Raw genomic sequence first — 121,896 nt, forward strand, 5'->3', positions numbered from 1 at the left:
AAAAACTGTGCAAGAAGTATTCACAGAAGTAAAAGAAGCAAGTGTAGAAATATTCTGTTACAAGTAAAAGTCCTGCTTTCAAATTCTTACCTAAGCAAAAGTACAATAGTAGTAGAATTAAAAAACACACTATTTAAAATACCAAAAGTAAAAGTACAGATTATGTACTGTGGCTCACTTCCGAATAACATTTATTATATAATTGGATTATAATTGTTGACGCAGTCATGTGTTCATTACTTTAATGTTGCAGCTGCTAAATGCGGAGCAAATTTTAATTACTTTACATACTGGTGGGTACCTACTTACTTACTTATTAACTTACTTATTTAGGTATTTGTATGCCTTAAATAACATATGTATATTAATGAAAGTCATCCATCCTCTTCAGTATTGTGCCTTTCGATCCGGTTGTTGCCATGACAGCATGACATACTGATAGGTAGCTTACCCTAAACTGATATGTCATAACATCTTAGTTGTGACAGAGTTAATAATGATTATCTGAGTCTGTTAATTAGTAAAGCTTTGAAATAAATGTAATGGAGTAAAACATTCAATATTTGCCTCTGAAATGTAGTGGACTAGAAGTATAAAGTAGCGTAAAATGAAAATACCCAAGTTAAGGACAAGTATCTAAAAAAATTCTAAATACTTATTTATGCTCCACTACTGCCAAAAACCATTCCAAAGCACATATGAGCTTGTCTTGTTTTAACATCAAAATATGTAACCTATCATAAAATGCCCCCAAATTGCTTTTTAAAAAAGATTCAAAATTGTCTCAATATAACAAATTACACTTCTAAACAAAGGAGCAAAAGTCATTTAGAGAATTTGATTTCCTGAGATTATTGGACAGGTGGAGTCGAGTAAGAGTTAGTCTTTCATCTCGGACTCACTTGCCAAAACAGTGCACAGATGTATGATGGTGAAAAGAGTGGGAAAACCTTTTAAGGGATATGTTTTCACAGAAATTAAAAACTCATTCAGCTTTAGCTCAGCTGTTTGAGAGGACATTTCTGTTTCACAGGTGTTACAGGGCGATAAACCACAAGATAGATAAAGTTGAGTGAATATATCTGCAGTTTCTCAGCAACACGTCACAGATTCTGCTGCAGAGTGTGTGGGTTGAAAAACCACAACAGCAGTAAATCTGAAATGACACCTTAAAGGTCATTCCAAAATAAAGGCTTCCTACGGATCAATTGTGATTCAGGTGCCCTCTGTTGAAGTTCAACACACACACACACACACACACACACACATGCTTCCACCCACTCTCACTTCCACTCATCAACCTTTAATTAAATCTGTTTAATTAGCCTCGTCATTTACCACTTATGTAAGCGCTTGTCACCATGTTGTGCTCTGCTGTAATCTATTCTTTCTATGTCACTCAAATTGGTCACCCTGATGGTTGTTGTTTTTTGTTCTTAAGTGTGATGCTTTTTTAACATGATTTTGATCTCAGTGCTGATTTTGTAATACATTTCCCTCTGCTTGTTTTCATCTTAAAAAAATAAGAGGGAGTGTATAGTCTGTCTACATCCAAGCCCACAAGCTTGTAAAACTAATATAATAATTGTAATAAAAACAAAAACAAAGGCATACCGAATGCAGCTTGTTTTATGCATAGGCAACATATTTGACATGCAGTAAGATAATAGATTTCTGTTGTGTGTTTAAATGCTTTTAATCTGTAGGCTAAGACTTTGTAGCCTATTACATATTTGTAAAATACCATTAAAAATATAATACTACAAAATTACACCCTGGAGAAAACATTAAGCATAAAAGCTGAAGCCTTCTCCTGTTTTCCTTCATTAAAGAACAGAAAAACCTTCTGTTTGACTTTTTGAAATGTCATCTTTGCATTTTAATGAAGGGAATATATCATCCCTGATTTCACTGTAAAGGCACTTTCTTATTAGAAATACTTTTTATGTTTTTCTTAGAATAGCACAATAAGTGGATAATAATCGCACAAACTGCTCTGCCTCTTAGAAACTTGGTGGAGCTGTATCACCAGCCTGGCTTCAAAGACACCACCTTAAATCACATCAGGATTGTAAACTTATGCAACCATGATCCGGTCAAAGCCGCAAATCCTGCTCACAGGCAAGGCAGATTTTTGTGGCATAGACTTTCCTATGGAAAGCCTACATCATATTGTGATAGACTGTGCAACATCCGGTCCTGTGTTACCTTGTTTTAATGTCACATCTGATGTTTCCAGCCCCCTCTGATCCTGAAGAATATGAAAGCAGAGACCCTAAATGGTTGTGTTATTTTGTGCACACTTATTCTAGATGACCCCCTGTCACCAAAAGTTAAAGTTAAAATCTATGCATGAGGTCACAGTACATTGCAGTGCATTTTGAGAGCATATTGATTCCCTAATTCGATGTAGCCTTGAGGTAACTAATAAAGCATGGCATAAGATTTAGCCTAACACAGAAGAAGATAGACTTTAGATAGACATAAAGTAGCCCTACAATTTCGATATACTTGTATTTCATTTCAGTATTTTTATTCTTGTATTCTATACTTCTGCTCCACTACAAGGGAAATACGTACTTTTATTCCACTAGGCTACATTTGACGCTTACTTTACTTTATAACAGAAAAAAACACATTATATTATTTGATTTGATGCAGTAGGCCTACAACACTAAATTATCTACCTGGTAGTATATAATATGTAAAACTGGCTCCACATTGACGAACTGCAACATCTAAATGCTCTTAAATGTATTCCTTAGTGAACAGAATAACATATAATCTTAGTTCTTTTAAGGGAGTTAATCTACATGATAAATGTAAGATACTCAATTTCCCCTCTTATATCTCTGTAACTTCGCAGCCAACACACAATTTAATAAATCACATACTCATATAATTAATATAAGGGATGCTATTTAAAATATTAAATCTGAACTCTCTCAATTAAAACACCAAATAGGCGTGTACAAAAAACACTGTCTTCTGGCACCGGAAGTGTTTGTAAAACGGTTAAAAAGCCACTTGACGTAGGCTAGCTAACGTTAGCTGTCAGCAGGTTCAGTCATTGTGCGGGGATGGAGGTGACACGCCAAAGTAAGTAGCTAGGCACATTTTGCTCACTTGAGTTTTAGCTCTCTATATACAGTGTGATAATGCACAACCGAGTAGTGACCTAATATTTATACAAAACGGACAAAACTCTTTAATTCTTCAGCTATTTTGTGCTGCTAGCCAGTTAGCTATGTAGCTGCAAGGCTGCGGGTTTCAGTGCTCCGCTGCAGGCTAGCACGCTTTCCTCATCACGCTAACATAGCTACGGATGCGCTTTCCCTTTTTTTTGCAGATTATAAGGACAGTTTAAACACGGTGTACAGTGCGATAGAGGAGGCTGACTTCCTTGCCATCGATGGAGAATTTTCAGGTAACGTTAACCGTGTAAAGAGTTTCAGCAAAAATTGAGTTTGAAAAAGCCAACGCTGTGTTGAACAATTATGTTCTGTGTTATTTTATATTTTTTCTCCAGGGATAAGCGACGGTCCTAATGTCAGTGCACTCACCAACGGACTGGACACACCGGAAGAGCGATACACGAAGCTTAAAAAGGTTAGAGTTGATGAAATGCACACTGCACACCTCAATGCATCCTGCTTTTCCTCCGTAGTTCAGTAGTGTACTATGTATCTAATTTAAACTATCCTTCTGCCCCCCCCCCAGCACTCAATGGACTTTCTGCTGTTCCAGTTTGGATTATGTACATTCACGTACGACCAGACAAAGTCAAAGTGAGTGATGTCTGCGTCACAAATGAAGAACTTCTGACATTGCTATTTAGGGACACATTTTAAGCACTATTTCCCAATGGATCCCAAACACTGTCAGTCATAGGATAAGATACTTGTCATTCAAATATAATTTTGGACCGTTTTATGAACAATATATGTCCGAAATGTTGGTAAAGCTAAAGCACATAATAAACAAATAACCCTCAGAAAAGCTTAGATATTTTATAAATAAATACATCAGCATAAGAGAGGTAATTAACACTTGCAAAACAATTGTTGGTGCATACATTATTATATTAAAGGGAAATAAGCAATATGTGTAAAAGACACAATAACCTGTGAACAAATATGTATTCTAATTTTCTTAAACAATATGAAAAGAAGGCTGTATGGTTTAGAGCAGGATGTGCAAAACGGTTGAGGGACAGTGCAGTACATAAAAGAATGAAATTTGTTCCCGGTCATTTGCTCATATTAAAATGGCTTCTTTTTTACGACAATAAAGGTAGAACATTTTGACATGTGCGATTTCACACAGACAAATCACAAGTACTCGGTATCATCTTCTGAATTAAAGCAAAACTGTATTACAAGACAAGCAACAGTGCTGGTGCCCAAAAGCTAGTTTAACTAATATTAAAAAAAGAGCTTGGCACCAACTTTGAAAAAGTGGTTGCGAGGATGCTAGCATATGAAATGTGACTTGCACCCAGGTTATTGTAAAACTCCCAGCAGCTGGAATTATTTCACTAATCCGCCATTGTTTTGTTTCCTGTGTTCCCATTTCTGCAGGTATATCACAAAGTCTTTTAATTTTTATGTATTCCCAAAACCGTTCAACAGGACATCCCCTGACTTAAAGTTCATCTGTCAAGTAAGTCAGTGTTGCTCCTTGTGGTTATTGGATTGCTTCACTGTGAACTGAGATAAATGAGTTGTAATAGTGACAGTGACTCGGATGGTTTAAAATGATTGTTCCTGTAAACACCCGGTCAGCTGTAAAAAAAAAAAAAAAAAAAAAAAAAAAGACACACCTGTTGGGCTTTTTGCTTTAAAGTTCAAATGGTAGATTGTCTTTGTCCTTTCAGAGTTCCAGTATTGACTTCCTGGCCAGTCAGGGATTTGACTTCAACAAGGTGTTCTGTCATGGTGAGTACACCGCAGCACCAGATATGAAACTTCTTATACAGGGAAAATTGGTAGTGAATACTTGGTCAATTTGTTAGTTAAATCTTTGTGTTTAATGCTCTAGTTAAATTAGGCATAGTGTTTTTTAAGATGTTAAGACAACATTAAACACATGGAACTTTTTACTCAATTTGTTAAACTGTAACATTTTGAGTTCAGAACAGAATCATTCATATTGGCACCAGTATCTAAAAGTTACGAACATTATCTAGCTTCAGTGTTTGGTTGAAAAGCTGTAATAATCAGTCATACTAGAACAGCTGGCTCTGGGCCACTTGCCCTTCACTCAGGCTTGTGATACGGTTCTTTTGGTTAGCCTGCGTCCAGACCTCCTGAATCGCTTTGCAGTGTGCACAAAATGACAAATCGGTCTGAGTTTTTAATAATTTTAATAATCTGTCAGTCAGTCTTTGTTTTGAATGATGTGGAGTCTGCTGTAGGTAGAGGGTTATGCTGTTTACGTTCACCCCTCCAAAACTGTACCGCTAACCACACACAAAAGATAATGCAGGTTTAGCGGAGCCTGTGGAAGATGTAAATTTTGTAGCTTGTTTTATTTTCCCAATGATGCAAGAATACAATCTTAAAACTAATGCTCAACAAATTGCTTGCGCGTCTTGTAGTAGTCTTTTGCAGTTGTCTAGGACAGTGAATGTGTTGAAGCTGCCATCGTATAATTGTGACTTGTCTGGTTTTCAAAGGAATCCCATATCTAAACCAAGAAGAGGAAGCCCAGCTGAGGGAGCAGACAGAGGAGAGGAGAAATCAACATGCTAACGGTGTAGGGACACCATCCTACATCTCCCCCTCCTCCAAAGGCCCTGCACACGTACCTGAGGAGCATAAAGACTACATCAACAGGGTGATGTAAGTGTTTCAGTACATATTGAGTACTTTGTATAAAACATGTCAATTTAAAAGTATAAATTATAAAATTAAAAATTATACTCGGCACACTCATTCTCTCTTGGCCTAATCGTCTGGTCCTAAAAAAAGCTCTGGAAAAAAAACAAATCCAACGCTTTTGCCCAGCAAACTTGCAATACACTGGCAGAAACCCTGCAAATGAGGAAGTATGGTCCCTCCCATAAGACTCCTAGTGGGTCCTGGGTCAATGATGGGGTCTCCTTCCAGTTGGCCATGCCCAATATACCCTTAACAAAAGGTAATCACGGGGCAAGCCACGTCAGCTGGTTTATATTAGTGTGAAAGAACTATGCTGTTACCACCATGCACAACTTCCATCGCAATCCTCATACACAGCCCTGTCAGAATACACAGCTACCAATCATGGTTTGAAACAAGAGCCACATTACCACTATTTATTAATCCCCAGTAGGGGAAAAATTACAATTTACACTTTGCGTACACTTTTGTTTGTAATCACACACAGGCCTGAAATGCGCGCGCACACACACACACGCTCAGGATCTATTCATGCACAAATGGAGAGTTGTCAGAGTGAGTGGGCTGCCTGCTGGACCAGCGCCCTGAGCGGTGGGGGGGGTACGGTGCCTTGCTCAAGAGTATCTGGCAGTGCCCAGGAGGTGAAGTAGCATCTCTCCAGCCACCAATCCACACACCGTACTTTGGTCCGCATGGGGACCCCTACAGACTGAGTTACTGCCACCCCCCATGAATGTATGTAGTTATTTAGATAACTTGGATAAATCAATGCTACAACTACTCAAGACCCAAATCAACTTCCAGTGTATGCTTGCCACCTGTTGATAAAGGTGAAGGGGGTTAGCGACCGCTTGACCCAAGCTCACTGGTGGTCTGACCTTAAGGTGGATCAACTATTCTCGTTTAATTGTCTTTGGAATAACTGGACTAATCTGAGGGATCTAAGGGCAAGGCACATCTTTTACACAATCATGTTAGTCTTCTCCTGTTTTCCCCACAGAGAGAAGGTCGAGGCCCTCTTCACTAACTCAGAGAAGACTTTGGACTTGGACCCATGTACTGGGTAATCACGCTCTTCTATCAGAATACCACACCTACACTTAAGTTATATCTATCATGTACATTTAGTTTTTTTTTTTTTTTTTTTAAATTAACTCAACTTATATTTATATTGCCTACCAGGTTTCAGAGAAAGCTGATCTACCAAACACTGAACTGGAAGTGAGTGTCACTCAACACTTGTGCATTTATTTTTGTTTTGAATTGAAGATAAAGATTTGTCTTGTTTTCACAGGTTTCCCAAGGGGCTTCATGTGGAAACTGTGGAAACGGAAAAGGTAAGAACATGTCTCATTTCAACCAATTTTGCCAGTTTTTGTGTGGAACGTGTGAGATATGATTGTAATTTCTGTATGTGTGCAGAAGGAGCGATACATCCAGGTCAGCAAAGTAGATGATGAGGAAAGGAAGAGGAGGGAACAACAGAAACAAGAGAGAGAGCAGGTGAGTTTGGGGTTCGGGGTGGACATTGAATTAAAGTGTTAAGTCACATTCTTGTCCTAATTGTGAGGAGTGTATTGAATGTTGGAACACTTTGGGATGCACTAGTTTTAAAATCGTATAATAATCCTACCCACCTCACACTTTATCTCTAACAGGAGGAGCTAAATGATGCTGTTGGCTTCTCCAGGGTCATCCACGCCATCACCAAATCTGTGAGTTAACCAATTTTTATCAGGGTCGATCTGTAAATCTGCTCCAAATTTTGAATTGCACAATAATCTCAAGTCAGCGGTTAGAATAAATATCTCTGTTTCATAATCACTGATGGACATGGAATCACTGTTAATTCACTATTTTCTTTGAATATTTTTGTGTTGGAAAATCTGACTTATACACTAAACCTATTTCATCTGACACCCAGGCAAAACTTGTGGTTGGTCATAACATGCTATTGGATGTGATGCACACCATCCACCAGTTCTACTGCCCTCTGCCAGAGGTAAACACTTTGTGGATGTCTTAAATATTAACCAATTTTTGGCTTCATGAAATGGCGGTTTATTGCTAAGTAATGTGATTTTATGAATTTGTGCCAATGCTCTTTTCTCCAGGATCTTCAAGACTTTAAAGAGATCACAATGTGTGTCTTCCCAAGGTAATACTATCTGCTTAGATAAAGTTGCTTACTTGTCCTCACAACAGTGCTATTTAATATATTTATCTATTCCTTTTGCAGAATTCTGGACACAAAGTTGATGGCTTCCACTCAGCCCTTTAAGGTAAATGATCTCCTTCAGTGCTGTAGAATACTAGTGGCACTGTGTTTCAGTGTTTGAGATGTTCTAGGAAGGTGATCATTTTGCGTGTGGGGAGTTCGGCTAGCCTCAGAGCTAAGGCGGGGCTACAGATTAGTTGTCCCTAGAACCTGCGTATCTAACAATTCCACATTACATTAATTAATTTGCACGCAAATTTTATTTTTATACCATGTATGCTCCGTGTAAATTCATGCACGGACACGCCCTGACCGTTTTGGTTCAATACGAATACTGTACATGTATCGTACATTCACTCACTCACTCATCAAAGAGAACCCCAAAAGTAGTTGAATCTTTGCTCATCACTGGTCAGAGCACCAAGCAAACACGTGGCTCTAGAGCCTCCAAATGTTTTTAAAGATTAGAAGTTTGTGTTTCAGGAGCTGATCACTAACACGTCTCTGGCAGAGTTGGAGAAACAGCTGAAGGAGAGCCCCTTCAAATCACCACAAGTTGGTGAGTAAATAGACAAACATTTGTCTAAACAACTCTCATCGTACAAAATCCTGCTAACGCCTTCTTTCTAATGTGTACTGTTCTTGTCAGAAACGGCAGAGGGGTTCCCCGGTTATGACACAGCCCAAGGACAGCTCCACGAGGCCGGTTACGATGCGTACATCACAGGCCTCTGTTTCATCTCGATGGCCAACTACCTGGGTATGCACACAAGCACACTGATCCTGTTTGCAGATCAAATAAAAGGTGTCTGAATACATGTTTGACTTTGTATGCGCAACGCTCTCTTTACAGGCTCTTTCTTGACTCCACCCAAAGCGTACATCTCTGCTCACTCAAAACTAATTGAGCCTTTCTTCAACAAGTAAGAGATGCACTTAAATGCATTTTATTTGGGGCTTTTTTTCATTAACTGCTAAAAATCTTAAAAAATAAATGAAATGCTTCTTTTTCTGTTCTCAAGGCTTTTCCTGATGCGGATCATAGATATTCCCTACCTCAACATCACAGGACCAGATTGTGAGTATGACCATTAGCACAGCAGAGGTATAAGTCAGGATTGACTACATGCCTGGAAATATTGCCAGATTTAAAGGTACCCTGTGGCAGCCTCTGCTAGCATCTTGGTGCACTTTTCTTTTAATTTCCAGCAAACATTAAAGCCGTGAATAAGAACTAAACATGGATGTAAACTGCACAATTTTAAAATGGTTTTGGTCTGCTTTGAAATGTTCTAAACGAGAAAGGAAATGCATTCAATGTGTTTTCTGGGTCCCAAAGGATGCAGATAAGTGTTTTAAAGGGGAAATAAAATCTAAACATTTTTTTTTTACAAAAATCTGAGAACATTATGTGATTTCTGACCACGAGGGGGCAGGAAAACTCCAAATAAAGTCACAGGCCATACTATTAAGCTGTGTAAATATTTTTAGCCTGCCAAAGCTTTAAACCAGCCACTTGTTAAACTTTTGATTTTCTTATAACCCCTATCGCCGCTTCTCTACCTCACCTGTTGCTGTTTTCCCCGGTCATCTCTTCTGTTCCTACAGTGCAACCTAAAAGAGACCATGTCCTGTATGTCACCTTCCCCAAAGAATGGAAGACTAGTGACCTCTACCAGCTCTTTAGTGCCTTTGGTAAGATGGGATTTTTTTTTTTTTTTTTAATTCTATTTTCACATTGTTTTATCACTCACTTTCTACTTCCACTATTCACTCAGGAAACATCCAGGTTTCCTGGATAGATGACACGTCAGCATTTGTGTCCCTAAGTCAGACGGACCAGGTACAGATAGGTGAGTTGGACACCCCAGATGGAACAACACAGGACAGACGGGACAAAGGTTGCTGCGGTCTGTTAATGTCTTTGTCTCATCACGCAGCTATGAACACCAGCCGCTATGCAGAGAGTTACAGGATCCAGACGTATGCGGAGTACATCCAGGGTAAGCAGCAGGACAAGGAGAAGCTCAACCAGACGCCCAAATCTTGGGGAGAGGATAGCTGGATGAAACCTCACCACACCTCCGCGACTTGTGCTGGTTTTGGATATCCCAGGTACTATTGCACTGATAGGCTGCATTTAAAACATAACTTTCAGTGCATTTACATCTCTCCTTGGGAGTTTCTGCAGGTATGCATAATTTCTATTCCTATTGATGCATGTTTGTCTTTGGTGTAGGGGTTTGAGGAAACGCAGCATCAGTCCCGCTCAGGGAGAGCAGGGGACCGGAGATGCTCCAGTTACAGATGGTTGGAGTCACTGCTTGTACCCGGATAGCACAGGCAGCAAGAAGATGAAAACTGATGGTGGGTGTGTGTGCATGGTAACGTGCAGCAGATTTCCCCCAAAAAAACTTATTAAAAATGAAAGCAAATTATCGAGAAACACTAACAAACAATTGTTAGAAAATAGATTTACAGTATTTGCATCATTAATGCAGTACATTTTGGTGGATTCATTTGGAGCTCCTCTGTCATCATTGAGTCTTAAATCATTGCAATTATTCTACCACTGAGACTTGTGTGTGTTTATACATACACACACACTCTGCATAAATGGGTCTAATTGACAATCTCATGCACTGCTTGTCATTGTTTCCCAGACAAAAGTGGGCAAGCTATTGAGAGCAAGACCTCAGAAGGATGGCTCAAGACTGCGTGAGTAAATGGAGGCGATCACTTATGCTGCCACTGTTATTCTGCTGTGATTCAAGTCTCTTAACGGTTGTTGTGCCCTGCAGAGATGCATCAGATTCAGCGGGGTCCAGTCCAGTCCCTGATGAGGAGGAAGAGCAAAGTCCTGAAGGCAATGATGCTGAGGGGACGGTCCCTTGGCAACAAGCCACAACAGTCCATAGGAAGAAAGGTCAAAAGAAAAAGAAGTCCAAAGGTGCGTTCGTCAGTGAATACTTTGAATCAGCTTGACACAGCTCAAACAGTTAAGAGGTTGATGTCCAAAAAATCCTAAATAAAAGACACTGAATTTGAGAACAGTTTTAAAGAAAAAACACTTAGACCCTTTTTGTTTTCTCCGCTAATCATGTTCAAGACATTTCTAAGTAGCGCAACCTATCCTGAAAATAATTGTTTTCTACATGTTTAGCTAATTTTTTTTCTTAAATTTTATTTAGGATTATTTTAATTTTTTTAAGGGTTAAATAATTTGCCAATTAAGATTTCTGAACGATAACTTGCAAAATCAAGGTCCTGTGGGTGTTTTTGTTCTCATCTTTACATGTCTGTCCCTTGTACAGGGGCTAAATCTACAACGTCGCTGTTTGAGGTCCCAGAAGTCTGGTAGCGAGAGGTGAGGAGTGGAGAAGCCACTGTCTCACAATGAGCTCCTGCTCGGTCTCTTAAGCACTTACGGTGCTCTTCTGTAAGGTTGCACATCACTAGTAGTGGTGCATGCCCTAAATTAATTTGTTCACTCAACGGCTGTGGATACCGTGTCCAAAGCTACCAGCCAAGCTTACTTGACTGGACCATTGAGAGAACACAAGCCATAATAATAGCTGCCATATTTTGATCTTTTAGCAAAGGGGCGGGCAACTGTTCTGGGGAAACACACATTCTTTACTAGAATCTTAAAATCTAAACTCAACAATGTTCATTTATTGTGCTTGGACTGGAATCTGCCACCACAGCCATGCTGTCACTTTGAAATCATTCATTTTTTAATGACACAGTCATCTCCAATCAGTCTTACATTTTGTGAGTGAGTTGTGTGCATGTGAGGGAGATGTTACTTTCTCCAGTCTCTGTATCCCTGTGAAGCCCTTTCATAAATCGTGAGATAAAATGCCACCGGACAGGTCCTGTAGTTTACAATATCTGGGTTATTTAGTATTTTATCAATTTTTTTTAAATGTTTAAGTTCCGTCAACCTCCCCAGTTTTATCAAAACATATATAAGCTTATCAATGATGTGATATTTATTATTGGTGGCATTTTGATCCTTCATGAGAGGTGCTTTTCTTTTTGTACAGACTTGTTTTTCTTTACCTGTTTAATGTTTTGTCACTGTCAACCTGCTACAATGTAAAAGTATGTTCTAATGCAAAAGGTGTAAACGTTAAGAAGACGTATACATTTTTGTATAACAAAGTTTAAAAACCATTATTTCCTTGGAAAGGAAAAAAATTAAAGACTGTTTCTTAGTATTTGTTTTGTCTTTTCTGTTCCCAAACTTACTCAATCACAGCACTGGACATGTCCCTTTAGAGTTACTGTCATACGTCCAGGTGTTACACACATCTCAATTATGTCCACTCAGTAAAAATTTAATATCTCAGTTTTATTTCAATAATACTTAATTATAGATCAATTTTCTGATTGGCTTAAAACCAGACTATTAAGAATAAGGGGGGGTAACATACAAAAGCCACATTGAATAGATTTCCAGCTGTTGTTTAAAAATGTTCAATCGCTAATTATATTCTCCCCTGCCATAACACTGACAGAACTGGGCCTCAAACATTGAAGATAAATTAATTTACACTTTTAATGAACTTATTAGGTCTACCATCTGAAATTCTTTGTACAGTCATGCTTTTCCTACCATGACCAGTCATAGTCAGCTGTGAAAAAGACCTAGATTGTTTTTGGAACCAAAGTGAAACGCTAGATTTTAATCATGGTTAATGAAAAGAGAGTTTGACAAAGCAAATTTAATGGTGCAGTAAAAATCCATAGATCCTGTATAGCAAATACTGCAAGTTAAAAGTAGTTTAAGTAAAATTTAACATTCAATTACCCACATGGTGTTTGATAAGGCTTGTCTTCAGTCACCTTATGAAGCTGCCGTCTGTCTTCCAGGAGAACAAATTGTATCTAGAAGACTTTCAAACTCCACCTCAGCATGTGTTTATGACAAACTGATTTGTTAGTAAAACCAAGAGCCAAAATGCATACAATGATTAACGTCTGAGAAGGCAGATCAGATCATAGACCGTTAATATGAGTGGACAGAGCATGTGTGACGTCACCATGGTTTGTGGAGATCAGAAATGAGTCGTCGAGTTTGCGTTTATGGGCGCAGCCATCTGGTTGCGGATGTGACGATTTTAGAGAAGAGGGTGGAGTGAGAGCGGAGCCACCGACCGGTGGGCGGGATATACAGTCTATGGGCGGGATCTGACTGACGTTAGCTGAGAGTTAGCAACGCTGCTCTACCATTACTCTAGCTAACCACTTTCACTGGCAATGTGGTTGCAACTGCTGCTGGATAATTCAAGGTAAGATTTAGCTTCACTAGGTTTTAAGTATATCTTTGTCCCATATAGTCTATGGTTATATAACATAAGAGTCACGTTGCAAAGTAAATGTATCTGAAGTTACCATGTAACTTGTCTGTAACGTTAGCTTGCCGCTTAGCTAGCTATGGTAAAACATGCTAACGTTAATTTTTTTAATCGAAGTTTACTTCTTGTAGTTTAAACGTAGTGTCAGCGAAATGCAAAACGGCGATTGTCAATGCTTATCATTGTGTAACGCTATTAGCACATGTATAACCAAGTTTCTTATAACGTTTGGCTAACTGTAATAACCATAATGCACCAATAATGTGCTACTGTTTGCCCTGTCAGTCTAGTTGGGGCATTTAACCTTGACATGCTGTTAAGAGCTAATGTTAGCAGAATATAGCTCCTTTAACTAAGTTACTGTACACTAAAGAACAATGGACTGTTGTTGATTCATGTGTATCTCCTGGATAATTAATGAAGTAGTTACATGCTAGTGTGCATAGATATTTAACTATGAGGGGCTCCAATTGAAGTTGATGATTCTTTCATTCTTTTAGAAATAAGAGTGCTGAGAGCCACAATGGCATGTTCACCCCCCAAATGCCCCAGAAGTAAGCAATAGTAATAGTTCATTTTCTTTTACTATATATTGTATAACATTAAACTTTAATCAGACTTTTTACAACTAGCCAAGGTAATAATGCATTTTCAAATAGTGTGTAATTAAGAGTGCTGTTCATTTATCCTTTTTTCCTCATAGCTTAAAATATTTGCTTGGCTGGTCTGCGGTGGAAGAGACTTCTCCCTTTCTTTTACAGTCCCTACAAGGAAGAGCTGTCCCGGACGTCCTCCTTATCACTGTGGCGGGAATGACCTGAGAGATGTCAAGGGCATCAACCTCGTCGCAGGGATGAACGAGAACCTGCAGCACCCACACCTGCAGTATCCAGGCATGATAGCACAAGTGCTGTAAGATTTAAATGTCAAAGCTGTATTTTTATATTGTGATTTGTAATGTCAACCATTTCTACTGTAATTAACAGTGTGACAGAGATTCAACGACCTCTTTATTATGCAGACAGTCTGTGACAGTTAAGTTTGCCTTTACCTTAAACCCACAGCAGTGTTTATGTGTGGAATTTACTCTTGTAAAAGGTGAACTACATTATTTAATTCATACATTTTTAAAAATCTTTAGTGTTTGGTTAATGTATTTTTTTTAAGTTGATGCCCATTTCAATGTGAAATAAAGGTCCTTCTAAAGCTACATTTGTGTTTTCTTGAAGTAACTATAGGAACATCCAGCATTGTAGTCATACAAGAAGACATGGTAATTTTATAGATTGTAATGATTAAAAGTGTTCTTTCTATTTTGGGCTTTAATACACATAAATGTTACCATTTTTGCTTTTCTTGTGTGTATTTTGAACATTTTTAGTAGGTAATTGAAAATGCACTAGGTGCTGTTTAATCTGTGCAGGGCTATTGTAAATCATAGCGTATGATCACAAATTGCAAAGGAGAATTAAACAACTTATTAAATATCAGTAACTAATGATATAATCAAATGTATCAGGTACATTGATTTAATCATTAGTTACTGACATTTTTAAGTATGAAAACTAAAAACCATACAGGACATGCAATGTCAATATTTAATTCTAACAGTACATAATTACATAAAATACATAAAATACCCTTTATGTGAAATTACCAAACTACTTTCACCTGTGAAGTGGTGACTGCTAGGTATATTCATTATTTTATTCCAGTTTAAATATTATAAAAGTTTTAATCCACAAAACTACTTATGTTACTACTATCACCTATCAAACTACAGCAGAAACTAAGTCACCACAATAAATTGAAACCTCTAACTACCAAGTGCCAAAAGTTGGTCCATCCTTCCAGCAGAGAAGCTGAACCAAAAATGATTTTCTGGCATTTTTACAATCAGAACACATTTGAGAACTTTGGACGTGGTCAACGCTGTCTGGTTTCCAACATCAGATGAAATGGCACCAAATACGCCGCTCTATACACCAGGTCTTCCTTCTGGAGGCTCTATACACCAGGTCTTCCTTCTGGAGGCTCTGCTCTTTCAGTTTTCAGTGCGGATACCTTTGTAGTTACAGTAAAAGAAAAAACATGTAGTTAAGGCACTGTAGATCACAATTAATATATTAAATATGAGCTAATTATGAGACACACACTAAATGATTTATTTAAAATTAATAATACCTGATTGTCTCTAAAAACTGATCTTCCTCAAAGTGTGAACTGCAGACGTGACTTTTCGTGGGTTCCATTTGCTGGTCTCTCTCTCTCCTCATGTTCACCAACCATTGCTTCAGCCTGGCCTCATCAAAAGAAGTCTGTTTGGACAGAAATTCATGTTCATACATCCCAAAGGTGTATATACTATCAATTTACACTAACAAGGCACCACATCTGCTGTATGCATCTGTAATGAAAATGATTGAAATGTATATTTAATAGATTAATATAACAACCCCAACGTAACTTTACATAATGTCTAATTGTTTCATGTGCGCCATTTTATCGCTAACAATCTGACCCACTCCCCCACCGGAGACCTCCGTCTCCAAGTCAACGCGCTCCCGCCCGCAGCTTTGGTCCGTGTGGTGACGGTGATGCTGGTGGGTGCTGCCGCGGCGAGGGTGATAGGGTGCCCGGTAACCTCTCGCCCAGAAAGATCCGCAGCCCGACTGGGGGTGGGTGCGCGGCCTCGCCATGGCCGTCTTTCGCCCGCCTCCGGGTAACGGTTGCCCAAACTTTCGGGATACATATATTGGACTCAAAGCAGGTCTACGTTTTGACGTACAATCCGCCACACGAAACTCAGATGTGAGGGGTATGTCTGAATCACACGCTGTTCCACGATGATCTTACCCGTGCTAATAGGTTTATGAATTTGCAATATAACGTTGCTACATCAGGCTTTGTTTTAACTAACGTTACCATAAATGCGCATCGATAAGCACTACACCACCTATTACAGATCAACAGATCACAGGCGAGATCGTTGGCGAGATCGGTGCATACCTACTGTATTCGACTGTAACATTAAATATATTTTAATACGTTTATACATAGACTGTATGCGTTTATACGGCTGCATAGCCTTATTAGTTAGCCCGCTAGCTTGCTTAGCAAGGTGCAATCTAGAAGCTAGCTAACTGATATTAATGAGATGCTAATGTTGGCAACGAAAACTGTATTAAAACAAAATATAATTTTACTTACGGAAAAACTGAACTGCCGATTCCTTTGAGTGTCTTGCCGTGCAACCCAACGCTGAAACAAGACATTTATCCAACACCAAAGTGTCACAGCCACAAGCGATGGAACGTAGTAAATCCCCAAAATGAAGTTTACGTGCCATGGACAAGCTTTGCTAACACTCTGTCATGATTGACAGGCCGAGACTGTCAATCCATCATAGCCACGCCCTAAAACACCCCCCGGCTTTATCGCCGATTTTAAATCAACGAGAACGTATTTCAAAAATGAATATCATTCTGTATTGCAGAATACTTAGAACTAGCGATCGAGACCATAAACTCACTATGAAGATGTTTACTGAGGTAATAAATCAAGTGAGAAGTGGCTCATTTCTCCATAGACTTCTATTGAAACCAACCTCTTTTGCAAACCACGCGTGTCGCCCTCTGCAGGAATTCAGATAGAATGCAGGTTTTAAGTTACTTCCGCAGTGGTTGCACTTTTCGAAACCGGATGCCTGTCCATCATATTAACGGTCTATGTATCAGATCCAAGGCAGATGTTAATTTGTAACTTCTCTAGGCCATGAAAAACATTTTACAGTACTGTATTTGATTTAAACAAATTTTGCCAAAAAGAAACGTCTGAGGTAAAGTGAGTCTTATTGGGAAGTCTTTATCTTCATTAATTTAACTAGATTCATACAAGAGGAGGCATCATTGGACTGAAAGATGTTTTGATAGTGCAGGTTTGTAGTCATTCCAACAGAGGACCTGTTCTCAAGACCCTTGCTTGACCTCCATGAGGCACAAACCCGGAAGGTAGCCATGAGCACTAGGGAGAAGAAGAGAAGAGGAAGTTTAGAAATATTTAACTTGGTAGCGGCTTTTCCTCAGACTGTCGGAGTCCTCACCTGGTGTGTCCGAGCAGGACGACTACAGACAAGGTGCCTTCTGGGAGAGATCTGAAGAGCTTCCGTAGGCGGCAGTCCAACTTCCCCATCATGAAATCCATTTCCTGGTCCTACATAGATTACATATTGGAGTCATCACATGTGGTCAAAAAATGGATGGCACCAGAGACAAAGTCATGGTGGTCTTCATCAAAATCAGACTGTTTGTCAGGATCAGCTCTGCTGTATCCTAGTGCAGCAGCAAACTGACTAAGAGAAAAATGCACTGGCACACAGAGAGGCAGGTCACCCATTTTCACTGGGACTGACCTATTTATTTATTTATGTTCTGAACAGTGACTTTAGGAATCTTTGACAACCAACTGGAGTCAACACACCCTTGGCTTTACCTGAGAACTGGTGTGCATGTGAGTCTTCTCCTCGTCTTCTGCTGCTTCAATCTCAGGTTCCACTGTGGTGATCGTCGTCGTCATGGCAATCCACGAGGGTAAGTGGGGTGGAGTGAGGGATGGACAGACGAGGTACTTTTCCTTCCAGAGATCCTCGGAGCAGCTGAGGGCTACATGTTTGCCCTCTGAGCTCTCAAACTCTGTCAACCAGAGACGCTCGTGTTACAGACACACACAAACTGGGTTTGAACAGTGCAACAAGGAATAAAGCCACCTACACATGAGCCCCGGCAAAAACGCAAGGTGTGGCGCAAAGCAAAGAGGCAAAGCGCAGAGCAGGCACGTTCGGGAACGCTACTAGGTAAAAGCTGCTCCTAGTGGGCCGGCACCGCTGTCCCCAAGGAAAACAATGGAAAGGGCCAGGGCAAAAGTGGTTTTACCGCAGATCATCTCTAGGCGGCTTTAATGAATAATAAAGCGTTTCACTCACTTATGTATGCATGTTTTGCACGTTTTCCAGGTTTGGCAAGCAGGACGACTCTCTCCACCTTACCAAAGTGACCAAACGTCTCTCTGACCGTCTCCTCGGTCAGTTTAGACTTTGTGGTAGTCGTGGGATGCGGCCGTTGACCGTTCACTTTCACTGAGGGCAACCCGTTTGCTGTTTTAACAGAACATTTGGCATCTGACGTGTGTCCATTGACCCTGGCAGAAAATTGTATGCTCTCAGCGCCACTGGGGTTTAATTTAACAGTGTAGAGGTGACTGGTGTTGAGACTGTCACACGTCAAAGTATCAAGAGTCAGGTCCAAGTCGAGCATTGACTCGTAAACAGGCCTCTGGACCTAGAAAAGGCACACACGGGCAGACATGTTGGAGATACCGCAGTCTACAAACGTTTAGGACTAACTTGAACTGTAATGTAAAGAGAATAAAAAACAACAGGAAGAGGGTAACCTTGATGGACTGTCCTTGCATGTTAAGTCCATTCAGCGTTTTTAAAGCCAGCATAGCTCCCTCAAGCAGCTCAAACTCTACCTCTGCATGAACCTGGAGACCAAACATCATCAGACAATAAAGGTACGATTAATAACGCACATCCAAAAAGGGGAGGAAAAACAGATTTTACAGCCCAAGTTTAAGAGAAACTAAAGCAGTAATTATCAGCATATCTAAGACACATTCAGCTATTGATGTGTTAATCTTTGACAGAAGTACAGCTTATTAATTGTAAACTAAAGTATCATAAATTAGGTGAGATGTACCCTGACACTTGTGTTCAACATTTTGATATTTCGAACCGGTCCACAGCAACAAAACAGCCGCCTCACATCCCTCTCAGAGAAAGCCGCAGGAAACGGCCCGGCAAACACTACACACATATCTCGAAGGTGTGCACACACCTGCAGGGCAAACACACACATTAAGTAGTACATCAAAACAACACCTTAAATGTATCATGTTGGGAATAAATGCCTCACCCTCTGGTGCTGGTGCTCCAGACGAGGGTAGCTCCTCTTCAGATGGTCCGAGAGGGAAGACAACTGGAGCACTGAGAAGTACGGACACTTGGTCAGTCTCCGGAAAGAGGCCAACACCTTAAGGAGACAAAGTAACGGGTGGAGGATGAGAAGAGTTAAGGGGAGGACGGTGAGGAAAGAGAAGAAAGACAGCGGACATATGAGTGAGTTCAGCAAAACCACATGTGTATATTCACCTATGATATCAACAACAATAATTTAAGTCAACTTCATTCATCTTGCGGCTCTCTGTCACTTTATAGTTCGCTGTCAAATTAAGCAGCAATGCCACAAATGATTTTTTCATCAAAACCAGATACCTGAAACCAAACATCTAACTATCTAACAAATAGGTAAACCAGCAAACCCTCTACGAGGATTGCTGTATATGCAGCATAAACCAAAACAGATCAATGCATAGTTTGGGTAGGAAACCAAGCTAATTTAAGAGTGTTTGATCAGATAAAGGTCAGAAGACAGTTAGTATTTACAGAGGTGATGTTGCTACGTAGCGCCGCCCAAGACAATTGTGATTGGTTTAAAGAAATGCCAATGAACCAGAGCATGTTTTTCACTCCCATCCCGGAATACTGTGTGGACTAGCCAGACCCTGTTCCGCAGAGCTGTTGAGGAAGTCATGGCAATGCGTGACTAGGAGATAGGAGATGGCTCGGGAGTCAAACGTTCTCATGTCTCACCTCTTTGTCTGAGTTTTGCCACTGCTGATGGGACAGATCCAGGGCGATGTCACAACGCTTTCCTAGAAAGGCTACCGACCGGCCGAGTGTCCTTAGTATGTCAGCAAACCTGCACGAGTAATAAAGATTCAGAATCTATTAAATAGAACTGCAGTAGAACGTGCAATGTGATTGATTCACATTGGGAATAAAGAGCAGAATCCTTCTATTAAAGTGATTAAAAATATATTTTCCCCTTAAATCTGTAATTTTGGATTTCGTGGATGATGTTAAATCTCACAAACCCATTTCTTGTTGTGGAAATGATTCTGTAGGACAATTTAATCACAGACATTAGAGTAAAAAAGTTAGAAAGTTAGAGAAATTGGTAGACTGACTCAAACATTTCTGAAAACGTTTTTTACACCACTTTTTTAAAAGCTACATTTTAAACATGCTGCCATAGTATGGGGGTCAAAACCCAGAAGCAAGATGGTTAACCGACTTAGTGTGGACATGGTGTGGACAAGAGGTAAACATATTGTATAACGTATTGTACCTGGGACTTGGTGTGGGTGCAGGTGCAGGTTAGAGACAGTGGACTCCTCCTCCACTATCGCATGTCCCCACAGCTCCTCCATATGAAGTTCTACAACCTGACAGTAAGCATACACAGAAAATATTAGATACATTGTGTGTGTGTGTGTGTGTGTGGTGTTGTGTGTGTGTGTGTGTGTGGTGTGTGTGTGTGTGTGTGTGGTGTGTGTGTGTGTGTGTGTAGAAAGCAATGTGTTACCTGACGAGGTCCTGTCTTAATAAAGTACTGGAGCCAGCTCCAGGGCTGCCAGAGCATCCTCAGTGGGATTATGACCCTTCTTTTCTTCAATTTGTATTTGCCTCCTGGGACACAAGGGGAAAATGAAAAGATTAGCCGTGGTGGGTGAGAGGGACAGAGAATGAGAGAGACAAGCAGTGAGCGGGAACTTACTTCAACACGGTCTCCGCCAGGACCTTCAGTTTAAACTTCTGTCCAAACTCTTTCCTGTACAGCAGTGCGGTGTCGATCACATGCTGGTGGATCAGCTGCAGAGAGGAGGACGCAAACGTGATGCAGGTCCAAACTTCCAGCTTTTATAGAAAAAAATGGAATTTCTACCGCACAGTTGTATGCCTCTGTCAACCAGTCAAGTTGAAGTTCATGTCTATCCAGACTCATATGATATACTGTATGTAGTGAAGACTTTGAAGCAATTAAATAAAAACTTATTACATGTTCAGTTTTTTTTTTGGCAAAACATGGATGCTTCAACCCGGCAGCACAGAAAATCTACACAATCACCCCAGTTTAAAAATTATTGTCACCAATTCGGTATCCGACCGAATGTGAAATATGTTTGAAAATGTCCCCTTCTGGTCTGGAGTTATGGCGTGATGAGAAAAATCGAATCAATTCACCCTTGAGTCTAAGTCGACGTTTTGGGCCAAATGTGAAGAAATTCCCTCAAGGCATTCCTGAGATATCGCGTTCCGGAGAAGAGTTTTCAAAGCTATGAAGACCACAGATGGTGTAGGGATGTTTTTGCTAAACACACACTTCTATCTACGCACATTTACAAAAGCCTCCTCTGCCCTTAGAATCCTGACACATTTAAACTACCACACACAACAACGTCAACTCAGAACCTGTTCCTGATAATGATATTGTAAAGATACTTTACTGTCACATACACATTTTGTACATGTAGCAAAATCCAGTCTCTGCATGTAACCCATCCCTCAAGGGAGCAGTGGGCAGCCATTTACTGGGGACCAACTCCAGATCTGGGCCAGTGCCTGGAGAACTTAGATAATGTTTTTTGATGGTGGGGTAAACCAGGGAACCCGGATACAAGGGGAGAACATATAAACTCCACACAGAAAGGACCGGAACGACCTGGATTCTAACCCAGAACCATCTAGCTGTGAAGCGACAGTCCTAACCATTGGGTCACCACACATGCTACATGCAGACACTGAAATATCAAGTAGGATCTCACTTTCAGAGCCGCCAGGTCATTGTTTATGGAATGTCCCACCAGAACTGCGTCGCTCGGCAACAACTTCCTGAGCTTCACTTGAACGTCCCGCAGGGTGGTTGTGATTGGCTGCAACATCTTTGCGGTTATACCAGAGAACCTATGAGGAGGCACCCAGAAGCAATAATGTGTATTAGAAAAGAATTTATGTGTGTGTGTGTGTGTGTCTGTGTCTGTGTGTGTGTGTGTGTGTGTACCTGGTGAGGTAGTTGAAGATTCGGTTCAGAGGTTTCACCAGATCGTCCAGGACACAGTTCCCATCACTGTCCACCAGAGAGACACGAGCCAGCTCATATCCCTTTTCCGTTTGAACCTGGGACACAACATTATTCTTATTAGTCTTTTTTGAAACTGCATAACTGGATTCTACAGTGGAAAGCGGAAATTAAGTATATTATTGAGAGCATCTCACCATTTCACAGTCAATTCCATACAGAGGGCTGTCGTCGGTCACGCTGTCATCACTGTCTGTGGAGACATACTCCTCAAAACCTGGCATTCCTGTTTCAAAAACAGAGACGGTCGAGATGGTGACACAAGCAGAAGTGACTGAGATTATGTCAACATAGTCTCGCTTTGCCAGACCTTCCTCCACAGCGCTGCACAGGAGGGTCTGGCTCGTTCACAGGTCATCACTCTAATGGCCATGGCATTTATAGAAATCACTGCGGAGGCTGCAGAGTGATGCGTTGAAATTTTTTTGCATTTAGTCTCACTTTCCCCAAAACCCCTTTCCCCCGCAGCGCTGCAAAGGGGGGTCGGGTGTCCAAAACAGATTTGGGGGGTGAGATGGGGGCCCCCGGGGAAAAACTAGTTTTGGTAGAACCAAAAAAAGGGTGTCTTTATCGGTACAGTTGCAGAAATTTAGAAATTTGGGGCAGATGGTCTTGGAAAAACATCTACCCCTTTCTTTGTGTTGTAATTTTAAAAAAAACTTTTAGGCGTTTTTGAGGAAAAGGGTTTTCTTCTCCTCAGGGTCCCCTGCAGGGGGAAAAAAAGCCCGCCAGACTTTTGGGGGCCCGGGTATCTGTTACCTTGGGCTGCCCTTTTTGGGTTTGGGTTTTAACTCCGGTTTACTTTTTGAGGGTTATGGGGCTAGGTTGGTCTTTTTAAAAATTTTTTTTGCTGCATGTAAAATTTTTTTTTAAATTTTTTTTTTTTATGTTTTTTCTTTTTTTTTTACTGTCTATTTATTGTTTTAAACCCGGGTTTTTTTAAATGCTTTTGGGGTTTTTAAAATGTTTTTAAATTGTGTTTATCTGTTTAAAGATTTTGGTAAAGCCTTTGAATTGCCCCTTTTTGCTTTTTAAATGTGCTATACAAATAAAAAGCTGCCTTTCCTTTCCTTGCCTTGGTTTTCCCTTTTTTAAAACTCGGAAAGGGGAAATTCAGGGAAAACTTTCTAGACACCTGTCCAATCTATGGGTTTCTGTTTTCGTGACAAAAAAAACTTTTAAACGTACCCATGTTCCACCAAAAAAAGTTTCTTTCAGAGGCTATTCTGCAGCTGCACCGTGGATGCCGTCGGGTGCTTAGCACCGCCAATGACAATTGTGATTGGTTTAAAGAAATGCAAATTAACTAGAACACATTTTTCTCCCATTCCAGATTGTTGTTTGGACTAGCCAGACCCTCCTCCGCAGCGCTTCGCAGGAAGGCTATTTTGCAGAGGCTATGTTACATTGTTTCTTCATAGTAGATAAATCTAAAAATGCTGGCCTTGCATTTTAGTTAGTACAAATAAAAATAGAGCTTTTGAAAAACAATAACATGGAGAATACCTGCTAAGACAGTTGTATGCATAGGGGCAGTACAAAGCCACTCACCTTTGACAGGGTAGTGTTTCTTGATCATCTCCTCCTGGGTGAGCACATACGCTGTCAGTCCTCTCCTCTGTGTCCCAAACTTGGTGATTACTGGGTGACACCTAAGTGCTACGACAGAGTGTAATACAAGAGCAACAACACTAAGAAAAAATACATAACTAAAGCTAATAATATTGTGATGATATTCTGCCGATACATATAATGGCATTCAGAAGACAAATGCACAGAAGAAGAGTTTTGACTATAGAGTCAAATGGAACAATGAAACAATATTTGTACATTTAATCACCTATAACTTCTTAATAAATTTTTTTCTCTTTTTAAATGCTCATATTATGCACATTTTCAGGTTCATAATTGTATTTAGAGGTTAAATCAGAATAGGTTTACATGGTTTAATTTTCAAAAAACACCATATTTTTGTTGTACAGCAACCCTGCGCACTCCTTTTTTTCACCCTGGGGCTGAGTCTCTGTTTTAGCACGAGGAGACATCCCCTTCGGTTAATCTGTTGGGGGCGTTGCCCATGGCATACCTAGAAAAGGGATACTACCTTAAGAACAAGTATGAGGGGGGGCCCAACGCTAGCAGCTGGGCGAGCATTATGCCCGTTTTTAAAAAAGTGACACCCTTTTGGCAGAAAGTAAAGGGCGGGACTACAACAGACCCTTTTTTGGGGTTTTTTTGTAAACCGGGGTTTTTTTTTTGTGAGCAACAAGTCCCTTTTTGGGCTTTTTCACTTGGGGGGAAACCCTATAATGTCCAAAAAAAGGTTATATCAGGGGGGTAGGAAAGTTTTTCAAAACCCTTTTAAATTTTTCACTCTTTGTTTAAATTGCACCCTTTTTCCCAAAAATAAAAAAAGTTCTTTTTATTTCTCAGAAAATGTACACCCCCCCCAGAAACCCCCCCCCCCCCATCTGGACAGAAAAAAACAAAAATGTAAAATTTTTTGCAAATTTTTTAAAAAAAAAAACTAAAATACCCCAGGGTCATAAGTAAAACCCCTTTTGGGCCGGCCCCTCTTTTAAAACTCAGGTGCTGTCTATTTCTTCTGATCATCCTTAAATTTTTTCTACCCCTTCTTTGGAGCCCAGCTGTGTTTGTTTAACTGTTTGGGGACTTAAATTAGAAAAGCCACACACCTGTTTATATAAGCCCCTTAAAAGTCACAGGCTTCAGAGAAAATGACAATCATAAAGGTAAAAGGAAAACTGCCTGAAGAGCTCAGGGGACGAAGGTGGCAAGGCCAGTTGGTAAAGGGGTTAAAAAAAATTTCCTTCGGCATTTAAAGGGTTCCCTAAGAGCACAGTGGCCCCCCCAAAATCCTAAAAGGGAAAAGTTTTTTGGGGACGACCAAAACCCCTTCCCTAGAGTTTCCCGCCCGGGGCAAATGACTATGGGGGGGAAGAAACCCTTTTGGTGAGAGGGGAAAAAGAAAAAACCCAAATGGTAAAGGGGGCTGAGTCCAAAATGCGTCGGGAGAGGGGAGAAAGTTTTTTAGAAATCAAATCAATGGCAATCCACCATCGGGGCTTTATGGCAGAGGGGCCCGAGGGGAAAGCCCCCTCCTCAGGAAAGACACATAAAAGGCCCCATGGATTTTGCTAAAAAAAATAAAGGACTCCAAAGGGTGATAAATAAAATCCTCTGGTCTGATGAGCCCAAAGATAGAACTTTTTTGCCTTAATTTTAAGCTTTTTGTGTGGAAAAACCCGGAAATGTCATCACCCTTTTCCAAAACATCTCAACAGTGAAGCATGGTGGTGGCAAACCCGCTGTGGGGGTGTTTTACCGGGAGGGACAGGCGACTGGTTGCCAAACGAGGGAAAGATGAAAAGGGGGCCAGACAAAGGGGTTCCTGGGCGAAAACCTTTTCCGAGTGCCTGGACCTCAGCTGGGCCAAAGGTTTTTCCTTCCAAAAAGACAATGACCCAAACACACCCCTAAAATAACGAAGGAGTGGCTTCACAACAACTCCGTGGCTGTTCTTGAATGGCCCAGCCAGAGCCCTGACTTAAACCCAATTGAGCATCTCTGGAGAGACCTGAAAATGACTGTCCACCAACGTTTACCATCCAACCTGACAGAACTGGAGAGGATCTGCAAGGAGGAATGGCAGAGGATACCCAAATCCAGATGTGAAAAAACTTGTTGCATCTTTCCCAAAACGACTCAGGCTGTATTAGATCAAAAGGGTGCTTCTACTAAATACTGAACAAAGGGTCTGAATACTTATGACCATGTGATATTTCAGTTTTTGTTTTTTAATAAATTGCAAAAATTTCTAAATTTCTGTTTTTTTCTGTCAAGATGGGTTGCGAGTGTACATTACATGAGAAATAAAATGAACTTTTTGATTTTTGGAAAAAGGCTGCAATGAAACAAAGAGTGAAAAATTTAAAGGGGTCTGAATACTTTCCGTACCCACTGTAACACAACAAAGGAAAGGGAAGAAGCAAAAAAGCATTATATGAGCATCCAACCATTAACTCTACAGTCACCTTAAATAATAAGGAAAGGGTGAATTGTGTGGGATACAGCATTCATTTTTTGATAACCAAAATAAAAAAACAATATCTACTCTCATATTACACTGATAATATCTTCATAAATTATCCAAGTACACACACATACACACACTCACAACATATTCACATAAGTTTCTCACCTTTGTGCAGTTCACTAGATCCATTGTGTTTTTGGAAAAGAATTGGAAAAGCCGATTTAGGAACTTCACTGCTGAAGATTCCTGACGCCAGGTCAGCAGATGGAGTAAAGGTGAGCCTCTGATCAGGCCAGATAAAAAAAAAATAATAATCAAGGATCGGTGTTAACCCAAAACACAAACACTGTGAATCTATAAATGGACACCACCTCTGGTTACTTACAGTTGTGTAGTTGGTCCTGAGGTGTCGCAGGCTGAGGTAGTGTTTGTAAAAGTGACTCTGGGTCAAGCCCTCCACGATCACCACGTTCACAGCTTCAACCTTCTTCTGATGCCGGAGACGACACCAACTGGAAGAGACACAGGGATATGAAGACAGACAATTGAGACTAGATGAGTATAAGTGGAGTAGATTAGGGACAGACCAATTATTGGCCGTGGCTGATTATTGGGCTTTTTGCTCCGCTACAGCTCTCTGTCTGTCTGTCTTTTACTGTGTATAATGTTGAAAGTTTCTGATGTATTAAATCATTGCTTAAAGCATTTAAACAAGGTTCTCTGTTTGATTTTGTAACATTTCAAAATCTTAATTTTGACTTTAAGATTTTAATTAATTTTCATAGTAAATGCATGTCGGTTCCAAATATCGGTTACATTAGTTACTAATAACGGTATTGGCCTTGTAAAAAGACTTTTACGATGTATATATTTGATAAGGACAATGCACATTAATCAACATTCTGTAAATGCCATTAGCCCGTCGGCTAATTTTCCACTGCTAGTTACCTAGCATGAATGTCTTTAACTTTAAAAGGATTACTGAGACTGTTGTTGGAGCGCAGGGGCTAGGGCTGGGCAATACAGACAAAATCAAATATCACGATATTTTTGACCTCGATATCGATACTGCAACGAAATTGTAGTGTTAATTATTGGTGCTTTGATAAAATATTTACACAGTAAAAATTTTGATAAATAATCATCAGTAATGTGGATATAATGACTAAGTGAGTAAAGGCAAATAATAGAACAGTTACAACAGTCTGGTAAGTTCAGAAAAGGACATCACTTTACTGTAATGCAGTCTTTAAAACCAGGAAAAGACAAACCTAATGCAATATTAGGATATTACGATTTCTAAAATCGAAGACGATATCTAGTCTCACATCACAATATCAATATAATATCGATATATTGCCCAGCTCTAAGGGACACAGTAAAAGTGCATTTCAGAGAGTTATTTGATGAAAGCTGATGACATAGATAAGATCTTACAGTCATTACCTGGGCTGTTTAATGCCACCTGTTTTCCCCAGAGCAGCATAATGCAGCAGCTCTGTCAGCTCATCCGGTGTAATTGGTTGATGAAGGCGATCGGGCAACACTGAGATCCTCTGAGAGCGGGAGGAGTGTCCACACTCCAGCAGCTCCTCGCTCTCCCGCACAGTTTTTACTCTCTTGGCCTCCTCATGTGCTGAGGGGGCGATGGCTTTTCTTTTCCTTCTGATGCATGTTGCTGATGATGATGAAGGTTCCATGTTCAAGCTTATGTTTCTACTGGGAAGTAAAAAAAGATATTTGAAATGACATTGTCTCTCGGCTGTCTGATGTCAAACTGTTATAATATGAGCAGAAGTTTATGTTTGCCTAAGATTCCTTTTGAAATTAGTATTGTTTTATTTTTGAAGGTAGAACAGGAGATCACTGCATTTAGCCAACTAGGGCTGTGTAACAAAGCTCAATGTTGCAACTACTGAGCACAATGTGTTTGTAACTTTGAATATCAAAAATTGTAAGTTATGTTTAAAGTGTTGTTCACTTATTCTTTGAGCAGATATGTCCTCATTTAAATCCTCATTTTCAACTGGATTGTTGACTGTGGTTACTTTGTGCTAATACTAAAGAAATAAGACATAAACAGAGAAAAAGATAAAGAACATAAACTATTTAAATCATTTTTTTTTATACATTAAATAATGATAAAATATAGTACATGCCCCTAGCCCTATCCACTGGAGAAATTCAGGAAATTACTTTTAAATGTTACAGTTTAGTCATGCTGCAGGTAAACTCCATCCGTCTGAGACAAAACAGAGAGAAAGCTTAGTAGATTTTTTTTTGTTTTTTTACATTTTACAGTCCAACAACCCTCAATGTGAGGAATGCAGTGCTTTACGCACAGCCCAGGTATGATAGTGGCACAGTATTGACACATTTCGAACAACACTCAGCCCAACCCACCCTTTACGGTGGAAATTGTACAACACTGACATTTTTTTTTTTAATAAAAGCTGGTGATTTGGTTTAACGTTATCTGTAAAGCAACACAATGAGTATTGGGATGAGTAGATTGGCTCAAATTAGGCTATGCTGTTGTATTTGAGCTACTGTCTTTATCCCATTATGAGGGGATATGTATTGCTTTACTTGTGCTGGAACTGTTAGTTAAATAAAGGAAGTGTAAGATGTATCCGTAACGTTAGGTCTGGTGAATTGATTCCAGTGCCTTCTGGCAGGGAATCTGAACTTTTATAGGTGTACAAAGATACTTAACGTGCCAGACTAAAGCACTAAGAGTAACAGTTAAACTAGGGACACTACTAACTTAACGTTAAATGGCTAAACAATTATAATTAAGGAGTATTTATATGATGAGTATAAGCGTAAGAATAGTAACGAGAAAAAATATGATGTAAATACCAGATATAATTGGTGCTGCGGATTCCAAACTGATATTTTTACACTATAGTAGCTAAAAACACATGGTTAAAGCACAGGCGCTGCTCCACGTTATAATTTGTGACGTAAAGTTCATAATACTAGCACTACTTCCGGGTTGCAAATTGACGTAAAAACTAAACTCATGTAATGACCATTATAATGTGTTTTAGTCCGTAAAGGCAGCTACAAATGCTTTGATTTTTAAAGATTTAACAAAATCACATCTTACAGATCAGACTGACATCAGCATATACATGTATTTGATTTATAATGTCAATGGGCTGCAGTAATTTATGCTTTTGTTTTTGTGACAAAATGGTGTAACCGGAAATTCCGTTTGTTCAGTTTCGTCAACTTTTCTGTGATCGACTGTTCCTTTCTGCAGTTGATTTTAATGACTAGCAGCCCAAGTTAATCAAGCTCAGACCTACCGACATTTGAAAAAAACCGCACAATTTTGTCTGCATTTTCTAACTAAAACCCCTTTATACCTTCATGCTTCTTAAAGTTAGTTACCCAAATTCAAGACGTTATGTCGACAAAGAAACTTGCCAAGTAAGTAACTGAATAACCACGAGCCTTTAACGATAACGTTACCGCGAAGACGAAGAAAACAAATGTATTTATTCAGGTTCTACGGTCGTGAGGCATCGAGTTCTTGAATATTTTTTTAATATTAAAACTATTTGTGTTTAAAATGGTCAACACTTACTTACCCTATACATTGTATTTAGTAGTAGTAGTACATTAGTAGTGTTATTACCACAAATATTTGGCAAAAACATGTCTGGCTAGCTAACGTTGCAGTTAATATTAGCTTTAACGTTAGCCTACTGTATTTCTTGTTTCTCCTTTTGCCTTTACAGAGAACTGGGATTACTGAGGCAGCGGAGTCTGTCCTCTAATGGGTCAAAGAAATCAGTGTTATCAAGTAAGTATGATTATTTGCATCGATAGTGTGCATACAGACCAACAGAGATGTTGAGACTTGATCCCCTTGTCATTACAAATATGTTTACGCTAGATTACACTGTTGCACTTGCAACTGTATAATACTGTCTGTTTTCTTTCAGATCAAGAATTTTCATACCTGATTGTGATAGATTTTGAGTCCACTTGCTGGAGAGAGAAAAAAAACGTCACCCAGGAAATTAGTAAGTAGCCCTTTAAATGTCACTTGTGGACCATTTGTATTTTTCACCCTTGTTCCTGATAACATAGGTGCCTCTTTCCTTTTTTCCTTCAATGCAGTTGAGTTCCCTGCTGTTCTGTTGAACACATCCACTGGGGAGATCGAGTCTGAGTTTCATAATTATGTTCAACCCCAAGAGCACCCCATTCTGTCTGAATTCTGCACTGAGCTGACTGGGATTACACAGGTGACAGTTTAAATTCACAGCTACAAACGTATAAGTGCACTTCCTGGGGCCGTGTGTTGTATGTAGTTTTACTTTATATCTCACATCTTTGTCTCTTTTTCTCACAGATGCAAGTTGAGGCAGGGATACCCCTTCAGATCTGTCTTTCTCGGTTCAGCCGCTGGCTGCAAAACTTGCAGCTCGAGATGGGTGTGGTCTTTCCCAACAGACAGCAGAAATCTTCTGCACCTTCACCTTCCCAAAAACTGTGTACTTTCCTCACATGGTCAGGTAAAATTCAATTGCTTTGTTCTACACCTCTCAATGGTCGGTCTCTGCCTCAGTTAGTAAGGCAATTTCCTGCATTGGAGACCAGAGCTAAATATTGACTGGAATGCCATTTTTTTTATCTTTAAACATAGCAAATTTAGTAGAAGAACACAGAATTATCCAGGTCTGTAGTTCTAGGCTGCCTTATCACAATGGCATGGTTTGTTTTCACCTTGTTGGAAGTTTGAAAAAATAAATTGTTAACACATAATTCATTTTAATGTGCGTCCATTTGCACTGTGTATCAGACTGGGATCTCGGAGTTTGTTTGCACTACGAGTGTAAACGCAAACAGCTTCATAAACCTGATGTGCTCAACAGCTGGATAGACCTGAGAAGCACCTACAGGGTAAGTTCACTCACTTTGTCTTTAAGCCTCTGTTCTCTTTAATGCTTCCTCATTTTTATGGCTGTACCTTAAATTAATTTTGCGAAATGGACCAGAGTATTTTTTTATTTTATTTAAAAAAATTGGGTCTATACATAATATGAATTATATTTTAAAGTTATGGCAATATCTTGTCCGAAATTACTAGAGTCCAAATTAAAGTATTCAGTTTGCTTATTGTGTCCGACTAGCAGACCAAAAGGTATTCAATTATTAATGTAATCAGAAAAAGCTGTTTATCTTCACAAGAAGCTGTAGCCAAGTATTCACTGATAAAACTTTTTATCAATTAACTAATCATTTGGATTAGACCTAATCATTTAAGCATTACTCATTTTGTGATCAACTCCATTTTTTTGTATTTTTCAGCTGTTTTACGATAGGAAACCAAAAGGTCTGAACGGGGCACTACAAGATCTAGGAATACAGTTTTCAGGGAGAGAACATTCTGGTATAAACAAATTAATTTTGTCCAAATAAGTCCACATAGAAAATAGACACAATCTAATCTTATACTGTGTCTTGTTTTTTTCTGTTTCCTCAGGTTTGGATGACTCCCGAAATACAGCTAAGTTGGCAGCGAGGATGATGAGGGACGGATGCGTGATGAAGATCACTAGGAGCCTGGAGAGGGTGAGTGGCCGTCATCCAACGATGCATCCCAACTCCTAAATCCCCCGGCCCCCAGCAAAAAAGGTTATGGATGATAAACAAGTCTTTGTGGAGAAAGCTTGTCTGGTTCAGAAAGAACTACGTGTAGAATTTTTTTGTGATGCTCTTTCATATAAATAAACAAATATATATAACTGGACTCTGGTTCAGGTTTTAGACTTTTGTACTTGATGCCTCATATTTTAAATAAATCTTTCCAGACACCAAAGACAAAAGGAAGAGTAAGATAAGTAAACGTGCAGCTTAAGGGGACAATACAGAGTAGCGCCAGCAACTACTGACATAACTTATTTGACTCTACAGTTTCAAGAAAAAATCAGGAATGAATTACTGACTTTATCCCTCATTTCATCTTCTTATAGAAGCCATCAATGGTCAAAACCATGTTTGGAAACACTGCAGACAACAAGAAAGAAAAATCCAACACTGACAAAAAGGAAAACACACTTACAACAAACAAACCGTCATCTTCCAAGATTCCTCCCAAATTATGTCAGATAAAATCCCGTTCAGAGAACATTACGGGGGATTTGGACACAAATGAGAACTCAAGTTCTGTTCAAATCTGTCAAAGCCTGATCGCTCCAAAGACACTGCTGAGTGGTACAACTATGCCACTATGGGGATGCAGCAGGCGGCCAGTTACAGCAGTGGCTGCCACTAATATGTCCTCTTCCGTTGTGACAAATTATCCTTCACCACAAATGAACAACGGTAGCCTTGTTCTGTGTTCTACTACTCTGGGCGGTCTTTCACATCTGCCACAGCCCAACCAGCCCTCCAAAACAGAAGCAGCAATAGAACGTGTGGAAGAAGCGGAAGGTGCAGAACTTTTAGTGGAAACAGAGGATAGGTGTGGTTCATATGATGATGTTGTGTTGGAGGAGGATGATGGCTTCATCAGTGAAACGGAGAGAGGATTTAACGTTGATCATGTGTCCGGTTTTGACAGCGGGTGTCATGTGGGGGAAGAGCCTGATAACAAACATTCACTAGGCGGTCAGGTCACATTAAGGGACAAAATCAGAGAAACCGTGAGCGTTGAAAACAACTTAACAACTCAAAAGACAACCAGTGACTCATCAACAACATCTTTACCTACAAAAAATGACATTGGGCCGCATTCAACAATCTCAGAGCCCTTTACTCATTTTGCCGTGACTCGGGACTCAAAATCGAATCATCACAAAACAGGACTTAGAACCTTTCTTCAAGTACCAGAAACGTCAGATGAGCCTCATAAAAACTCTAAAACAAACACCCCCTCTGTATTCAGACACAAACCCTCCATCCCAAAAAATACCTTCACCCCTTATACCTCATTTGCCAGGCCCAAAGAAGTCGTCACACAGCACAAGAAGCACAAAGAGACTCCACAATCTTCCTTCACCATCTACACTGACCCAGCAAAACCCTCACGTACCTCCTCATGTGGTTCTTTTTGCACCTCCAACAGTGTCCTCTCCTCCCTGTCAACCAACACAGTCTCCTTACGTGCCAATCGTTCCTCCATTTCTGCAAAAGGAGGACAGAGGATCACATCCCCACTGTGTGCGTGTGGGCGTCGTGCAAAGCGCCAGTCTGTATCCAACGGTGGTCCAAACCACGGGCGAGGGTTTTACTGCTGTCCAGTCCGCCGGTCGGGCAGCGGAGGCAGGATCCAGAAGGGCTGCGAGTTCTTTAAGTGGGAGTCGGCACTGATGAAGAGCAGTTCAGCGGACGCTCCTGCTGTCGGCTCTTCTGTCTCATTCTGTCAGATCAACTCCACTCTGAGCTGTCGGCCACCCCAGAGGTCAACGCTGAGAAAGAGCTATTAACTAGTTGGAGAGGACAACAAGCAGAGTGTGTGTTCTACCTCAGTCACATAGACGGTGTTATGTTATTATATTGGTAACCAATCGCCACAAAGACGGTGCCTCGGTAATTGTATTTTCCTTTTTGTGATAAAGTCAAATCTGAATAGATACACTTGAAAAAAGGGGAGAACTCTTTTAATTAACTACATACAGCAGTAAAAATCAAAGCTGTGATTTTATTGACATAGTGAATGCTCAATTCACTTTAATGATTCCAGTTTGGAGAATCAATTGGCTTTCATAAAGTTAAAATGCTCCAAAATACTAACTTGTTGCTTATCTGTATTTCGCATCATTATGACGTGAATATTTGGCACAATGTTAGTAATGTGTTTTTTACAAAAGAAAAATCTATCAACTAATAATGAAGATATACTTCTATGTGTTGTACAGAAGAAAAAAAATAAAAAAAATACTTTTGGCAAATGTGCTGTGAAGATCAAATGAAATGATAAATAAAATGACAAAGTGGCTGTTTTAATGATGATTTTGTTTCCTGATTTAGTTTTGCTCTTGGTCTTGACAGTTGTTTTCATCAGTGGTGGAAGAAGTACTCAGTGTAAAAAATATTATGCTTAATTAAAAGTTTTTGCATTTAATATCAATCAATCCATTTTATTTGTCACATGAAATCATACCAGGTACAATTCCAGTGAAATGTTATTCAATCAGCTCCTTGAACTTGTGCATCGTATCATCATAAAGCAGAATGTGGCCGTCAGATTGGCACACAGAAAAAGAGTTAAGTTAAAGTATTAGCATCAAAATATACTTGAAGTACAAAAAGTTCTCATGCAGAATAGCCCATTTCATAGGCATATTTATGGTAGTACGGGATTATAATTAGTGATGTATTATGTAAGCATCCCTTTAATGCAGTTGTAGTTGCAGCTGCTTATGTGTTCATTTTAAGTACTTTGTAAACTGCCTTAACATTCTGCAATATATATTTATTAGTGAATTTATATTTTGTGTTAATAGTCTTAATCTGTAAAGTAACTAGTTATAAAAGCTATGTGAAATAAAAGTACATTTCCCTTTTGAAATGTAGTTGTAGAGGAAGTAAGCATCAAATTGAAATACTCAAGTAAAGTACAAGTACCTCAAAATATGTACAGTACTTAGGTAAATGTACTTAGTTACTTACATTCCACTACCAACTAATTATGCACGATCACTGCCAAAAAAAACAAAAGGTGAACAAGTAATCGCGAGAACGTTGAAGACTTTTGTCCCTCCTCACGCACCGTACGGGGTGACCAGAAAACGTGCGATGTTGTGACTGAATGAGACATCGGTCCTTAGAAACAGCTGAAGTTCGTTGATTTGAACACACATTTAAACGGACAGTCAGTATCATGTTGTAACCTTCACGTGACTTTTACATTGTAGTCGCTACAGCTTTAAAATACCGGACATTTTTAGCCTCAACTGTTAAGCTAACGCCAAATAAAGCCGAGGGGGAGTAACCAAAACAACAAGTTAGCCCGCTGCTACTGAGCTTAAATACAAGGTTTTGATTCGTAGCTAAAGCTTGTCTGCTAACATGTCGGCCGTGTCAAACGACTCGAGGAAACGGAGCAAGAAGCGGTATGCGGGGGGTCACCACAACAAGCGGTGGAAGGGTTCCCGGGAGCTGGAGATAGGCATGCAGGGGATCCTCATCACATGCAACATGAACGAGAGGAAGTGCACCGCGGAGGCCTTCAATCTGCTCAATGAGTACGCCGACACGCTCTATGGGCCGGAGAAGGTGAGTCCTGACATCAGTATTCGTTGTTATAACTGATTAGTCTGGACTGTTTCACGTTGGTTCTTTACTAATTACTATGCAAGTTAGAGCAAGTGCACTGCACCCTACAGTAGAGGGAAATTGACGAATTTATTGCATATTATTTTAGTTTTAGTTGCACATTGTTTTTTTTGTGTATTGCATAGGGGTAGCCAGAGCAACAGCTTGTTATTGTGCACATGTCCATGTCAATAGACTTTAGCTGGTAAGGTATTACAAATGTAACCATGCACCGATCTGACTTTTTCAGTCCCGATATCGATACCTTGGTCTTTGTCAATCAGCCGCCGATCCAAGCTTATATCATTGTAAATAGAATATTTGGATTTGGACTGTTGTTTAGATAAAAAAAAGTTATTAGAGAGGGGCACTTCTTAGTACTTCTTTAAGATTTTATAAACTAAATAAGAAATTGAGTTTGCTGAAGTAATGTGGTATTCTAAACATGCCTTTCATGATCACAGTTGCAAGATAATAATGGGAGCACTAGTGAAGAGGAGGAGGCTGATGAAGAAGATGTTGATGTTGCACTTAAGAATGAAGTGGCACAGTTGAAAGCATCTGGAAATAAACAGGAGAGGCGCTTCCAGGCTTTGGACAGTGGAGCAAACAATGTCATCTTCATCAAAACTAAAAATCTGGGTAAGTAAAGTATTCTTTTTATTGAACATTTCATTGACATGAGTTGTTTGCCTTTGAGTATTACAGTGGCCATATTGTTTGTTTGTTTTTTCTTCTCCTAGAATCTGACAAGCTGGTTCATCACATCCTCTCTGATCTCCACACCACCAAGAAGAAAAAGTCACGTGTAATCCTTCGGATGCTACCAGTGAGAAGCTAAAATTTACAACTGTCAATTATGATACATGTGATTTAACAGATGCAATATAGAAACATGTTTTGAGTGTAGTGAAATGAAATGCAGACAGCTTTTTTTTTTTTTTTAACCCTTTCATAACAACTAAAAATATTGTTAAAAGTTAATCAAGAATAATTTAAGCTTCATGCTGCCGCCGTGTCTTATTCTCGTTTTCTTCACACCCAGGTAACTGGAACATGCAAGGCCTTTCAGGATGACATGGTGAAGTACCTGACTACTTTCCTGGAGCCCTGGTTCAAAACCCCAAACTGTGGTACCTACCAGATCGCCTTCAAGGCCCGCAACAGCAGCCACAACAAGAGAGACGAAATCATCAAAGCAATTGCAGGTAGTGTTGGACGCTAGATGAATGTTGTCATATGAGAATAAAGAATTTAAAAAAGGACATTTCCCAGAACTGACTTGTCTCTTTGGTTTCTGACCGTCGCAGGTCTCGTGGGGAAGCTGAACCCTAAGAACAAAGTGGATTTGACCAACCCAGAACTGACAATCATCGTGGAGGTCATCAAGGCAGTGTGTTGCATCAGTGTGGTAAAAGACTATACACTGTACAGAAAGTACAATGTCCAGGAAGTAATGAAAGAGGACACACCAAAGCCTGACGTGACCACAGCAAAAACGGATATGAATACAGCTGAGAAGAAAGAGAAACACGATGCAGAGGAGACAAACAAAGAAGAGAAGAAAGGCGATGACAACATTGTGGCGCAGGACAACAAGGAGGCTGATAAGGAAGAAGTAGACGGGGAGTAAGAGCTCACATTTAGGAAGCTGATTGCCAGTCAGATTGTACATTTCCACAAAAAAAAGTTCCTCTTAAATTGCGTTATGTTGTAGTGATTTTCTTTTAAATGAAAGGTTCAAAGCAAAGATTAGCCAGTTAATTTTTTCACAACTTAATCCACAACTTGAGTCCTCGTTTATCAGAACCCTGAATCATTTTCAGGATGTGTAGAGCCCCTGGTGATACTTTGAGCAAAGTTTCATGCTTTGTCGAGCCTTCTTGGTGTTTTAAAAATAGTGATTTTGAGGCTAGCGTAAAAGTGCCCTTAGGACTCCCATTCAAAAGGCCATTTGACCGAGAAAAAACCCCAGAGAATACGGTAAATCCTAAAAGTGACGCTTCCGTCCTAAATATGCTTATAAACGAAAGTTTGACTCAGTTACATTCACAAAAAGACCCTTGGTTGCATTTTGGCGAGAGTTACGCTTTAATGTCTTTTTATATTCATAAAGATATCTATGATATGTTAATACCAACTTTATGAGAAAGTCCATCTTTAAATTAAGTTGATTTTAAATTAACGGAACATCACCATTCTGCAGCACAAAATACATCAACTCAGATTTTTTTTTAAATGCTGAATTAGATTTGTCTTTTTTTTTTATTTTACATTTTTACTCAAAGCAAAAGGGTTTTGTTCAGATGAACTTGTGTGTCACATTTTGTAACTCTGTTTTTCCGTAACTGTTCTTTCCTAAAGCAGTCCCTAAATTAAAGTTACCGATGTGTTTGAATGTTTTTGCCACATTTCCTCATTTTATGGTACATTATGCTTCAGTGATTGACACCACAGTGGGAACAGTAGATGAGAAGGAGAAGACAGGAGTGACAAAACTATGTAAGCATAAAATAAGTAGGCTACTTTTCTATTAAAAAGCTGCAGGGTGTCTGCAATCTTGCACTTCACACATGTTGGCAAATGTCCTGTTGGAGATTATTAACTACCTTTATCATTGAACTGGCAGTTCTTCTCTCTCACCACAAGATGGAGGTAATCCCTCATTTAGCAACATGGTCATTGTGTGACCAGTGTGCTCTGGTTGTTGTTCCTGGATGAAAAAATCATCCAAATCTTTGAAACAATCGACAAATGTAATTTTCTACATCATCTTCTGGTATAAATGGCTGCTTCAAATCATTTTGAAATGTCTTGCAACTTTTTGTAAATATTAGCAATATAGGCTTTCATATTAATTTATTGCTACAATGTGATGACAAACTGCATTGCTCTTGGGTGAGTTTCTATACTGATGATATGGCAATGCAAAAAAAGTATCAATCAATGATGTAACCTAATAGGACTGCACAGCTGTGAATTGTCCTCATACAAACTGCATGCTAACATGATGTTTACGAGTAAAGTAAGTAAACAAGGTTCACCATTTTAGTTTTAGACTGTTAGCATCCTAACGTGCTGTTCAGCACTTAACACAAAGGACAGCCGAGGATGATGGGAGTGTCTTTAGTTTTGCAGGTTTTTTGGTCATAAACCAAATGATTGGACGAATTAAATGATGGTGGCATTAAATTAAAATTCTGTGGATCGCCTAAGTTATAACATTTCATCCTGAAAGGAAAATGCATGTGTGTAACAAATTGCAAGGCAATCCATCCAGTTGAGACATTTTATTCAAAGCCACAAATGTCAACCTCATGGTGGTGCTGGAGGAAAAGTAAGGGGATCAACAAAGTCAGTAGGATTTTATAGTGGGGGGAGCATAAATGTCTGTAAAAACAATACATTTCATGGCAATCAATATAATAGCTAATGAGATATTTTAGTCTGGATAAAACTGGCAGACCAGTCAGCCAGCGCTGCTATACCTATAGAGCAACACCAGGGTGACAAATCAAATATGAGAGCTACTTTCGGTTTTTGTTTGCTGTGTTTGGACAGGTCTTGCATCTGTGACTCTTGCATGAGTTATATATATTTTCCAGTTACAGGTTTAAGCCAGAAGTTGCTCATATTTCTGTAGAATTGTCCTGGGTATCTCCTCTGCATCCACCGAGCCTTTCTGCAAAGGTCATGAACAGTTTAATGGTTTGTCTTTTGAAGACATTATCAAGAGAACTTGGCTTTGTTTTAAGCTGTGGGTAGAACAATCTAAACTAAATATCTAAATTTAAGAGAAACTTAAAAATGTTCTCTAAAGCAAATGTGGTGCAGTGTAACCAGCGCTAGCATTCAGTGAAGGCATAAGTCATAGTAAGGACGTCCGTAGTTCTTTGTCATGTACACATAACACACGTGCACAAACAGAATTGTGCATTTCTCTGCTCATTACACTTGGGCTGAACTGTTGTTGTGACCTGTCAGTCGTTATCTTCACCATATTCAGCTTAAACTCTCAAATTGCATTCTCACTGGCTCTCAGGTGCCCCAATCAGTGTGACCTGCTGACAAGCTTATAGCTCCACCACAAGGGGAAAGGATTGGATGTTTTCAGCCTGCCAGCGTGTTATTAGTACAATAGCAATTAGACTGTGTGACAAGACTACATAATGGCTAACATACAGGGATGCTTCATAATGATATCACAGTGGCGGCATCTTAATGATATCGCTGCTGTCAGGTGAAATCTTAGTAGATAAAAACATATAGCCAAGGCACTTATATAATATTATATTTTAACAAATGCAGGTTGTTTTAAGTTGTATTAAATTAATGTAGAATCTGACAGTTTTAAATGCTTAACAGCATAATTAAAATCCAGAGAATATTTATTGTGCTAACCAGTGTGTTGTCTACGTGAAAATAGCCTCTGATGTTTTAAATTGGCCCCAAGGTCATTTATAATTAAACCTCAGTTGGCACTAAAGCCCGTTTCTTTCCAACAAAATAGTCATACAAACACGTACACACTGTTCTGCCACCCAGGATTGTACGCTCATTCAGGTTTAAATGTCACAGGCCTGTGAAACAATTGCATCCACAGGCGCATGAGCACACAGTCCCCGGGGTCAGGATTAGCATCCATTGGTGTGGCTCCATATCTGACCTTTATGAGTGGCTAAGTAGTACTCTCCAGGGTCTCATTTGTCTCACTTTACCCGAACAATGCTCTCAGCCCCCTCACAACTGTAGCCTTCTCTCTCACAGTGCAGAATGAACAAGTCGAGGCTGAAATTGTTGAGCTTCAGGGATTTTTTTAATTTAAAGAGCCAATCAAAAGTGCAAAACACTGGTCTGGATGACAACACACAGAAAAGTACACCACACACACCGAAGAAGACACAGTGCACATTTTCCACAATGCTTCCTTGCGATCAAATGTTTCACTCTTAAACAAAGAAGAAATACGGGAAAGAGAGAGACACAACAAAAACACAACAGCAAGAACGATGGCAGCAGCACACAAGCAAGACACACAGAAACAGACACACAAACAAACAAACAAGAGGCATTAACATGGAGACCTGCACAAGACAAAAGGGACCAAACACACATACAGACAGAAGTGAGAGTGCCGTAGCACAAATGTATATATAGCATGGACTTCAAGGATCCAGCAAAGCTGAGCCAAATGTCCAAAGTCCTTCCCGGGGCTCCACCTATGCGAGCCGTGGAGAGCTCCATACACACGATGTCCAGAAAGGAAAGGGTCCAAGTCATGAGGTGGTTTCCAACGGGTTGCAATAATTCTATTGGCCACTGTAAGTCCAGCAAAAACTGCACATTTTTGAGTTTTAGAGAGCTGGAGGGCTGACAGATCATTCAGAATCAAAACATACAGTACAGTATCATTAACCAGGGCAGATATTTTGGATGCAATGTTGTTCTTGAATTGACCAAACAAACAGCAATCCCAGATAATGTGAAGATATATGTACTTTGAGCTTTTAGTGGGCAGAACATGCATAAAGGACTGTTAATTACCTTCATGTGGTGCATTTCACGGGGGTGAGATATGTCCTATGAATGAAATTGTAGTGAATCGGCTGATGGTCTGGATTGCGTGATGCTTCTGGAATGTTAGACCATACATCATGCCAGTTAAGATCAATACCCAGGCCTGGGTAATCCCCTACCCAGATCCTTTCAATAGGAAGGCTAGAAATCACCAAGAACTGATAAAGCCTTGATACCATACCACAGGTATTTTGGCTGCATATTAAATAACTTCTGGATATAATGGGCAGGCAGAGCCCTCTGCCAGGGGCAGACAACACCATATGCCTTGAGTGCTGATCTTAATTGAAGGTAAAAGAAAAAAGAGGAACGTGGTAGATTAAATGCCTTTTGTAAGTCAGAGAAGGGTAACAAGCAAACCTCGTAAATCATGTTTAAAGTTGGGAACTGTGAGGTCACCATCCTCTTTCCTCCCCTGTAGTGTAGACATCTTAAGTCACGGTCGTTTTTCTTTCCAGATAAATTTAGATACTGCTGATTGTATTTTATGCCAATAACCAGAAGGAGGGGAAAGAGGTAGCATAGAGCTCACAAAATTAATCCTGGATAAAACATTCATTTTAACCACAGACATACAGGCTTCAATAGACATGGGGAGACCCCTTCATTTTTTCCCATATCCTTCAAAATGTTGTTCAGAGCACCAGAATAGTTATGCTTAACAATCGATAAGCTTCCATACTCCTCGCATATTGATAAGAGGTGAGGAAGAGACTGAGAGGGTTTTTCTAAAAATTATAAATAAAAACTTTGTCCGCAAATAGTGAGAGGCGATGCTGTGTATTACAAATGCATATTGGTGACACCACAATCAATGTGTTAATGTCCCTTGAAAATTCACCCTTCTCAATAAAGAAGTTAATCATGTCAAGACATAATGGGGCCAGTTGTTCCCAAAATGTTGCACACTATTCCGCTGGGATCCCATCAAAGCCCAGTGATTTTCCATTTTGCATATACTGTATTGTCAATGTTAGCTCCTCTAAAGGGATCCATTTGTCTAAGTTAGCTGATTCCTCTGCTGATAATTGAGGTAAGTCAAGCGGATTCGACTAGCTGTCACAATGGGTTTTATCCAAAGTAACCTCTGATTCATACACATTGGAATGAAATGTCTGAAAGGACTTATTTATTTCAACAGGGTCAGTTCTAATATTACTATCTGAAGATTTAATAGTGGTAATATTTGCAAAATGGTCACAGGACCTGATTCTCATGGTAAGTAGATGACTAGGTCTTGTACCCTGAAAGTAATAGCTCTGTCTCGTTCTATGAATTAGATATTCAGAATGTTGTTTATTTCTTTCTTGAATAGTGATTGTTCTAAAGCTATTGGTCAATAAAATTAGTTTGCAACAATGAGTCTAACCTGGTGAACTCAGCTTCAAGTTTTTGTAGTTGAAGAGATCTAGCTTTGAGCACATTAGAGCGGAATACTATGGTATTGCTCCTACTAAAACCTTTTATTGACTCCCACAATATCCTGGGGGTCTTCTACAGAGCCAACATTAATGTCTGCAAATATCTTGGAATCTGCTATTAACTAAGTGATTATTAAAGTATTAAAGCACCATCTAGCAGCACATTGTAACACATACGGTCTAGAGTGGTGACGCAAAGGACCCCTTTATGGTCAGACAATTCCACTGGAAGTAACACCGCTTTATCAATTGAATGAAATAATTGAGGGGATGCAAAAAGAAAATCTATTCTGGAAAGGGATTTATGTCTATCTGAGAAAAAGGAATAATCCTTACAGGGATTAACTGCATGCCAAATATCTATGTGCCCCTAGCTGCTGGCCCATGATTTCAAAGCATTTGTGGCTTACACCTGAACCCCAGTGACCTTTGCGTTCAAACGATCAATATTTGGGTCCCAAACTAAATTGAAGTCCGCACCAACAACAAAAGAACAGTCCATTAACTCCAGCATTTGATTGGTGAGCGTAACAGAAACTGCCATCAAAAATACTAGGTGCACAAGCTGACATAAGTGCAATTTTCCTAAAACTATACTCTATTAAAGAAATCACAATTCTGCCTGTATTGTTTGACCAAAAGGAAAAAACTTTAAGCGGAAGATTCCATTTGACAATAACGGCCACTCCTTTTGTTTTTGAGCTTTCTGAGGAGGGTGCAATTGTATGATAGAATCTGTTGGCTAAGCGGCCGGTATCAGTCGATAGCAAATGCATCTCCTGTAATAATGCAATGTCAACATTTTTCTTTTTAAGTAAGGCTAGGGTGCTGGCTTGCTTGTGAGGTGCATTCAGATCACCACAGTTTGATAGAAACACTAATAGAAAAAGGCCCACAGCGCCAGAGTGGAACTACACAGTAGCAACTTTAAAGGGGAAAGTGCAATGGCATCGACACAATCACTTGATAGCAAAATGCACAAGAATAATTTCGAAGCTATTAATATGCTGTAGGACACAATACACACAATTAAAAGAGCAAGTAACTCAAATAGAACAAAATACCACTGCACACTTTAAAACACACACATTGATTGTTCACTACACACACAGAATAATAGAAGACTTAACACCTCAATCCACACTAACAGGCAATAAGGGGTCTCAAAAGCTATATTGGCCTACACATACTAGGCCTACACACACTAGGCCAACGGGGTGAAACTTCCACAACAACACGTACACCCCGCTGCACTTCCTGATTCTGCGGACCGATAGAGAGAGGGAGCGCAAATTGCCGGTGTCCTAAATAACCTTGATCCTTTACAGGGCCATGACGTCAAAACCATTACAAATGTTCATCAGGCAGTTGTTTTAATCCTGATCTTCTTCTACGGTGTTCCTCGGCAATAGAGTCTGAGGTGCCGACTGCCTCCGCGGCAACAGGAGGAAGGGGCGCAGCCCGACCCACGTAATCTTCAGCATCCTTAGCAGAGGTGAAAGCTCTGCACTGGGGGGCTTCCTTGATCTTCAGTGTTGCCGGGTATAGCAGGAAAAAATCCAGACCCTTAACTCGTGCTGAATCCATGGTTTGGTAGAAGGCCTGGTGTCACTTGACTGTGAAGTTGCTATAGTCCGGGGAAAGTCTAATCTTTCTGCGCAGCCTGTAGGATCGCCTGCTTGGTTATGTAGTAGAGGACATTGAAAATCAATGTGCCATTAGTAGTGGTGTTCTTCTTTGGGCTATCACTGTAAATTCGATGGGCTCTCATAATCTCAATGTGATCGAGAATTGTAGTTGGAACCATATAACACCACTATTTGGTCAAATGGGGCCTGGAGCTATACCGTAAGCCGCCATCTCTGTCGAGCCAATCACATAACTCACTTAAGGGACTTTTAAGGATTCCACGACTATTTACCTATTATAACCTTCCATATTTATTTTTCTAAATAAGCTTATGATAACTCAGCTAATTTACTTCATTAGAACTGTGTTAGTGTGTTTTATAAGTCTTGCTTTGCCAGAGCTTCCTCCACAGTGCGGCGGGCGGAGAAGAGTCTGGCTAGTCTACACAGCCTTCTGGGACGGGAGAAAAATGGGCTCTGGGTTATTGGCATTTCTTTAAACCAATCATCATGGGCAGCGCTAAGCACCGGACAGAACCAGGGTGCCGCTGCAAAATAACCTTGGAAAGGAACATGTGTACGTTCAAAAGTTGTTTTTGTCATGCAACAGAAGACTCAGATTGGACAGATAGTCTAGCTGGCTGTCTCATTTTACCCTGCCGGAGTTTAAAATTCCAACACAAAGAAAGCAGAAGGTAACGAACATCCGGATAAAGAGAGCAAAATTCGGCAAAACTTCTGTTGGCAACGGAGCAATCCCGGAAGTGGAACGTTGTGGATATAGACCATGGTTTTATTAAATTTGAGGAGAGAAGATTTTGTCAATCAGTAATCGTATCCAATATCTGGATGTGACCTAGACACATTCATTTTCTAACTTAAAGAAAGCACTTGACAGTCTCAGCTCAAGGTCCGTTTTTTTGCTTGCTTATTTTATTTTAAAAACCTTAATAAATATAGATATTTTGACATGTCACAGTAGGAAAAGCATAGGGATAAAAAGGAAACTAATGATGGCTGAATTCCATGTAGCTGCCTAATTTTCAGGCATACAGTCAGTCACAGTTATGGCGACACTTGAATAGAACATATGCCATTGTTAAAATCTTTAGTAACACCTGTGTTTCCTACAATGGCAAAACACCTAGCAGTTTGGATTTGCCATTATGTTTTATGTTCATCATCATGTGCATCAGACACAAAAACAGCAAATATATGGCTATGGGTAAAGTCTAAAAAAATAATGAAGATATACATAGCACAGCTGTATTCGCTTGTGGTAACTCATAAAGTTGTCACAAGCAGAGCAACAATGACTGAGGGACACTGAATGTGGTGTTTGTTTGGTGCAAAATTATGGTCTCAAAAAATGACCACTGAGTTGAACCCAAACGTCGACAGCAACAACAAAAAACGATTATGAGCTTTGTCAAACTGGTGTTTACCGCAGAGCTATTGTATGGAGAGGCTTTCCTGTTATTTTGTCCAGGCGTCAGTTTGTAGCTCTCCAGATGCCTTCTCCTTTGTCACACACACATGCACCGTCAATAGAGGCACACAACAATGAATTCTTTATTTATTTTTATCTAATGTGGCAATGGGAATATGGGTTTGGAAGACATCTATTTCTCTGAGAGATTCTGTGTGTGTGTGTGTGTGTGTGTGTGTGTGTGTGTGTGTGTGTGTGTGTGTGTGTGTGTGTGTGTGTGTGTGGCTGCCAGCTTTCTGAATGGGGTTCAATAATTAGAAATGCTTATCAACCCTCTACAGCCTGTCAGCTCGCTGCTATTAGCTGTTACCCCAACAATCCTACAGGTAGGCCAAGAGTGCTCGAATTGATTCCAAACATTCCTATTTGTCACTGCAGAAGAAGGACCAATCGGCAGACGGATTTAGTAGATTAGGATTATGGGAAGTAATTTGTGGAGGAAATAAGTGGGCATTTTTAAGGGGTCTATTAATGTTGTGAAATTAGTTTTCTTAATACCTGAGATGAGGTTGCTGTTTGAATGTAAATCACTGCTTATGGGATTGGAACGTGGATATGAGGAAGAGGGCTGGTTTGGTGGAAAGCTGAGAAACAGTTTGTTGAGCTGAAGAGAAGGAGGTGGAGAGAGGAGAGAGCCTAAGTGAACAAATTCAGGAGCAGTTTTTCCTTCACCACACACACTCACATCTACTCCCTCATTCTCATCAGCAGTATAATCCTCGCTGAGGGGGCTTACCATATCACTGGGTGGCTTTTGCTGCAAGGAGACGCATTTTAGCATAATGCTAACAAGAACCTTGACAATTAGTTAGACAGGATAAGGGACGTGGGGGCAGAGGGGCGGCCGGGCAGTGGGCAGAGTAAAGAAGTGAATAAAAAACTGGCAAAATAGAAGAACAGGAGACTATGAAGAGGAAGTGGAACTGGGGCATCAGCTGTGTGATTCTAAAAAGCTTTAATTACTTTTCTGTCTTTAAACTGGATCAAAGCCCTATTTCACTAATGAGACTTGATGAATTTGTGTGAATTTACCCTTGTGTGTCTGAATTCACAGAAATAACTTGTCATATAAATAGCACCAAGACTTTTAAGATGAAATTCAAGCAAACAGTTGTTCAGAAATTTCTACAAGCAACATACACTTAATGACCAATTTATTAGGTACATTTATACAATCTAATAGTCAGCTCTGCATGGCCCGTGTATGTCTAACATATTTACTTGTAGTTTACTATTTCACCATTTTATTAACTTGTACTGCACATTTTAATATTGTCAGTCAAAATTCTATTTCCATCATGATAATATATTTTGTTGTCTCAGTGTTAATTGCTGCTCTGCATGTTTGCATGTATCAAGAAAAAGCCCATACTCAGTGTTGCTTGGCTGTGTTCTGTTGCTTGCTTGCTTGCATGCATGGTTACGTGCTGAATGTGGATACTGTTGGTGTATTATTGTACTAATGTCTTGCTGCTTCCTGTCGCTCTGCATTGCTTCTTCTTGAGAATGCTTATTTTGTTGCTGTTGCTGTCTTTATGGCATATTGTCTTCTGTCTGTACATGTTAACCCATACTAATGTCTAGCTGTTTCCTGTTGATCTGGACTTGGACTATCTGGCCAAAGGACTACGGTTGAAAATTAGCTGGCTGGCTACTAACACAGGCACATTTACAGGAATGAAAATGAAATGATGCAGTCCAATACAAAAACGCTGCCATAAATTCTACCTTTTTGAAATTTATAATGTTTACTATTTGGTGACATTGTCAAAATTGGGTAAATTCAAAAATGTGTTTATTATTGAGGTTGTGGTTAAATAGGTGGTGTTGCTCTCAACTGCATCGTATTGAGAGATGTTACTTAGATGTCCTTATTTACATACATGAGGATGTAGAATATAAGAAACACTTCTCAAATGATCCAGCACACCACCACCACTAACTTTCGCATGATCTTAGTGCTAAAACTAATCATTTAATTCACACATTTACAACAATGTCGCCAAAAACTAAAGAATATAGACATCTTTAATGTAGAACTAATAGCAGGGCTTGTATTGGACTGCATTAGATTGTACAGGTGTACAAACACCTATTCTCAGGAAATCACTGTGGGCTACTTTGCTAGTACATCTTCTATCACATCAATGTATCAGAAACTACCATGTAAATCAACGTGTAAAACTTCTCAAGCATGTACAAAAGATGTTAAAGTATAACATAATTAATTCACCTGCAGTACAGTAGGCTATATTTGGTTTGTGTTGCATTAGGTTTAACTTGTTTGCTAGCTTATGTTATTTTATTAGTCCAATACAGTACAATATATTACTGGATTACAGCAACAACAATGCAGTTAAGGTGATAGTGTAACGGTAATTTGTTTGACTACACTTTTCTTACATGACAAAGATATTTAGCCTAAATTTTAAGTTTGAACTGCACAGTAAAATTGACTTAGGACCTGACTTTTTGACATTGGTATATAAAAAATGGTATATAAAAAATTGATTATAGTCTGAAATATAAACATTTCTGTGACAACAGAATGTAGAATTTACAATAACTACACAGAGGGACTTAGCTAACTAGACAATTAAAACCAGATAGCTAACTCTAGTGAAACATAGCCACTGCTAACCTTAGCTGAATCTAAATTAACGTTTTTCCAAAGCTCTCTCTGTAATTACATTTTTTTAAATGTGATGCACTGACATCTTGATATTTCAGTTTTTTTCATTCTACATAACTAAATGTAGTTTAGTCATCAGGAAGATAATTAAACAGCTAAATTAGTTTGCCTACAAGATAACTAGCCTAGCTTAACAGCTAGCAGTAAGTGAATTCACGTGATGTGGTTGAGTTGAGGTAAAATATTCAGCCCTAAAATGCATAAAATACTGCATTACAACCTTCCTCTCTTTTGCACAGTTTACTAGCCAGCCTGATTCCTTAAAACCCATTTTTCTTTTCCCACTTCACTATTTTTGTAGTTACTGCTCTCTGTCTTTGTAGGTCACATACTGATAGTTAACTGCTATTTAATTTAAATGTATGTTAAAGATATGCTGATAGTGGTAAAGAGTTGATTGGCTCTATTTTGTTTGCTCGTACATGAACGTTTGGTCAAATGCTTCCCATTCTGTTGCTAATTATGTGTGTTTTTGGGCGGGGAAGATCTCATTGGATTGGATAACAGCTGCTGCAGGGGATTGAGAGTGTGACAGTGAAACATGTATATGGGATTTTCAGGCAAATGACAGACAGACAGAAGGGCTCCTCAAGAGGACATACAAATTTAACAGGATTGGAAATGGTACTGGCCAGCTGTAAGAGGTAAGAGAGAATGAGCAGGGGATGAGAGTCAAAGTGAGAGGAAGGAGGGGTGGTGACTCAAGGAGGAGTGTAACTAGATCAGTTTGAGAAGAAATGTAACTGTCATTAAGCCACAAACTTGAGTAAAGGACACATCTGTGTTTGTTGCAACAGCTTGAAAAGATGGATCAGGAGGGTGAAACAAATGGTGGAGAAAAGAAAACACGCTTTGGAATGAATGAAGCCGTGAAACACATCATCAAACGCTACAGGCACAGCAGGGGGCCTCGGGATACAACCGTCTGAGAGATGGGTGGTGTGGGTGTGTGCATATGTGTGTGTATAGTTTTGTATTGGCCAAACAAACCATCCATCTGCAGGGAGAGGAGAACAGTGGATGAAGGGAGCGGGGGGGGGGGGTTACAGGACTCTTTATACTCCATATTTACACCCCTTTCAAACGCACAGACCGACAGATACACAGTCCTGCCCAGAGGTTCTTTGATGCTTGTCGATACCACTGCGTGATGATGTCATACGGCAGAGAGCAAGGGAGGGAGGCATGATCAAAGGACAGAGGGAGGGATGAAGACGCAGGAGAGGATATCCAAGACAACAACGGGACAAAGATGGCGACTGCTTCTGCTGTGGGACGTCCACTGGCGTCCAGACCTCCGAATCACCAGGAGGAACCCTGGCCGTGCAGCAAGTGTATTCACGTCCCTTATTCTAACAGGATGACCACCAGCATGACATACTGGAACCACCAAGCCAACGTCAGCCACCACTACCGCCGGGCTAGCACGGTAAGCTTTCCGTCTACCTTAGCCTCTCCTCCGCTGCCGTTAAACCATCAAACCCTTAGCGGCCGATGTCTGGTTACCATCACTCCATCCCAAGTATTTAACATGAGTTGCCATTCTTTTTAATAACACAATTTATACCCATTTTCTTTCTTTTTCCCAGCCCTTTCATCATGGTCTTTTGGCGGTTAATATAGGCCTCTCTTTGCCATCAAAGGCAGCACATCAATTGCCTTGACTCCCAAGTGTATGTGTGAGAGTGAGAGAGAGAAAGGGAGAGACGGAAAAAAAAGAAGAACACCATGTATCAAAGATCAAGGCACGCTTTCATGCCTGATTTTGGCCCTGGTTGGGTTTTGCTTTCCATCATCTTTCCATCCTCCTTTTTCTCCCTGTTCTAGGGCTGTAGCCGTTCTCTCCGAAACCATCACTTCCCACCCTCAATGGTCCATATTCCACGTTCGCTGAAAAATGAAATTCGGCGCTTTTGTGGGAAAAAGGAAGACATTTTTTTCTGGTTTTCTTTGAGAATATTCTTTAGCTTACAGGCTACTGGGGCAGAGCTCTGTCCCAATGATGACAATACGTGAAACAATATTTGAATAAGCAGCAGGAGGGCAGGCTGCTAATCCACTGTGGCTAATCCAGTATTGGTGCAGGCCATATTGGTAGCTGGAGTATTCAATCCCATCACAATACACATCAGCAGGACGCCATGGCAGATATACTGACACTCTTACTACAGGCATGGCTGGGAAAGGCCAGCAGATGGATGGATAGGTGGATGGAAGGATGTATGGATGGATGATATAGAGATACATGAATGGACAATTGCATGCATGGATAGAAACCCTTGATGTTGATACTGTGGTATCTTGGTTTACATGTCTTATTCTCTAGTGTAACTTAATAAGAGTATTTAAAAAAAACTGTAAGGAGTAAGACAAAAATAGACATAAGTTCTCAACTCTCAATGTCCTTAACAGCTCTGTGACAGTGTCCAAATTTTAAGTAAACATGAACACAAAGAGTTGAAACATCGATATCTCCCAACTCACTCTACCTCTAACATAATAAAAGGATTCACTGTACTAGATTCTCCTGTTCCTTTGTTTTGGGGCATGCATTGCAGCCGAGCCAAAATGTGTGTCTCCAATTAATTTTCTTAAAGAGCAGAGGTCTGTTTCTCTTTCAAGAGGTATATAATGAAGATTTCACTCTCCCTGAGCATCTAAATGGGTCTTTGTACTGGGAGGCCCCCAAGAGATAAGCCTGTTTCTGACAGGCCTCCGGACAGACGCCCAAATCTGCTGTGGCAGCTGGAACAAAGGGACCCCTGAGCTGGACCAGCACACTGACAAAAAAGCTCCGTCTCAGTAGTCCAAGGGGGCTGCCTCAATTTCAGATTTAATAATCCACTTTTATCGTCACTGGGAATGGTTGTTTTCATCACATACTTGACAATATGTAGATAGTAATAATGGGACTCTCTTTGGGTTTTTATTAAGACTGTGCAAATACGTCATCAGCCGATGGCTATAGATTATTCATGTAACATTGACATTATAATGAATCAGTACCAGTTGCATTGCTTAATCGTCATTTCCTCCAACACATTTATTTTAGCCAAAACAGTCTCCTATAACACAGGTTTTAAATTGTTTATCGGCCAAGGACCCCTTACAAGATAGAGAATATACCAGGGACCCCTTGTGTGAATGTACCTCGGAGTAATTTGACGTAGTACTTTGATGTACAAATTATTTAAACGTCCAATGTTGGCATTATGCAGCAATAGGCACATTTTCACAAACAATATTTTGACATATCACAGAAGGAAAAGTACAGGTAGAAATATACAAATGAATAAATGCTGAATTATATTTAGCTGCTTATGTTCAGGGTCCTGGTAATCATAGTCTCATAGTCACTCATGGTTTGCTTGGACTCTTGAACAGAACATAGACATTGTTAATGTTAGTAACACCTCTGCCTTTCCCTACTATGACAAACCCAGATGTCAGCTGTGACCCTAAAATAAACAAACAGAATATCACAGGCCTTTAAATGTAACTGCAGTTAATGTTTAACTTTAGCTTTAACTATAAAGGAAGCTAGTTAGACATACGTTAAAGTTCCCATGGCATGGTGCTTTTTGGATGCTTTTATATAGACCTTAGTGGTTTCCTAATACTGTGACTGAAGTCTCTTTCAGAATTACTCAGTCTCTTTGGTGCAGAATTACAGCCACTAGAACCAGTCCCACAATTAGCTTTTCCGTAGTATGTGCCATTTCTGTATCATTTTCTGTCTGTAGATATTGAGGAGTGGAGTGGGGGTGGTCTTAACCAACTGCCACTTTGCTCGTTTGAAAGCCGTGATGTCTCTCTCTCTCTCTCTCATAGGCGGGATCAAATTATCTGGGCGGGCAAAGCAGAGAAAGGGGAGGCAACCTTGCTCCTTATGACCTCATAAGATTCCAGATCGGCCCATCTGAGCTGTTATTTTCTCAAAGGCAGAGCAGGATACCCCGAGCTCGGATTACACCTATCACCATTTCTAGCCACTGAGGGACCATAGGCAGTCTAGGGGAACGCATATTAATGTTAAAAAAAAACGGACCTAACCCCCAAAACCACAAAATAATATTCTGGAGTATTTTCATTACCGTGAGGTTGCCAAGCAACCAATGGACAAGAACTAGTCTTGCACATAACCCAGACATAACTTGTCATTTTTACAGTTTTTGTACGGATGAAATGAGAGATATAACATTAAGCAACATATATCAACACATTGCCCAGGTTTGATAGACTCATAGATGGATGGATGAATGGATAGATAGATGGATAGATGGATAGATAAATGATAGATCGATAGATTGATAGATAAATGGATAGATCGATAGATAGATAGATAGATAGATAGATAGATAGATAGATAGATAGATAGATAGATAGATAGATAGATAGATAGATAGACAGATAAAGAAAGAGGGAGCATGCAGCCAGTTGTATAAGTGCCCCCCAGGTGTGATGACCTTTCTTCAGCTAAGAGTTCAGACCTCTACAAACACACAAACACCCACACACACACACACACACCACACACACACACACACACACAACACACACACACACACACACACACACACACACACACACAGATAGTCGACATTCATTACAGATTCATAAGTACCAACATGCCCCCAACCCCTCCTCACCAAGACATCATAAAGGTCAAGTTCATCTTCCTCAGTGTTCTCTCTTTACCTCCCTTCCCTCTCTCCTCATTGTCTCTGGGGGCACTGCAGCAACCATAACAACACCAGCCTGTTGCAGTAGGAACCTGTATGTGCGGTTTGTGTGTGTGTGTGTGTGTGTGTGTGTGTGTGTGTGTGTGTGTGTGTGTGTGTGTGTGTGTGTGTGTGTGTGGACTGTTATGCATATAAGCCAAAGGGATATGAATACATTTCCATAATGAAGCTTGTTTCGCTTGCCATGTACAGTCTGCCAATCAAACACACTGCGAAACATTTCATCATCATTTTCTCAAACCAAAACGCTGCAAACAACCCTGCCTGTCTTCATTGGCGCTGAAAGGCTTCTCTAGATCTCACGATGTCACACTCACTATTGTTCTCTAATTGTACATATCTCTAACACAGATTAATAATGAGACAGAAATGTTACAACAATCGGATAGACATGAGAGCTACAGCACAGATGTGAAAAGATGTATTTTGCTCAGTTTGCTGGTTTCCTGTTCCCCGGGTTCAGATTACTATGGAAGAATTGTCCATCCAGGAGTGGGCGGAGATGAGGACGAGTGTCTGGACCTTATCTGAACCACCTGACCCTGCCTTCTCCACATGGGACAGCTAGCCTGATAGGCTTACAGGAGTCATGGTAACCTACTTTGTTAATCACTGCACACCATAGATGGATTTAGAGGTCTTCTCAACTCATTTGAAAGAGTGTATGTACTGCTCAATTTGAATATGTGGAATTGAAGAAACTTGGGCTTGATTTTGCCTTGTGCTCTACTAACTTGTGCTGCTATTATTCATTTTTAGAAATATAAATCAGTGATTTATTAGTTTATTAGGCCTATTATTAAACACAAAGAGCGACATTAATTTAATTTTTTTGCCTTGTTCTTAGGTTATTAGGTTTAAAGCTCATTCTTGACCTTAGAAACAGCAAATCTCACCTTGTGGTGAGAAAGTGAACAGTCAAGACAACTGACTCCAAGAAAAGCTCCAAAATAGCTGCTAAATTGAGTGAGCTTATTCTCAATTATAACTTGTATTTTTGTTTTTCGATGCTTTCTGATTACCTGCTTTTATTGTTTTTGTTGCTTTATTATTATTAATAAAGCTTATTACATGGTAACCACATTTTACAGTTTATCAAATGTGGAAGAGACCATTTCGCATGATAACATCCAGTGGTGGAAGAAGTACTCCGATATAGTTTTTTTTAAAATGTAAAAATAGCTAGCCTATAAGTGTAAGATAATTGTAGTGGAGTAAAAAGTACAATATTTCCCGCTGAAATATGATATATAATATAATTATTAGTAGAAAGTAGCACAGAATGGAAATACATGTCCACTGCTGACTAAATCACAAATGAGCACAGGTGATTTTCAGATGTTCCTTGTGTAAAATGTATATTATCACATGTGAAAGCCTCAATTTCACAGTTAAAACATGTGTGGAATTGCATGTGTTGACTTCTCACTAAAATATTCATTTGTGAATTTAATTTTTGGTAAAGGGTATCAAGCTATTTGTAATATTGAAATGAAGAATAACTGTACTCTCTTTCTCTCTCTCTTTCTCCCTCCCTCTCTCTCTCTCTCTCTCTCTCTCTCTCCTCTCCTCTCTCTCTCTCTCTCTCTCTCTCTGTCTCTCTCACACTCACACTCACACACACACACACACACACACACACACACACACACACACACACACACACACACACACACACACACACACACACAAACCGGTGGCAGCACGGTGCTCCTGACTGACAGCCCGGCGGAGGCGAGTGACAAGCAGGATGCTCAGGTGGTGGCGGCGGTGTGCTCTCTCTGACCTGTCAGTCAATCTTCCAGTTTACTCCGTTAACTGAACACCTGTCAAGAGGAAAGAAAAGCCGTGAGTAGCCTTGTTCTTTTTGTCAGTGTTTGTGGGCTGTCTCAGATTTGTCTCGCATTCAAAGTCAACTGCAGCCTACCTGTGTAGTCATGTTGTCTATGTGGCTGTTCCTGTGTCTGTGTCATTTTTTTTTTCTTAAGTGTCAATGCATTTGGCCTTTTTTGCTCAAATTAATAGTCATGTGTGGTACAAACAACTTGCCATTAATCCTGTAATAACTACTAATTAGAACGAACGCTAGCGTTTGTATTTCAATTCACTTTATGTTGTGAAATTGTATTATGGCCATAAGGGGCGCTGTTTCGCAATTTCGCTACCCGGACATAGAACTGGGACAGATAGAACCGTAATGAACTATAAACTGATAGCAACTTATACTGTTGATACTTCTGTGCTTTAGTCAAATTCAAATGCAAGGCTTTTACTTATAATGGAGTGCTTTTACATTGTGGTATGACTACTTTTACCTAAGTAATGAAATAAATACTTCTTACCCAACAATGCACTGCATAACTACTGTCACTCAAAGAACTCAATACCAGTGGAGTAGATATACAGTTTGTATCATTGCAATCACAATCGTCATGGGCGGCGCTAAGCACCGGACAACGCCAAGGTGCCTCTGCAAAATAGCCTTGGGAAGGAACTTGTTTTGGTGGAACATGTGTACGTTCAAAAGTTGTTTAGTTTCAACAGGTAGTCTAGCGAGCTGTTTCCATTTACCCTGCAGAGATCTGAGGAGCAGTTAACCATAGTGCTCATAAATCCACTGGAGTTTAAAATTCCGACACAAAGAAAGCGCAAGGTAATGGACATCCAGCCAAAAAGAGTGAAGTCCAGCCTAATTTTTGGCGCCAAGGGAGCATATAATACTTTTTTGATAACAGAGATCAGCAGAGTAAGATACATAATAAAACTGAGCCGATTAGGTCAAATGATATTATAAGTGACTGGACGTTAGCTACCTGATTGAGCCCGTTAACTAATCTTATATGATGCAATCTGAATGTATTATTAGTAACGTTATCCCAGGGTCATAAAACAGTTTATTGTTACCCCACGTCTATTAAAGCTATATTAAAGCTATATCGTATGTCTTAGCATGTTAAATTAATAAATTCCAGGTAACTTTTACATTTTCAACTGTAGCAGTGACGTTAGTGGTATTAACGCTGGCTCCATTTGTCTATTCAGCAGTATATAAAACTTAAGATCAGGCTTTTTTTTTTATTTATTAGAAGCGCAAAATGCAACATAGCAATTTTATGGCATTGTACCAAGCAAAAAAACCAATCTCAAATGTGACAAAGAGTAAAGATTAATCGCTAACGAGGTCTACGCTCATTGATTCTAATGGTTTTTTTTTCCCCACAGCATAAACGGAAATTATGTTTTAGTTGGCGTTCCCAGTAATGCCGACCAAGTCTATGTTACTAAGTAACAAAGTGCATTTACTCAACTACTGTACCTAAGTACAATTCTACAGTTTTTGTACTTTATGTGACTATTTTAATTATATGCATTAATGAATGTAAGTAATTTGAACTACAGCACATTTAACACTACAGGTTGAAATTTTAAAAACATATATCCAAAAGGAAATGCTTTATTACAGTAAATTAAACCACCTCACAGTAAATACATTTGGTAAAATTAACTCCACTACTAAAACATTTAAACGCTGATTAAGCAGCTGTAATCATGTAGGCTAATAAATAATAATGTAGCCTAACACTGACACAGGAAAATTTGACTGCATAGTGGAAACGTTTTTTGCTGAATATACTACTTTACTTTAACTTTAACTGAATACATAAGTGATGCCTTTAATGGAGTCTTTGCACATTGTGAGACTACTGAAGCAAAGAATGTAAATACTTTTCACCGCTGCTAAACTGGGACTTGATGTTGCTTCTATTCGATATATTTCTATAAACGTACTACACACCGCACGGCGTCGGCGTGCACGCACGTATTCTCTCGTTCTGTATTATTGCTCAGAAACCAGCCACCATGGGGAGTTAAGGGGGCAGTCGACGGGTCATTTTTGTTAATATTTAATATCAGAAAGCTTTCCATATGCTGCGTTTTGGAGCACTAAGTTCGCGCCAGTATCCCCAATGCAGCGGATTACGGGGATCGGGCTTTCAGAGACGGTAGGACGGACACTTTTGTGGAAAACACGGGACGTTAACGCACCTAGCTAAGCTAACAAGCTAACCAAAACTAGCTAACACCAAGCTAGCTTGCGCTGCAGGCAGTAGAGTGGAAACGTGCCCTCGCTTTCTTGTTATGTTTGATCTTAGATCGGCTGATTTGTTAGCTTTAATCAGTAGGAAAGTTTGCCTTGCTTCTGTACAAGTTGGCTTGACACAAATACATTTAAAAAGTACGCCGGTGTTGGAGTGTTTTTGCATGCAGGCCCGTCTTGTGTGGTTGTAGAGTTTGTTTTTTACCCATCCCCCACCGTCTTTGCAGGCCAAGATGAATGAGATTCCCACTTCAAAGCACTGGCATTGGTGGTGGCATTGCTACAAGGCTAGCTAGCTGTCTTAGCCTGTTAACATAAGCTGGTTATTTAGAAAATGATGTCTAGCCACGCTAGCTAAGTGTGAGCTTTGTTTTGACAACTGTTAGTGCCAGCTTTTAAGCTGGCTGTTAAACTAATGACAAAAACTAAATGGTCAACTCCAGCTTGGAAATTTACGCAGTCAACATTCAAGTTTGTGGTCAGACTGGAGTCCTAGTTGCAAGCAACTGACGGTATTTATAATACTGTAGACTAACATTTATTGGTTAGCAGGATTAACGTCCCATGCCAAGTTAGCATTCAAGCAATATTTTTAGTGTTATTGTAGTGTAGATTCTCAACCACACTTGTTTATATCCTGTGTTTGCGCATATATGTATGTATGTGTGTGCGTGTGTGTGTTTGTGTGTGTGTGTGTGTGTAGGCTGACAGAATGAAGGGAGTGAGAGATGAGTCATCTGACAGCTTATCTTAGTGATAATGTTTTTTTTTTCCTTTGTATCAACTCCCACTGCTACCACTAACCACTTCTCTTGTTTCCACTGTAGGGTGAATTGTTTGCCAGCGAAAACATTGCTAGAGGGGAAGATCTGACCTCTGCCTTGTGCAATCAGAGACATGAGTGTTGTCAGAGAATTAAATGGGATTGGGTACAGGGGCGGTGGTGGGGTTGTGGCCTCTCTGAGCGGCCCTACCCACTTTACCGAGGATGCTCCGCGACCCCCAGTTCCTGGGGAGGAGGGATCTGATGTGGACCCCCCAGTCCAGTCAGCCAACACCCGTCCAAACACCCTTTCCCAAACCCTTGGCTATCCCACGTCATCCTCGTCATCTAAAATGGGGGATCCATCAAGTTTCACGCCCTCGTCATCATCTGCAACCCCGCGGCGCCCGGATCTGGACTTGGGGTATGAACCTGAGGGCTCGGCTTCACCAACTCCACCTTACCTGAAGTGGGCCGAGTCGCTTCATTCTCTCCTCGATGATCAGGAAGGCATCCAGCTGTTTCGAAACTTCCTGTGCCAGGAAGGGTGTGCAGACCTTCTCGACTTCTGGTTTGCTTGCTCGGGGTTCAGGAAAACCAGCCAGGACAAGAGGGCAAAGCTGGCGAAGGCCATCTACAGGAAGTACATTGTAGACGGGAGTGGGATTGTCTCCAGGCAAATCAAAGCAGCCACCAAGAGCTTCATCAGAGACTGTGTGGGAAGGCCGCATCCAGATCCTGCCATGTTTGAACAGGTAATTAAAACACTGATTTAAAGTTGAATATACATATTCCCAAAAAAAGGCAATGTATGTTGGATTACACAGGCAAGCGGAAATTGTTGTAGATTTCTCACAGGCTGTATTTTGTTCATCTCGGCACTTTAAAATGATCAGGTTTAGCCAGAAATGTTCGGCTGTTAAGGTACTGGCAAAACAGAGTTGCTTTGCAGTCTGGCAGGACACAGAAAGGAAATGTATGACACCAAAAAGAAACCGCTATTGGCTTTGATGCAGCGCTGTCCGCAGATTGAGGCTGATAACCTTAGCTTTTTTTTCACAACTTTTGTCACTTCTCTTCAGTACACAATTGAGGAAAGTATTTTTGGCCTATATCTATAAAGCCATCCTAGTTCAGTTGTATGTCAATATTTACTTCTAGATTTGACAAACTTGACAGCCACGTCTGCCTCCATCCCGTCTGGTGTAGCGTACCTTTGAACAGGCCAAACATTGTAGAGAATATATTTGCCTATGAACATGTCAAATTGCATTTATTTTTTAGTATAAAGTATGTTTGTTTTTCATTTTCCATTCAAGATTATTCACATTGTTGGGAAGAATAATCATATTTGCAGTCAGAATTGATGCTGTTACAGCCAGTTACTGGCTCAAGGCGTTTGAAGGACCTGTCGGCAACATTTAGTACTGCTCCACTGAAGAGACTTAGTGGGCAGGAATTGTGGCTGAAGAACTATAACTTGGTCTGGGTTCCTGCAGTTATAGTACTTGAGTACCTCAAAAGGGTTGTGGGTTCCCGATCATTTTTTTGATTCAATATTGCTCTACTATGTGTGTTACCAGTTTTGTGAAGTAGTTTGTTACACATCACCACTAAACAACATTAAACAGAATAAGGTATAATTACCATGAACCAAATGAGGCCAGTTTAAGTTTTCTCTGCAGGCAACATTTTCTGCTTTTTCTATTGCTTTTAAATATACATGCATACATGCATTCATGCATGCATACAGTGGGGTTTGAAAGTTTGGGAAACCCAGGCAATAATGTGTGTATTAATGTGCATAAAAAGCCAAGAAAAGATGGAAAATCTCCAAAAGGCATCAAATGAAAGATTAGACATTCATATTATATGTCACAAAAGTTAGATTTTATTTCCATCAATTAGACTTTAGAAATAACAAAAAAAAAAAGGGCATCTGCAAAAGTTTGGCCATCCTGCAGAGTTCATACCTTGTACTGCCCCCTTTGGCAAGTATCACAGCTTAGAAATGCTTCTTGTAGCCAGCCAAGAGTCTTTCAATTCTTGTTTGAGGTATCTTCACCAATTTGTCCTTCCAAAAGTCTACCATTCTTTGAGATTTCTGGGCTGTCTGTCACACACTGCTCTTTTAAGGTCTATCCATAGATTTTCAATTATGTTGAAGTCTGGAGATTGTGAAGGCCATGGCAAAACTTTCAGTTTACGCCTCTTGATGTAATCCAGGGGGGATTTTGAGGTGTGTTTAGGATCATTATCCATTTGTAGAAGCCATCCTCTTTAACTTCAGCTTTTTCACAGATGGCATCAAGTTAGTGTCCAAAATTTGCTAAAATTTTATTGAATCCATTTTTCCCTCTGCTCGTGAAATGTTCTCTGTGCAACTGGCTTCAATACAACCCCAAAGCATGATTGATCCACCTCGATGCTTAACAGTTGGACAGAGGTTCTTTTTATTAAATTCTGTGCCCTGTCTTCTCCAAACGTACCTTTGCTCATTCCGGCCTAAAAGTTGTATTTTAACCTCATCGGTCCACAGAACTTGTTCCCACAATGCATCAGGCTTGTCTGATGTTCATTTGCAAACTTCAAACGCTGATTTTTGTGGTGAGGATGTAAAACAAGTTTTCTTCTGATGACTCTTCCATTAAGGACCATATTTGTATAAGTATCTCTTTATAGTGGAATGGTGTAGCACAACTCCAGTGTCTGCCAGGTCTTTCTGGATGGATCGTGCAGTCAAACGTGGGTTTGGACTTGCTTTTCTCACAATCCTGCGAGCTGTTTTGTCTGATATTTTTCTTGGTCTTCCAGATCTTGCTTTAACTTCCACTGTTCCTGATGACTGCCATTTCTTAATTACATTTTGAACAGAGGATATTGACATCTTAAAATGCTTTGCTATCTTCTTATAGGCTTCTCCTGCTTTGTGAGCGTCAACTATTTGACTATAGATTTTTCCATCTTTTCTTGTCTTCTTTGCACATTAATACAAATTTTTACCTGGGGTGCCCAAACTTTCAAACCCCACTGTACATACTGTACATACATACATGTCTCTGTGTGTGTATATATTCTGTGAGTCAGTTAAACGTTGTTTAAGCACCCGTAAATTACATTTCAAACCTGGTTAGGATGACTATCAAAGGGATTTACTTTCATGTGGCCATAACCCACCTCTCTGTGTCAGTCTGGATTAAGTGTGAATAGCTAGGTAGTCCCTCAGTTGCATGAATGTGGGTTGTCATTGTGTTGATCTGGAGTAGGCAATAGTTTGCTTTAAATCCCCTATAGTGATCATTGTGTTTAGCTAGTGCTGGGCGGTATAACCAACAATTTGCATCGTAGTGTTTTATAAGATTCGGGTGGTTTTACGGTATATCACAGTATTCGAGTACATAGAACATACCATTTTCTTTTCATTATCATCACGTTTACTAAAATTGATTACTAAAGGATTTGCTTGGCTCCACAACATTATACAATAACATTATATGAAGGAGAAAGCATGAACAGTTAATCTAAACTATTTTATTGTGCAAACTGTAGTTAAATACACTTAAATCAAATTAATACACATACAAACAACTTTAACATTTCAAAACATCATAGTTGTATAAACGCTACCTTGGCCACAGTTAAGTTAGGCTGTTGTAGAAAAGTGGGCGACTGACCATAGCTCCATGGTCAGCCTCCTTTGGTGTTTGAATAATGTTAATCGGTTGGTAGATGTTTTTTAGCGAGGGAAGAGGTACCCCAGGGTTAGCTAACGGTAACTTCTCCAGAAAACGGAATTGGTTTTGCCTTTTTTGCTCACCAAACATTGAGTTTTTAAATTCCAGTGGATGCACATTGCACATGACTTGCTCCCCTGACTGCTAAGAGGTTTTATGGCTTTGGGAGGGGCGGATGTGCGCATGCACATATCATTCAGAACACAGACAAAATAAGAGTGTTCTTTCAAAAACAAAACATGGCAAAATAATAGTTTTTTTTTCTCAATTACACTATTTTGGTGATCGTTGGAGCCAAAATTTAAATTGAGCATTGCAGAGTAACGTTGGCGCAACCAAGTAATGTCAGAGCGACAAGCAACAACAGTGGCTAAATTATGTCAGATTTTTTTAAAAATAAAAACCTTTGGAGCAGCAGACAGCTCCTCTCTTGAGTATATGTTATTCTGGTGTAATTCTTTTTTCATCCTCTAACTTTCTTCTCTGTTCTTGAATGGGCTGTAGCGACCGGAGCCTCTCCCAGCTTAACGGAATGTTATGCTACCTGGCTAGCTAGCAGCTTTAATGTTACCCAGCATGCCTTTCGGCGGTGTGAATTTGTAAATGTAAAATTATTATTTTTATAAATTGTATTTTTCATTGCATTCAAATGGTTGTGTGGTCATAAGGGGCAAGGTTGCCTCCCCTTTCTCTGCTTTGAATTTGGCCCACCCATGAGAGAGAGACATCATGGCTTTCAAACAAGCAGTTGGTCAAGGCCACACCCCCCAGCTTCTACCTTGCCCCCCCTCCTCCTCAAAAGCTACAGACTCAGAAATGGCACATACTAAGGAAAGCTTATTTTGGGACTGGCTCTAGTGGCTGTAATTCTGCACCAAGGCTAAATTTTGGGAAAGAGACGTTAGATATGGTATTAGGGGACCACTAAGATCTATAAAAGCATCCAAAGAGCACCATGTCATTGGACCTTTAAAGCATCATTAGGTTTTGTACAAGCTCTGAGTTCCAATATCTGACCACTGTGTTTGTTTGTTCTAGGCCCAGACAGAGATTCAGGGCATGATGGAGGAGAATACCTACCCTTTGTTTCTTAAGTCGGATCTGTACCTGGAATACACGCGGACAGGAGGAGAGAGCCCCAAGCCTAACCCCAGTGATCAGAGCCCTTCATCGGGGCCAGCCAAGCCTGTGCCTGGGTACTTACCCACACTCGCTGAAGATGAAGAGTGGAGGTGAGACGATGCACCACTAATGTCTTGTATTGCACAGGATCCATGTCATGGATCAACTCAACAATCAATTTAGGGCTCCAGACATTTCGCAACCATTTCTGGTGACAGTGTGAGTATTTTTTACAAATTTGACTGTATTTTATGTTAAAAAACGCACGAGAGCGTGTCTCCCAGAGTTGGCCAATGTGTGTAAGAGGGGCAGGGTCCGTGAGGGATTAGTCAACTGCTTGGGTAACGCATGGATGGGATCTACACTCTCGAGGCGTCACACTCCTCAACATGCACAGCGCTGATGTTAGCATGTTTCCGTTAAAATCATAATACATTCACGAGTGGTGAGCCGCAGCCAAAGTTCATCCATTTTTTTTTTTTCTACCAACTTTTGTCACCTGTAGTGAAATGAGGAAAAAAAACTCCAATGGTTAACGTCCAACTTTGAAAGCAGTTTTATACACAACCGCGAGCCTTCCACCGCGGCCCGAGGTCCTGGGAGTACTGATAAAACAGTCTGGTGGACAAAGTTCAATCAGAGTTCCGGATTCTACGTTTCTCTGCCAAGTCTCAATCTGGAACAAGAAATCAAGGCGTTTGTCAATAAATGAGCGCGCATTTATCAGCGTCATCCTGAGAAGCACGGACCCACTGCTAGACACAGCAGAGGCCCGGGCCAGAGAGCGCAGATACCTGGACACTGATCTGCTGGAACGCTTCCCAGAGAGCGAAGGCCCCACAGTTTAAATAGTCTGAGTAGGAGACTGGAGCAGAGAACATGACTGGGGGGGGTTTAACACTTTTTACAATGTCCTGAGAAAAAGTGGTGGTAGTATTTAATATTTTCAACCCCAAGGAGGAATTCAGGGGGCTCGTAGGGGAATGAGAGTTTGACAGGTGAGTGATCACATTCAGTAGACAGAGTGGATCTGAATTCCTAATATGTAGAAAAGGCTGTCAGTTAAAATACGTGAGCCAAGGCCATTGGGGTGTATGCATCACCACGGAAGAAGGCTGGGCGTTTCTAGAAGAGGTTAAAATTGTCAATGAAAGCTATGTTACGGGATGTTGTTAAACACCATTCAATTAAAATGGGACTTTGCACTAAAATAAGACAGCAGATTGTAGTTTCTGTATTTATTATCAAAGCATTTATCAGTAATACAGTTAAAGATTTTAAATTGTCTGCCTGATGAAAGTCTAAGACCGAAGACGTTCTATTTTCTAGATAAATAATTGCTTATGTAATTTTTGCGGGATTCTTTCTAAACTGCCTGTACCCCTAAAATGTTCAGTTAGGGGTTACTGTGCTCTTAGTAAAAAAAATGTTAGCCTGGAGCCCTGAAATTCCACTGACGTTTCAAAGCTGCTTACCGAAACACTAACAAAATGTCAAATTATTCTCACAACGTGTGCAGTAATTGTTTCTTATGTTTGACTATGTTTGATCTAATTTCATTTGGTCTTAGGTGTGGAGGAGGAGGAGTGAGGGAGGAGGAGGACGAGAAAGATGAGGATTGTGGAGACACACCAGCTGGTAGGCTGACTCAAAGCCTGCTGATGCAGACGGCACCGCAGAGAGCCTCGACCAACAGGAGGAGGCCGGACAGCAGGGAGTACAGGTGTGTGGGTGGATACAATCAATCAGAAGAATCTGATTGATTGTATTATTTCCTTTCACAATGTGTTAAACATTTTTTTAAAGTGTGTTGATCATTTCCAAGATACATTTAGCCAACATTAATGATACCAATATTTTCATTTTTAATACCACCGTGTCTAGTGTAAGTAGCTTACCCATTGTACTGTAATAGTGAATTTTGATGCAAATGTAGAAGTCTTGAAACACCTTTTACTATACATACTATGTATAAAAAAAAAGAACAATAGTGAATTCTTTACATACCCTTTTATATCAACTTAGTGGTTAGGTTGTTGCACCTATTTTGAAATTAATTAATTAAATGTATGGTTTTCTGTATAGACTCACCTGTTTTTTAAATTGTGTTAAAATGACAAACTATCTGAATATCGTAGTAAAATAACCAACCAAACCTGCTGAGTTAGAAGACACCAAACATTACAAGTTATGAGATGCGTCCTGGTCATAGAAATTGTGTTTAATGTTCAGGAAAAAAACAGAGCTCATGTTGACCCTTGCCTCCGTGTGCATGAATCAACGTTTGAATGTGAGCTCACTACATCATAATCTCTCCACTCGTCCTCAGGCCGTGGAGGGAGCCGGTAAACCCATACTACGCAAACATGGGCTATGCTCGCGCTCCAGCAACCAGTGCCAATGACAGTGAGCAACAGAGCATGTCGAGCGATGCAGACACACTGTCACTGACCGACAGCAGTGTGTAAGTACAAACAGATGAACCCAGTATCACTGCATACTTGTGACAACACTTTTCAGAAGGAATTCGCTGTTCAGATCTGTGTTTAATTGTCGTTTATCTGTGTGCAGAGATGGTATTCCTCCATACAGATATCGGAAGCAGCATCGCAAAGAGATGCATGAAAGTGCCAAAACCAATGGACGTGTGCCCCTACCTCATATACCTGTGAGTTATACAGACACTACTCCCTTAGCCCCATGTCCGCATTCCTAATTGTATTCATGTAGCATAACAGTAGCATGAACCCTGGTGACCTAATTAAGATATTAGTGGGGAAGTCTCTATCAGCATTGCTATTGGAGCTTTAATTATTACTGTAGCAGTACATCTGTTTCATGTATTTGTCTTCACAGTATCCTACTCCTATTTGTGCTATTTATTGGTTATTACTGTTTTTCTTACCCTTAATTTGTTTCTTTTCCTAAAATGACATCTAAATTTGAGCTGCAGATATGTATAGGAATTTGTGGCATGTAATTGTTGTGTTTGTGTCTATATACAGCGCACGTACCGCATGCCAAAGGACATCCACGTAGAGCCTGAGAGGTTTGCAGCGGAGCTCATCAGCAGGCTGGAGACGGTTCTCAGAGAGAGAGAGGCCCAGGAAAGACTCGAAGAGAGGCTGAAGAGAGTACGACTGGTAAGTGTGTGTGTGGGTGGGTGCGTGTTTGCATGGGTGCCTGCATGCGTGCCTCGTGATGTGATTCAGACACTGTCAGTGGAGCTGTAATTCATCCCAGTGTTGTTTCCTCAAAAATACTTGAACTATGGGCGTCTGGGTAGCTCTCCTGGTAGAGCAGGCGCCCATATATAGAGGTTCCCACCTCAATGCCGCAGATTTGACTCTGCCATGCGGCCCTTTGCTGCATGTCATTCCCCCTCTATCTCCCCTTTCATGTCTTCAGCTGTCCTATATAAATAAAGGCCTAAAATGCCCAAAAATAATATAATAATAAAAAAAACCTTTAATTATGAGTGAAAACATAGTAAATTGAGAACGTTTACAGTTTATCTTTTTTATTAATGATAAACTGTGTGGTTCTGTCGGCAAGTTGGCTCACAGGAAAGGTACCGATGGGGCACTGAGATTTTAGAAGTGAGCCAGGATCCACACTTATTTCTTCAATGGTGTGGAAATTTGATGTTTTCACATCATAAATTAAATTTTTTTTTTTTAACCGTTTGCGCCGGATGCTTTGCGACGACACATCTACCGCCGGCAACTGCGTTGCGCAACTCTGAACCTCCTGCCGGCTGTTGCGTGGCGCAGCATTTTGTATTTGTCAGTCTTTTCATGACGCGTGCAGCAGAGAACGCACTGTCATTGGTTCAAATACACATGAGGCGGGCTATTTAAAGCCATGTGACCACCAAAATTTACCGTAGTTTGCTGAAAATCACGTCAATCAACCAGACATACATGTGCATTTGTTTATGAATGTTTGAGAGACGAGCGAGAAAACGTCTACGAGGCAATCAGAGGAGGATTTTGACAGCGAGGGCAGTGACATTGAGGTGGAAGATAGTGAGGAGTTTGGGAGGGAGAATGTCTTCATCATAATCTACCACCTCCTCTGTCGGAGCCGTTTTCTCACTCGTCTCTCAAAACTTCATAAACAAACGCACATGTATGTCTGGTTGATTGACATGATTTTCAGCAAACTACGGTACATTTTGGTGGTCACATGGCTTTAAATAGCCAACAAGACCCGCCTCATGTGTATTTTGAACCAATGACGCGTTGAGTGAATGAGTGCGTTCTCTGCTGCACGCGTCATGAAAAGACTGACAAATACAAAATGCTGCGCCACGCAGCAGCCGGCAGGAGGGTCAGAGTTGCGCAACGCAGTAACCGGCGGTAGTTGTGTCGTCGCGAAGCATCCGGCACAAACGGGTTAAATCTGTTTTATTGATCCCCAATGGGGAAATTACAATTTACACTCTGTGTCCACACTTTGTTAGTTATCACACACAGTCCTGAACTACACACACACACACGCTCAGGAGCTGTACGTGCACTAATGGAGAGATGTCAGAGTGAGTGGGCTGCCAGCCAAACCTGCGCCCTGAGCGGTTGGGGGGGTACGGTGCCTTGCTCAAGAGCACATGGCAGTGCCCAGGAGGTGAAGTGGCATCTCTCCAGCCACCAATCCACACTCCGTACTTTTTGGTCCATACGGGGACTTGAATCAGTGACCCTCCAGTTCCCAACCCAACTCCCTACGGACTGAGCTACTGCCACCCCCAAATGTAAAGACAGATGTATTAAAAAAAAAAACATATTTGTCGTATACAACATATCACTCCTTCCCTAAAGTCTAATACTCAGTGGAAAGTAGCTATGATTTTTCACATTTGCATATGTGTCACTTTACCTCAATCTGTATACACTGAGAACGAAAGCTAAATGTGGTTGTGTTTTAGATTGGACTTTATTGTCCACCTTAGTGACAATTTCTCCACAATATTCATCAACTGTAAATGTTATATGTTATATAGTCATTTGTGCAAACATCTTAATATTGATTGGTATTGGTCTGTCAAAATAACGTATGCTGCTGTTTGTTGTTTTTGCCTCGCCGGGGGGGGGGGGGGGGGGGAAACACTTGTCAAAATTCAGTTGAAATTTTAAATCTGACAGGTTTAACTATAGGCTTTTTGAAGTATCTTTATTTTTAATAAGAAATTACCAAATCAATTTTGCTTTATTTGTCTGAAATGTACCTGCACAAGTTTCTTTCTGTGGATGTCCAGTTAGCCGTAAAATAGTTTTCTCCTTCTGCCAACAGGAAGAAGAGGGTGACGATGCGGACATCTCCGTGACAACCTCCATGTCTTCTCATAGTATACCACTCCCCCTCCCCTCGTTGTTTCCACCTCACTACGGCGCCCGTTATTCAGAGACCACTGCTAACACAGCAACAGTCGCCACTTACGGCGGCCTGGTTGCCATGGAGGATTCCCTTGACGACGACCCGGAATCTATTTTGGACGAACATGTACAGCGTGTGATGAAAACGCCGGGCTGCCAGTCACCAGGGGCAACCAACAGCACCTTAGGAGGAGGCGGTCGGCACACTCCTCCTAAATCATCGCGTTCACCTGACGGGGGGATTGGCCCGCCTCACTGCCCCCCACACCGAGTGGGAGGCCACAGTCAGCCTCCTGCTGGGGTCAAAGGTAAGAAGCTGTGGAAGGAAAGGAGTGGGGGTGAAAGGGTGAGAGATCTGAGAGACTTGACTCCAAAACACACTTGCAGCATACGATCATCCATCCGTTATTTTCCATGTAAAAAAGCCCTGCACAATTAATCACAGGGGGATGCAATATTTGTTAATGGCAAAATGTGTGTAAAACCTCAACTACGTATTGTGGTGGTGTAGAGAAATCCTAGCCTACAAATCCTATCCTACAGACTAAAGAAAAAAATCAGATCCTCGCAAAAATAACACTATAATAATTTAAATTTATTTTAAATGAAAATAATGATACAATAATGATAATTCCCACCAGTATCACATTCGCAATGTCAGTCAAAAATAATCAAAAGATATTTAGATATTTTCCTCATATAATGCAGCCCCATACGTAAACCAACCAGGCATATCAGTGCTGGTGAACAGACCTCTGTTCTCTGCATTGATGAAAAATAAAAATAAAAGACCACAGTCAAATCTTTGTTTCTTATGTGAACAAATCCCATGAAAAGACTCAAACCAACAATGTATTATTCAATTTTTATTTTCCAACTTTCATGCCCTTGTAGTTGGACAATGGTGCTTGTTGGTGACTATTTTTTAGCAGTGGGTGAATACACGTTTGGTGCTCTGGTGAGTGTTTACAACAGCTGGACAGCCTTAATTGTAGTATCATTTCACTGCTGGATGTTTTATTGACCAAAGTATTGTAAAAGACCTCGACAAGCCACTGTCCTGGCTTTACAAAGATTATATTAAAACCACTTCTTGGTGAGACGTAGTTGGAGACATTTGCTCTTCATGTGTAGAATTGTGTGTGTGATGGGTTAAAGAGAGGCTAGCATGTCACCAATAAGTCTCCCTGTGATGTCTGTCTTAGGTATGCATCACCACAAGCTGCCGTATCACCACAGAGGAAGAGAAGGGCTGGAGGAGGCGGGTTCTAGGCCTCCGGCCAACCTCATGTGGAACGGAGACCCGGCCAGCCAGTACGCAGGGAGAAGTCGTAACTACGCCGACGGGGCTGGAGCCAGCATGCTTGACGGCATGGGTTACAGGTAGGCCGGCCTGGTTAAATGTGCTGAAATGTGCTACGTGTACAGCAAACTGTATGTGCTGTTTAAATTCAGATCACTTCAACTGTTTGTGTTAAATGTTCGTTCTGCAGTAGTAAAGGCAGCACGTTGTCACGACGAAGTTGTAAGAAGACACCAGAGACGTCAGGCAAAGGTGATGAGAGTGGGCGTGGCATGGAGGGCCAGGTACCACTGGAGGATCTGGAGAGAAACCATAAGATCCTGCAGTGGATGATGGAAGGAGACAGACAAAGGAAGACCTCGCATGGGTGAGCAATATTATGTGTATTACTCATGATTATTATACAAAAAGGTAATTTCTCATTATTAGCATTTTTTTTAACTGCTTAAGAAATGATTTACGAGTGCAAACTAATAGGCCAGGCATAAGATTTTCAAGCAGCTTACAGTATTGGGCAAAAGGTAGCCGTAAACATGCAGAACAATAGAGGCTTGACTAGATCAGTAAAGCCCGACACTTTAATTATCGTTGAATAAACTATCAATTTTGTGGCGCTTGACAACACTAACTTATCTCCTTTTAAGTTGATAGAGCCGACTTTTTAGCAAATACTTGCCTATTTACTCACCATTTGGAGTTGTGATTGTGTCCACCTGAAGTATATATACGCTAAATATTTACTCTCCTTTTATCCCTGTTTTGGTCCCCTAACTCCTAAAGTAAATATCTGGCTCTTTACCTACTAAATGATTCACTACGATCACCAGCTAGATGCTAACTTTCTCTGTTTGCCGTTTGGTACAGGACAGGTAGTGTACAATGGGTCATAGTACATTATACTATAAGAGTGCTACGAGTGAAAACAAAAAGAGGTAAGGGGCCAAAGAGAGGATTGAGTGGAATCCCGTTAATCCAGCTGTTTGGTTCTAGACTGTTTTTTGGGCTGTTTCTACAGTAGAGCTGTACATTGGCATCAATCACTATAGGGGGTAACACTTTCATTTGCATATTTGTAGTCCTTTGACATCCTCTCTTCCTCCCCCTTTTTTTTTTTCTTTTTCTTAAAGTGGCAGCACCAGTAGCTCTAGGAGGACGGGAACCAGCTGCGAGTCGCCGCGTCCAACTTCTGTGGAGCGACCTGGGGCCGTGCACCCCTGGGTCTCTGCCCAGCTGCGTAACAACCCCTCTTCAGTGTCGCCTACCATCCCCGGCTCATCGTCCACCCAGGTCCAGCCCTCACACCCGTTCATCCAGGACCCAGCTATGCCCCCCAACCCGGCTCCCAACCCCCTCACCCAGCTAGAGGAGGCTAGGAGGAGACTGGAGGAGGAGAGGAGGAGGAACGCACTACAGCAGGCCAAGCAGAGGTAGGTGTCGAACCCAGTTTTATTTGCTTTTCCCAAAATGTCTCATTTGCCTCAAGGGCCCGTAAACGGCATCTGTGTTTAAATGTATTCTTATTTTAGGGTTTTGACATGGATCTTTCCCTCTCTTAGGCATAAGTCTGGTAAGCGCCAAGTGTGTGAGAACATGACTGTGGCTTACTACTTTTGTGGAGAGCCGATCCCATACAGAACATCAGTCAAAGGCCGTGTGGTGACTTTGGGCCAGTTCAAGGAGCTGCTTACCAAAAAGGGCCATTACAGGTGAGATCAGGCATATATTTTAGTATTTATACTCACATTTTAATTATTTTTTGTCACCGTTTGACTTCAAAATAATCGAGCATGTCTTTTCTTTTCTTTTTTTACGTGCAGGTTCTATTTTAAGAAAGTGAGTGATGAGTTTGACTGTGGTGTAGTGTTCGAAGAGGTTCGGGACGATGACGCCATCTTGCCTATCTTTGAGGAAAAGATCATCGGGAAGGTGGAGAAGGTTGACTGAAGTTTGGAAACAGAAAGATGGCACAGAATTGGAAAGAAAAACCCATCATTTTGAGAAAAGGAGATAGGAAGAGAACATTGGGGTTGGATAGAAATTCAGCTGTGAGAAAATGAGTGAAAGAAAGTAGAAAGATGGAAGGAGCAATGTGTGACAGAAGGGAGATTGCGCTGCATGGTAGAGGCTCGAGTATTAAGGAGGTGGTTATTTGTATGGACTATCTGGATGTCGGCGTCATGCCAAACCCACATAAAGCGAAGAAGCTTAGCCAGAAGACACAGTAGCGCAGAAGAGGAGCATAAATTATTTCACCTGTCTTGTCGCCGCTGTGGATATTCGAGGAGTGTTGTTAAAATCTGATGTTTGACCAGACTTCCACTTTCACTGCGATGGATGCAAAAGGGTGCGGGGGATGCTGGAAGGAGAGCGGATAAAGTAGTCTTCCACTTCTGCTCTGGAGGAGTCTGTCCTCCGCAGACCATTACAATGCTGCTACATTACCACGGAAACTCTTCAATCGGTGCTCAGGACAGTAAAGAAAGCAGTTTTGCTCCATTCGGGAGTCTCACTGCCTTTTGCTGTCTCTGTCTCATCAGCTGGTGACAAGGGGAGAAGACAGAGGGTTTTGGGGAGTGGAACTTTGGCCTGCTTCTCCTCTCATTGAATTCATAGCCTCAAAACAGAAACTTTGTCACCCTTGATTCCTAGATGTCATGTAGTGATCTCTCACATCAACATGTTCAGACAACAGTTCTCTACATAACTTGTTTACCAAAGCTACATATTTTTGATAAGACAAGTATCCTAGCTACTTGTTCCATTTTATTTGAATTATGTATGTACAAGGCAGGTACTATTACTTATTAATGCAGCCTAATTTCGTTATATCTCAACTTAATGTTGTATTATTGTGTATGTTTTGAAGCTTGTTCATTAGTCATTTCAGGGCAGCCATTTTGTTTGTCCCCCTCTATGATACATCCCTACACCTCACATCTGTACTGTTTACCTGTGAGTGGGTAGTTCTGTTCTCCTGCGCAATGGATTTTAATTATAGGCTTTTCTTCCACTCAAATTCTCATGAAAAAGAGTAGCGCACACTAATGGTGTGTCATCTCTGACCACAATATCTGTTGTTTTAACAGGCCACACTGTCACCTCATATGCGTCATATCTTTCTGCTATACTGTGTACTCTTAAGTAGAACTAAGTAGGTGCCTGCCTGCCTGCCTGTCTAGTGCCATTACTATCTAGAATGCTTATTCTGAAGCGTGTTGTTGAGTGGGAAAGCCTGTGTCATGTACGTCTGAACTCAGCCAAAGAGCCTATCATGTGTCCCGAATGCCTACATGCGTGTCTGTGCAGTCCCAAGTCCACGAGCATCAAATGTATTTTTTTATCATGAGCAGAATGGAATCTTCTTCCTTTTCCAGATTCACAATCTTCAGACATTGCAGCTCAGTTTTCAGTCTGCGTCTTATCTTAGAACAGTTGGACATTTGGGGAATTGTTTCCTTTTTTGCTGATTTGGGCGATAAAATTGATAGAACTCTGTACGGCAAATATAAAGCTGCGACTAGCAGTTGGTTTGCTTAGCATAAAGACTGGAAGGGGGAAGCAGTTAGCTTGGATTTTGTAAGAATTACACAAAAGAGCACTGCAACTAGTGAATATTTGTATGATTGATTAATATGCCAATCACAGATGTCTAAAAAAACGTATTGTTTTGGCTGGCCAACAGTTTAAATCGTACAGATATTTGGTTTACTACTACAAAAAAGCAGCAAAATCTGCACAATTTGGAAACGGACTAGAGGATGTTTGGAATTTTTGCTTGAAAAATGATTTTAATCAATTACCAGAATAGTTTATTTTTTTATTTTATCTATGCAATTAATTTATTTTCCAGCTCTAAAACAAACTAAAGACATAGTGTTACCTAGTAGAACTGAAAAGGTGCTGGTAGGTGTGTTTTGTTCCCATTGGACAGAGCCAGGCTAGCTGTTTCCTGTCCATATGCCAGTGTAAGCTGACAGGCTGCAGGCTGTGGCTTCATATTGAACACACAAACATGAGACTGGTATATCTAACTCTTAGCTGGAAGTAAATGAGAAAGAAGTGTATTTTCCCAAATGTCAAACTGTTCCATCAAACTTCTCACATCAGTACAGTACTGCAGCGAGGCCTTGAGGCCAGAATATCATAAATCCCTGTGCAGACAAAGCACCGATCACACACCAGCTATGTAAGCGGAATGTAATTTGACGTTTTTAACTTTTCCCTTTTTATGCCCTCAAAGGAAATCTCTTCATTGGTCCTGTCATCATGTCGGTCTTCAGTAATGATCTCAAACTGTTGGCCTGACTTGAGTGTTTTGTGTTATCTATGCTGGTAGTTAATTGAATGTTTTCATCAAACAAAGAGGTCCTATCTTACATCTTGCAGGAATGTCAAACACAACTTGCCCTGGGTTTCTGCCCAGTAAGGGAAACATAGGATCAGAAAACATATTTGTCCTCACTTCAACCCATTATGCCTTCAATATAAAATTTTAAATTTAGATATGTATTTGTTTATAAAAGAAAATGTAATTTTAATAATCACGAAGCATGTTCTTTATAAGGAATCTTTCCTGATGAGTTGAATTATCTATTTTGTTTTAATGTTTATGTGCGAACTGCTATGGCCCTCTGATATATTTTATCTGTTTTGCTAGAACGCCCAGGGACAGTTGAATGACGACGTTTGTTAAGAGTTGTTTCTTGTGATTATGATTCGATGGACAAAAACGACAACTGCGTCTGTTGTGTAGTCAATTTGTGTGAAACACAGTGCCTTTTTCATGTTATCTTTCGAAATATCTTTATTGAACCAATCCATTCTTTTAATGTAAGTTTTTATTTTTCCGTCAGTCCTGTTGTACTTTAGCTGCAATCCTGCTTGCTCACTTCTGTTCGGATAGATCCTCTGCTGTAAATATGTACATTATCATTTCATATGTGTCTTCGCACCTGCACCACATGTCCATGGTGTTTCTGTTTTTCAAAGGTAAACGCCAAGATGTCACTGTGCTGGTTCCACTTGTACATTTCTTTTAAAAAGGTACTTCATAATAAAGATGTTGAATAAATCCTTCCTCTCTTTAATTGTTCAGCCATCATTTTTTGTGTTTACCTTAATGTGCTTGTTCATACACTCTACTTAGGATTCTCTGGCCATTAATTAAGATGGTGCCCCCTGGCATTTTAAACACCATATGTCTTTTTCAGAGACATTTTGACTTGTCATAGTAGAGAAAAACACAGGTGTTCCTAACATTAACAAAGGCTCTGGTCTATTTAAGTTTGCCAGTGAACAAGCATGTACAATACCACAAACCTTAAACTGAAGCAGCTAAATGGAATTCAGCAATGATTCATTTTCATTATTTCAAGTCAAAACGTCTCCGTGAAAAGGGCGTAGTTTTTCATTGTGTTGGAGGACGTCATTTCCACCAATCTACAATTATTGTACTAAAGTATTTCTATTGTGTGCTACATTCTGCTTTTCTTCATTACAGCTCAGAATTGAAAGTTGATGAGTTGATACTTGTCTACTACATTTAATTGACAGCTATAATTACGTAAAGATAAAGATTGTTTAATTATAGATTGAACTGCTGAGGTTTTTCTCAGCAGTTCAATAGTAGCAACCCTTTAAAACAATAACTAAATAAAATTGGTTTAGTTGGAAGAGTTTAATTACTCAACAATTACAGAGTAATCATGTTCAGGCAGTGATAGAAGATGTAATCAAATAACTTAAAAGTAAAAGTAGCGATACCACACATAGAAATACTCTATTACAAGAAAAGGTCCTGCATTCAAACGTTGACTTTAGTAGAAGTACAGGATTTTAAGCAACATTTGTTTAAAATAAAAGTATGATATTATATTAATGGGTCATAATGAATTAATGGATAAGTTGTGCTTACATGTTTGATCTAATTTTAACTTCTTCATATATTGTTAGTGAGTTTGGTTTCTAATAACGTATGACAAATCATGTAAAATCTAAATCTAAAAGTATCTAGAACAGCTGTAAAATGAATGTATTAAATCAAATGAAAGGTAGTGGAGTAGAAGAATCTGAAAATGGAAATACTCTAGTGAAGTACAAGTATTTCAAATTGTACTTAAGGACAGTACTTGAATACTTGTTACTTTAAATAAAAAACAACAACAACAATATTTGTGTAGCGAAAAAGTATATTGTTCACAACAATAAAACAACCCATTTTAATGCAACAATGAAGACAATTCAGAAGCTGTGCTTGAGCACCACCTTGTGGATTTGGTTTCTCGTGGAAAGACGTAACTGCAGCGTGGGGTCAAAGTTGAAATTTGACGCAAGCACGTACGCAAAGACATAACTAGTTGGAGGGAGCATTTTCTGAACGAGTTGGTATTAATTCGTTTAATTGATGAATTAATGCAATTATCTGATCCGAAATAACTTCAGTACGCGAAAAATTCTTTTTTAATAACCGGTAATTTTTTTAGCCCGGAATGACCACACAAGCTAGGTAGCTAGCTAGCTACCGTAGCGTTAGTTCCTGACAAGTTAGCATGTTAGCTAGCTGCTGACAGCGTTAACCCAGTCGGTGTTATGCTATGGATCCGTTTAGTATAGTTGCGGATGAAGTGGCTTTGGAGGGACTGGATGGAATAACTATTCCCTCTCTTTGGATTCGACTAGAAGATAGAAAGCCCAAGTTCCCCCTCAAGCTCGACGACTGCACCAAGGAGCTCATCTGGAAGTCACTTATCAGCAACACCGACCTGAAAATCTATCAACTCCCGAAGAGAGACAAGATATTGAGCTGTTTGACAGGTCAGTTTATCGTTCTACTTATCACTAGAGGCTCAACCCACTTTTTAATAAGATTGTTCCAATGATAAATAATTCCACACTTAACGCAGAATGTCCAATTTTATTCAATATAATCCACACTGTAAACATTTTTATTGGGACTATTTTCTTCCAGAGAAACACTCAATTAGCAGTTTCCCAGGTTCCACCCATCTTTAATTAATACAGTCTAATACAACAGTTCTGCACGACATCACACCTTAATAAAGGTTATAATGTCAATCAATGTCTTAGTCTGTTTCAGAGATATTTGATTCAACCTTATGGTCATGTTGGAGACTGCAGTTTGTACTGCTCTTGTAAAATATGGACAATTAAAATTAACACTGCCAGAAAGATATGCTATTTTTCCAAAAGTATGGGGACATAACTTATAGTGTGGGAACTGGGTAACATATGGATTTGTGGTGTATTAAGAAAGACTTTAAGTACTTTGTTGGATATTTAATGTTTCCTCTGCCTCTTTGTGTCATGTTTTATGGGTTTTCAGGTATAAAGACATTGACCCAGAAACAGGCATTGAAACAGCACAGGTGTTTTCTGACACACGGAAAGACATCTACCCAGTCCATATTGTAGAAAACAAGGATGGGATACAGGGCTCATGTGCACTCTTCAATGAAAGGACGGACATCACTGAGCATGTTCGCTCCAAGACCCCATTACTCACCTTGCAGGCGGCTTTGGAAAGGTTTGTTTGATTAGTATTATTTAATATAATAATATTATTCACTTTTTTTTCATTTCAAAACTAAGTCATACAATATCAAAGACCACAAAAAGATATTCGGTTAATTGAAATGTCTTTATTACATTTAGGAGTTTGGTGCAACTGTAGTTTGTCCTATGTTTCATATTATCCTCCTTCGCTCCAAACCGTTACTCCTCAGATATGGCCGAAAGCTTGTTGTCGTGGCGTCTCAGGCGCTGCGATTCAGGACCCTCATTGGAAATGAGAGCGATCCTGATTTGAAACTGAATGACGACTCTTACTGTGTGTTGGAACGAGTAGGCCGAGCTCGATGGCAAGGAGAGCTACAGAGAGATCTGCACGGATGCTCTTTTAAGTAAGAGACACGTACACAATTATTGAGCACAGTGTCCTCTCTGCTCGGTGTTACTCTGTGTTACACGCAGCGGTTTAGGTGTTCGCTGTCTAACAGTCAGTGTTGTCTTTCAACAGGATCGATGCTCGAAAGTTGCACTACATGAGGAAGGCTCTTGTCAGACATGGACTCCTCAGCATGCAGTCTTATGTCACACGACTAAAGTCAGGATCACAGGCAGGACAACAGCAACACTCCATTCTTCTGCTGCTGAAACGCTTCCATGTAAACAGGTCTGTTCATGGTCTGTGTCTCAACACTGTTCTGCTATTGTGCACATATAGAGAAGTCAGTGGGGGAATAGCTTGCTTTACATTCCATAGTCTCTAATTTGTGAAGTGAAGTCAAACCACAACACCTTTTAGCCACGCTAGATGTAGCTTTAAGGATGGCAATGTTGACCTGATGGTCTGCCAGTCACCCATTTTGATCCTGAAATATCTCAACAATTATTCAATGGATTGCAATGAAATGTTGTACAGACATTCATGATCCCCAGAGGATGAAGTCTAATGATGATCCTTTGTCTTTTCCTGTATGCACCCATGATGTGACTTTTGTGGCTTTGTGTGAAATATCTCAAAAACAATTGGATGTATTGCTGTGAAATTTGGTTCAGTTTAATTGTGTCCTGATGATGAATTGTAATAATTTGGGGGATCTCTCTATCTCTTCATCCAGCATTTGGTCAAAAAAGTATCACTACTTTGGTTCTAGACCAAATGGCTGCAAATCTAATCACATGCCCATCAGCTTCAGCTGTATTTTGTGTTTGGTACTAATTAGAAAATGCCAGTATGCTAATATGCTATACTGAGATGGTGAACATAGTAAACATTAACATGTTGTTATTGTGAGCAACGGTAGCATTTCAATTTTTCAGTTGAATGCTTCTTTTCTCAGCCATTGACATGCTACTTTAAGACATACTGTTTGCAATACTAAAAATGTTCATAAGGAACAAAGCCAATGCTTGTTTACAAATGTAGCATTACAATTGCAATGTTGCAATATTTCTGATCACCCCTCCAAGAAACTTCTCTTAGCCCCCTCTGCTCTTTCAGGAGGACTAAGTATGACATACTGATGGAGTACGTGTCCAACTTTCTCCAGCAGTCGCCTGGTCAGTTTTCCACTATGCTGACACTCAAAGATCTACTTGTGAGTATCTGTGTGTGTGTGTGTGTGTGTGTGTGTGTGTGTGTGTGTGTGTCTTCGCTTTGTGGTAACTGTGTACTTTCTTGCAGAATGTAGATGAGGGTACTTTTAAACGTGTATTTCAATACATGCGATCTGCCAAGTTGGTTGAATATTGCCAGTACCCTCTGGAGGACTTAGATCCCGGCGCCGGGCCCTGCACCAACAAAAAAGGTAATCTATTTGATGAGGTAGAAATAAAAATACAATACAATACAATCACTAATGACATTTATTGATTTTATTATGGATATTAGTCATTTTTATGGTAGGCAGTTTCTTATTTTACAGCTCAATTTAACATGTGCATTTTCCCATAATCATTTCACTTTGTTCTCCAGGGAATAAAGTGCTTGTGCGCTGTTTGAGACTGTTAAAGCCATACACAGGAAAAAGCGTCGCTGAGGATGACGACGATGAGGACGAGGACGAAGACGATGATGGTGCAGCGAGAAGACAAGCTCTCCCTTCAGAGGGCCAAATCATGGAGAGTGATGTCCTGACACAGGCCTATCACATTGGTAGGTGTTCATTACTGTCCATACAAGGCTTCATTTTGTTCTGAGTAGATAAGCAAATCAGTTTAGGGCTCTCTACTGCAGTCCGGAATTCCATTGTTTCTGTTCAGATCCTATGTTCAGAAGGACAACTTAGAAATATTATTGTCCAAGAAGTTGTTGTTTGCACTGTAATTATCTAAATTAAGATTGCAAATTAGATATGATACCAATACACCAAATGACTTAATTATTAATGCTTGCCTGTGTTCTTTTTGGCTGTAATGCAGTAATTTCCTGTGGCCCAAAGGGAATCCCCCAGAGGGGTATCGTGTCAAGGATGAACGTCGGTAAGCTGGAATCTCGTATGATCTGCCGCAGGCTGGAGAGGGAAGGACTGATAAAGGTAAGACCTCTACTGTTAATATTTTTCTCTTGACGACAACATACATTTGCTCCCTACCAAAATTAATTTTTTTGTATGTACTGTTTCTTCCTTGCAAACTGCTTAAAACTGCAAGGAAGTCTAAACCAGTAACGTCTGTTAGACTTATTTATTTTCAGTTGGAGAGATTGGAAAAAAGTATCCATAATCCACATAATTGTATGTTAGTTTGTAAATGCAATCACGTTGGCAGCATACTCTCAATTGTCGGATATGTTTGGGCTTCCCACCCACTTCCACCAGGGTCAAGCAGCACAAAGAAAACGCCTTCTCTGTACAATGCTGCGATAAACACTAGGCCTGTACTTCAAAGCAAGATAAACATGCCCTGGAATTATTTCCATCATCCGACTTGACCTTGACGCCGTTATCACTCGAGTATGGTTTGGGTCAGTAGGTGGTGCTTTAACACCGGTTGATCTCTAATCTCGAACATAACCTGCTCCTGAGCAGGTTAGGTGCTCAGCATAATTTACCACGGGGATTTAACCAGGTAAGAAGTGACCCACCGTTGTGATACAAAAACCCTGGGTTGAACCTGAAGTTACCTTGGTAACCCCAAATCTTGCTTCGTAGTACAAGCCTCTGATCTGATTGAATCAACGAAAGCTTGTGGATCTGTTTGTTTGAGTGGAAAATAGAGTTTTTTTTGTGGTGATCAATGGGCAATATATTACATTAAGATGTATCCAGTATGACACCCTAGCGGCCTCAATTTGAGTCAAGACAAAGTATTAGATATACAAAACTGAGCATTTTAAGTAATGTAGATTTAATTCAGGGCTATTTTATTACATTGTAAATGGTTTCCATTTTTCTGGTCACTCATTGTTTGTTTGTAATGTGTTTTACCCTTCAGGGCTTCATGGAGGACGAGGGTCGGCAGAGGACTACAAAATTTATCAGCCATAAGTGTGTATTGCTTTAAACTAGTGTAGCTTTCTAAATTCGTACTTTACCACCACATCATATCAAACACTGTTGTATTGCTTATTGTCATGACAGATGTTTTGGTGTGAGTGATAAACTCCAACAGTTTGCTAAGGAGCAGGAACGGAAGAAGCTTCTTTACTCTTCTGCACCACAGACATCAGATGCTGCACCACCCACCCCTACAACACCACCCATGTCTAAAGCAAAAGAAAACTCCAAAACTTCTGCAGCAAAGAAGGTTAAGAAAGCAGTTAGAGGAAGAAACAAAGATGCCGAGGAGGCTGAGCAGACGTGTAGCGATGGAGAAGAGGATACAGCAGCTGAAGGCTTGGTTGGAAAGGAAGGTGAAGCAGGAGGAAACGGAACATCGGCAGGGGAGAAAAGCAGTGTGGAAACTAATCGGACGCAACCTGACATCCCCATTGTACAACTCACACCAGCTGAAAGTGAGTACTCATTAAGCCTCTGCAAATTTCACACCAGAACTTTAAAACTTTGTAAGCTAAAATTCAACTTCATAACAAACTGTGACCTGTGATGATCAAAGTGTTGGTTTAATAATCTTTATGTTGTCCGACCTCTTCACTCAGGTGACACTCCTGCCTGCAGCAACTCCACCACCAGTGTGACACTGGACTCAGTGTCTCCCACTCCCACAGCAGGTAATTGGCCGTAACACACTACACTTCATCCAAACTACGGCGACAGTCAAACAGGAGATAATCATCTGTGGGTTAAGCAGTTGCTTCATCTCTCGCTTTGTCTCTTTCCTTTCTGTCTTTTTCCGTGAAATAAAGCTGCCTTCTGGTGCGGTCGGAAATGTTGGCTTTGAATACTCGATGTTGAAAAGCACCGAAGCTAAAAAAAACGGTATTCGTTACAGCCCTAATGGGTTTGTCAATTTGAGAGACCCCTCTCACAATTATACATAGTCAATATAAAGACATTAATGATTGCAGTTTCAACAAGTATGTTTAAGACATAAGCCCGAAAATATGTTATTCTTATTAACTCGGACAGAGCAGTCATTATTCATGAACGTTACTTCATAATGTTACTACAATCAAATCTAGAGAAAAAAAAGTATTTTTCTTGGTCACACATTGCTATCTGGGCGCTCCACACGTTGTTTTTTTACCTTAACAAAGAGCTTGTGATTAGCTACGAATGGCTTATTAACCATACTGTCATCCACTGTGCTTCAAATGAAATGAATAGGGCATTAAAGAATGTTTATTAAAGAATGTAACTAGGAGATCCATATGCCATCGACTGCAGCTCCTCTTTGATGATTTGAATGATTTTATGTTGAGAAGGTGTTGATGTTAACTGAAGTTTGGGCAGATATGATTTGGCCCTATTTTGAGCTCTGACTGTATCATCATTTAATATTTCTATCCATCTAATCATCATATCATGACAAACTATGATAAATATTGATATCCTGATTCAGAGTTCACATGGCTTGTTATGATTACAACAAGATGTTGTAATGTTATGTGTACAATTACCACAAACATCTGCCACAGTAGGCGATAAGAAATACTTGAGAATTAATATTTTTAAGATGTAATTCTTCTATCAAAGTGTTGCCAGACCTAATTTATAGTCAACAAAAAATGTTCAATGTTATATATTATGTGTGTTTTGCCATTGGTCTGTTAAATCATATTTAATTCAGACTGTCTCTTCTGTCAGAACAAGCTCGAGTTGAGGACGAAGAATCCAACTCAAGTACTGCCAGCACTTTGCTTCAGAGTGAGCTGTTGAATGCAGACGATAACCCGGTGGAGAACAACATTGTGCTTGTTAAAGATGTTTGCAAGCCGCGGGTCAGTCACATCCAGTTGCTTTCAGTGTTTTCGTTTCACTGTTTGGTTCCAGCTGTTTGAGATGAGTGTTAAAAGCAGTGGTGGAATGTAACAAAGTACATGTACTCAAGTAGTGGACTTGATTACTGTACTCTACTTGAGTACTTGAGTCTTTTCTTTTCCTGCCACTTTCTACTTCTACTCAGCTACATTTCAGAGAGAAATATTGTACTTTTAACTCCACAACATTAATCTGGCAGCTTTAGTTACGAGTTACTTTATAGATTAAGATTTTTGCTGACCAAACAGTTTATAAAAAATGATGTTTTATTATAAATTAAACTACAAGTCCAGCTGAAATGATAAGATGATTAAACACAGAATTGTTTAGATCGTTTCCAGTTTCTAAATTGTGAGGGTTTTTCTGCATTGAGTACTTTTAATACTTTAAGTAGATTTCCCTGATGATACTTACGTACTTTTACTTAATTAGCATTTGCAATGCAAGACTTTTACTTGTAACAGAGTATTTTTTACAATGTGGTAATAGTACTTTTACTTAAGTAAAGGATCTGAATACTTCTTTCTACCAAGTAACCGATGAGTTCACCCCCTTTAGGCCCCGCCTTGCAAAACAAAATACCAAAGGGCGTCTGAGAGATCTCATGAGACGTACCGCCTGCTGAGGAGGAAGAATCTGATCGTCGAGGCTGTCCGAAGCTTCAAAGTCATCGAGGGTCTTTTCCCGTCAGTTAGTCTTTAACGTGATCAGTTCATTTCAAAGCATTTTAATCTCGCCATAAGTGAGGGGAACCCACAAACATCAACTATGTTTTCTCCAGGCTACAGAAGATAATCAACGACGACGAGAAGCAGGACGGATCCAGCTCAAAGTGCTGCAAGAAGACTATTATACGTCTTGTCGACAGTCTGTCCAGAGAAGGCTTACTTAAGGTTTACAAGACCACCATCATACAGGATGGAATCACCAAGAATGTAAATGACATGCATCACACCTTTTATGGTTATATTTTATAAGCCTTGTAGGGATTTGATTCATTGTTTCCACTGCCTAAATAAAACTACTGAACGCACGGTGAAGGCCTCTTACGGTAGTGTGTATCCAGTGACATTTAAGTCACCCAGCTGATTTGAAAACGTTGAATTTTTTTTTTAAGCAGCTAAAAGTTTGACATTTTGAGAAATACGCTTGTTCGCTTTAATGCTGGGAACTTGAAGATAAGTTCGTCAAGTTGTTCTATTCATAGATCAAAATAATAAATGAACATAAATTGTGAAAGTGGCTTAGAATAATATGATGGAAGTGTGACGGCCATTTGTTACACAAATTTGTTTGCAAAACCATTCTCACTATGTGAGGTATTATCTAATAATAATTGAGTGGATTGTAAACAATATATTATCCCTTTTAATCAGTTTATCATACACAGTCATGATGAGAACTGCAAGAGAAAAGAGAAATGGCCTTTTGTTAATTGTTGACATTCCTCTTCCTGCAGATTGAGATGGTCGTTCATCCTTCGTTCAGCCCAAAGATGACATAGTGAGCCGAGTCATTGAACAGGTCCGCTTCAGAATCTCCAGCTCTTACGCAGCTGTGCGGTGAGTGCAAAAGAAATACTTTAAAATGAGTCAATTAGTCCATATGAGGAATATGCCGTGTGTCTTCCTTCTTGATCTTGAGTGTGCTTTGTCTGTCCTTTCTGTCCCTTTAGTCTGCAGCTCGCCGAAGAGAAAGCCAGAGAACAAGGATCAGGTTCTGACGAGACGAACGGCAGCCCTTCTAAAGCCCAAAAAGTAGAGAAGAAGAAGAAAGAAGAGTTCCAGCCCACAAGAGGTTCTGTTCCACTGCATATTAGAAGAGCAGCAACTTGGGAGGAGATACTTTGGTCATCATGAACATCTGGAGGGCTGTTTGTCAGGGCCACAAAATACCAAACTGTTGCCACAAGTCAGGGCCCAAAGAAAAAGAAGAGTTTGGGATAAAAAATGATTTCAGATCTTGCAGTTTTGCCCACGTTGCTGCTCTCTTTAAGTTTCTTTTTGACTATGTATGCACTGTATTGGTATTCACTAAATCAGATGTTATTCTCCTCTATATCTTTGGACCCTATTCATGTTTTTTGTTCTTTGTCTCCATTTTCATAGTTCGGGGATTGGGGAAGACCTTTGGCTTCCAGCCTAAGATGCATCGCTTGCGTCTTGTTCATAACTTCCTCTGGTACCTGATATATGGGCACCCACTCAGACACAACTTCACTGACTCCCACTCAACTGACCTAACACCAACAGACCCGAACAGATTTGATCCTGATGCCAAACAGCCTGACTGTCAAGAGAAACAGGATCTGAAAGACTCTGTGGACCCCCTAGCTGCAGATTGTAACTTGGATGTGGCATCATCCGGCGATGAAGAGGAGGAGCTGAAGGATGTATCAACACCTAGTTGCTCTCAGTCTGGCCTGAAAGGTGAGAGAGCATCATGTGTGGGAACTTTTCTTTTAATAAAACCCCTGTGCCTTTTTGACATTTATGTCCTGCGTACTGTTAGATATAGTGAATAAAGGGACGTATTTTGTTTTTGGGACATGGTTTCTCTTTCAGGGTAGGTTTTACAAACTGTTTCCTAACTAACCATCTTTACTTTTTTGCCTGTCTCTGCTCAGTGTATGCTGATGAAGAGTCATGGAAGAAATTCATGCCTCCTGTCCGTGTGCACAAGGAGTTTGGCAGCGGCTGGGCGAGGGTCGGCGACCTGCTCCTCTGCCTGCCTCTCTCTATCTTCATTCAGGTCATACAGATCAATTATAAGGTGAGGAAATACATTTTGTTTTGTTTGAAAAAAGATGTTCTGCAGTTCATCCCACTTACCTTACTTCTCACGGACAGCAGTCAGTGTCAGATGTACTGTTAAAATGTATACATAAATATAAGATAACACACTGCCTGTTTTTTATATATATATATTCAATCTAACTAAAGTTGAGGCCTCAAAAGTTTTAATCACTGAAATTGGTCTTCAACTAAAGAAATTATAACAAAACTAAAAGTCAGCATTCAGACCAATACATTTTTTGTGAGATTAAAATGTACTTTACCTGAAGATTTTATATTTAACTGATGGAGTTAATCACAGTAATTGACTTAAAGTCCCTGACTTACAGACTTTAATTGTTAAATGTTACATGCAGGTGATATACACTCAATTTCCAGTAATATTATGTACACCTTGCTTAAACTAATTCAGTCTAATACCACAATAAGGCAATTCATCCTCCCTTTTATAAAGGTTTTAATGTTGTTTTTTGTTAAAAACTGTTTTATAGAGAGTTGTTGATTCAACTTTATTATAATATGTGGTACTGTTGAACTGTATTGAGTTATACTAAGATATTATTCTAAAATGTAGCCTGTTCTCATTGATAAATTAATGGGGGTGGACACATTATAACATCTACAAATAGGTGGACCTAAAAAAATGAATGTTATTTCCGTTATTCTTAAATAGACATTCATGAGTTATTGTTGATGGCCTATTTTTTATAGCACAGCTTGCAACACATGAAGAAAGATACATTGGGTACATAAAAACACATTTGCTGACTTGTGTCCACAGGTAGATGGACTGGAGGATTACCTCAACGACCCTGTAAAACAACACCATCTTATTAGGGCGCTGCCAGCCAGAATGAGAAGACAGCTGCTTTTTAAACGGTGACTTTCTTTCTTCCTTTTTTTATCTTTCTAAAACACCGTATTCCTGTGAATCTGAATGGAGGGTTTATGTTTTGTTTTTTTACATAAGGAAATACATATTTGCATTTCATGAGAACCTGCAGAAGTTGGTCTACATGGGTCTGCTGCAGTTTGGTCCTGTGGAGAAGTTCAAGGAGAAAGACCAGGTATTCACAGTGACCACATCAAGTTTGTCAATGCAACAAAGACACCGCACAGAAAAAAAATAACTTTATTATCTGACTGCTGCTTTGATCCCTTCATAAATCACAGAATTTCTGCTTGAAAGAGCAGAAGACAAACTTTGCTGATATTTTTTCTGCAATGCAAAACATGATAAATGTGTATATACAAACATACAAGTTACAAGACAAATGAATCTTAAAACAAAAACAATATACATTGATAATCCTAAAAAGTGCTTATTTATACATCAGATGTTTGTGGTGGTTTAAAAAGATTTGATTTTTTAGTTTTTTCTATTAAAATCAACCAAAGTAAATTATTATTGTTTATTTTTTTGTGAGACTAAAAGAGTATGAGAAGTTGACTTTGCAAAAGAAACCAGATGTAGTAGTAGTAGTAGAAGTAAGGCAGCATTGTAATCACATCAGAAAACAGAAGCTCTTTATTTGGTCAAAAAATGTTGTCTTCATATCTGCACTACAGGTGTTTTTGTACCTGAGGCGCAATGCCACCATTGTTGACACCACCAGCGCTGAGCCTCACTACTGGCTGGTCACAGAGTCACAGGACAAACCATTTGAGAAGCGCCAGTATGCATTTAACACTGCTGAAGATGTAGAAAACTACTGGTTTGACCTGATGTGTGTCTGCCTCAATACACCACTGGGTACATGCGCACACACACATAAACAGAATCACTCACAGCACCGGCAATCATATGGAAATTTATATATTTCACTTTTTAAAAATGTACCTGTCTGTCTTTGTTTGCATTTCTTTAGGTGTAATCCGCAACAAGAGAAGTGCCACAGACGAAGAAAATGCTCCTTCCTTTGTGCATGAACGCAACGTGTTCGTAGGATTGGCATACCTGCTCAAGTAAGTGGAGTGTGATTCCTCTGTAAGGCAAAACAAGTTTATTTGTATGCCGCCTCATAATAACAAAGCAATTCAATGTATAAAATAAAAGAAATACAAGCCAATATCAAAAGATAATATCGAAAGACACTAAATAGAATTGAAAGGATTACAACAGAGTAATACAAAAGTAGTCAAATCTAGCAGTAGTATACAAATTACAGTGCAAGATGTAAAGGTCAGTTAATTCAATTAGCCTATGATGAAGGGTCTAAATAAATTTTATGACATTTGTGTCACCCTTACTCCAATATTGGTCTAAGTTGTAGCTTGTTATTAAATAAATAAGTCACTATGAGCTAATAAATCAGCTGTAAACAACATAAAGCCATTTAACTTACTCTACCTGTTCTATTTTTCTTGTGTTAAATGGTAATCAACTCAAGGCTTTTACCAAAGAAAAAAAGTATAAATACAGTTCATCACCAGTACTGTGTTATAGTAGCACTGATGACTCTGTACACACACCACACACACACACACACACACACACACACACACACACACACACACACACACACACACACACACACACACACACAGGGGCAGTCGTGAAGCGTGTGACGACTGGTCGATACCAGGAGACGGTAAAGGAGCAGGAGGTCTGGACTCTGAATTCTTTGCTCATCTTAAACGCAACTGGTTGTGGACCAATCACCTTCTTGCTGTCAGAACGGTAAGTAACAGTATGTATGTGCATGTAGACAGGGACAATATTAAATGTGGCCTAATGTTTGTTTACATGTATCTGTTTTTTTTTTTTTTTTTTTTAGATTCCAAGTGGTTTAGAGGCAAAGGAGAATAAAATCCGACTTAAGAGCCTGCTGAGTAAAAATGCTCTCAGGATTGCCCTTAAAGCTGGTGAGTTGCTCCTGCATAGAACATCATGAATTTCTTTATTTTTTAATTCATTGTGTTACCTCATACGGAAGTAGAAAGTGACTTAACAGACATTTATTTAAATAAATGTGTGTGCAACAGGAGGAAGCACTGCACCTCGTTATGTGACTGCCAAGCGACCACTGACTGCCAAGCAACTACTGCTAGAAACTGTTGAGGTATGAGTTCAGTCAATTTCATTTCTTTATTGCTTCATTATATATTTATATACACTACATTTTTAGAAGCAACAAGGTAAAACTAATGGAGTTGAATTCTAAATACTTGAAAACAATCCTGCAATAAAGGTTATATTGTTCAGTTTTTGTGGAAACTGTTGAGGTGTTGATTCAACTGTGATGGTTTTGGAAGATGTAGATTGTGTTGTTGTTAGATTGCAGTTATGCAGAGGTTTTTCTTTTATTTAGCAAACCCGCTTTGATATAAATTGATTGGACAAAATAATAAAAAGTTAGGCTACAGACAGTGTTTTATGTTCTCACATGTTTATAATCAGGTGGATATTGAGCCTGCTTCCAGAAACCAGCAGGTGGATCGGAGGAAAGAGACAAAAACGGAAAAGAAGCAAAAAGGAGGTTGTCAAGGCCCCACGCAAGAAGAAGAAAGGTACAGCGTGAGATTAAAAAAATCACGCATTTGACTGATGGACTAAAGACTGAAGACCGTTGAAAGATTGTTTGTTTTTTTTGCCGTAAAGAACCCAAGAAACGCCTGCCTGCCCACGACGAGGCCGACCACCGAGCTTTGAAGAGGATGACCAGACAGAGAGTCTACTGGTCTGTACAGGAAGACTCCCTGATGATGCTCTGCAGTGTGGCCTCACAACTGCTCAACAGCAAGGTACGCACACACAACTACACGGAGAAGTGTTGTCTTAATGTGTTGTCGTACCCAACCTTTGCATGGACCCGTGTCTACCAGTTATGGCCAAATAAACCAGATGGATTTTTATGATCTCAGGATTCCTCTTTAGATGTAATAAAAAAAAAAAAGGGGGGAAAAAAGATAAAATACCATGGATCAAAGTGATGTCTTATATACTATGTTTGATGCAACATTAATATTATTTTGCTTTTTAAACTTTTAATCATTTAGCGTAGTGGCCCAAAGATAAATGTGATTAGTCACAAGATGATTCAATAATTGGAAGGAAATTAAAACAGATTTCTGCGACACAAAATTAGGTTCATTTATATTGCAATTTTTTGTCGAAGTACTGGATAATGTCATCTCTTTGGGCTTCTCTCCTACTCCAAGTGTGCACAAAGGCATAACCCAAAGCAAGGGATCAGTAGAAGACATTGATTAGTTTTAATGGGTCACATGCCAAAAAGGTCAGAAACCACTGATCCAGTGGAAAAAAATGCAATGAGCATTTGTGTGTGCTTGTTTAGATCAAAACATCATTGTGTGTTTTTAATGTGCTGCAGTTGAAGAGGGCATTCATACCTTACTGTCTGGTAAGAGACCTTCTCCAAGCAGAGTTTGAGATATCAATGGATAAAACCTCTCTCGCTGTCGGGCGTCGCACACGATACATTCTCAAAAACCCTCAGACTCTTCTAAACTACAGGTAGGTAGACATAATAAAAGCACACATTTATGTTACACAAACTCGCACGTGTTGTTCAACTGTCAACTGTGTGTTGCAGGATCTGTCTGGCTGAGGTGTACCAGGACAAACCTCTGATGAGACGGCTGGAAGCAAAGAAACCTGCAGATCCAGACAATCCAGAGGTGTCTTTTTGTTTCGTAGATGTTATTGTTACTCTATGTTTTGGTTCTGAAAGTTTGAAGTTGACTTATTATTTCTTACATATATATTTGGTTGTGTTGTTTTTAGGATTGTGGGAAAGCGTTCTCTGAGTATGCCAGGCTCCTCAGACAGAAGTTCAGCGCTGTCTTTCTGAGCGCTCGTGATATGATCATGCCTGACACAAAACATCAGCTCTTCTCACGGTAAGAAGAAGAGGAGGAGGAGGTGGTTTGACGTGCTGACTTTTGACCAGCATTGATGGCTGGGTGCAGTTTGTGTGACGCTGTTTGTGTGCGTTACAGGTTTAAGGTCTCAACAATAGAAGATGGAAGGCGGGTGGCATGGAAAGACGATCTCAACTGGTTAGGATTCAGTTAGATTTTCTTCTACTGAATACATTTTATGTAATGTCATGGTCGCAGTTAATTGTTTTCTTGTGTGTGTACATTGCAGCACAGATGACATTCATAGCATAGTGTTACATAACTTGATCCAGAGCACTCTGGCCATGACCAACATTCAGATGAAGTCGTCCAGATCCTTTCAGGTACGGCCATCTTTAATTTGCTTCCCCTTGTTCATTCAATTTATTTGTGTAGCACCTTTCATGAGCAGTATTATACTTCATGTTAAACATAAATATATACGGATTTGATAACAGCAAAGACAACGTTGGCAGTATTGACGGCAAAATAGGCTACAGAATATTTCATTCTGTATTGAACGGTGCAATATTTGAAAATCGATAATTTTTAAATTACATTTATAACTGCATTTATGTCAAAACCTAGAGATTTTGAAACATCAATATGTCATTTATTGACAATAAATGTATTTGTGTCAAAATGACAAACATCTTTTTGAATTCTATTTTGACTGGAAACGCTTCTAACACGCTTGTGTGTTGCGTGAAAACATAGGCGTGGGTCCTATTTCTAGCATGCATGCGTTTTTGCCTGAGACGTGCGAGCAGGCAGTGCGGGCAAAAATAAAAAATTGACACACCACCCAGCTGACGCGCTTACAACACAGCCAGTGTGCAGGAGCCCTTACGATAAAAAACTAAATAGGGCAGCAGATATATATATAAAAAAAAAAAAAACAGGCTTAGAAACACCATGAAAATGGAAATCAGTTAGAAATTACATAAAGTCTGAACAGGAGGTTATTTTAAACTTTCCAGTGTCCATTAGATCTGATTATCTATCCGTCTTCTCTCTTAGACCTTCCACATGTACAGTAAGTACAACCAGGAGCTGCTGTGCCAAGTGTTTGTACAATGCAGGAAGAGGGGTCTGGTCAACCGCCGTCGGGTCAATCAGCCGTTTGGGCCGAAGAAGAACCGAGCGCTGCCCATCCTGCCCATGTCCTACCAGCTGTCCCAGTCCTACTACAGGTACACAGATTGCTCTGAATACTCAAATCACTTATAATTTATTCATCTAAGATGTCAATTGACAGACATTATCTAATTTACTAAACTGGCCAACATGTATCATTGTAGCATCTGCAAAAGACTGCCTTACTTATTGTGTTTTTTTATTTTGTATTTGTTTTGATATATTTGTAAGAGACCATGTGCAGTATTACATTTTATATTGATGTTAATGCTACTTTTTATTTGCAACTTTTGCTGTTTCTTCACAATAAGAGCTCCCACTTCTTCTCATACAGAATAACATGTACAATCTTCTACAACAACTAAACTTAGTGCAACCTGCAAATTAATACCACCTAATTCAAGTTTTTTTTTTGCTCAAGTACAACATACAGACGCATTTGAATACTTGTGCGGATCACTCACGGTAAAAAAACAAACACTCATTATTAAAGAAAAAGACACAGCAGATACAGAAGTCCACTTACTAATTTATAACAAAATGTACAGTAAATACAGAAATGCAAAGTACAAACTTGTGCCCATGATTATTGCACAGAATTGAGGTAGGTGTGCGTGTGTACGCATGTGTGTGCACATGTGGTCTCAATGTGTCTAAGTCTGAGGTGGGACAGGGTACTTCCAACCAGATAGAATCTCCTTGGCTAGCAGTCTGATGACTGCTGGGTACAAACTGTTTTGAAAGTGCTTTCGATTTGCTCTTATGCTCTCTGGTCTATGGTGTCTCCGCACCCAACCAGAGCTTCTCCACCTAAGCAATAGTGGCTGTGGATACCACAGTAATGCCCCTTGTAAGGACACTTTCTACCAGCCCCCTCTAGGCTGATGGCTGATGGCTCAGGCGGTCTTTTTTCAGGGACCTGATAAAGTACAGCCTCTGCTGAGCCTTTGTCACAGTAGCCAGGGTGTTCTCTGACCAGCTGAGAGTGTTGGTGATGTGCAGGCCCAGGAACTGAAAGTTGTGAACGCGCCCCACCACAGCACCTTTAATTTCCAGGGGTTCGGGGGGGGGGGGGCAGTTTTCCTCCCCATAGGCCAGTATTTTGTCCACCTGCTTTCTTTACTGCGTCTCATCATTTCCCCTGATGAGTCCCAGGATAGATGTGTCTGGAAATTTGTAAATCCGGCAGAGTTTCTTGGAAGATAAACAGTCATGGGTGTATAGTGTGAACAATCTTGGGCTGAGGCAGCAGCCTTGAGGGGTCCCAGTGCTCAAACCATCTGCAATCTTTTGGTTAAAAAGTCAAGTATCCAACAACAGGTGGGAGAGGGCAGTCCAAGACCTGCCAATTTAGCCACTAGATTGGTGGACTGAACAGTATTAAAAGCTAAACTGTAGTCCAGAAAAAGCATTCAGACATACCTGAATGCTTGCGGTTGTCAAGATGCTTCAAGGCTGAGTGCAGGGCTAGAGCCACAATATCGTCCACTGATCTGTTTTGCCTATAAGCGAATATAGGGGTCAGTGGTTACGGGAATGATGAGTGTTAATTGTAATCATGGCAGCCATTAGTAGGATGTAAAAGAGCAATTTATTTATGCCTTTTGTGACTGCAAGAGCTTATCTAGGACCTTTTTAGAAACTCTACTTACAGTTATTCTCCAGCTTTGGTTTCTGAGCCCTGTTCTGTAGTTCCTGCCTTTTATAAGTCACTGCTTCATAGGGAGTCATTTCCAATCAAAAGCCTCGAAACTGCAACATCTTCTATACAATGTTCATTCAGACTGGAAAGAAGCAGTGGCTGATTCTACCAATATTAGGACCACGGAATTTATATGAATTTTATTGATTTTTTTAGAGTGGTAGTTTATGTAGCCAACTCAAAACTAATATTGATTCAAACCTTACAGCCTGCTTCTTGTGTTCTGCCTGAGTTGAAACCTGGGAATATTTGGTCAAAACATTTCCTTTTTTGTTAGCAGTAATATTTAAATCTGTGTACTGTTTGATTACAAAGCTTTTTGACCACGCCTCTCACACTTTGTTCCGACAGGTGTTTTTCGTGGCGTTTTCCACACTCACTGTGCACTGATTCCTTCCGCTTCTTGAGGAGTCTTATTAACAACGGGACAGCAGACGACATACCTTTCATTGCTTTCTACCATGAAACCAAGAACAGGCCAGAGAATGGCGAAGAAGTAGCGAAAAAAACAGGGTCAGAGAGGGAAAGAAAACAAAGCAAAAGGAAAGAAGATGGAGGAAAAAGACTGGCAACAAGCGAACCAGAGGCACAACCAGAGAAGGCTGGCAGTGACTCCACAAAGGAAGGAGAGAGAGACCAAAGTAAAATTGAAGGAGAAGAGATGTTGTTGGAGGTGAACAACGAGAAACCCGAGGCAACACACAAACTAGATGAACAGAAAGACCCGGAAGATTGCGTCACAGCTGGTTCTGGTGAAGATCCATCTAGCAGAGATCAGACAGATGATCATCCGCCCAAAGATGAGCTGCCAAGAGTGGCTGCTGCCATGAACGAGGCATCAGAGGAGCCTCCAGATGTGTTGGACATGCTGCGCTACTCTATGGACTCTCCCGGTGGGGCCTGTGTGGCCGCCCTCAGCCTGATGTCTCTGGGACTGTTGAGTGTGTACCTGTCCATTCCTAAACAGATGGTGGTGGTGGACAGCAACATGGTGGACAATGAAGTAGTCAAGAGGTGAGGTATAGACTGTGTACTGCATGTCAATGTATTTATAACCTAGAGGAGATTGTGCACAGTAACTGGAACAGAGATGTTGCTAAGAGCACCCGCGGCACATGTAAGTAAACTTCAAGTGGCTGTTTTACAGTCATCAGAGAACAACATAATGAAAACGCCTTTTATCACAAAAGGGCCTTGTGGCTTTGTGCCGGTAAAATAGAAGAAAAGCATGGCCTTGTGTGTTCCTATGCTGTAGATGCGCAGAAATGCAAATGGCCGATGCACCCGATGTATCACTGTCGAGGAAAAAGCAGGTGGCACTATTTTATAAGACGCACACACAAAGGTAGACATAGCCAGTATTCAGATCTTTTACTTAAGTAAAAGTAGCAATGTCGCACTTAAAATACTTAATTACAAGTAAAAGTTCAAATGTATGGTCCGCGTCATTGTAGTGCTTCCTTATATACTATTTTTTCTTATTATTATTATTAATACTTTAAAATTACTATTATGTTGTAGCCTGAGCTCATTAACTACTATGCTTTATGTGCGTTACTATTTCATAGTTTAAGTCATACCAATATATCATTTTAGAAACAATACTTTTAAGGTAAAAAGTAACAAACTTACATGTAGTTTAGTAAAAAGTACAATGTCCCATTAAGATGTAGTGGAGTAGAAGGAGCTTAAAATGGAAATACAGTGGAAGTACCGTACATCCGCATTGTAGTACTTGAGTGAATGTACTTACTGCCACTGACTAACTGTGCAAACAGTGAGGGGGAGACAGTGAGACAATAAAAGTACTTCAGTGACAGCATCTTATTTAGCGAGACTATGCAAGGAAGATAAACTGCTGCGGTCATTTACATCACAAGTCTTAATAAATGTTGCTAGATTGTAAAATTGTGTTGAGGCGTAATGTTGCACCCTTGACGGTAATTTGTGGCAGTCTTAGTAAATTTAACCTGAAGTGTTCACTGTGATTGTTCGCTGCTTTTGATTAACTAACTAATGGAACAATTTCAAGTTTGTGTTCAAATATAATGTTGAGGTAAACCGCGGCTTTACAGTATGGCTGCCGCTCTGGAAGAGGAAGATGATGATGATGACGACGGTGATGACTGTGAGGGGAAAAAAAGACTGGAGGTGAAGTCACATCAAGCGTCTCACACCAACTACCTGATTATGCGCGGATACTGCTTTCCTGGCATAGGTAGAGTTACATTTTTTCCCCTTACTTTTCTTAGATAAATGTTTTTTCTGCTTATGTAATGTGGGAATATGTCTCGCTTGTCTTTGGAGGAGCTTTTAAATTTGCCCTGCCACGTATTTGTGGTAATGTCTGTGTGGAAAAAAATGCCTTGGTTACCTTGTTTCAAGCCATTGTATTGTGGAAGAAAGCCCACAAGAAGACTCAGCTCAATTTTTGCCAGTTCTCATTATTATTCAACAAGCTAAGCTGCTTGACTCTGATTGGCTAACAGCTAGCCAATGAGAGCCTAGCTATCAGTATCCTTTACTCAGCGCAACTAGTCAGACTGACCAGCTTTTGTAATTGGCCTGATTTCTCCACCCTTTTCTTTTCAATGGCTAGAGCTGACAGGCGGCAGCAGTTAATTTTCACATTCACGACATAACACAAACACATATGGACCTAACATATTTTAAAAAATGCAAGTAAAAACGGTTTTGTATGTCAGGGCACCTTTAACCTCATTTGAATCTAAAATATTAGTGGTGTGCAAAAAAAAAAAAATCTATTCGTATTTGAATCGCGACGCAAGCTCTACCGATTAAAAATTGATTTATATTTTTTTTAAATATTTTTTTTGATGTCTACTGCAATCACATGATACTTTATTTATCCCCAAGGGGAAATTCAAGGTCCCAGTAGCTTTACAGACACCATCACACACAACATACACATACATCCTAACAGGATGTTAAAATAACAAATTAACAAATCCACATGAATATTATAGATATGAATATACATACATACATACAACATACATACATGGGTAAAGTAACTACATTTACATACTGTGAATCCTTTTTGAATCCATATCCAATCAAGCCTATAAAAAATCATCTTGCACTGATTACATTTAGGCTAATCATTATCTGTATTTAATCTAATGTGAAGCAATATTTAAAGCTTACAAAAACTATTTGGTAACAATGACTAGTTTTTTATTTTCTCTCAAGTTGCTAAGGAAATGATAAAACATATTGAATTGTATACAAACAAGATAATTTAAAGTGTCTCAATACATTTTACATTTATATCAAAAGAAAATAGCAAATGTTAATCATATTATATATCAAAGCTAATTAATACAAGCAAGCTTTACAGCTTATTTACAGGAACAAAAACCTAAAATTTTTGTAACTTAAATTTGACTTGAATACCGAAAAAAAGAAGACTTTGTTTTACTTTAAAAAGTGCTCTTTTGTGTATTTAAATTCAAAACTCAAATTCAATTCATTGATTAGTCAACTGTCCTTTATCAAGCAAAAATGTTACACAATCTCTGTTTTTAGCTCCTTTTTCTGTTTTATATAATTGTGAATTTAATATCTTAGTGTTTAGGATTGTTGTTCAGACACAATTAATTGATCATTTAATTCAGATTTGTAAAATTGTTATTTTGTTTTTGTTTCTAGTAAAAATACGTAACCTCAACACCACTGATAACATCGTGGTGGAGTCGTGTATTATGAGGTTGCAACTGCGCAACACACCTGCCCACAACTTGTTTAGTAAGGAGAGTAAGTACCAACGCACGTAAGCATTTACAAACACTGTTTCATCTGCAGGAAATAATTTATTAATTTGCTTCTTTTCTTCAGTTTCAGACTCTCCACCACTGGACTTGACTAAATGTGGTCCATCCCTGCTGCCCTCCATCCTTACCTACTCCACCCGTTTCTCCTCCTCTTCTCCCAACAGTGTGAAAGAGTGCGAAAGGCGTTTGATTGAGCAGAGAGGATACACTCCTCAGGACATTGAAGCATGCGCTCAGCTCCGGAAGAGTTTAAATGCAGCTGGTGAGAGAGGTTTGGAAATACATAACCTCTATAAGACTCACTTACACCTGGAGGAACCACAGTCCGGACGCACCAGGAGCCTGCAGCAGTACATGACGGTAAGCACATTTATGTGTTAAGACCGGAATCTGACTGTTTGACATGTAATACCCTATAAAAAATATATATATATTATACCATAAAAATATATGAATTCAGTAAAAACTGCATGTAAAATGTGCAGTATCTACAAAATAAAGCTGAAAGCCAATCCACGATTACTGCACTATGCACTTTTTCTCGAAAACTCACTGGTAATTAGAAAGAAATATCAAATTTGACAAACCAACATCTTGTCTGTCCCCACCAAGCCCCCAGGAACGGTTCAGTCTTTGGCTATGGAGGTAGCGCTAGCTTGCTACTCTTGGTGCCAAGCTGGTTAGCTGCACATGCTAATGTTAACAGCTTATGAGTAGATACACTGTCAAATCTATTCCTTACACCTTTGATCACAGTTTTGGTTTTGGAAAAGCAAATTCCAACTACAGAACCATCAGTTTCCTATTTTCTGCTCTTTCTGTGGTTGTGCCAGATTTTAAAATGTTCCCTCTTTGCCCCAGGAGTTACAAGAAGAAGGCCAGGTGTTAAAAGTCGGGGGTTTGGGCATACGTTGGGTGCTGATGCAGCACGCTGATCCATGGCTGCTGACCGTAAACTCCAAGCAGTGGTCCCAGTCACGCTTCACATCTGACCAACTCCCCTTTTTGGAGAAACCACACAACATCCCCTTCATGCGCAAAGGCAGGCGAGGCCGCCAGGACTTGGAGGAGCCGCCGGCAAAAAAAATGGCTGTGGACGGGCAAAAGGGCGAGGACAGAAGGGACTCAGAGGGGTTGTCGAGTGATGTAACAAAAGAGAAATCCAATGAGGAAGAACACTTGGAAAAGCAGAAAGAGCGGGTAGATGATGGGAGTGGAGACACATTGTTGAACATGGGGGAGGGGGGAGGAAAGCAGATGCAGCCTGAGGAGGAGGGAGGAAAGCAGATGCAGCCTGAGGAGGAAGGAGGAAAGCAGATGCAGCCGGAGGAGGAGGGAGGAAAGCAGGTACAGCCCGAGGAGGAGGGAGGAAAGCAGGTACAGCCCGAGGAGGAGGGAGGAAAGCAGGTACAGCCCGAGGAGGAGGAGGAAAGCAGGTACAGCCCGAGGAGGAGGGAGGAAAGCAGGTACAGCCCGAGGAGGAGGGAGGAAAGCAGGTACAGCCCGAGGAGGAGGGAGGAAAGCAGATGCAGCCTGAGGAGGAGGAGGCAGGGAAGCAGATGCTGCCTAAAGAGGACAGAGAACAGGAGGCAGGCAAGGAGAAGGTGGAAACTGAGATAAGACAGGAAAAGAGAGATCGTAGGGTCCGAGCGAACAGAAGAGCTGGTGAAAGGAGGGAGAAGCGTGCTGTCCAACAACGCCAGCTAGTGTTGATAATAGGTAAGTGCAGACTTAGAGGGATTCATTGACTAATTGTCTAGTATCTATTGCAGTTCATTTTGCATTTGTGTTTCATGTGCGTCATCTCTTCCTTCTCTCCGTTTCCAACCTTTTTTCCACAGTGAGAATGTGAGTTTCCTCAGCCGGCCGTGGCGCATGGTTGACGGCAATCTGAACCGACAGGTGTGTAAAGGCATGCTGGAGGCCATTTTGTACAACATCATGTTCCGACCCGGACTCACGCAACAGTCACTGGTGGAGCACTACAAAGATGTCTTGCAGCCGATGGTGGTGCTGGACCTGGTGCAGGTAAATGCAAATACTCTCACCTATACTAGCTTACATGGCTGTCAGCAGATAAACTCGTCTCCAGTAAAAGAGAACACATTTGGGCAACTTCATGGCTCAAGTAATTATTAGTAATTGGGTTTATTGGCTGGTAGGTTTACACATACAAGGAGTTTGCCTTGATTTTTGTAGTGCATAACAATACAAATATTTTAAAAAAATATGTAAAAGAGTAAGATAAATCTGAATATACTAAAATGAAATAGCTGTACAGTTTTGTGCAGAATTGTGCACATTATTATTATCAAAACATTGAATAGTAAAAGCAAATATTAGGGTGGCACACTATGAGGAAAGTATGCGATATACGATAACGTTGTAGAGTATTGCAATAACGATATTACTTGCAATAAATTAACAGATATTAAAGTGTACTCAGGTGTGCCTTTCTGTTGCTTTTAGTATTCTTCTGAAACACAACAAATTGCTTTTTGAATTTAAAACAAATAAAAAGGAAATCATTTCCAACATTCTTTTATTGAACAAATTTAACATTAAATTGAACATAGAAGGCACCAATTAAAAAAGAATGAGTTACATTTTAATTTACAATATTCTATTGATATTTTCTTTCAGCAAATACAAAAAAAATCGCCTCTATCGCGACATGTTGCAGCTATATGAATATTGCGCTAGTTGATTTTGCAATGTTGCGATGAAGATAAGAAAACTATATACTGTGCAACCCTAGTAAATATGATCTTTTTTAATGTCATGTATATTTAAGCCCCCTTCCCCTCCATGGGGCATCATCAAATTTGGCTGGTGCCGAAAAAGTTTGGGTTTTAAAGCTCCTAAACCCTCGCTGTTCTCCCGCTCTGCGCCCCGGAGAAGCAGTGAGACAAAAGTGAAGATTGAGGAACCAGACACGGTGTTTTATGAACCCCCCACCAGCTCTCTGCCTGGGGTCTCAGTTTACCCAACAAGGCACGGGAAATTTCCTACCATAAAAGCAATCCTGACCCTTAAACCGGGCCCGCCCTTATCCCGGAAAAAAAAAGGGTTTTTGAAGTTCCTCCCAAAAATTTTGGAAAACAAAAAACCCTTTGTGTTTCCCCGAAAAATTTAATTATAGAAATTTCTTTTCCAGGTTCTCTGACAGATTTCATTTCTGGTTTTACAGAACAGGGATTTCTTTGTACATTTTTTTTAGGTTTCCCTTTTTCCTATTTCCTTTGCTTAAAATTTAAAATTAAGTTTTGTTTTCTTTTTTTTTATGCTATTAAACAAAACTTTTTAAAAAAAAGTTTTCCCTTACTTTCTAGAAAAAAATTATTTGTCTTGGGGGATAAAGGGCCCAGTGCCCAAAAAAGGATCAAAAATCCCTTACATAGCACGGGACCTATACTGTTTTAGGGAAAGAAATGTCAGAGTGAGGGGGGGCGGCCCCGAATGGTGCCCCCCCCCGGAAATAGGGTTTTTAACCCCCGGGGGTTTTAAAAATGCACTGGTATTTTTTCCCAAACCATCATTAAAAATGATGGCGGGTAAACAATTATGTGCGTATGTGCACAAGCGAAGGAAAAGAAATCCGAGTCCCGGCCCATTTTCCCTAGGTCTCATGAACTGACGAAGAGCCCCGGAATTGAGTAATTTTTGCTTAAAGCTCGCACCCCCAACTTTTTTCCCATGAATGCCGTACCAAACTTTAGTTTGTTCCTCCACCCAGAATTATTTTTGTACATTAAAGTCGATCAAAGGAAAATAAACACACGAAAACTGAATGCATAAGAGCCTTTTGCAATGTTTCCATTTTTTTAATTTGGATGAATTTTCCCCTCTAAAAAGATAGTTTGGGGCTGCTGTTCATGAAAAGTAAAAATAGGTGCTAAAAACCCCAAAAATCGAAAGAAGTGTTTAATGCAAAAAATTCGGGGGGTGGCCCCCCAAACCCCGCACCATAATCACGGGATATAGGTTTGTCCCTTTTCTTTAAAAATCAACTTTTCTTTTTAAAAAAGTTTAATTTTTTCCACCAATATTTCAACGGGTTAAATTGGCTCATTTTTGGGGGTAAAACCCGTTGCCTGCCAAGAAAAATAAAAATATGAAAGTGAATTGAAAAGTATTCTTTTTGTTTAAAAAACAAATCAACCCTAACACATTAATATGCCTACTGGTAAAAAAACCCTTTAAAATTAAAAATTTAAAGGCTGTTTTGAATGATCCCATTCACTGTAAATAGGGCTCCCCCTCCCTAAAACCCCAATTTAAACCTTTTGCCTCCCAAATTTATGCAAATCAAAAGGGTTCTTTGAATGAATCTAAAAGGTGAGAAAAAAACCCGGAAATGGGGAAAACCACATTTTCCCTTTTAACTGAAAAACTTAAGGGGGTTTTTTTGGGGGAGAAACAGAAGCGTCCCAAATTTTTTGACTACGTAAAAATACAAAACGGATGGGCCTTTAATTCCCTGACCACCTTTTGGGCGCTTTTTTTGCCATTTTTTGTACAAAAAAATATCTTTTAATAATTTTTTCATTCTTTCTTCTGGTTGTTGTTGATGGTTCTGGCAGCTTTATGGTCCCCCTGTGTAAGTAAACTCTATTTCCATAAAAAAAGGGATAATTTCGCAGACACTGTAAAAAGGGTTAGATTTTCCAAAAGACTGTTCCCGTTTAAATACGGAATTGTCTACAAACTACTTTACAATTCACAACATACTTTCATATGAAAGAATTGTCTAGTGTTTTTTTATGTTTTTTGCATTTTCTGTCCAGTGCCTTTATTTTTAGGTCACGTTTGACTATTCATTTTCGTGATTCCTTAGGGCATTCAAGCGTTTGTATTTTATTTAAGAACTTAGTATTGTATTCTAAAGTGTGGAAAAAATGAAGTTACTTTGAAACAAAAGACATATCAAAAAATACATACAGTAGGGTCTAGCATATTCATTTCAATTTATTTATCAAGCGGGAAGTTGTGTTCCAAGCTTCACGAATATACTAAGTATAACATTTTGTATAAGCTCTTTGCTAGACTTGCCATCAGAGCAAAACTGCGTGAACTGATTGGCAAATAAAGAGTTACCATCAGAGACCTCAACATTAATATATTCAATAACACAATTGGAGGTGGAAGCATTTTCCTCATTAAAGACATGACACAACACATGCCAATGTATAGAAGTGTTCGTCCTTATTTTGGTAACAGGGTGTATAAATGTTCAAAATGACAAATATTTTATCCTTAGGCCTACAATTAAACTCAATACAACCATGTTAACCAGTTGATCCTATTTATCATATTAGAATGAAATGTTTTAATAGGGAAGGACAGATTTGTATGTGCTTTCAAAGTGTGTCTGATTGTTAATTCCACAACAAGCTGTTTAAAATCCAAATTTTCTAATTGAATGTCTGTGTTACAGATGAACACTGTGCAGACCGACCTGTGTTCACCCCAGCCAGACTGGTAGTGAAGCATGGTGACCCAACCTCTGCCGACTGCTCTGTATGTCCTACTTGCATTGACATCCAGTTTGATGTGGAGAGCCCTTTTGGACGTCCCAAAAAAAGCGAAAACAAAATTTCATGGACGGTTGAGAGAATGAGTCAATGGCAACCATCAGTATTTTGCTATTATACTCTCCTTCTCGGGCCCAGTGTTGTAGCAAACTGAATCTAACTGTGTACCGTAAGTAAACACAAAAAACTATGTAAGTGATGATGTGATGAGATTATGTGGTTACTGAACGTGAGCCTGCATGTCTCTCTCTTCGTCCCCACAGAGCCTCCAGATAGTGTATCCTCAGCTTTAATCACATTGGGCCGATGCTTGAGGGACATCAGTACACTCTGCAGTGTACAGTACAGGACGTTGCTCCTGTTGAAAACCTCATTGTGACGTTCTACAGAGGACAGACAGCGCTGGGTAAACCTCAGTCCAGCATCAACACAGAGAAGAAACCAGTGACTGAGATCTTCTCTTTAAACATCACACCCAGTAAAGAAGATGATGGAGGCCAGTACTGGTGTGAAGCAAAGCTTGAACTGGGACCTGAAGGACCACAGCCCCCTCCAGTGGTGACGTCACAAAACATCACTGCCGCCGTGTACTGTGAGTATGACAAGAAGAAGAAAAACTACACTCCTTAATCTTGCAGTGATTGAGCCAACCAGAATATTGTCATGCGAAAAATAACTAAAAAAAAAAAAAAACACGTTAAAACAACAAATTAGTGGCAATTTGTTGATCAGCCTTGGAGAGTAACTATGTCTGTAGTGAAATGGTTACTCTCAAATGTCAGTATCTAGTAATCTATAATGTATCACATTTTGGAAGTAACTTGCCCAACATTAATTAGGGTTATGGGTCAACTAAACGCTCAGGGAGCAGGGGAATTGAAGAGAATTTCAAATGTGTCAAACTCTTCTTTGACGGCCATCTGTTTACTTAACTGTTGGACTTGTTAGCTGTTTGTGTTAATGTATTTTTCTCTGTCCACCCCGCAGATGAACCTCAGCTAGAAGGGTTCTATCCTGGTCGGATCACTGTCACAGAAGGATATCCTCTACAACTGAACTGCTCGGCTGTGGGAAACCCCAGCCCGTCATACACCTGGATGCTCCCGTCAGCCAACATCAGCTCTTCTTCCCCCAATGGCAGTGTTCTCTCTATCAACTCTGTAACTTCTGAGGATGAAGGGTGGTACGTCTGTTCTGTCAGTAACGACGTGGGGACTGTCACTGTGACGTTTGACGTGCTTGTCACAGGTGAGTTCAAACTTAAAATTTTCCTTTTTTTTCCTAACGCTCGGATTCGGCTGTGTTTGCACTCAACTACAATTTAGTTTTTAAAAACGCCCTGACAGCAGGAGTTGTGTGTTGGCCTACAGTATGTGTGAGACTTGATATTTTCTGCGCTATGCAGCAGCCATAGACCCCCACATCTGACAAAAGGCAGGAAGAATTTTTTGCACGACTCAAAAATATTTGATACCAATAAATAACAGATTTACTTCCCTTTTAACCTCCAAGGATTTGGGAAATAACATTTGACAATAACAATAAAGGGGAAACAATATAAGTAATTACTGAGGAATAAATGAGTAACAAATGGCTAATTAATGATTAGTTACTGGTAAACAGCCTGGTAGCTACTGTTAAATGAATGAGTAAGAAATGGTTAATTAAGGATTAGTTACTGATTTACTGATAATTAGTGCTTAAATCAGTCAATCAGGTACGAAAGATTTACAGTCAACTGTCTATTTGCCCATAGGTTTGAAGCCATCCTCAACCAGACTACCGCCTACAACACCCAGCACAACAACCACCTCAACCCCCACAATCACCACAACAACGACACAGAGAACCACCGCACCCAACAGCAGCACCAGTAGCATGCTGCTTCACAGGTTCATGTGTTTTGTGCTTTTAGTCTCTGCTCTGGTTTGAGTTCATTCCTAGAGAACACAAGTGGTTTGTTTCTAGAACAAACCACTTGGCAGGACATATTGTTGCCACTGAACAATCTAATAGGACAATAAAGGGTATTTTATTCATGTCCTACATAGCTCACATTTTATGTTGATATCAGCTCTATAAACACATTGAGAAGGCAGCCCGTTATGTGAGAACGCTTACAGTGTAATACTCATTGTGTCTCCTTTAGTGTGCATTAGCTTGTAAATGACCAATGTTTGCCTGTCTGCAAATGCACACACAGAACATACTGTAATAATTGATGTTAGAGTGGATATATTTAATTGACAATGAAAAAAACCAGTAAGTCCACAGCCATGTTAGCAGACCTGTGAGGCCATACTTGCACATTCGCTTGGAAACGCTAAGTAGTACATGTTTAGTAGTAGCTATGTTCACCAGGTTTACTATCTTAGTTTAGGATGTTAGTATGATAATCAAAATTAGAATCCGAATCAGCTTTATTGACCAGGTATGAAGACACTTACGAGGAATTTTCCTTTGGAGCATAGTTGCTCACAATGTGCTTACACATTCAAAACAATCAAACAAACAAACAATATATACACACTAATATAGACAAACTAATATTAACATACTCTAAACAGAAACAATGTAGAGAGATGAGTGCAATGAAGAGTCCAATAAAAATTATTTAAATGTGGAACATAGTGCAAAGGGTGCTGGGATAAATAGTATTAAGTTATTATCAGATTTGGTAATTTGCAATAAACACAAAGTGCAGCTGGGCTGGTAAATCATTAGTTTCTTGACCAGATCTCATTAAAGGGGGAAGCAGCATTCAGTTTCTATGCTCCACATATCTGGAACAAACTTCCGGAAAACTGTAGCTCAGCACCTACTCTCAGCTCTTTTCAATCAAAGCTGAAGACCTTTGGTTTTGACATTGCCTTTTTTAATTCATTGTACTGCATTGTGAATTGTATTCCCGTAATCTGTCTGATTTTGTATCCATTGTTCTTAATTATGTATCCATTGTTCTGTTTTCATGTTTTGTGTAAAGCTGTTATGTAATTGCACTGCTGCTGAAATGTGCTATATAAATAAAATACATTTTGAGGGGGCATTTTAATGTCTGCACCATTTTATTTGCCAATTTTTCAGTTGATATTAATTTACTCGCTAGTAGAAAAATCAGAGAATTGCCAATTGTTTTTTAGGATTAATCTTCTGGTGATTGTGAATGTCTCTACAAAAATTTCATGGCAATCTATCTAATAGTTGTTAAAGATGTTCAGTCTGGACCAAGGTTGTTACCAACTGACAGTCCTTAAGCAACGCAGCTAGCATGGCTAACAAACACTGATTCAAAAAGTACTAATAATTGTTATGTCGTTGCCGTATATGTGTGTATGGTATGTTGCGACATTCAGTCGATGTATTAGCGTTTTCAGAGCAGGGGAACGTTTTTATAGTTCTAAGGACCCCTCTTTTATCGGATCTGCAGCGCAAGAACTAGGAACGATTCTAGTTCTTAGAACAACGTTTGGAGGGACTTTTTTTGCTCCAGTGGTTGACCGTGTTTTTATATTTTTTAAAGTTAGCCGTGTAAACAAGAGAAAACACTAAACACAAACAACAGCTGGTCACGAAAAAAAATGTGGGCGCTTCTGCTTAGGGAGGCCCCAGAAAAGTTTGGTCAGAAAATGACAGTAGTAGTAGTAGTTGTTTCATTGAAATAAATAAAAACAGTTCTGACCACAGGCTGTTATTTATTACATATACAAGCAATACATGGAGTAAAATACAGTGTGGAGTACTTTTTGTGTGAAAAATGAGAATTAGGAAAGATAAAAGGTGAATTCAAAGATTTATATAATATATCATGTACAACGTGTACACGTATAAACAAAATGTACTGTCAAATGTAAACGTGAGTGGGAATCCACAATGTGTGTCTGGGATTGAAGAGAACACTGTGCCGTGGACAAGTGAAGAGCATGATACTTCACAATTCGACTCATTTAATACTTTAGTTATCCCTGTAATATCAGTTTGAAGTACCAAACTTTCAGTTTTGTTCCTTGTGTGTAGAGCACCTACAGGCCTACCGCTATCACGTGCATAGATCAATATGTCTGTGTGTGGTAACTTGGTGAACTGTGATAGTCTAAACTACCGCAATCATCAAGAATGTAGGCATGCATCTATTCATGTCCTTAGATCAATAGCACTGAGGGGTTATCCAAATACAGATATAATTAAATGTGTTACCCAGATTTAAATAGGCCTTCCTTATTTTTTTTTTTTTTTAGATTGCTTAGATATGTTTGTGGTCCTGAAAACATTGAACAAAATTTAAACAATTTAGCTTACTTTCTTTGATCATAACTGTTGAATTCAAGTAATATTTGTAGATATAAATTAGGATTTTACATATGCACACTTTCCACATGTGAATAAAGATGTTTTTATTGTGTGGACATGACAGGCCTGCAGAGTAAAGATAATAGATAATCTAGAAGGTGATGTAAAAACCAGGAAATCTGGAGACCGACAACTAACACACTTTCACTTTTAAGACTGAAAGGATGGCAGAGCTCACTGAGATAATCTGGTTAAGATATGGTGTTGATAATTACTTATTCAAATGACTTATTCAATTTACCATGACATAATGTAAGCATCTAATGTAATAAGAGGAAAACACTTTATAAATGTAAACATTTTCTGTAATGATTTATTACAAAGACTTGTTAAACTAACTACATGAATGAATTATTACACCTCACTGAGGTTAAAGTCAAAATAGCCACATAAGATCAGGCTTTTATCAACTTTTAGCAGAGTTAATTAAGATGAACATTTAATCACTCCCCAAAAATACTGTCCAAAAGTTTTGTCTTATTAAAAATCCAACTGCTACAGTTTATAAAGGGAACAGGATGTCAGAAAACATACACCTGATTGTTAAGTCTCTACTGGCTTCCTGTATAAGCCAAAAAAACCAATAGGATGATACTGCCTGTTTATAAATCAATTTGGCTGTTCTTACAGTTCAGTTCAGCAGCTAAAAAATGGAAATGGTGAAAAAACATCTAGCTATACATTTCAGGAAGGTCTGTCTGTCAGTGTGTGTGTTATGAGAATATCTCTCAAACAGTTGTGGATTTCATACATGACAGGTGTCTTGCTACGGGCGCGAAAATCTCAGAGCTGAACCAGGCGGACACAGCAAAATATACCGTGACTGTTATATACTGAATACATTTAACTTCTCTTTGATTTGTAATAATACACGTTCTTAGGATATTTGAAAGTCCTCATTATGTTCAGAGAAAGCAGCTGTAAATATACCATCTAATTCAGCAATGTGACAGCCACTTCCTTTCTGTAGGCCTCCACTGCCTTGACTGAATTGACAAAGACTGGAACCTTCTCTGCCGGGATCTTCTCAGCACACTAAGAATATTTTTCAAATAAACAATGGTCAAAAAAATACTTGTCCAATACAAATGTTGTCAAAGTTGGTATTCAGCAATGAACCACCAGCCCGCTCTCCCCCCTCTCCCCGCTCATCAGTTCACCACCCCCCTCTCCCCCTCCCTGAGACCCTCACCTCCTACCATCCACACACCCCAGTCATCCTCCACCCACTCTCATAACAGATGATCAGGTGAGAAGTCAACTGAAGAAGCTCAAGGAAAGGGAAAGGGCCCCGGGCCCGGACGGCATCAGCCCAATCTCCTCAGGGACTGTGCTGACCAGCTCTGTGGTGTGTTCAGGCACTTATTCAACCTGAGCCTGAGCCTGGAGAAGGTCCCAGCCCTGTGGAAGACCTCCGTGTGGTCCCGGTACCAAAGTCACCGCGACCCAGGAGCCAAAACCACTTCAGGCCTGTTGCCCTGACTTCTCACTGATGAAGACCATGGAGAGGATCATCCTGCGTCACCTGCGACCCCTGGTGGGGCACACAGCTGGACCCCCTGCAGTTTGCTTACCAGCCTGGGATTGGAGTGGACGACGCAGTGATCTACCTGCTGCACAGATCGCTGCTTCACCTGGAGGACAGCGGGAGCACTGTGGAGTCATGTTCTTTCGCTTCTCCATGCTTTTAACACCATCCAGCCTTCGCTCCTCAGAGTGAAGATGGAGAGTGCCGAGTGGACCAACATCTGGCTGCATGGACTACGGACTACCTCACCAACAGACCACAGTATGTGAGGCTCCATCACTGTGTGTCTGAACGTGGTGCCTGCAGCCACAGGTGCCCTCAGGGTACGGTGCTCTCCCCCTTCCTTTTCACCCTCTACACCTCGGACTTCACAACACAACACCACCCACTGCCACATCCAGAAGTTCTCTGATGACACAGCCGGTTGTGGGTTGTGTCTCTGAGGGGAACGATCTGGAATACAGGTCGGTTTCAAGGACTTTGTCAGCTGGTGTGAGCTTAACCAGCTTCAGCTTAACACCAGCAAGACAAAGGAGATGATAGTCGACTTTAGGAGGAAAACATCCCCCTTCTCACGGTGAGCATCCAGGGATTGGACATTGATGTAGTGGAGAGCTACAAATTCCTGGGTGTTCACCTAAACAATAAACTGAACTGGACTGATAACACCCAAGCACTCTACAAGAAGGGCCAGAGTCGCCTCCATCTGCTGAGGAGACTCAGGTCCTTTGGAGTGTGTAGGACTCTCCTCAGGACCTTCTATGACTCGGTGGTGGCCTCTGCCATCCTCTACGCTGTGGTCTGCTGGAGGGGGGCAGCTCGGACCGGGACAGGAGCAGACTCAATAGACGGATCCGAGAGCGAGCTCTGTCCTGGACTGTCCTCTGGACCCCATAGAGGAAGTAGGGGAGAGGAGGATGTTAGCCAAGCTGACATCCATCATGGACAACACCTCTCACCCCCTACATGACACTGTGGGCTCCCTGAGCAGCTCCTTCAGCAGCAGAGATACACCCACGGTGTAAGAAGGAGAGGTACCGCAGGTCCTTCATCCGGCCGCTGTCAGACTCTACAACACCTGCTCTACCTGATAGTGTTGTAGTTTCTGTTCCTGTTTTTTCTCCCATCTAATCATACACTTTCCCGTTTATCTTTAATATGGTATTTATATTATGTTATTACAAGTACTTACTTTCAATTTATGGTCTCAGGTTAATATAATTTAAATTATGCTACCGACTCTTGCTTCTTTGCTCAATTAAACATTCAACTTACTTAATTTTTAACGTCACTTACACCGCAAAATTGTTTCTCTTATCATGGCAACCGCACTTTAAAATTCCTTTGTTTGACGGCATTTTACTTACTCAGTCTAACATATTTTCATTGTCTATTTCTTGCCTGTATTTCTTGCCTTGTATTTCTTGCCTTGTATTTCTTTCGTGCTACTTGTTTGTGTGTTATTGTTTTGTTTTTCTGTTTTTTTTGCTGTTGCTGCTATGCTGCTACTTGTAAACGACAGAATTTCCCCGTCGTGGGATAATAAAGTATAATCTAATCTAATCTAATCTAATCTAATCTAATTAATGTAAATCAACAGTTGGAATAAAACCTGTTTAAAATAATTCATGTTTGAAGTGAAATGCAAGGAAATCTTTCAGAGTATGGGGAAGTCCACTTACTGTCTGTGATGTGGAAAGATTTACTAAATGATAAAAGTAGAGAAAGGGGGTAGGACCTGATAAGTTGATAAGTCAACTTCTTCCTAACTTCTTCCTGTTTTACTGTGTTTTCTGTCCAGTTAAACCCCTTCAGAAAGAAGAAGACAGAAAGCTAGTGTTTATTTTATGCACGTACAAAAGACTTACCTTGGACTTCATGATGAGACAAACCGGACATTATGTAACACAATACCTTGTCGACGCCAAACTACTTTTGATGCGTTGCCAAGTCAGTCAAGCACAAGGTTCCTCCAAGGAGAAAATGGCCTATAAATGTATCATTTTCACTCATTGTGCATTTATTGCATATTTTAAGCCAGGAGTGTGCATTTAAAAACATAAAAAAAAAGTGTTGTAATGATTGTGATTTATATTTGGATGACTTTTTAAATAGACAAAAAAAATACAATATCAATGTCTGCCTTTTGCTGTTACATTTTTCAGTATTGGATGAGGTGAAAGCAAGTCCAGAAGAGGTGGCAGAAGATTGGCGTGGCGCTTGAAGCGGATGTCTGTCTATGCCATGTCTCCCACCTGAAGGCTTTGAGTATGGGTTTGCATTCTTGCCCTTGTTATTTTGTGAACTTTCTCCTGGTTTCCCTGGACAATGTTTCAGATGTCCGTCTGTTGCTGTGTATCTACGGCCGCCCATTCACATTACAAATAAAAGGAAAAATTTAACTTGCTTCCAGTTCACATAAACAACAAGTTTTTTTGCAAGTTAAAAAGATTAAAAGTTCAGTTAACCTTGTAGTTTTCAGCCACCTCTGATGAATAATGCGCTTCTCAGCCAAACATCAAGTAAGAAGGGGAGAAGCATGTTGTCAGCTGCTTTTTGTTTGCACACCAAACATCACTGGATCAAGATATAGATCCCATTTGTCGGCTTTATCTCTCACCAGTTTTGCCAGAGCTCTAAATTTGAAAAACACATGTTCAAATCAAAAAAAGTATGGAAGTTTTTACTTTCTCACAATTTGGCAAAGCTAACCTTTACCGACAAGCCAATCACATTCGTCTGGGGATGGTGAGGGGCACATAGACTCCTCTTGATGCTGAGAATGCGACACCATTCAGTGTTTATCTGTAAGGAAATAGTTAAGATAAGTCTTCAAACAATCCCACCTTGAAAATCTTTGTAAGTATATATGGCATAAGATAACGTTCAATACTAATTATTATTTTCAAGTTTCTTTTTAAACAAACACAATTGGAAATACAAACTCTCTTCCCTGGTCTGGTCCAGTCAGATGCCATGCAGAACACAAGTTACCTGTTGGTTTGACGGAAAACTCTAACAATAGATGCCACTGTTGAGTGCTGCAGGTTTGGCTGCACTCTCTGACCAGCCTCTCTCACTGACACACCATGATTGATTACATGATAAATGACAATATCTCTAATCTCATCTGAGACTACAGCTCTTGATCTTCCTCTTCCTCTTCCACCACGCATATGAATTCCTCGCCCCCCTCTCAGCTACTCTTCTTCCTCTCACAGCTACTTCTCCATGTTTACGTCACAATACTATACTATTCTGAGGTTATCTCCTTCTGCAATGAAATTGAAAGAGCAAGCCATAATGAGAATCAGCCTTTCATTTCAATTTAATTCAATTTAAAATATATTATTATCAATATAGAAATGTAGCACATTGCTGTCTTATTCAGTTTTTCATTATGTAACTGTTTTGAAGTTAAGTTTAACAGTTTCAAAAACAATATGTTAGCATGTGCAAATTGGCCTGTAGGTACATAGAGTTTTGGCGATTGTTGTTTTGAAATGAGAAAAGAATGAATATATGTCATTGAATGCACTTTGTGCCAAAGCAATTATAAAAGATCTACAGTTTAGCCCACATATACTTCTGTTGTGCTCACTGTGTGAAGAGTTTTGAAAAACTGTGAAAATGTACTGAGCTCATATATATGTGTTGTGTTTGTGTGTGTGTGTGTGTGTGTGTGTGTGTGTGTGTGTGTGTGTGTCTAAAACAAGACTAAAATACTAAAATTGCAATCATCAGGCAGAAGACTGAGATTTTATTCTGTTTTGAATGTGTGGTTAACAGTTGTGTGTTAGCATATGTTAGCATTTGAACAAAGTGCTGTAAATCCACAGTGTTGTGCAGGTCGAGGTTAAAGTCATGGTGTGGGAAGAGTTTTGAAAACTGTGTTCAAGCAATGAAAAAGGAACTAGATTCAGGTCCACATGAACTGTTGCTGTGCAGACTGTAGTCAGAGTTTTACACATGTAGCTCCAGTTGGGCCCATGTTGTTTAGCAATGTTCTTTGCCCTCCATTGTCTACTACGCACGGGCTGCTAATGTGCAGCAACGCCCTCTTCGGCAGTTTCTGATGGCACACAGCTGTCAGTGCTCCAGCTGTCTGCACTGACACCAAAACACATACTGTACATATACAAGCAATACAGTGTGGAGTACTTTTTGTGTGAAAATTGAGAATTCAGAAAGATAAATAAAAGGTAAATTCAAAGATTAAATATATGTCATACTTACAGACAAAAACGATGATCCAACGTAAACGTGAGTGCAAATCCACATTGTATGCAAAGGATTGATGAGAACAATGTGCCATGGACAAGTGGAGAGAACGATACTTCGCAATTCAACTCATTTTCATACTTCTTCATTTATCCCTGTAACATCACGTCTGCCTCTTTCATCATCATGAAAAGACGTACATTGCCACGTAAAATGCTGTCAGGAAGAGAAGTTTTGGTTGCAACCTCAGCACCTAGTGAACCTAATACTTGAGCCGTGAGACAGTAAAAATAGTTGTATATTCCCTTTAAATTTCATCACACAAATTCTGCGGAAGAGTTTAAGATGATGCAACACTTCTGACTAAACATGACCTCAGTGAATGACAGCATAGGCTTCTGACGGTTCGTCTGACGATCGAGCTGCTTCTCAGTCCAGTTCAGACAGGGAAGTTTAGTAATATAAAAAAATAACGCACACCAAGGGTTGTAATGAGGTGGACTTGAAAATAAGAAAAATGTATAGCACACTCTGGCTCTATATGCATATCTCTATTTATTCTGATGACCTTCTTTAAATCAACAAGTGAAGTTTAGTAACCCTAATCAGGAAATCTCCCTGTTTAGGACTTAAATGTGACCCAAGGTCAACTTCCTCTTAATAAACCTCAGCTGATCTACTTCAGTGTTTCACTTCACTTTACAGGCCTGGAAAACTTATTCTAAAAATACGTAGAATTCAAAGAGTACATTTCATAATAGGGGAATGAGTTGGTGTGGACATAAAGATCAAGTGCATTACTCATTTCTGAGTGTAATTTATATCTAAAGACATCTGTAAACACTTATTTTGACCTGAGGCCTAAACTGAAAGTCACTTACATTCAAGCTGTTATTTTAATTTCAATTGAGCAGAAAGGCTACTCTGCCGATGTTTAAAATATGTAAAGATAAGAAGACATTTTTCATTAAGTAAATTTAGCACTGACCTTAAACAGAGAGTGGTAATACACATGAGAAAAAGGAGTTAAGTATACACAGCCAGGCCACGGTTCACCCTGTCTCTGTTTTGTTTTTTTTCGGCCCATGAACCGGCCCATAAAAGTGGTAGGCCTAGATCCTACTTTTTACTAAAACACTTTAGTAAAAATGTTTTTAATTTAAAAATATCACATAGGCTAGGTCTTTATTTCTGACAGATGCAGCCCATGAAACACATAGCTCAGCGGCCCATTGGTTGTTTTCCTAATTGACACTAGACTGGCCCAATCCTTTCATTAAAGCAACCCGGTATCATGCCAGTTAGTGAAATGGTCACATCATTTTGATTTATTATTTTGTGTACATGTCACGATTTCACAAACTGCCATGACACTGGGCTGCCTGGGGAACTCAACAATGGGGAAATGAAACACCACATGCCGGCCATGACAACGGGACAAACCGCCACACGGAGGATGCGATCCCCGGGCGCAGGGACATGACATGACTTAAGTTTGACCCATCCACTACCCCAACCAACCTTCCAGCGCGGATTTTCGTTTTTCAATACTACTCGCTGCCTAAAAATTCAAAATCAACACATTTCACAAAATACCATGAGACTGGGCTGCTTTAAACAGAACCCTCTTTGGGTTGTTTGCATGCAGTTTCAGTGTGCATCTGCCAGGCTAGAATAGTGATAGAGATCACGGAGAAGAAGCGCAAAGGAGGTGAAGAAAAGCTGCATGAGAAAAAGACACGCTGCCAAATGTGTCAAATTGACAGACGTGTTTTGGGCAGTAGCAGGACCTGTAGCTGGTGACAGTGCTGGTGATGTCGGCGGCAGTGGTGTGCCCAGTGAGGAGGAGGCTCAGGACGAGGCCCTGCTACACCCTGTAACGCCCTGCTACGCCCTGCTACTCCATGAACTACTACAACTACTATTTCTAGTCTTAGTTCCATTATCTTAAATGTGACTATAATTGCCACTGTTCATCACACACCCAACCAGCACCATCAGACACCGCCCACCAAGGACCTGGGTCTGCCTGAGGTTTCCCCCTAAAAGGAAGTTTTCCTAACCACCCGAGGTTTCTCCCTAAGAGGACGTTTTTTCTTGCTACTATCGCACTAAATGCTTGCTCTTGAGGGAATTACTGAAATTGTTGGGTCTTTGTAAATTATAGTGGGGTCTAGACTAGAGTAAAAATGTCTTGAGATAACTCTTGTTGGGATATAAATAAAATGTAATTGAATTGAGAGGGACAGAGATGGGGAGGTGAGAGTGGAACCTGGAGCAGATCTCCCCTTAAAACACTTTGCCCCTTAATAAAACTGAGCCAAAACATGTGGTTGACGATGACACTACAACAACAAAAAGAAGTAGGCATGCTATGATTGCACTAGTTTGGCGTAAAAGTGCACGGGTATAGGGTGGGCCGGTCTGGGCCGAAATGCCAGGGCCGATTTTAAGCCATTACTGTTAACTGGAACACAGCCTTTATCCATGAACATGTTCTTAAAGAACATGCAGAGACATCCTTATGAGTTCAAAGAGTTATGAAAACAATAGACTTTGAGGTTGCTCATTGAGTTTTGTATCACAACTGCCTGTTGAGCCTGCTAAACAGCTGAGGGAGTCTGCACTTTATTCAGATCAGAGATCATTTACAATATGAAGTAAACATACGTCACATGTCATTGTTATTAATAAATCGTTGGAGCTGATGCTCTATGTATTTCTGTTGTATTAATGTGTTCGTGCAATAATTTTTTTTTAATTCGTTTTTTTAACATCGTAGGACTGTTAAAATAAATGCTCCGACTGTGGAGGAACATTTCAACATTTTGAGAAATAACGTCGTTAGCTTGTAACTGATTTAAAAAAGCCTAAATAAATGATGTATTGACCATTTATTAAAGGTGGTTAGTTAGAAAGTGGTTGTGGTAAGGGGTTTGTTGCTGACATACACTATACAGTGTACAGTTCCATGATTGTCTTCTGTTTAAGCTGTTTGGCTCTGTTTTTATTCACCAAGTACCTCTCTAAAATAGCCTCCTGACTTCCTCTGGCTACAAGTAGTGGAGGAGGGGGAAAGAGCTGCTCTCGCCTCTCTCTTTCCATTTGTGTGCATCCTGTCCCAGAAGTGCTTGTAACGAGCCCGGGTCTGTCCAAGGTTTCATCCTAAAAGGAAGTTTTTCCTCACCACTGTCACACTAATTGCTTGCTCTTGGGGGAATTACTACAATTGTTGGGGCTTTGTAAATTATGGAATGTGGTCTAGACCTTTACTCTTTCTGTAGTGAATGTTAATCCGACAGCATGAAACAAACCAGCCATACACGGACCCACTGATGTTTCATCCACTTCATACTGTGTGTGTAATATTGTTTATGGCAGTGGTTCTGTTCTACATTGGGACAGGACTCAAAGTGACAAATGCTTTTAATGTTCCGCCCGAAATGTCACTAACGCCTCAACATGTTCTTAAGAATGATTTAAATTAGACGAGATGACTTTTGTTATGATTTGATGAAGTTGAAAAGAGAGGTAGCATATAAACAGACTAGAGATATAACCATTGTGTGTGTGTGTGTGTGTGTGTGTGTGTGTGTGTGTGTGTGTGTGTGTGTGTGTGTGTGTGTGTGTGTGTTAAAATGAGAAAAAAAGTCAAAGCTGGAGTATGACACAGAGATGTGTCCGTGGAGGAGAGGATAGAGGTTCTGCAATCTGTGGATTTGAAAGCTGATTTGTGAGCTTGACATTTCATGGAGGGGGCTTTCAGGAAAGGAGATAAGAGTAGTCTGCTTCCGGACCATTCGCATTCCTTAACCAAAAAAAGTGTTTGAGTGTAGGCTATGCATTGGTACAGGTCAGGGGCTGACTTTCAGGATTCATTCTAACTAGGTCATTCCGGAATTTCCCCAAAATGCTTCGGAAATCCTCCCTGATAGTTTCAATTTCACTTGTCCTTTTCTTGACGTGACTCCCTCCCGACTCTCTCGTCGTAGGAAAATAATAAGGCAGTGGCATTTTACTTTCAATTTCACTCGCACTGTTCTGGCTTTGGGCTCAGCCGTCGTCTACATCACATCTCCGTTTGCCTACAAGACTCCTGGCGCCTGGAAACATGGTTTTCTCTCACAAATTTTCGGTTGTTTCTTTGATGACTTTTCTGCGGGTCTTCCACGTGTCCTTCAGCTGTGGTGAGTTCTCCGTATTCATTGCGGTCTGAAAGCGGTTTATCTCAGAAAAATGATAAATGATAAATGTTCAGATAAATGATCTGCCCCCCGACGTTTTAACGATTAAACATAGAAGTGGCATCTAAAAACAGCATTGTGTTGAAAAACTTCATCGTGTTGCTTTAATTAATAAATCGTCTTTATCACGTAGACCTCTACAGATATGGCTAATAACCCATATTCTTTTTTTCAATAACTTGTTGGTTTTCTTTACCTATTGCAGGGCAGTAGACATATGGTTGTAATGGTGTTAATTCATGTTGCTAGAATGTGCCATTTATCAAACATTTCTCACATTCTGAATGTTATTCTAACAAACGTTGTACAATATGCTGTGGTAATAGGCTACTGTCATAATTGCTGTATGGCCATGTAAAATTAAACTTGGAGTACCTTGCATTGACAAAGCATTGACAGTATTCCACCCACTGCTAGACTACAGTCAGTTCTCAAAGTTAAAGTTTTCTTCTGCTGTAATCACAGGACAATAACCATGGACAAGGCTACTAGATATAGCCTATTCTGTGATTGACTAGAAATATAGAAATGCAAATCTAATGATTAGAAAAGCATGTCTAGGTCTACTTACAAAAATGTAAGTATGCCATATAACATTAAAGCTGGAAAATGGCTGATGTTGTGTTTTCTGACCATTTTAGGTTACCTAGCAACATACCATAGAAGTGATAAATTAGACATAGGCATTCTATTTAAGAAAAATAGGAATACATTAAATACAAAAATTATGTATCTGATTTCTAGTTTTACAATGAGCTGTTTAAAATAACAACCTTTTTGTGTTACAGATAAACACTGTGCAGACCGACCTGTGTTCACTCCAGCCAGACTGGTAGTGAAGCATGGTGACCCAACCTCTGCCGACTGCTCTGTATGTCCTACATGCATTGACATCCAATATGATGTGGAGAGCCCTGTTGGAGACACAAAAAAAAGCGAAAACAAAATTTCATGGACAGTTCACAGAATGACTGAATGGCAACCATCGATACTTTGCTATTATACTCTCCCTCCTCAGGTCCAGTGTTGTAGCAAACTGAATCTAACTGTGTACCGTAAGTAAACACAAAAAACTATGTAAGTGATGATGTGATGAGATTATGTGGTTACTGAACGTGAGCCTGCATGTCTCTCTCTTCGTCCCCACAGAGCCTCCAGATAGTGTGTCCTTCAACTTTAATCACACTGGGCCGATGCTTGAGGGACATCAGTACACTCTGCAGTGTACAGTACAGGACGTTGCTCCTGTTGAAAACCTCATTGTGACGTTCTACAGAGGACAGACAGCGCTGGGTAAACCTCAGTCCAGCATCAACACAGAGAAGAAACCAGTGACTGAGATCTTCTCTTTAAACATCACAACCAGTAAAGAAGATGATGGAGGCCAGTACTGGTGTGAAGCAAAGCTTGAACTGGGACCTGAAGGACCACAGCCCCCTCCAGTGGTGACGTCACAAAAGATCACTACCGCCGTGTACTGTGAGTATGACAAGAAAAATGAACACACTTTGACAACCTTCACTGTCATGTTGGCCATTTGTACAGTGATGGCAGAAGCATTTTTATCTGCTATGCTCTAATACGTATGTTTAGGCTATATTAGCAATGGGCGTGACTGCTGGTATGTGAAAGGGTTAGCTTGTAATGATGAACCTTGGTGACTCTGCAGTTAATTTTATCTTTACAGAATTTCATAGTGTCTTTCATCTCATTGTTTTGGTGTAAGTGCCTGCAACATTCCTTTTTGGTTTAGTCTCATTGCTTTCATAAGCATGTTTTCAGGGGAAAAGCTAAAAAAAAACTTTAAAAAAACACTGTACACAATGCCAGTGGTTCTCAACCTGGGGGTCGGGACCCCCAAGGGGTTCGTCAGATGGTTGGGGAGTAAAAAGACATATTTTAGATTGCGTAATGCTTTTTACATTAGTTTGTGCAGTTTGGTACCTTTCATGTTTTTATCCAGAGCTTCATTTGTAAATCAGGAGGTCCTGGAACACAGAAAGGGTGCTGTTCCCTTGGGTCAGAGAGAGAGTAAAAGTACTAAATGCAGTAAAACTCCATAGAGCCTATAGAGCCACATGTAAATGTAAATGTGCTGTATTTATATAGCGCTTTTCTAGTCTTAACAACTGCTCAAAGCGCTTTTACATCTACAGGAAACATTCACCATTCACACACTGTGGCCGGGGCTGCCGTACAAGGTGCCACCTGCTCATCAGATAAACATTCACACACATTCACACTCCGATGCGCAGCACCGGGGGCAACTCGGGGTTCAGTGTCTTGCCAAAGGACACTTCGACAATGACTGCAGGGGCAGGGATCGAACCACCAACCTTCCGATTGGTAGGCAACCGCTCTACCACTGAGCCACAGCCGCCCATCTCTCCATAGAGAATATTGGACTTACATTCATCACCTGTTGCTATCAGTACTGTTGCTCTGTATCAGCTGGATGTAAAAATAGAAAGCTATTTGCAGACACGTTATCAACTTAAAGGTCATGTCCCCTTATTCAGCAGCTTGTTTTTTGCTGCACCCAAAAAACTAACAGATAAAACATGTGTAAAATATTGTGTCATTCCCCACTTTGGTTCAGAATGAAATACCTCAATAAGTATTGGATGGATTGCTTGGAAACTTTGTACAAATATTTCATGAAATGAATCCTGTCTTTTCCTTAAGCGCCACTGTGAGGTTGATAGTTATGGTTTTGAGTGAAATCTCTCAAAAACTATTGGATGGATTGCCATAACATTTTGCATTTGTCTCACCCTTAGGATGAAATGTTACCACTTTTTGGCCATTTGTCGATTACCTACCGGCTTCTTTGCGTTGGAATTTTAAACTCCGGTCAATTTATGAGGACTATGGTTAACTGCTCCATAGATCTCTGCAGGTTAAATCGAAACAGCCCAGAATGCTGTGTGGACTAGCCAGACCCTTCTCCGCAGCACTGTGGAGGAAGGTCTGGCAATGGGACACTAGTAATACAGTGAAAACAAATGAGTTCGGATGTAGCCTAAGATGATCATATGTTTCGTATATAAAATATCAGTCTGCAAAGAAACTAACAGCCGTTCCTGTAAATGAAGGTAGACAATTTCAAATGTTTTCTTTTATGTTTTGGCATGCAGTGTAACAGATCCCAAAAAAGTGAAGTACAACAGCCCGATAGGGGCTTTCCACCATTTCTCTTACACAATGTATTGTTTAACTACATAAATGACAAATCTCTTTAAATTTCAAAATTGTGCCTGTGACTGTAATGACATGTCTATTTTCTTAACTTAATCCACACACAGATAAGCCTCAACGAATGTCAACAGATTCAGATATTATCACTGTCGCAGAAGGAAACTCTCTACAGCTGAACTGCTCGGCTGTCGGAAACCCCAGTCCCTCGTACACGTGGACGTCAGCTAACCCTTCCTACTTCAAAGGCAGCGTTCTCACTATCAACTCTGTAACGTCTGCGCATAAAGGGCAGTACAACTGTTCTGTCAGCAACCATGTGGGGACTCTCACTGTGACGTTTAATGTGGATGTTGAAGGTGAGTTTGAAGTGTTCAGGTCTTCAGAGTTATGATGACTGTTATTGGAAAGTGAGTGCAAATGCATTCTCACAGTAGTTGATAATGGATTCTGACACGTGAGGAAGGAAGTTCATTGTGACTGTTTTGGTATTTGTCTGACGTGTTATATTCTTTGTTCCTTTTTTCTTCTCACCCCACTCCCTGCAGTCAGCTACATTGGAATCATTATAGGTGTGATTGCAGCAGTTGCTCTTCTGGTTTTCATCGGTGTAGTAGTTTTATACTCATTTGTCTACAAAGCCAATCGGATGGGACAATACAACCTGAAGGACGTTTTCCGTCGCGCAGACAACACTCTGTCGTGCCCTCTGTAGAGTAAGTCTGCAGCACGGCCTAAAATGTGTATGGGCTGTTTTTATCCTTCATTTCCTGTCATGTCTCTACTGAAGCTATCTAATGACATAAAAGCCCCCAAATCATAAAAAAAGAAGTTTAAGTCAAGTTCCAACTTGTGTAACCTAAACTGAACACTAGCTTACTGTCTTTTCAGAAGCTTAATTTACTGTAAAACACAGTGTTATACTTAATGAGATATGTGTACAGCTCAGAACAGTTAAAACATGTATTAAAGTGAATAGAAAATAAACTAGTTAAAATAGAACATGATGGACATAAAATAAAAGATACAGTGTAGTGTAAGACATGAACAATTACTTCATTTAATAAAAGGCAGGGTCAAACAGAAAAGTCTCCAGCCTTTATTTAAAAGAACTGAGGATTGCAGCGCACTGCACTTTTTTGGGAGTTTGTTCCAGATATGTAAAAACTGAACGCTGCTTCTCCATGTTTCTTGGGACAGAAAGCAGACCTAATGACCGGGAATGTCTAGGTGGGTCATAAGAAGGCAGAGGATGAAAAAACAAAGCAAACCAATAAACAGTTTGGTAATGGAAATGGGAAACTAGATTAATGTCAACAGGTTAATGTTATGTGGTGTTTAGCCACATTTGGCTGAAACATCAAGTGTGGCTGTTTTACTGTTTCTCTCTGTTGTATTGCAGTTGCGTTACTGCAAAGAACTTCATAACTTTATTCAGAGATGTGTTGTATATATAAAGCTTAACCCTTGTGTAGTTTTCACTTTCGGGATCCTCTCGTATCCCTTGGGTCAAATTGACCTGTGACTCATTTAGGGTTTTAAAAACAATTCTGAAATAAAAATTTTACTTCAAAATCTATTAACAAAAATTTTCTTTATCTCAATTTCAAACATATTGAGATAACATATGTTTAGGGAATGCAATCAGTCTCTACTAGAACACAATTAAAAATGGAAGTGTGGTTCGTTTTTTATTCATGTTACAAATCAACTATGTGATCATGCTTATCTTGGAAAAGGTCATATCCAGAATAATTTTCTGAATTAAGTCAGGAATACATGTTTATCACAGAAAATAAGGCAAGGCCTTTGATTTCCAGGTAGAAAAAATGTAACTTGTAAGAGTTTTCTT

The 121,896-nt window shown here is 40.0% G+C and overlaps 7 protein-coding genes across 7 annotated transcripts; 6 read left to right on the forward strand and 1 right to left on the reverse strand.

Moving 5' to 3' along the window:
* Positions 1-2,996: 2,996 nt before the first annotated feature.
* parn (poly(A)-specific ribonuclease (deadenylation nuclease)) lies at positions 2,997-12,323 on the forward strand. Its single transcript, XM_032528734.1, has 26 exons — positions 2,997-3,099; positions 3,350-3,427; positions 3,530-3,609; positions 3,721-3,788; positions 4,581-4,662; positions 4,877-4,937; positions 5,678-5,843; positions 6,883-6,945; positions 7,065-7,103; positions 7,177-7,219; positions 7,305-7,385; positions 7,541-7,597; positions 7,807-7,884; positions 7,997-8,040; positions 8,122-8,164; positions 8,584-8,659; positions 8,750-8,860; positions 8,954-9,023; positions 9,123-9,178; positions 9,709-9,795; positions 9,879-9,953; positions 10,041-10,215; positions 10,340-10,467; positions 10,764-10,818; positions 10,902-11,050; positions 11,415-12,323. Exons 1-26 carry the CDS (start codon positions 3,081-3,083, stop codon positions 11,459-11,461), a joined length of 2,031 nt encoding a protein of 676 aa, XP_032384625.1. The 5' UTR covers positions 2,997-3,080; the 3' UTR covers positions 11,462-12,323.
* A 5,003-nt stretch (positions 12,324-17,326) lies between these two features.
* On the reverse strand, positions 17,327-29,516 carry rexo5 (RNA exonuclease 5). Its single transcript, XM_032528576.1, is given in 21 exon segments — positions 17,327-17,486; positions 17,566-17,675; positions 17,955-18,154; positions 18,445-18,799; positions 18,912-19,004; positions 19,220-19,357; positions 19,436-19,552; positions 20,173-20,281; positions 20,711-20,733; positions 20,736-20,807; positions 20,948-20,977; positions 20,979-21,051; positions 21,140-21,234; positions 22,188-22,326; positions 22,424-22,539; positions 22,639-22,727; positions 24,053-24,160; positions 26,724-26,841; positions 26,944-27,070; positions 28,005-28,274; positions 29,421-29,516. Coding segments are annotated over 20 exon segments (2,421 nt in total). The 5' UTR covers positions 28,259-28,274; positions 29,421-29,516; the 3' UTR covers positions 17,327-17,431.
* Positions 29,517-29,825: 309 nt separating this feature from the next.
* eri2 (ERI1 exoribonuclease family member 2) lies at positions 29,826-34,020 on the forward strand. Its single transcript, XM_032528638.1, has 9 exons — positions 29,826-29,996; positions 30,308-30,372; positions 30,515-30,595; positions 30,693-30,820; positions 30,928-31,090; positions 31,378-31,478; positions 31,887-31,968; positions 32,062-32,150; positions 32,552-34,020. Exons 1-9 carry the CDS (start codon positions 29,974-29,976, stop codon positions 34,004-34,006), a joined length of 2,187 nt encoding a protein of 728 aa, XP_032384529.1. The 5' UTR covers positions 29,826-29,973; the 3' UTR covers positions 34,007-34,020.
* A 1,260-nt stretch (positions 34,021-35,280) lies between these two features.
* Positions 35,281-38,235, forward strand: thumpd1 (THUMP domain containing 1). The gene is made up of 5 exons (XM_032528949.1): positions 35,281-35,798; positions 36,302-36,479; positions 36,581-36,666; positions 36,883-37,045; positions 37,148-38,235. The coding sequence occupies exons 1-5, from the start codon at positions 35,592-35,594 to the stop codon at positions 37,468-37,470; spliced, it is 957 nt and encodes a 318-aa protein (XP_032384840.1). The 5' UTR covers positions 35,281-35,591; the 3' UTR covers positions 37,471-38,235.
* Positions 38,236-57,194: 18,959 nt separating this feature from the next.
* LOC116697227 (axin-1) lies at positions 57,195-74,869 on the forward strand. Its single transcript, XM_032528550.1, has 13 exons — positions 57,195-57,390; positions 58,313-59,003; positions 63,021-63,214; positions 64,675-64,827; positions 65,434-65,568; positions 65,676-65,772; positions 66,110-66,247; positions 68,397-68,787; positions 69,685-69,862; positions 69,973-70,149; positions 70,910-71,209; positions 71,339-71,488; positions 71,600-74,869. The coding sequence occupies exons 2-13, from the start codon at positions 58,383-58,385 to the stop codon at positions 71,724-71,726; spliced, it is 2,661 nt and encodes an 886-aa protein (XP_032384441.1). The 5' UTR covers positions 57,195-57,390; positions 58,313-58,382; the 3' UTR covers positions 71,727-74,869.
* Positions 74,870-76,117: 1,248 nt separating this feature from the next.
* On the forward strand, positions 76,118-100,255 carry gtf3c1 (general transcription factor IIIC subunit 1). Its single transcript, XM_032529011.1, is given in 44 exon segments — positions 76,118-76,562; positions 76,565-76,595; positions 77,125-77,325; positions 77,525-77,701; positions 77,818-77,973; positions 78,805-78,901; positions 78,988-79,111; positions 79,279-79,458; positions 79,725-79,840; positions 80,739-80,791; positions 80,885-81,258; positions 81,403-81,474; positions 82,511-82,644; positions 83,243-83,370; positions 83,466-83,619; positions 84,144-84,165; positions 84,168-84,246; positions 84,360-84,481; positions 84,793-85,113; positions 85,311-85,456; positions 86,261-86,358; positions 86,450-86,546; positions 87,049-87,232; positions 87,348-87,444; positions 88,027-88,159; positions 88,257-88,344; positions 88,465-88,541; positions 88,880-88,915; positions 88,917-88,989; positions 89,081-89,223; positions 89,814-89,956; positions 90,036-90,120; positions 90,227-90,342; positions 90,442-90,501; positions 90,593-90,686; positions 91,363-91,535; positions 93,533-94,195; positions 95,257-95,399; positions 96,854-96,958; positions 97,046-97,335; positions 97,837-98,258; positions 98,555-98,658; positions 98,768-99,006; positions 99,791-100,255. Coding segments are annotated over 44 exon segments (6,858 nt in total). The 5' UTR covers positions 76,118-76,375; the 3' UTR covers positions 100,112-100,255.
* Positions 100,256-100,522: 267 nt separating this feature from the next.
* On the forward strand, positions 100,523-121,502 carry LOC116701878 (vascular cell adhesion protein 1-like). Its single transcript, XM_032535917.1, is given in 9 exon segments — positions 100,523-100,529; positions 102,413-102,469; positions 102,773-102,790; positions 102,793-103,101; positions 103,497-103,757; positions 117,638-117,904; positions 117,999-118,328; positions 120,155-120,403; positions 120,593-121,502. Coding segments are annotated over 9 exon segments (1,665 nt in total). The 3' UTR covers positions 120,760-121,502.
* The last annotated feature ends 394 nt before the right edge of the window (positions 121,503-121,896 follow it).

Source organism: Etheostoma spectabile, chromosome 2 (assembly GCF_008692095.1).
Source record: "Etheostoma spectabile isolate EspeVRDwgs_2016 chromosome 2, UIUC_Espe_1.0, whole genome shotgun sequence".
In the NCBI taxonomy this organism is placed as follows: Eukaryota; Metazoa; Chordata; class Actinopteri; order Perciformes; family Percidae; genus Etheostoma; species Etheostoma spectabile.

What these genes read in the sequence shown, in the direction of transcription:
- parn (XM_032528734.1), top strand. An exon ending in AAACTGTGGAAACGGAAAAG is followed by an intron (nt 7,220 to 7,304) that starts GTAAGAACATGT and finishes GTATGTGTGCAG; the next exon opens with AAGGAGCGATACATCCAGGT. An exon ending in AGAAACAAGAGAGAGAGCAG is followed by an intron (nt 7,386 to 7,540) that starts GTGAGTTTGGGG and finishes TATCTCTAACAG; the next exon opens with GAGGAGCTAAATGATGCTGT.
- eri2 (XM_032528638.1), top strand. Translation starts at nt 29,974, where the DNA reads ATGTCGACAAAGAAACTTGCCAA. An exon ending in TACTTTCCTCACATGGTCAG is followed by an intron (nt 31,091 to 31,377) that starts GTAAAATTCAAT and finishes ACTGTGTATCAG; the next exon opens with ACTGGGATCTCGGAGTTTGT. An exon ending in TCACTAGGAGCCTGGAGAGG is followed by an intron (nt 32,151 to 32,551) that starts GTGAGTGGCCGT and finishes ATCTTCTTATAG; the next exon opens with AAGCCATCAATGGTCAAAAC.
- thumpd1 (XM_032528949.1), top strand. Translation starts at nt 35,592, where the DNA reads ATGTCGGCCGTGTCAAACGACTCGAGGAAACGGAGCAAGAAGCGGTAT. An exon ending in CGCTCTATGGGCCGGAGAAG is followed by an intron (nt 35,799 to 36,301) that starts GTGAGTCCTGAC and finishes TCATGATCACAG; the next exon opens with TTGCAAGATAATAATGGGAG. An exon ending in CATCAAAACTAAAAATCTGG is followed by an intron (nt 36,480 to 36,580) that starts GTAAGTAAAGTA and finishes TTCTTCTCCTAG; the next exon opens with AATCTGACAAGCTGGTTCAT.
- LOC116697227 (XM_032528550.1), top strand. Translation starts at nt 58,383, where the DNA reads ATGAGTGTTGTCAGAGAATTAAATGGGATTGGGTACAGGGGCGGTGGT. An exon ending in TGCCCCTACCTCATATACCT is followed by an intron (nt 65,773 to 66,109) that starts GTGAGTTATACA and finishes GTCTATATACAG; the next exon opens with CGCACGTACCGCATGCCAAA. An exon ending in CTTGACGGCATGGGTTACAG is followed by an intron (nt 69,863 to 69,972) that starts GTAGGCCGGCCT and finishes TTCGTTCTGCAG; the next exon opens with TAGTAAAGGCAGCACGTTGT.